The following is a 144,179-nucleotide window of genomic DNA, read 5'->3' on the forward strand; positions in this document are numbered from 1 at the left end:
CTCTGCTATTACATGAAGACAGATTCTGTGCTGACATAAGGCCAGATTCTCTGTTACGGGACCTCTCTCCTCTGCCTGGGTGCCTGGGCCTAAATATGTGACAGTGGCCTGTTCCAGTGGTGGGTGACGTGAAGCCTGATTCTCTGCTATGACATGAAGACTGATTCTGTGCTGACATAAGGCCAGATTCTCTGTTACGGGACCTCTCTCCTCTGCCTGGGTGCCTGGGCCTAAATGTGTGACAGTGGCCTGTTCCAGTGGTGGGTGACGTGATGCCTGATTCTCTGCTATGACATGAAGACAGATTCTGCGCTGACATAAGGCCAGATTCTCTGTTACAGGACCTCTCTCCTCTGTCTGGGTGCCGGGGCCTAAATGTGTGACAGTGGCCTGTTCCAGTGGTGGGTGACGTGAAGCCTGATTCTCTGCTATGACATGAAGACAGATTCTGCGCTGACATAAGGCCAGATTCTCTGTTACGGGACCGCTCTCCTCTGTCTGGGTGCCGGGGCCTAAATGTGTGACAGTGGCCTGTTCCAGTGGTGGGTGACGTGAAGCCTGATTCTCTGCTATGACATGAAGACTGATTCTGTGCTGACATGAAGCCAGATTCTCTGCTATGGCATGAAGAGACTGATTCTGTGCTGACATGAAGCCAGATTCTTTGCTATGGCATGAAGAGACTGATTCTCTGCTGACGTGAAGCCAGATTCTCTGCTATGGGACCTCTGTCCAATTGATATTGGTTAATTTTTATTTTTTTAATATTTTTTTAAATTCATTTCCCTATCCACATTTGTTTGCAGGGGATTTACCTACATGTTGCTGCCTTTTGCAGCCCTCTAGCTCTTTCCTGGGCTGTTTTACAGTGCCCAAAAGTTAGGGTCCCCATTGACTTCAATGGGGTTCGGGTTCGGGACGAAGTTCGGGTCGGGTTCGGATCCTGAACCCGAACATTTCCGGGAAGTTCGGCCGAACTTCTCAAACCCGAACATCCAGGTGTTCGCTCAACTCTAGTGACGGGTCCTCTTTAAATAGCTCCTGCAGATCTTCATTCAACCCATTCGAAGAATACAGTCTTAAGATGCTTTCAATGAAAACAGCCTTTTAGTTGTTGGTCCATCAGAGAACCATATTTGACATCTTGAAAGACAGAATAATTTGAAAACTAGAACAGACTTTTCTTCCAAAAGTGGTCTCTTCATTTCATCTCAGTCAGCAAATAATTCTTCCTTCCTTCTGTGAAGATCCAAGGAACCATTAAGAAGAGATGTTCCATACCCTTGATGGGAGACGTTCAGGATTGAAATATCTGGATATTACAAAACCATTCAGGAAGGACACCACCATAGCCAGATGTATAAAATCAACGGTTCCGGTTTCCTATTAATCACAGATTGTGGACTGTCCATAAAATGTCCACTGCCTATTCTACTCGAGCTATAGCAGCCTCTTGGGCAGAGAAAGCAGACACCTCAATTGAACAGATTTACAGGGATCTTACTTCTAACAAAGACTTGGCTTTTGGATGTAAAGTCTTCCAGGCCATTGACCCTCCCCAAAAAGATTAATCTGGTATTGCTCCATGTGGTGGAAAATAGGAATTAGACCTACCGGTAATTTGTTTTTCCAGGAGTCCGATATCACAGAACCCTCCTCTCCTTCCCCCCCCCCCCCCATCACCTTGTTGAGTATTCTGCATTATATACACATTTCAATAAATTAGCTTGCATCTATCCTGGTGTGAAAATTAGAAAAACATTGGAGAAGAGGGTGGGAGGGGACTTTTAACCCTGTCAATTTAGAGGTCAGTGAGGACATCCTCCATGTTGTGCTGTCATGTCTGATTCCCGGAAAAACAATTACAGGTTAGACTAATTCCTACTTTTTATATAAAAAATAAACCAGAATACTCCTTTAAGAGATGAGCTGTCTGTCAGTTTTTGTGGAGCAAGACTGGCACCTGATTTCATTCAGTTCTGTTTTGTTGACTTCTATAAAACGTATATTGCAGTGAAGGTTATGTTTTGTACAAGAGAGATTATGGCTTTATGATTCCTTCATTATTATGGGTAACTAATGCATGTAGTGCACATTACTGTTCATGTTAACATATGCATTTAATCTAGTCTACAGTCTGCATGACTCATCAGATCTGCAGTGAATAATTCCTCCATAGTCCATCATCTATGTTTATCTTTGTGTAAAGTGTCTGGAATTTTGCTCCGTAAACTTTTTGTGTCCATACACCTGTGTGATATTTCTTCTTCAGACAATTTCACTGATCCTTGACCCTGTGGAAACATAATTTGAGTCCATGTTATATATACAGCATATGGCAGAGTGCCTTGTGTTACCTTTTTGAAATGTTCAAGGATTAGCTGTTTCTTGTTGATATTAGAACTACCTTCATTTCTACAATTACAGTATATCTACCTAGATTAGTTAACTAGTATCTTAATGTCATGACTGAAAGTGTCTTCGGATCCAAAATGTATGATTATCGGTTTGCTCAAAATTGAGACACTGTTGTCCGTGGGTGAAAAATGGGCAACAAATTAGCACAATATTTGAAACATAATGACCCCAAAACTCCAGTACTGTATTACCTACTTACAATCCATAAAAGCTCATGGATCCCTTTGGGCCGACCCATTGTATCCAGGAAGGATTTTCTATGTAGCCCGGTGGGATAATTTCTGGATAAAGTTCTGTGAAATCACAGATTTCCTTAAAGGACTACAAACCATGTGATGTTCAACAGGATTAATTCTTGTGTCATTTGACATAGGTAAGCCTCTACACGTTGGTAGACCTTGACAGAGGCTTACAAGTCTTTTAGTCATGGCTTGTGGGATCCACAATATGTATTGTGAGTAGGCACTTTGGGGGTCATTTATTAAACAGAAATACGCCTAAATTAGGAGTATTTCTGGTGCAGATTGTGGCGCAAAGGTGCTTGGGCGGCCCATCTCATTCATCATTTTCTATGCCTGTTTTAGGCGAATAAAATGGTTTAAATGTAAGACAGCAAGGAATCTGTCTTACATTTAGAAGCGGCGGTGGAGCCTCTGCCAGCGCCTCTACATACCTCTGGAGGATCCACAGTCAGTGCAGGGCTTTATTAAGACTGGCATCTAAAAAGCCAATCTTAATAAATGTGCCCCTTTATTCTTAAAACATAGGAGGTCATTTTCGGATGTAATTTTTTAAATGAGGATGATTTCTACATCCAAAAACAGGTTACAACCATAAGGTGAATTTTGACCCCAACTTATGCAGATATATATTCATGGTTTACTTTGAAGAAAAATGTGTTTCTGTTCATAGTTTCTTTAATATGCACTAACTTTGGTTACAGTAGATCTATAGCTGATACGTTTGTGGTTTGGTCCAAGGCACCAGACTATCCATCATGGAGGCAGCCACTGCACCCCCATTGCCAATACCTAAGATCTAACTACTGCTGGAGCAAGTATATTCTAGAGCTTGACATATATTGTTGCTGACACGCAAGTATGCTTTTTGATTATATGAGCAGCATGCAAGTGTTTTCAGGCAATCGTCTGCCAAATATATATTTGGTGGGGGAAATATCAGTATATCTTCCCTATCTGCATGGTTTATTTATAAGTTCCTCAAGAGTATTTGCTATACGTACAATCTACGTCTCAAGTGGATCTATTGGATCCATGCTCCAGCATTAGATATGAGTTATTTATTATGATAAATTAACTATTGCTACAGTGGTTCTTTCTGGTTAATATATATGTGACCAATGCTTTTATGGGCAATTATTTACTAAATAATATCCGTATATATAAAAGGATTCTTTTTCCTGGAATTGAATCGGAAAGAACAAACATTTATGGTTAATCCCCTGTTGAACTGATACCTGTAAAACGTATCAGGGAAACGCATCAGGACGTAGGCTGTTGCATGATGGATACATTATTATATATATATATATATATACCAACTTACTGGGCAGACTGATATATATGGAGTTTGTGTGAAACTATTATTTATTGATAAAAGATCTTAATTCATCTTTTTAGTTTTTGATGTATATTTAGATCACAGACATTTGACATCTGACAGTTGTATAGTGAAAGGGCTGTGTACTAGCTTGTACACACTGGTACCTTTTGGCGCAAAACCACACAATAGCGAAAGATGTATTTTTAGAAATATTTATTTGTTCAGGTGACAACGCGTTTCGGAGTAACAATACTCCTTTATCAAGTCTTTGAGACCGGCTATACACAATTGGCAGGGCTGGTCCAATTACTGGTGTCGGGTCCTGTCTGTGTGTAGCCGCGCTACACACAGACAGGACCCGACACCAGTAATTGGACCAGCCCTGCCAATTGTGTATAGCCGGTCTCAAAGACTTGATAAAGGAGTATTGTTACTCCGAAACGCGTTGTCACCTGAACAAATAAATATTTCTAAAAAGACATCTTTCGCTATTGTGTGGTTTTGCGCCAAAAGGTATCAGTGTGTACAAGCTAGTACACAGCCCTTTCACAGTATTCTACATCACTCCTCTGGAGTACTGGCAACTCCTAGGATTGAGAAAGATACCGGCAGCATACCTCATCTGGATTGAACCTTTATTCCCCCTCGCCTTTGCAAGTGTTGTGCTGATACAAGCACAACACCAGAAGGTGAGTGTAACTACTGACACAGTACTCTCTCTAAAAAACTATTTACCAAAAATTACTACCCTATGAGCGCCTTGTCTCCCGTTTATTTCGCCAAATTAGTTGTATAGTGAGTCTCTGTAGGTGGTGGTATCTATCCCTTGTCAGGGCCAGACAGGGTGATTAGGAGGTTCCTGACACGGGATCGCCCCTATCGGGGTGGCTTTTCCATTTTTGTAGGCAGGGTTAATAGATTATCGGGCAAGCTGGAGGGTCAGATATTTTTCCTTTCCCCAGCAAAACGTTTTATACTGGTGAAGGTGTTCTGTGACTTCTTTGAATAAAACGACACTAGTGACAAATTTGGACTTCTGATTTCCGTGTTGATCAGAACTGTGATTTTTATGTTAATCACTTAAAGACCAAGCAAATCTTGAGGGTTAAATTTTTCTTTTTTACATTTTCTGTCTACATAGCTATATGAGGGCTTTATATTTGCACCACAAGTGTACTTTTTTAATGGCACCATTTAATCTAGACATTACAAACTTGTTCTTCTGATCAGTATGGTTTCATTGAAACTAAATTTTCATAGATTTTTTTCAAGTTTTACTACTTTTAAAAAGTTAAAACCTTTCATTTAGAACAAAGTGCTTATTGTTGCCATATCTTTTTTTATTTACATTGATAGAGCTGTGCGAAGTTTTTTTTTTTTGTTGGATGGTACTGTTTTGTAGTACATACAACTTTTTGATTATATTTAATTCAATGTTTTGAGGAGGCAAGATGAATTTTATTTTATTTTTTTGTGTTATGATATTTTGCCATACATTATAAAAGGGATATTTTTATATTTTGTACATTTTCAGAAGTGACAATTCCACGGTAAACCTGCAGCAGATTTTGAATGTACACATCTGCCATCTCATGACAACTAAACCTGTAACTTCTACCTCAAGTCATTAAATTCTCAGTAAACGTTCTTATTTGTTGAACTGGACTCTTCACGACAGACAGGGACCCTGCCTTTAAACATCAACACCAAGGGCACCTCAACTATCATCCGGCAGGAGAACCCCTTTAACTCAGAGTGTCCCGAAGGAATCCGGTGCCTTCCTTCCGGCACTGCACGCCGACCCAGGGAGCTTCAAAACCGTGAGTACCAACTACACGTATCAGGCCACCACACTCACGCATGCCTCTGTGGCCTGGTCGCTGCATTATCATGACCAATGACGTACATGTAAGTCATTGGTTGTTACCAGTGCATCCAAGACCCATGGAGAGATCCCCACATGATTTGATGGGTCAATATAATTTCGGACATGGAATAAGTAGATAATTAAAATTTTGGAAACAAGGATACCCAACTAGATTGTTGAGTGAGAACATAAACCCTTTCAGGATGCGGCCTGGTTTTGCGTGTTTTTTTTTTTTCCTTTGCACATTTCAAAAGCCATAACCTTTTTATTTTTTGATCGACATAACCGTATGAAGGCTTGTTTTTTTCAGGACAAGTTGTATTATTATTTTTTTTACAGTACAGCTGCCTGACCCTTAGGCTGTGTTGCCACAAAATGTTTCTTTTAAATCACAGAAAAAAGTACCAACATAATTTTACAGTCTATAAATGGAGCTGTCCTATTGTGTGACAAAGCACCATAACGGCATTGCTGTACACTGACTGCTGCAGCCAGTCGCTGGGCTCGGCAGTCATGTGCCATTCATACAGACTTGACAGTGATTGCATCGGTCACATCATTGTTTGGTATCGGTGTAATAGTATCCCTATAGCAATCTGGCAAGTCATGGAGCCATTCTATCTGAGAAGGATGTGAGATCTCACTTTCACTAGTGTTGCTTTTTTGCATACCATAATCTTGGAAGAATTGTAGGCTAGCACAGCAATACAAACTTGAGTCTCAATACCTGACTCAGAGACAGCAGCTTGTTCATGGGTAAAGCAAATAACCAGATGGCCCCTTTATAATGAAGCTTAATCTTTATGATCAGGTAAATTATTTAATGTCCTGGTAATTTTACGGCAGTAGGTGTGGAACCACTGTGTCAACCAACCAATTTGGCTTTGGGCTAAACCGAAGGGCATTATCCTGTTTCCCCAGTCGTCTCAATGACAGCACACACTGAGATTGACTTCCTCTGATAGGACAGGAAAACAAACAGGGGTTAAAAATCCCACCCCTTCCACTCATCGCCAGTGTTTTTTCCTGTCCTGCCAGGGAAGAAAGACCGGAGAGGTGCTGTGAGCTCTATGGGGTTCCTGGCAGTATCGTTTTCTTGCGCATCTTCTATACAGACCGGAGGTCGGTTCTGGTGGTTCGGCTCTCTCTCCTCCTGCTAAGGTCTGTGCCCGGGCCCCTGCTGGTGTTGGTGGCCCCGGCGAAGTTCCCTCCTGCGGCGGTCCAGGAGGGCTATATGCGGAGTGGTATGGCGGCTGGAGCGACACTAGGACGCGATTCCCTCCAGCCGCCGGGTGATGACATCAGACGCAGAGGGGGTGTGGCTTTGTGTCATGATGTCACGCCGGTGCTCGTTCTGGCACCAGTGGAATTAAGGGGCAGAATGCCGGCTGAAGATGACGCCCAGCATTTGCACCCCTGTTTGTGCCTCTGGCAATTTTGGTTAACGGGACTTGCTGAACATAAGTGCCGCTACCACACCTGGCTCAGGATCGGAGCCCCCCACTACCCAGGGTTCAATGAGTAGCCTGAGTCAGGCACCCTTCATGTACAGTTGTTACACTGTAGTGGTTGACCCTTCTCTCCCTTATATATTTTCAGGGAGAAAAGGAGTCTTCCTCCTCTGTTAAAGTTAAGGCCAGAAAGTGCGGCTTGTGTTTAAAGCGTCTGCCCTCTTCTGGGTCTAAACTGCTGTGCAAGGAGTGTACTGCATCAGTTGTGAATCCTGTAGCCTGTTGGAGGACATCAAGTCTATGGTTAGAGAGGAGGTTCAATCAGCCCTGGCCTCACAAAAAGGGGACGCTTCCCCTGCGCCCAGGCCCTCTCCCCTAGACCGGGAACTTCTAGAGATATTACTGTGGGAAGTGACTCTGATTAAGTAAATCCTGATCTTTCGGATCCTCAGATCTTGGATATGACACAGGAGTCCGATGAAGATAACGAATACAGAAGATTTAGGTTTAACCCTGCAGACATTGAAGAGTTAATTAGAGCTATTAGGGCCACGATCAGGATGGAAATTCCTAGGAAGTCCAGAACAGTTCAAGAGGAGATATTCGGGGGTCTGGGAAAAAAACTGAGGTCTGTCTTTCCAGTGCCGGATAACGTCCAGAAGCTGATTAAAGCTGAATGGGATAAGCTGGAAAAGGGTTCCTTCATTCCCCGGGGCATTAAGAGGCGATATCCCTTTAATGAAGCAGATTGCACAGACTGGGAATCCATCCCTAGAGTCAATGCTCCTGTGGCTAAGGTCGCAAAACACAGAGTCCTTCCTTTCGAGGACACCGCACAGCTGAAGCACCATCTGGACAGGAAGGCGGAGAGCCTTCTTAAGAAGTCGTGGGAAGCTACGGCAGCGCTTTTGACACTGGAGGTAGCAGCGACATGTGTGGCCCGTACCCTAAAAGTATGGCTGGAGCATTTAGAGTTACACTTAGTTAATAGAACTCAGAGGGAACAGATCTTGGACAGCCTTCCCCTACTGAAGATGGCCACTAGCTTCCTAGCAGATGCCTCAGCGGAGTCCGTAAGACTATCCGCCCATACGGCGTGTCTTTTCTGTCCGACAGCATAAGAGAGTTATTATGCCTAGGGGCAATAGAATGTGTTCCCAGATGGGAAATAGGAAGGGGTCACTATTCCCCTTTATTTTTAGTTTAAAAACCAAGTGGCAAGTTCAGGACTATTATAAATTTGAAGACACTGAACAAACATATCATCTACCGCAGATCCAAAATGGAAACAGTGAAGTCTGCAGTGAAACTTATCAAGAAAGGGGCTATGTTGGCCACGACAGACCTCAAGGATGTGTACTTCCACATCCTGATCCATCCTCAATCCAGGAAGTATCTAAGATTCGCGGTACAGCTAGAAGGAAGGGTTCATTATCAGTTCAACTGACTTCCTTTCGTAATATCTTCTGCCCTCGCATTTTCTTAAAAGTCATGGCAGAAGTAGTGGCCTCCTTAACCCCTTAAGGACTTAGGACGTACCGGTACGGCATGGTTCCCGAATCCTTAAGGACCCATGACGTACCGGTACGTCATGGCTTTAATTTGCTATTCCGGCGCCGCGGGGGTTAATCGGAACGGGATTTCGGCTGAAATCATTCAGCCGGCATCCCGTAACAATGCAGGGGGGGGGGTCATTTGACCCCCCCGTATCGACGATCGCAGAAAACCGCAGGTCAATTCAGACCTGCGGTTTTCTGCGTTTCCGGTCCATTCGGGTGTCCTGTGACCCGATGAACAGGAAAAAGACTGAGATCGGTGGCGTAATTATACACCACCTATCGCAGTCCGAGGATTTGGAGAGGCGGTGCTGGCCCTGGTGCTGAACGCCGCTGTCCAGGGTGCTGATTGGTGCAGGGGAGAGAGGCGCGAGATTCAAACTTCCTGCGCTCCTCTCTCCCCTCCTCTTCCTGTCCAGCACCCTGACCGTGCAGCACCGTCCAGCGTCCAGCTCCTGAGTCCCCCTAATCGTAATCCATCACCCTCCTGCACCCATCGCCACCCAGGTAGGTTAGGGTCAGTGAGGGAGAGGCACCGTTAGGAAGGGAAAGAAGGGAAAAGTTAGAAAAAAAAAAAACTTTTACACTAAACTTTTCTTTCTTTCTGATCCATCTATCAGACCCCAGACCCCCCCCTACTGGTTTCCCGGCCCACCAAATAAGTCCACCGGAGCCCCTGCCGATGAACTTAGCTGGTGTCCCCCAGTGGACTTTGAGCCTGAGATTCCGGATTTTGCTGGCAATCCTGGAATCCAGATTCCCACAGTGGGGTTTACTGAAATTGACTATTTTAGTTTTTTTTTCAGTAACCCACTGGTGAATCTGATGGTGGAGCAGACGAATCTGTACGCCCAACAGTTCGTCGCTCAAAACCCAGGCTCATTTTTGGCTAGACCCGGTGGCTGGACGCCGGTCAGTGCAGCCGAGATGAGGACATTTTGGGGCCTCGTGCTGCATATGGGTCTAGTCCAAAAACCCAGTGTCAGACAATACTGGAGTGGGGACGTCCTATACCAGACCCCACTGTACAGTATGGTTATGACACGTCCCCGGTTTGAGGCCATCCGGAAATGTCTGCATTATTCCGATAATGCAGCATGTCCACCCCGAGGTGATCCTGCCTATGACCGGCTGTATAAGATACGGCCGGTCATCGATCACTTTGGGGCCACATTTCAGCAGGCCTACGTACCTGGAAGGGAGGTCGCGGTTGATGAGTCTCTCGTTGCGTTCAAGGGGAGACTCAGTTTCCGCCAATATATTCCCACAAAGCGGGCGAGGTATGGCGTGAAGCTATACAAAATTTGTGAGAGTACCTCAGGGTACACTTACAAATTTCGTGTGTACGAGGGGCGAGATTCCCGGATTCAACCCCCAGAATGTCCCCCCACTCTGGGTGTTACCGGGAAACTCGTGTGGGACCTTATGTACCCACTGCTGGATAACGGTTACCACTTGTACGTGGACAACTTTTATACCAGCATTCCCTTGTTCAGGTCCCTTGCCGCCAGATCCACGTTCGCTTGTGGGACCGTGCGGAAAAATCAACGCGGCCTCCCTGCCCACCCCCTCCAGGTACCTATCCCCAGGGGTGAGACCCGTGCACTTACCAGTGGAAACCTGTTGCTGGTCAGATATAAGGACAAGAGGGATGTCCTTATGCTGTCCACAATCCATGGTAACAGCACCACCCCAGTCCCTGTGCGAGGTACCGCGGCAACGGTCCTCAAGCCCGATTGTATCGTCGACTACAATCGGTATATGGGAGGAGTTGATCTCTCTGATCAAGTCCTCAAGCCATATAATGCCATGCGCAAAACCCGGGCATGGTACAAAAAAGTTGCGGTCTACTTGGTACAGGTTGCCATGTACAACTCTTTTGTACTATCCCGAAGCGCTGGCAGCACAGGGACATTCCTCCAATTCTATGAGGCAGTCCTCAAAGACCTGATCTTTTCGGACCGGGAAAGAGCAGGCCGGAGTACCTCGGGAATTGGAGGCGCCCGGATCGTCCCTGGCCAACACTTTCCAGGTGTGGTCCCCCATACTGGAAAGAAGGGACGAACCCAAAAAAGATGCAGAGTGTGTCACAAGAGGGGGATACGGAAGGACACCACTACTCAATGTGACACGTGCCCCGATCATCCGGGCCTCTGCATTATCAATTGCTTCAGGGAGTATCATACTTCCATGGAGTACTAAATTTTTATAATCCCCAACAGTCCACTAGAGAACATAAAAAACTATGGCTCTCAGACTTTGGAGACACGGAAACAATTTTTTTTCCCCAAAAAAATATTAGTTTTAGAGCAGGCATCCTCAAACTGCGGCCCTCCAGATGTTGCAAAACTATAACTCCCAGCATGCCCAGACAACCTACAGCCATCAGCAGGGCATGGTGGGAATTGTAGTTTTACAACATCTGGAGGGCCGCAGTTTTTAGGATGCCTGCTTAGTGTCTCCAAAGTCTGAGAGCCATACATATTGGGCATCGTCGCGTGCGTAAAAGTCGTCGCTATAAAAATAACTTTTGACCAAACGCCTCGGATGAACGGTGTTAAAAATATAAAATAAAAACGGTGCCAAAACACCCATTTTTGGGCAAAATTTCCATTTGAATCCTTTTTGCCGGTAATAAAGCAAGGGTTAACAGCCAAACAAAACTCAATATTTATGGCCCTGATTCTGTAGTTTGCAGAAACACCCCATATGTGGTCGTAAATGGCTATATAGCCGCACGGCAGGGCATAGAACGAAGGGAACTCCATACGGTTTCTGGAAGGCAGATTTTGATGGACAGTTTTTTTTTTGACACCATGTCCCATTAGAAGCCCCCCCTGATGTAGCCTAGACTAGAAACTCCAAAAAAGTGACCCCATCTAAGAAACTACACCCCTCAAGGTATTCAAAAGTTACTTTACAAACTATGTTAACCCTTTAGGTGTTCCACAAAACTAAATAGCGAATGTAGAAACAATTTAAAAAATTTTTTTTTTGTTACATTGCCTCAAAAAAGAGTAATATAGAGCAACCAAAAATCATATTTATCCCTAAAATAGTCCCAAAACAACAACCACCTTATCCCGTAGTTTCCTAGATGGGGTCACTTTTATGGAGTTTCTACTCTAGGGGTGCATCAGGGGGCTTGAAAGGGTACATGGTGTAAATAAACCAGTCCAGCAAAATCTGCCTTCCAAAAACCATATGACGTTCCCCTTCTTCTATGTCCTGCCGTTTAGCCAAATAGTAGTTTACGACCACATATGGGGTGTTTCTGCAAACTACAGAATCAGGGCAACCCATTTTAAGTTTTGTTTGGCAGTTAACCCTTGGTTTACTCCTGGAATAAATTGATTATATTGGAAAATTTTCCAAAAAATAGAAATTTCTAAATTGTTTCTCCATCTGTCAATAACTCTTGTGGAACACCTAAAGGGTTAACAAAGTTTGTAAACCCAGTTTTGAATACCTTGAGGGGTGTACTTTCTTAGATGGAGTCACTTTTTTGAAATTTCTATTCTAGGGGTGCAACAGGGGGCTTCAAATGGGACATGGTATAAACAAAACCAGCCCTGCAAAATCTGCCTTCCAAAACCCATATGGTGTTCCCCTCCTTCTATGTGCTCCCGTTTGGCCAAACAGTAGTTTACGACCACATTTGGGGTGTTTTTGAAAACTACAGAATCAGGGCAACCCATTTTGAGTTTTGTTTGGCAGTTAACCCCTGTTTTACTCCTGGAAAAAATTGATTATATTGGAAAATTTTCCAAAAAATTGAAATTTCTAAATTGTTTCTCCATCTGCCAATAACTCTTGTGGAGCACCTAAAGGGTTAAAAAAGTTTGTAAACCCAGTTTTGAATACCTTGAGGGGTTTACTTTCTTAGATGGAGTCACTTTTTTGAAATTTCTATTCTAGGGGTGCAACAGGGGGCTTCAAATGGGACATGGTATAAACAAAACCAGCCCTGCAAAATCTGCCTTCCAAAACCCATATGGTGTTCCCCTCCTTCTATGTGCTCCCGTTTGGCCAAACAGTAGTTTACGACCACATATGGGGTGTTTTTGCAAACTACAGAATCAGGGCAACCCATTTTGAGTTTTTTTTGGCAGTTAACCCCTGTTTTACTCCTGGAAAAAATTGATTATATTGGAAAAATTTTCCAAAAAATTGAAATTTCTAAATTGTTTCTCCATCTGCCAATAACTCTTGTGGAGCACCTAAAGGGTTAACAAAGTTTTTAAACCCAGTTTTGAATACCTTGAGGGGTGTACTTTCTTAGATGGAGTCACTTTTTTGAAATTTCTATTCTAGGGGTGCAACAGGGGGCTTCAAATGGGACATGGTATAAACAAAACCAGTCCTGCAAAATCTGCCTTCCAAAACCCATATGGTGTTCCCCTCCTTCTATGTGCTCCCGTTTGGCCAAACAGTAGTTTACGACCACATATGGGGTGTTTCTGCAAACTACAGAATCAGGGCAACCCATTTTGAGTTTTGTTTGGCAGTTAACCCTTGTTTTACTCCTGGAAAAAATTGATTATATTGGAAACTTTTCCAAAAAATTGAAATTTCTAAATTGTTTCTCAATCTGCCATTAACTCATGTGGAAGACCTAAAGGGTTAATACAGTTTGAAAAAACTGTTTTGAATACCTTGAGGGGTGTAGTTTCTAGAATGGGGTCATTTTTGGGAGGTTTCTATTATCTAAGCCTCACAATATGACTTCAAACCTGAACTGGTCCATAAAAAGTGGGATTTTGAAGATTTGTGAAAATTTCAAAATTTGCTTCTAAACTTCTAAGCCTTGTAACATCCCCAAAAAATAAAATATCATTCCCAAAATGCTACAAACATGAAGTAGACATATGGGGAATGTAAAGTCATCACAATTTTTGGGGGTATTACTATGTATTACAGAGGTAGAGAAACTGAAACTTTGAAATTTGCTAGTTTTTCAAGATTTTCGGTAAAAATTTAATTTTTTTATGCAAAAAAATTAACTTTTTTGACCCAATTTTAGCAGTGTCATGAAGTACAATATGTGACGAAAAAACAATCTCAGAACGGCCTGGGTAAGTCAAAGCGTTTTAAAGTTATGAGCACTTAAAGTGACACTGGTCAGATTTGCAAAAAATGGCCAAGTCCTTAAGGTGAAATAGGGCTGAGTCCTTAAGGGGTTAAGCCGGAAGGGAATATTAATAGTTCCATATCTGGACGATCTGTTAGTCGTAGCGGAAAGTACAGATCTGCTTCAATCACATATCCAGGTGGTCCTTGCTCATCTTCAGGATCTTGGCTGGATAGTCAATTGGGAGAAGTCCAGCCTTCTTCCAGCCAATATGAGAGTCTTTCTGGGCATCCTTCTAGATTCCATCCTCCAGAAATCTTTCTGTAGCGGAGCGCTAGTGCGACATAGGCTTTCTCCGCCGGATTCCAAGGGTTAATTCGGGATCAAGTAGTTAGCACAGGAAGAACAGCATCAGTAGTAAATAAAAACCATCCAGGAATATCCCATTACTCTTCCCAAACAGGACGGCACACAGTATCAGGAGCAGAACCCTGCTTAATGCCACATACTCTGCTTTTATCAACTCTCCCATAGAAGGGAGACACCCACAGAAAATTATACATTCTTCAATCACAAACTGGTTACAGCCCACACATCCCCTCCCTTCAGCCTGAGAAGTAATACAATCAACAGTACAGTTGAAACATAAAGTACAGACCAAAAGTTTGGACACACCTTCTCATTCAAAGAGTTTTCTTTATTTTCATGACTATGAAGGCATCAAAACTATGAATTAACACATGTGGAATTATATAAATAACAAACAAGTGTGAAACAACTGAAAATATGTAATATTCTAGGTTCTTCAAAGTAGCCACCTTATGCTTTGATTACTGCTTTGCACACTCTTGGCATTCTCTTGATGAGCTTCAAGAGGTAGTCCCCTGAAATGGTCTTCCAACAGTCTTGAAGGAGTTCCCAGAGATGCTTAGCACTTGTTGGCCCTTTTGCCTTCACTCTGCGGTCCAGCTCACCCCAAACCATCTCGATTGGGTTCAGGTCCGGTGACTGTGGAGGCCAGGTCATTTGGCGCAGCACCCCATCACTCTCCTTCATGGTCAACTAGCCCTTAGTGTTGATCACGAATATTCGAATTTAAAATTTTTATCGCGAATATAGGTACTTCGAAAATTCGGGAATATTTTGAATATAGTGATATATATTCGTAATTTCTAATATTTGTTTTTTTTTTTAAATCAGTACACATGATCCCTCCCTGCTTCTAGCTTGTGGGCCAATGAGAAGGCTGCAGTATATTTGACTTTAGGAGTAGTGTTGTTTGCGAATTTTCTAATTTTTATTGCGATTTTTTTCAACTTACAACTTTTAGACAAAGAAGATTATAGCACTATATTAGCTAAATTGCTCTATACTCGTTTTTTTTTCGAATATTTGCTATATTGCTAAAACTTAGTTTTTTCGAATATTCGTAATATTCTAAAACAAGAATATATAGCAATATGGTGAATATTCGAAAAAAAACTAATTTAGAGCAATTTAGCTAATATAGTGCTATAATCTTCTTTGTCTAATAGTTGTAATTTTTTTCTCATCTGAAGTTCAGATTGGAAAAAAATTACAACTATATAAAAAAAAAGATTATAGCACTATATTAGCTAAATTGCTCTAAATTCGTTTTTTTTCCGAATATTCACTATATTGCTATATATTCTTGTTTTAGAATATCATGAATATTCGAAAAAATGAAGTTATAGCAATATAGCAAATATTCGAAAAAAAACGAATATAGTGCAATTTAGCTAATATAGTGCTATAATCTTCTTTGTCTAATAGTTGTAAGTTGAAAAAAAAATCGCAATAAAAATTCGCATTACTAAAATTTGCATGACGAAAATTCGCATATTACACGATCATTACCTTGCCGATTTTTCGAGTAAAAAAAATCGTTGAATATAACGAATATTCGAATTTGCGAATATTCGACGAATATTCTACAAAATATTCGCGAAATATTGCGAATTCGAATATGACCCCTGCCGCTCATCACTAATAGCCCTTACTTTCAAAGTTTTCCCAATTTTTCGGCTGACTGACTGACCTTCATTTCTTAAAGTAATGATGGCCACTAGTTTTTCTTTACTTAGCTGCTTTTTTCTTGCCATAATACAAATTCTAACAGTCTATTCAGTAGGACTATCAGCTGTGTATCCACCTGACCTCTCCTCAACGCAGCTGATGGTCCCAACCCCATTTATAAGGCAAGAAATCCCACTTATTAAACCTGACAGGGCACACCTGTGAAGTGAAAACCATTTCAGGGGTCTACCTCTTGAAGCTCATCAAGAGAATGCCAAGAGTGTGCAAAGCAGTAATCAAAGCAAAAGGTGGCTACTTTGAAGAACCTAGAATATGACATATTTTCAGCTGTTTCACACTTGTTTGTTATGTACGTATATAATTCCACATGTGTTAATTCATAGTTTTGATGCCTTCAGTGTGAATCTACAATTTTCATAGCCATGAAAATAAAGAAAACTCTTTGAATGAGAAGGTGTGTCCAAACTTTTGGTCTGTACTGTACATTGTAGCCATTGTGTTCCTACCGAACAACCAGACTAATGCTCAGCGGGCCACTGATTACTTTTTGTCTTTTTGTCTTACAAGTAACAAACCATAGGGAATTGAACATAATATTGCAACAATAAACGTTATGGACAGCCAAAATTGAGGACGGTGGATAGTAGCCAAATGTAATCCGCTACACTGCTCCCCCTTGCCCACAAGCCGGCATACAGTCTGATCCATCACAAATCGGCTTGGGGATTTCCGGGGTTGCTCACGGATCATTTTTCAAAGTCAGTTTGTCTAGACAACCAGTCAGCGTTTCCATTTTGTTTTCCCGGGCGGTACTGGATGTTGAAGTCAAATGGCTGTAGCGCCAAACTCCAGCGCAGCAGCCGGGCATTGTCCCCAGCAACCCGGTTAAGCCAGACCAGCGGGTCTGTGAGCAAAGAAAAGGGCTGTCCATACAAGTAGGGTTGTAAATTTTTCAGGGCCCACACCACAGCCAGGCACTCCTTCTCGATGGCGGCATAGCTTACTTCTCTGGGTAACAGCTTCCGACTTATGTAAGCCACGGGATGTTCTCCGCCATCAGCCCTGACTTGGCTCAGTACTGCCCCCCAATCCAAACATAGAACAAGAAAATGTTTGGTTGGATTGGGAGCTGCCAAAACAGGGGCATTTATAAGTGCATTTTTCAATTGTTGGAATGCCTGCTCACACTCCGGGGTCCAGGTTATTTGGCAGGGACGGTTTTTCTGGGTAAGATCAGTAAGGGTTTTGGCCAGGGCGCTATAGTTGGGAACAAACTTCCTACAATACCCGGCCGTCCCTAGAAAAGCTAACACCTGTGTCTTGGTTCTGGGGGTTGGCCACTGTGCTACAGCCTCTACTTTAGCGGGCTCAGGCTTCTGCTTCCCACAGCATACTCGATGCCCGAGGTACTAGACCTCAGCCATTCCTATGTTGCATTTAGACACAAGGCGCAAGATCACAACCAGATGTAGAATGTAATGTTTGTAGGCCTCAGACTCTGTGCAATCCCAGAGAAATGTTAAAGGGCAAAAAGTTAGAAAAAAAGTCTCTTTTATGGCAAGTACAAGACTTGATACAGGGGTCCGTAGAACCCCGAAACGCGTTGTCTCCCAATAAACCTTACTACGACTCTTATGGTCTAGTGGAGCTTCAGTACAATTGTTCACCAGGTTGGCGGTCTAGCCCCCGCCTAAGGAGATTTCGGACAGAACCGGCAGCACCAGTCACCTGTAACATCTCCATTTGGCCTTCATTGTGGTTGCGCCCAATATTGGTGCAACCTCAAAAGGTGAACATAATTAACCCGTCTGTTTGCAGGACACTGTTTATTTGACATACTCACCCTATGAGCACCTTTCTCTCCCCATGGCCATCATTTGCTATGTTGCATTTGGCAGGTTTCAGCATTAAGCCTGCTTCCCTAATGCTGTCTAGAACCGCTCCTATATGGGCCAGGTGCTCCTGCCAGGTATTGCTAAAGATGGCAATGTCACCTAAGTAGGCGCAGGTGTAGCCCTGGAACTTATCTAAGAGCCGGTCCACCATCCTTTGGGGGTGACCAAAGTGGACTTAGGGATGGCATCCGGGGCCAAAGGGATCTGCCAATACCCCTTACAGAGATGAATGGTAGTGAGTTATTGGCCCCTGGCCATCCGGTCTAGCAGTTCATCTATACCCTGCATAGGGTAAGCGTCGGACACTGTCTTTTCATTTAACCTCCGGTAGTCCATGCAGAAGCGGGTCGTACCATCCCGCTTGGGTACGAGGACTACTGGGGAGGCCCAGGGGCTGTCCAATGGCTCAATCACCCCCAGTTGGAGCATCTTGTTAATCTCCTTGCGCATGTTCTCCTGTGCCGCCTCAGGGAAGCGGTATGGGGTCTGGAGCAGCGGGAGTTGACCTGGTGTCTCTACTCGGTGAGTGACTATTGGCTTAATGCCACGGAGGTGCTAGGTCACTTCCGCAGTGAACTGAGTACCCCAATCCAAGATTATCTCCTTGGGTAACCCCATCCTGGAGAAAATCCGCATGAGAGCCTCTGCTACCGTTTCAGCGTGGATATTAATTAGAGCCTCCGCCTCTGGATATCTGATAGCGTAGTCCACCACTGTCAAGATAAATCTCTTGCCAGAGGGGCTAGGCTTGGCTAAGGGACCCACTATATCCACCGCTATTCGGCTGAACGGTTCCTCGACTATGGGTAAGGGGTGTAACTTTCCAGCGGTCCCCCCTCTTCTCCACACTCTGGCACGTGTCACAGGTATTGCAGTACTTCCTGACTTCATGACTGATACCTGGCCGGAAGAAACTCTGGGTCAATCTATACCAGGTGCGACTTACCCCTAAATGTCCGGATAGCGGAATATCATGGGCTATCTGGAACAACTCTGATCGGTACCGCTGCGGTACCACCAGCTGCCTAATGATAATCGGGTCTGACCCACCTACTCTTTTCTCAGACTCCCTGTATAACAGTTTCTTGTCCCATACAATCTTTCCCCCTCCGCCCCGGGTTGGTCAGAGGTGACCTTATCTCTATATACTTGTAATGTGGGATCAGTGATCACCTCTGCCTCAAATTCACTAGGGGGAGCCCAGGGGACACACTCTAAGAAAGGGGAAGGATCTATTACCTGAACCTTCGGGTGTGAGTTGTGGTCCTGGGTGCCGGCCTGTTGACGGGTGACAACTGGGTGTGCTTCTCCAATGGCGGTGGTCTGGGGCTCAAAAGTGGAGGTGAGCTTCCCCAGATTGTTCCCCAACAAAATCTCTGCCGGTAGTTGCAGCATTAACCCCACCTCTACATTTCCAGACCCCGCTCTCCAATGCAAATGTACCCTTGCTGTGGATAGCCGGTATACTGCTCCCCCGGCTACCCTTAGGGCCATGGTTTTGTTGGTTCTGGTGTTATTGGGCACTAGGTGGCTCTTTACCAGTGTTATAGTGGATTCCGAGTCACTGAGCCCTTGTACTGCTTTTCCATCTAGATAGACCGTCTGCTGATGGTGTTGGTGATTATCTACCTCTGCCTGGAGTGGATCGGCTTCATGTAGCACTTACCACTGTTCTACGGTTGGGGCTGGTGTCTCGGTTGGTAATAGTGTGCTGCTGCTCGGGGTGGTGGTGGACCTGGCTGGATCCATGGTGTTCAGTCTCGGAGTTGCGGGCAATCTCTCTTGTAGTGCCCCCATTTCTGGCACTGTCCAGGGTTTGGTTGCCGGAACCGCTGTTGTGGGGTAGCTGGGGGTGGAAGCTGCCGAGGCAGTGCTGCTGAGCCGGTGGGGTAGGTAGTCCCTGGGATGGGTGTTACCAATGTCCTGGCTGGGACAGGTTTCTGTTGCCTGCGGGCATCCATATATTCGTCTGCTTTCCTGGCCACTTCGGGGAGGGACATAGGGTTGCGGTCTCTTACCCACTCTTGGATATCTCTTGCTAGCCCATCATAGAATTGTTCCAGCAACAGCATCTGTAGTAGGTCCTCCATGGATTGCGCTTTGTGGGTTTGTACCCATCCCAGGGCCGCTCGGTGTAGTCGGCAGGCTCATTCAGCTTGAGAGTCCTTATCTGCCTTTTTAAGCTCTCTGAACCGCCTTCGGTATGCCTCTGGTGTTATGGCATATAGGGCAAGTATTACTTCCTTTACCTGACTGTAACTCCGGATTTCCCCATCGGGGACTGTGCGGTACACCTCCGCTGCTCTCCCTGACAGCCGACCTGCTAGGATGGGGACCCAATATTCCGTATTTATTTTATGTAGGGCACACAGTCTCTCAAAATCCTGGAAGAATGCATCTCTATCTTCCTGTACCTCTTCATAGGTTTTAAAAGCCTGGTAAGGTATGTTAGGCTTACCCTCCTGTATCATTGTCACTGTTTGGCCTCTTTCTGATGTTTGCTGGTTCCTCTGTCTCAGTACAAACTCCTGAACTTCTGTCAGGGTTCGGGAGATTATATCCGTTGGTGGGTTTTCGCCATGAAACGACAGCCTGAATTGTAGCTCCCTTTGGAACTCAGACTGTTCCTGTTCATTAGTTGAACCACTCAGTTCGGGAACCGAACCGCCCTCCATTCATATTCCTCCCTCACTTCTGTAACAAGAACAGCCTTTTTCTTGTTGCTGGCTGGAATACCACTTGCTTCCAGGAGATACTTTAACATGGACAGTTTAAGTGTAGAATAATCGATCTCCATCCTCAATCCATTGGTACTGCTGCCTTCCCTGTTACGGTACTTGTTCCCTTGTGAGTTCTGTATCCCGCTGCTGCCAACCTAATGTAGTGGACGCTTTCTCCGCCGGTATTCCAAGGGTTACTTCGGGATGAAGTAGTTAGCACAGGAAGAACAGCATCAGTAGTAAATAAAAACCATCCATGAATATCCCATCACTCTTCCAAATAACTGGACGACACACCGTATCAGGAGCAGAACCCTGTTTAATGCCACTTACTCTGCTTTTATCAACTCTCCCATGGAAGGGAGACACCCACAGAAAATTATACATTCTTCAATCACAAACTGGTTACAGCCCACACATCCCCTCCCCTCAGCCTGAGAAGTAATCCAATCAACAGTACAGTTAAAACATACATTGTAGCCATTGCGTTTCTACCGAACAACCAGACTAATGCTCAGCAGGCGACTGATTACTTTTTGCCTTACAAGTAACAAACCATAGGGAATTGAACATAATTTTGCAACAATAAACGTTATGGACAGCCAAAATTAAGGACGGTGGATAGTAGCCAAACGCAATCCGCTAAACTCTCCTACCCTCCCCAAAGGTCCAGGATCTGAAGGTCAAAATCGGGCAATTCCTGAGAGGTCCAGCTTGCTCCGTAAGAGAAGGCATGAAAAATGCTGGCTCGTCTCTCGTCATGTATCCCTGCAGTTGCCTGGGCTCAACACCACAGGAAATGGAACAGGTCTCAGCTAACTCTGGACCAGAAGATATATCTACCCAGGGACGTAAAAATCTCTTGACAGTGGTGGCTCAGAGACAAAAATCTATAAATGGGGGTCTGCTGGAATCAAAAGGAAGTTTTCTTATTGACAACAGACGCCAGCTCCTGGGGCTGGGGTGCCCCTGCAGCAGTGAATTTCTCAGAGGGGGATGTCATCAAATTACAGGGAGCTTCAGGCAATATGGGAAGGTCTAAAAGCAACACAGACCCAGTCAAGACACCAGCATGTATTGGTCCACTCGGACAACTCCACAGCAGTGGCCTTCATCCGTCATCAAGGGGGTACGAGGCACGGTCGTCTAAAGAGTCTCTCAAGACAGATATTCTCGGGGGCAGAAAAGAATCTAAAATGCCTTACAACGGTACACTTAAAGGGCTCCCTCAATCTAAGGGCAGATTTTCTCAGTCAGCAGAGACTAGATCCAGGCGAATTGTCTCTTTATCAAACAGCCTTTCAGAAGATCCAGGCCCAGTGGGGCAGTCCGAGTCTGGATCTGTTTGCCCCAAAGAAAAACCACAAGGTTCCTCATTACTTCTCCCTCAATCCAAGGGATCCCTGCGTGGCGATAGACGCCTTCAATCAGGATTGGACGTCGGGTCTCGTCTATGCCTTTCCACCAATCCCGAAGGTCCTGCAGAAATTCCTGACAGAGAAGTGTACCCTAATCCTGGTGGTCCCCTTTTGGCCCAGAAGGGGCTGGTTCGGTCTTCTGAGATCCCACAGCTGGGAGGATCCAATTCTGTTTGCCCCGATGGAGGACCTCCTAACGCAGGGCTTAATCAGCCATTCGAACCTCAGGCTTCTTAAACTATCAGAGCATATCTTAAGGTGTGGAAAAAGTTTGCCTCTTGGATGGGGGGCGCAGGTTTAACCAGTCCACTCCCAATATCCCTCTCATTTTGGAGTTCCTCCAGGATGGGTTGGATATGGGTCTCTCCCCAAACACTTTAAAGGTGTAGGTGTTCGCCCTGGGTGCCCTCTACAACACTAGTCTTTATGATGTCCCCTGGGTTGCTAGGTTTTTGAAAGATACAGATAGGCTAAAGCCAAGAATTAAGAATTTGGTAGCCCCATGGAACCTGAACACAGTTCTTTTACGCTTGTCAGATTCCCCGTTTGAGCCTTTAGATTCTCTGTCTATCAAGTGGCTTACTTTTAAGACAGTTTTCCTGGTAGCAATATCTTCTGCTAGGAGAGTTTGCGAGCTTTAGGCCTTATCCATCCAGGAGCCTTTCCTTAGGGTCTTAGAGGATAAGTTAATATTTAAGTTGGACCCCAATTTCCTCTCAAAGGTAGTATCCACCTTTCACAGGTCCCAAGATATTTTCATTCCCTCATTCTGTGCCAATCCCAGGAACGAGCAGGAAGTAAAATTCCATAACTTAGATGTAAGAAGGGCAGTTCATTATAATGATGCTACCAGGGAATGGAGGATAGACAAAAAATTTATTTGTGCAGTTTTTTGGCCCTAATAAAAGGTAGAAAAGCAGCTATCCCGGTGGATAAGGAGTGCAATTATGGAAGCGTATACAGCCTCTGGTGCCCATACTTTTACGAAACACTATAGGCTTGATGTATTTTCCAGCAAGGATATGGCCTTTGGACGCAAGGTCCTAGGTGCTGTAGTCCCCCCTGAGTTGTTTCACTTTGTTAGAGCTCAGTGTGTGCTGTCATGGAGACGACTGGGGAAATTAGTATTACACTCACAGGTAATCCAGTTTCCTGGAAGTCTCCATGATGGTACATATATTCCCGCTCTTTTTTGTTTTTGATAGATTTCCTTGGATTCTACCATTTACCCTGGTCTCTGTTAAAATACACAAGCGATGAGGGGAAGGGGTGTGGTTTTTAACCTCTCTGTGTGTTTTCCTGTCCTATCAGAGGAAGTCAATCTCAGTGTGTGCTGTAATGGAGACTTCCCGTGAAACCGGATTACCGGTGAGTGTAATACTCATTTATTCACCCTTTACCCTTATACAAGGATCTTGACTTTACTACAGGTAACCACCAGACCACTACCTCTTGGAGTAGTACCGGTGTTGTTAACAGCTGACTCACAGGGGTCAGAGACCGATGCAAGGCACCAATCTTCTTCTCATCTCCAGCAAGACTACACTTTTCTTCTCAGTCCACAACAAGATTCCAATTTCCTCAGTACTCAGCAAGGCTTCACACATTTTATTTAATTGCACACAACACAACAGAGATGGGCAAAGTAATTGTATTGTCACCTATGGGCCAAAAATGGCTCCCAGAAAAAAATTACTGTTAAAAAAATGTGTACAAAAACTCCAGTTAGACCGTATTGGATGCAACTTGTTTATTTTGTTCAGAGTCGGTTGCTGCGGCAAGGTAACGTTTTGGCAACTCTGTGCCTTCATCAGACTACAGCAAAAAAATAAAGATAGTATCTATATCATTAAATATGACAGCGGATATTTGATACATATTTGCATATAGGAAAATGCAAGAGCAAAGTAAATGTCCCAACGAATAAATCAAAGTCAAAAGGAAAAATTAAAACATAGGAAATAATAAGTTGGATTTCCGCTGGAGTTCAAAAATTAGAGAACCTATTGTGGCAAGGACACGGAAGTGCGTCACATGAAACGCATAATGTTACAGCGATGCGTTCCACCAACCGGAAGTGTGTTGGTGGAGCGCAGCGCTGCTCCGCAGACTCATAGGGACGAAGAAAGGGACGGTGTCCCTTTCTTCATCCCCATGAGTCTGCGGAGCAGCGCTGCGCTGCACCAACACACTTCTGGTGTGCAGCTGGAGCGCAGCGCTGCTCCGCAGACTCATGGGGACGAAGAAAGGGACGGTGTCCCTTTCTTCACCCCCATGAGTCTGCGGAGCAGCGCTGCGCTGCGCTCCACCAACACACTTCCGGTTGGTGGAACGCATCGCTGTAACATTATGCGTTTCAGGTGACGCACTTCCGTGTCCTTGCCACAATAGGTTCTCTAATTTTTGAACTCCAGCAGAAATCCAACTTATTATTTCCTATGTTTTAATTTTTCCTTTTGACTTTGATTTATTCGTTGGGACATTTACTTTGCTCTTGCATTTTCCTATATGCAAATATGTATCAAATATCCGCTGTCATATTTAATGATATAGATACTATCTTTATTTTTTTGCTGCAGTCTGATGAAGGCACAGAGTTGCCAAAACGTTACCTTGCCACAGCAACCGACTCTGAACAAAATAAACAAGTTGCATCCAATACTGTCTAACTGGAGTTTTTGTACACATTTTTTTAACAGTAATTTTTTTCTGGGAGCCATTTTTGACCCATAGGTGACAATACAATTACTTTGCCCATCTCTGTTGTGTTGTGTGCAATTAAATAAAATGTGTGAAGCCTTGCTGAGTACTGAGGAAATTGGAATCTTGTTGTGGACTGAGAAGAAAAGTGTAGTCTTGCTGGAGATGAGAAGAAGATTGGTGCCTTGCATCGGTCTCTGACCCCTGTGAGTCAGCTGTTAACAACACCGGTACTACTCCAAGAGGTAGTGGTCTGGTAGTTACCTGTAGTAAAGTCAAGATCCCTGTATAAGGGTAAAGGGGGAATAAATGAGTATTACACTCACCGGTAATCCGGTTTCCCGGGAAGTCTCCATTACAGCACACACTGAGATTGACTTCCTCTGATAGGACAGGAAAACACACAGAGAGGTTTCCGGAAGGGCGTCACACGCCGAGAGAGCGCACGGGTATTTGCATATAGGAAAATAAACAAGTTGCATCCAATACGGTCTAACTGGTGTTTTTGTACTTATTGTTAAAAGGGGTGGGAACCCTACTCCAGTAAAATATCCACTGAGTGCTACAAGGGCTCTGCTTGTGTTAAAAAAATTTGTTACTGTTTTTGGAATCCAATGATAACATTGATTGTGATTAATGTGGAGTAATTGGATATTATTTATACCTAAATGTCACATATAAAATATATGGAATGCACTTACAGTTTGCTGTGAAGGAATAAAAGATGACTGATTATGCGGATCATTTACTACTGATGGTTTGACTTTATAAGGCTTGAGAAGTTTGAGGCGACTTTTCTCTAGGAGGTCACACTGAGCATTTAAGACATCTGTGTAGGTGACAGGTAGGTGAAGAATAGATGCAACTCTTATCACTAGCATAGTAAGAATATTTATTCTATGCAGACAGACAAACCTGTGATCATAGGATCTGCACTAGACAGCATAGGTGTTATCTCTTTGTAGCAATGTTCATGCTTGGAGCCTAAAGCAAGCAATACAGTTTTTTTTATGCATATTTCAGAATTCGAAAGATATTCAGATCATTATTGTATGGTTTCCATAGCTCATTGAATGCATTATCACCTTTCCACAGTTCAGGTGATAAATGCTTAATTGTTGAGGGCCCTGCTACTGGTACTGCTCTAACTGGGGCAGAATTTACTCATAGCCTTTTAGTCATATCGTATATATCATGTGGAGAATATATAACTGGGTCATAACAGTTCAGTATATTTGGGGGAAGTCAGTTTGCATGGTAAGCTTCTACTCCTCGCCCTAGCAGGTTCAACAAAAAATTGTTAAATATAGAGCTTGTTTTTTTCTCTAGGTGGTGTCAACAAAAAATTGAGAACACAGTAATTATTCTTAATAAAGCAGTGTCATGAAATTACAGTGCCTTGAAAAGGTATTCATACCCCTTGAGCTTTTCCACATTTCTTCATGTTACACCCATAAACTTAAATGTACAGAGGGGGAAATAAGTATGTGATACACTGGTGATTTTGCAAGTTTTCCCACCTACAAAGAATGGAGAGTTCTGTAATTTTTTCACTGTTAATGAACTGTTTTTCTAAACTGTTAACGTGTGATTAAAAAATGGATGGTTGTGCCCCTTTAACTAAATTTTTAGGGTTCATGCACGGGAACGTATGTATTTTTTGGTCCACAAAACACAGATCCATAAAAATTGGATGACATCCATGTTACTTCATTTTTTTTTTTTTTTTTTTTGCGAATCCCTTGTAACAATGCCTGCCCTTGTCAGCAAAATGGGCAAGAATAGGACATGTTCTATTTTTTTGCGGAACAGACGTGTGGACATACAGATACAGAATGCACACAGTCATTTCCGTTTTTTTTGTGTGGACCCATTGAAGTAAATGGTTCCGCATACAGGCTGCAAAAAAAAAAAAATGATTGAACATGGAAAGAAAATACAGTCCTGTGCATGAGCCCTTACTTTCCCAGTTTCACACGTAATTAGAAATGTGATATAGTATACCTGATCCTCCTTTCACTATCTTGCATACAAAGTAAGTTTCATGTGCTGTCAAAACATTTGCTGCACTTTCACAAAAATCTTTAATTAAGAAGAGGAATTTTAAGGAACCTTTTTCATCGCAGAGGTCTATGATATCTGCAAGGACAGAACAACATGATACTGTATGTGTTACAATTACATTGGGTTACAGCGGACTATTCCATGCACTGTAGGTGAGTTGAGGTTTTGAAATTCATTCACATATGGCAGAATAAAATTCTTGCACGAGTAAATTGCAAGAAACTTTATGATCATTGCAAAAAAATTCCACCAAGTTTCATTTTTAGCAATTGCAACTTTTTATTCTATAGAGAAACACGTCATCTATGAGTTGTAGCAATGCTATGACTCTATAAAACATTGTGGTGCCCTACGCTAACATGTTTTTGCAATGATATTTGCAAAATACATGCAAATCCTTAATTCCTAGGCTTCAAAAAAAGGCTCAACCTTCCCTAGACCATAACACTGCTACGACCAGCTTGTATTCTTCTAGCAATAGTTGCAGTTTGTTCTGTTTGAAAATGTGGCTCTTCGGAGAAGGCAACCCTTTGACAGTCAGCAGAGGTCCAATTCCGATACTGCTGCGACAATTGAAGCCTTTTCTGCTGATGCAACTTTTCTTTTTTTTTTTAGCAGAGGTGCAATGGCCACCAGTCTGCTACAGAGCCTTATACACTGAACTGTTGTTTTAGAAACACGTGTGGTAGCCCCATGGTTCATTTTGGCAGTGAGCGGCTCTACTGTAGCATGTCGGCCTATCGTTCACCTATCACATCAATGGTACGTGGTGTTCCAGTTCCGATGTCACTTATTTGCAATGATGCCACAAACTGTGCAGTTCCAGAAATACTGTCACTCTTTGCCCAAAAGCTAATAATCATCCCTTTTTGCAACTCTGGTAAATGGCCCCTTCTACCCATGACAGCAATGAGGGATGTGTGTGCAGACAGCCCATCGCACACCTTTTATAAGCACCATGCCAGTGTCATGCTGGGGAGTGGAGGAGACTCCCCACCATATAGTGGGAACTGTTACTAGGCCAGACTAGGCACTGGAACCTGGATCCTGCTGACCCTGACGGTCCCTGGCATAGGGGTCAGGAATAGGAGACAACCGGTTCCTCAGAGAATCAGACGAACCGGAGTCTCCAGCTGCCTAGTAACAGGTGGAGGAAAAAGACCATATGCAGCAACTGAACGGCAGGTAAGTACTGTACACAGTGTAACAACAGAACACTAGCAACAACCAGCACTTACCTGCCGCAGCAGAGATGCCTTTATGGAACATACAACAAGTGAGGTTGGGTAAATAGAGGATACAAAGGAAGGTACAAAAGGGAGGACAATTTATGTTCCATAATGTGTCCCTCAAGGACTGGGCTGGAACACCCAGGCAAGGAGCAAAGCTCCAACACCAAGCAAGGCTGTAGTACCACTGCACCCAGCCAGCCACAGGTTTATATCAAGCTTGCGGCCACACCCAGGAAACACCTTAATCCCCACTAGCCAGAAGATTAACCCCTTGCTCACCAAACAGCAGGGAGGCACACCTTAAAGGGGAAGTGCACGTGCAAACCACAAACTACACGTTGCCCCTGGCAACCAGTCTGCCTGGCAACCGCATCACGGTCAAACACCAATATGACCGTGACAGCCAGCTCACGACATGGCTTCCTTTATGAACTACAGTATACACTGACGAAAGTAAGAAGTGGTCATAAATAATAATGACTTGACCATGTATCATGGTAATGTGTTACCTGTAATTGGCAGCTGTAGTCTCTCCTGTAGGTAATGTAGTAAGTGTATAACATTACAGTTGATATTGACCAGAAAATGCTGTTTTTCTGTAGATAAAGAGTAACATCCATTATGTTTTATAACATTTCTAACCTATTATAAACAACACAAAGGAGACTTCATGAATAAAATTACCCCCATGGATAATGTGGATAAACATATCTGTAGACTGGTATGGTATGGTTTATGTCATGTAATGTAATATACCCGCCACCAGTATTGTGACATCATCCTCCTTCATGATGACAGTGAATCACAATGGAATTAGAAGGTTTTGTCTTTTGAAGCTTGTTTTTCGTATGCAGTGAAAGTTTGGAGCAGTTGCCAATAGCAATCAAATCCCAGCTCGCATTTTTCAGAATCCCTTTGGAAAATGACAGTACAAGTTGATTTGTTGCTATGGCACATTTTCCACTTTTCTTTGTGCTCGTTTCCAAACACAAATGTTTTTTCTTACATGATTGCACATTCTTTGGTGTGAATGCGGCTCTTGCACACACATGTAATACAGCCTTCTGCACAGAGCCTAAACTGAACTAGCCCCTGTGCCTCACTTGCATCCTAAGGCCAAGTTCAGTAAGTTTCTTTTTGCATGGTGGAAGGAAGCCAAACACAAGGGGTGGCTGTCACTGATGGTGTTGCAGAAAGCTGGAACTTATAAATAAACATCTGACTGGCTTGATCACAAACTAAGGAGCATATGAGTGAGCCCTATAAAACCCCTAGACCTCTCCCTGACTGCTTTGCCCATGCAAAGGTCTTTATGGTAGACGATTGCTTGCCCACGTACCTTATACTGTGTGACACCTGAAAACCCTATAATAGTGAGAGGACACGACTACCGGCTCCCTGCACTTAATACGGACGGAGTCAGGGTCACCTAGAATCAAGCCAGCAAGAAAACACAAATAAAGGAAAAGGACTTATCTGAGGAATCAGCAGTAGGAGCCTCCAGCAGTGAACAACTCATCCAGGAAGAAGTATAAACCGCAAAGTGAGGCAGTATGGGAGGGAATATAAAGGGAGACAATTAGTGTAAATAGGTGACAGCTGGGAGAAGGAAAGGAGATGACAAAGTGAAACCAAAACAAAGAACCTCATGCAAGAGGTAGAGAAGAACGTCTAACAGACCTTCTCACAGAACTGGCGGTGACAGTACCCCTCCCTCTACGGGTGGACTCCGGACACTCAGAGCCCACCTTCTCAGTATGAGACCTATGGAAAGCCTTGATGAGACGAGTGGCCTTCATGTCCGCCACTGGGACCCACATCCTCTCCTCAGGACCATAACCCTCCCAATGAACGAGGTACTGGAGAGAACCGCGGATAATGCGAGAATCCACAATCCTAGAGACCTGAAATTCAAGATTACCATCAACAACAATCGGAGGAGGAGGCAAAGAGGAGGGTACAGTGGGTTGGACATAAGGACCTGTGAAAAACATTATGGATCTTCCAAGTCTGAGGAAGATCAAGACGGAAGGCAACGGGATTGATGACGGACAAGATCTTGTAAGGCCCAATAAACTTAGGACCCAACTTCCAGGAGGGAACCTTCAGTTTGATATTCTTTGTAGACAAACACACCAGATCACCCACATTCAGGTCCGGACCAGGCACACGTCTCTTATCCGCCACACGCTTATATCTCTCACTCATCCTCTTTAGATTACCCTGAATCTTTTGCCAAATAAATGACAAAGACGAGGAAAATCTCTCCTCATCAGGTAAACCAGAAGACCCCCTCTCCAGAGAATGTCCCAAACTGCGGATGAAACCCATATGCACCAAAAAATGGTGAGTTATCAGAGGACTCCTGGCGACGGTTATTTAAAGCAAACTCAGCAAGGGACAAAAAAGAACACCAATCCTCCTGATTCTACACCACAAAACAGCGCAGATATGTCTCCAGACTCTGATTGACGCGTTCGGTCTGACCATTCGACTGCGGGTGAAAAGCAGAAGAGAACGGCAACCGAACCCCCAAGCGAGAACAGAAGGCCTTCCAGAATCTGGAAACAAATTGCGTGCCCCTATCAGAAACAATGTCTGAAGAAATGCCATGCAATTTAACAATGTGATGAACAAACGCTTGAGCCAGCGTCTTAGCAATGGGTAACTCTGGAAAGGGAATGAAATGCGCCATTTTGCTAAAACGGTCCACTACTACCAGAATCACAGTCTTCCCCGAGGAACAAGGCAGGTCCGTAATGAAGTCCATGGACAGATGCATCCAAGGACGGGAAGGAATGGGTAACGGGAGGAGAGAACCCGATGGCCGTGAATGAGGGACCTTGGCACGAGCGCAGGTCTCGCAGGCTGCCACAAAACCCTCAACCATCTTACGAAGAGCCGGCCACCAGAATCTCCGAGCAATGAGATCCACTGTGGCTCTACCCCCCGGGTGCCCAGCAAGGACAGTATCGTGGTGCTCCTTAAAAACCTTGCGTTGTAAAGCGAGAGGCACAAACAACCTCCCAGGGGGACAAAGATCAGGAGCCTCTGCCTGGGCTGCCTGAACCTCTGCCTCCAAATCAGGATAAAGAGCAGAGACGACCACCCCTTCAGCCAAAATGAGACCCGGGTCTTCAAAGTTCCCCCTCCCGGAAAACAACGTCACAGGGCATCCGCCTTCACATTTTTAACCCCAGGGCGGAACGTAACAACAAAATTAAACCTAGAAAAGAGCAAAGACCATCTGGCCTGTCTCGGGTTCAGACGCTTGGCCGATTCTAAGTAGGCCAGATTCTTATGGTCTGTAAACACGGTAATAGGGTGTCTGGCTCCCTCTAACCAATGGCGCCATTCCTCAAAAGCTAATTTGATGGCCAACAACTCCCTATCTCCCACATCTTAATTTCTCTCTGCAGAGGAGAGTTTCCTTGAGAAAAAGGCACACGGTCGCCATTTGACAGGAGAGGGACCCTGAGATAAGACCGCACCCACACCCACCTCAGATGCGTCCACCTCAGCAATAAATGGTAGAGAGACATCAGGTTGTACCAAAATGGGAGCGGAAGCAAAACTCTCTTTGATAGTAGAAAAGGCTTTAAAGGGGTATTATCATCCTAATGATCACTGTTAAATCTGTTAATGATTTAACAGTGATCATTTTTCAAAATATATTTAATTAACAAATTCCCATCCCTTAGAAGAAAATAAACCTATACTTACCTGACTGTTGTGCTCCGTCTCCCCTGGTTACGGCCACCGCTCTTCTCAGGAATCGCGGTGGCCGCGCGTGTGCAGACGACTTCTTATCCCCTCCCGGCCCGCCGGCCGCGCGCTGTACTGAACACGCACGCCAAGACTGCGCATGCGCTATGGTGATTTTTTCCTGGCCAGTATAGTATACTTGCCAGGAAGAAGTCACCAGGGCGCATGCGTGGTCTCGGCGTGCGCATTCAGTACAGCGCGCGGCGCGGCCGGGAGAAGACATCAATCAAGATGGAGCCCTCCCCCTGCCGAAACCAGGAAGTGGACAGCGCGCCGGAAGCAGGTAAGTATTAAACGGCGTCATGAGAATACCCCTTTAAGGGCATCTACCGACCACAAAGAAAAATCGACCCCCTTTTTAGTCATATCAGTGAGTGGCTTAACAACAGAGGAATAATTCAAAATGAACTTTCTGTAATAAATGGCAAAACCCAAAAACCGCATCAGCGCCTTCTGATTCTCAGGAAGCTCCCAATCAAGCACAGCGCTGACCTTCTCAGGGTCCATGTGAAAACCAGAAGCGGAGAAAAGAAAACCAAGAAATTGAATCTCCGGAGCCGCAAACACACATTTTTCCAGTTTAGCGTACAATTTATTATCCCGCAGAATCAGCAAGATCTGACGTAGGTGGTCTCGATGAGTCTTGAAATCAGGAGAAAAAAATCAAAATGTCATCTAGATACACCAGTACAAATTTCCCCATTAAATGATAAAAAATGCTGTTCACAAAATGTTGGAAGACGGCCGGAGCATTCATCAAACCAAAGGGCATAACCAAATTCTCGAAATGACCCTCAGGGGTATTGAAGGCCGACTTCCATTCGTCCCCTTCCCTGACCCTAATCAGGTTGTATGCCCCTCTTAAATCCAACTTAGAAAAAACCTTAGCCCCAACAATCTGGTTAAACAGGTCCGGGATCAGAGGAAGCGGATATGGGTCACGAATCGTGATACAGTTCAGCTCCCTGAAATCCAGACAAGGTCTTCAAGAACCATCTTTTTTCTTAACAAAAAAAACCCAGCGGCAACAGGTGACTTCAAGGGTCGGATGTGTCCCTTTCTCAGGCTCTCAGAGATATAAGTACGCATAGCGACTCTTTCAGGTTGGGAGAGATTGTATAAACGTGATTTTGGAAGTTTGGCGCCTGGGATGAGATTAATAGGGCAGTCATACTCCCGGTGCGGGGGGCAACTCCTAGACACCACTCTTGGAAAACACATCTGAAAATTCAGAGAGAAAAGATGGCACAGTCTTGGTAGAAACCTCTGAAAGAGACGCCGTGAGGCAATTCTCTCTGCAAAGCTCACTCCAACCATTTATTTGCCTTGCTTGCCAATCAATGGTGAGGTTATGTTTAGTGAGCCAGGGTTGCCCCAACACTAGAGGAGAAGGTAATCCGCTTAAGACGAAACATGACACCCACAGTCAAACGGATATTGTGAACTATGCCCTTTAACGATCTTTGAGAAAGTGGAGCGGAATCGATAGCAAAAACAGGTATATCCTTTTCCAAAGTGCATACCTGGAAACCATGCGTTATTGCAAATTGATTATCAATGAGATTGACAGCTGCTCCACTATCTACAAAAATCTCACAAACAATGTTCTTGCTGTCTGGCGCCACCCTGGCAGGTAGAAGAAAATGGGAACTACAAGTAAACGGCAAACCTTCAATTTCTGCATCAACCTTGCTAATAGTAGCAAATGGAAATTTTTTAGAGGCTTTTTTATTTTTGTTTTTCTTTTATTACCCTCAGAAAACTCCATGAATCTCCTAGAGGGGCAAACATTAGCCAAATGATTTATACCCCCACAACAGAAACAAACCCTCCTCTGAGAGCTGAATCCTCTACTATCAGAGGCAAGCAAACCCAGCTGCATGGCCTCCTCCTCAGAGGGGATTGAGAGAGAGTGAGACCCCTGCACACTGAATGAGACAGCCCCACTGTCCTTGGACTGAATATGACAGGAAGGAGTAGTCTCCTCTCTCTCTCTAAGATGCCTGTCAATACGAACAGCTAGAGACATGGCAGATTCTAACGAGGCTGGTCTCTCATGAAAAGCAAATGCATCTTTCAATCTTTCCGAAAGACCATGGCAAAATTGACTTCGGAGTGCAGCATCATTCCAACCAGTACCAGCTGCCCATCTCCGAAATTCTGAACAATATATCTCTGCGGACTGTTTACCCTGGCATAAAAGACGCAGTTTAGATTCAGCCAGAGCAATACGATCCGGGTCATCATATATCTGCCCCAGGGCTACAAAAAAATTCCTCCACCGATCGGAGGGGCCGTGCCCCCACCGGCAGCGAAGAGGCCCAAGACTGAGCATTATCCCTGAGCAGCGAGATGATGATCCCCACCCTCTGCTCCTCATCACCAGAGGAATGGGGAAGTAGGCGAAAATGGAGTTTGCAAGCCTCTCTAAAGCGAACAAAATTCTCAATACCCCCGGAGAACGTATCCGGAAGCGAGATCTTAGGCTCGGAACTCCATGAACGCCAGTAGATCTGCTACCTCCAGCAAAAGACCTTGCATGCGGTCAATCAAGGCTGAAACCGGATACATGCTTAAGACGGTTATGGCGGTTTATAATGTCACGGATGGTGTTGCAGAAAGCTGGAACTTATAAATAAACATCCGACTGGCTTGATCACAAACTAAGGAGCATATGGGTGAGCCCTATAAAACCCCTAGAGCTCTTCCTGACTGCTATGCCCATGCAAAGGTCTTTATGGTAGACGATTGCATGCCCACGTACCTTATACTGTGTGACACCTGAAAACCCTATAATAGTGAGGGGACACGACCACCGGCTCCCTGCACTTAATACGGACTGAGTCAGGGTCACCTAGAATCAAGCCAGCAAGGAAACACAAATAAAGGAAAAGGACTTATCTGAGGAATCAGCAGTAGCAGCCTCCAGCAGTGAACAACTCATCCAGGAAGAAGCATAAACTGCAAAGTGAGGCAGTATGGGAGGGAATATAAAGGGAGACAATTAGTGTAAATAGGTGACAGTTGGGAGAAGGAAAGGAGATGACAAAGTAAAACCAAAACAAAGAACCTCATGCAAGAGGTAGAGAAAAACGTCTAACAGACCTTCTCACAGAACTGGCGGTGACAGTGGCACATATTCCTTGCAGATGTTACCCTGATCGCATCGGAACCTATCACTCCAGTTCTGCAAGCCAACAGTGCTAAGTACTGGAAAACCATTGCCTTGATGCATTAATATGCAATTTTACATTTGGTTTCACTGGTGGAAGGAATAATCACCATATGCACATATTCAGTTAAATATATTTAAAAAAGTAACGACTTCCGGTTCCGGCACCAGCATGGTGAGACGCGGCTAACCTCGGCTCCGTGCAGTCAAAACCTCAAGAGGCTAAATCTCCCCTACAGACCGGACAAAGTTTGGGTCAATCGACATCGCTAGTGCAGCGAAAGTATATGGATCGCTATATCCTAAATATGGGGGCGAAAAACAAATCTAAAGGTATGAAAAAACCTTTGAAAACCGCAGCGCGGGAATGTGAAGGGGAGGAGGAAGAAGCGCACATGCCTGCACAGCAGGAAATAATGACAGACCGCTCAGAGCCAGATGAGGTGGATCTCAAAGGAGATGAAGCAGGCATTGACTATGTAAAGCTGGCGATTGAAGTGGCTAATAGAATACTACCTGACCTGCAGGAATCACTTGCTAACACAGTAGGGCACACACTTCAGTCTCTACAAGCCACTGTAGTGGAACATGGGTCGAGGCTAGATAATGCAGAGACTCGCATACAAATCCTGGAGGAGTCATGTTCCGACCTACGCACGCTGCTGGAGAAGGCAGAAAGAGAAACGGCGTCTATTAAAATGAAAGTAGACGACCTGGAAAATCGCTCACGGAGGAGCAACCTCCGCATTGTGGGACTAAAAGAAACTATACCAGCACAAGATCTGATTACAATATGTGAGCAAGAGATACCACTGGCACTGGGTCTTGAAAATGCATGCAAGGTAGAAAGAGCACACCGTATAGGCCCTGATCTGAGACCAGGCACTGATCGTAACTTAAAAGCTGCCTCAAATCTACAGCAAAGACCGAGACCAGTCATAGTGAAATATCTTGACTTTACTGACAAGACTGCCATACTGCGACAATACAAAAGGCAGGGATCTACACTGGAAGTTCGCGGCATGAAAGTGCTGATTTTTGGAGACTATTCCATGGAGGTGCAAAAAAAGAGGAGGGAATTCTCGGGTATTTGCTCTGAACTTTATGAGAGACATACTAGATTTGCGCTCTTGTACCCAGCACTCCTCAAAATATTTCACTCAGATGGTTCAACATCTACTTATACTTCAGCAGAGGAGGCAAGAAATCAACTGGGCCTGCAACACATACCGTTAAGGCCTCCAGGTAGATACCGACCATCAGAGAAACCAGCTACATCTGCGGAGAACGGAAAAGAAGCAGCTGCGTCACGCATGGACATAAGTGGGGAGCCGCGAAAATGGCCTGAGCGCTGAAGGTGGTAAATGTGCAAGAAAAGGATATGTTTAGAATGTTATAACAGAACATTTAGTATAAATAAGTTTAATATAAAAATGAGGGATTGACTGACCATGTTGGAAAAAGGTGAAGTCAATAGAGGAAAAGAGGAGGAATATGTTAATGTATATTGGCATAAAAGTTGGTGGGAATATATTTCTAGGCAGGTTGCCATGGAAACTGTTTGGGGCGGGAAGGGAATGTTTACGTGTTTTTCGTTTTGTCTGGATGCATGCCCAAGTACTTAGGCCACATCTTTTCCATGCGGGGATAATATAATGAGAATTATATCGTGGAATGTGAAGGGACTGCGTTCCCCTGCCAAAAGAAACATGATCCTGAAGCACCTACAAAAATGTAGGGCAGACATTGCACTACTTCAGGAAACTCATTTGGGCGCAGAAGATTTTTATCGCATGGAGAAGATGTGGGTAGGGAAAGCAATAGGGTCCAAATCAGTAAACCGCAAAGGTGGGACATTAATACTGTTGCACAAGAAATTGCAGGCTGATATATTGACACATGTGACAGATGAGGAGGGCAGATGGCAATTTATGACTATGAAGCTACCTATAGGAGAGATAGGGTTAATTAATATATATGGCCCAAATGGAGAGAATAAGAAGTTCTTTGAAGAGATAGGCACACGATTAACCGCCTTGCAACAACGTAATCTCATAGTGGGAGGTGACATGAACACAGTGATGGAAGGTAGAGAGGACCGCAGACCGGTTAGGTTAAAGAAAAAGACGACGGTGGGGAGAGAAATAGTGTTGGAATGTTTGATGCGAGACCATGACCTCATGGATCCTTGGAGAGAAGCTAATCCTGAAGGGAGAGAATACACTTTTTATTCGGCTCCTAATGATTCATGGTCTCGTATCGATTATCTACTGGTGTCGACTTCCATGTTTTATAAAATCGAAAACCCGAAGATTCTTGATATGGTTATATCAGACCATGCCCCAATACAGTTAGATCTTAAAGAGCAAACACAAAAAGGATCTGATTACATATGGAGATTCCCGGCCTTCTTGGGAGAAAAGGAAAGCTTCAGAGATTTATTGCGGGGGTGGCACATGGAATTTCAGGAAGATAATGCCCAACATAGAGATGATCCAACTTTATTATGGGATACGGAGAAAACAGTACTTCGGGGTAGAATAATGACATATGTACATGCACTAAAGGCAAAAACAAAAAAAAAGTTAGGGGAAATAACTAATAGCCTTAGAAAGACTTATTCTGAATTTCTTCAGTGCCCATCTGAACAAGCTAAATTAAAATGGTGTGCAGCAAAAAAAAACTTTGAGTTGTGGTATACTAGATGGGAGGTGATGTATAGCTCACAAAAAGAATCTAAATTATTCAAATTTGGCAATAAATCTGGGAAGTTACTAGCGAGATTATCTAAGGGCCCAAGGAGTCAGCTGAATTTTCCGACGTTGTTAGATGGGCAGGGCAAAAGTCAGAATAAACCTGAAAAAGTTTTGGAAATCTTTAGGCAGTACTATATGAAATTATACTCAGCAGGGTCTGATGCCCAACCGTCCCTAATCCAGTATCTAGATAAAGCGACCATACCAAAACTCCAGGACAGTCAGCTTCTTGAACTTAATAAGCCAATAACAGTAGAAGAAGTATCCAGAACAATCAAAAATTTACCGTTTGGGAAAGCACCAGGCCCAGACGGGTATACTGCGGAATTTTATAAATTATTAAAAGACGATATAGCTAAAATGCTTACAGATAGCTTTAATAGAGTGTTGGAAGGAAAAGTCACAAAACTGACTAATAACACAGCATATATACGTCTTTTACCGAAACCTGGAAAAGATTTGCTTCTGCCATCTTCCTACAGACCCATATCCTTAATTAACGTGGACCACAAATTATTCTCCAAAATAATGGCTTATAGATTGGCTGTTAAATTACCAAACCTAATTGGACCATCTCAGGTAGGGTTTGTAAAGGGCAGATCTGCAGTGTTCAATATGAGAAGGGTGCTGACTGTTCTGGATTATGTTAATAGAAGGCCGCAATTGAGCCAGTCGCCTGCACTACTCACAATAGATGCCGAAAAGGCTTTCGATAATGTGAATTGGGGATGGTTGGCGCAGGTATTAGATACAATGAACATCAAAGAAGCTTTCAGAACTTATACACCCTGTACAGAATTATTAGGCAAATGAGTATTTTGACCACATCATCCTCTTTATGCATGTTGTCTTACTCCAAGCTGTATAGGCTCGAAAGCCTACTACCAATTAAGCATATTAGGTGATGTGCATCTCTGTAATGAGAAGGGGTGTGGTCTAATGACATCAACACCCTATATCAGGTGTACATAATTATTAGGCAACTTCCTTTCCTTTGGCAAAATGGGTCAAAAGAAGGACTTGACAGGCTCAGAAAAGTCAAAAATAGTGAGATATCTTGCAGAGGGATGCAACACTCTTAAAATTGCAAAGCTTCTGAAGCGTGATCATCGAACAATCAAGCGTTTCATTCAAAATAGTCAACAGGGTCGCAAGAAGCGTGTGGAAAAACCAAGGCGCAAAATAACTGCCCATGAACTGAGAAAAGTCAAGCGTGCAGCTGCCAAGATGCCACTTGCCACCAGTTTGGCCAAATTTCAGAGCTGCAACATCACTGGAGTGCCCAAAAGCACAAGGTGTGCAATACTCAGAGACATGGCCAAGGTAAGAAAGGCTCAAAGATGACCACCACTGAACAAGACACACAAGCTGAAACGTCAAGACTGGGCCAAGAAATATCTCAAGACTGATTTTTCTAAGGTTTTATGGACTGATGAAATGAGAGTGAGTCTTGATGGGCCCATGGCTGGATTGGTAAAGGGCAGAGAGCTCCAGTCCGACTCAGACGCCAGCAAGGTGGAGGTGGAGTACTGGTTTGGGCTGGTATCATCAAAGATGAGCTTGTGGGGCCTTTTCGGGTTGAGGATGGAGTCAAGCTCAACTCCCAGTCCTACTGCCAGTTTCTGGAAGACACCTTCTTTAAGCAGTGGTACAGGAAGAAGTCTGCATCCTTCAAGAAAAACATGATTTTCATGCAGGACAATGCTCCATCACACGCGTCCAAGTACTCCACAGCGTGGCTGGCAAGAAAGGGTATAAAAGAAGAAAATCTAATGACATGGCGTCCTTGTTCACCTGATCTGAACCCCATTGAGAACCTGTGGTCCATCATCAAATGTGAGATTTACAAGGAGGGAAAACAGTACACCTCTCTGAACAGTGTCTGGGAGGCTGTGGTTGCTGCTGCACGCAATGTTGATGGTGAACAGATCAAAACACTGACAGAATCCATGGATGGCAGGCTTTTGAGTGTCCTTGCAAAGAAAGGTGGCTATATTGGTCACTGATTTGTTTTTGTTTTGTTTTTGAATGTCAGAAATGTATATTTGTGAATGTTGAGATGTTATATTGGTTTCACTGGTAAAAATAAATAATTTAAATGAGTATATATTTGTTTTTTGTTAAGTTGCGTAATAATTATGCACAGTAATAGTCACCTGCACACACAGATATCCCCCTAAAATAGCTAAAACTAAAAACAAACTAAAAACTACTTCCAAAAATATTCAGCTTTGATATTAATGAGTTTTTTGGGTTCATTTAGAGCATGGTTCTTGTTCAATAATAAAATTAATCCTCAAAAATACAACTTGCGTAATAATTCTGCACTCCCTGTATAACAACCCTATACACAGATCCCAAGGCACAAATAGTGCTACCAGGTTTTCTTTCTCAATCTTTCCCATTATTAAAAGGGACAAGGCAGGGATGTCCCCTGTCACCACTGTTGTTCAACATAGCAATAGAGCCACTAGCTAGATACTTGGAAAACTCAGGAGTTTTTGAAGGTATAAAAGTAGGGTCGAGAGAGGTAAAGATGTCACTTTTCGCCGATGATATAATTCTATTCATGGCAAATCCCTCTAGAGATATCCATCAAGTATTTAAAGTAATCGAGGATTTTGGGAAGAATTCTGGTTTTAAAGCTAACATTGATAAATGTGAACTCCTATACATAGGCAACATAACATCAAAGAAATATCTAACAATGCAAAACTGCCCAGTATTATAGCAAAAAAACATATTAAATACCTAGGTATCAAAATTTGGCCCTCACCCCACTCTTTATATAATCTAAACTATATGCCGTTGATAAAACAGATTAAACAAGAACTGGAGAACTGGCAGTCATTGCCATTGACGCTGCTAGGAAGATGTCATCTGATAAAAATGGTTAGTGTCCCCAAATTATTATATCCAATGCAAACATTACCCATCTTAATTAGGCATAGGGATATACAAGAATTAAACAAAACCTTTTCACAATTTATGTGGTCCAAAAAGAAAGCGAGGATAGCCCTACGGAAATTATACCTTCCAGTAGAAAAGGGAGGAGTTCGTTTTCCAGATCTTAGAAAATATAATTTAGCCAGTCTCTTCCGACATTGTAGGGATTGGATGGCAGAGACATCCTATTACTCGAATATATTACTAGAAAAAGAATTAGCCCAGGGATGGGATTTGGGTGCACTCATGCACTCACATCTAGCTTCAAGGACAGTTGATATTAAAACCTCAATAATACTGAGGGATACTATCATTGCTTGAAAAGAAGTGAGAAAACTACACAGCTTATCCTTTAAAACTTCCAAATATATGTATTTATGGTCCCATCCTGAATTTGAAGCAGGAAATAGCAATAAGTTATTTCAACAGTGGAAACAAAAAGGGATAACAACTCTACAGCATCTGTTACATGATCAAGAACAAAGGTATCTCACGTTGCCAGAGCTAAGGGATAAATATGGTCTACTTGGAAGACAAGAGCTACAATTCTACCAAATAATGCACTTCTGTAAATCCAGATTAAAACAAGTGGCTTCGGAATGTAAAATAAACGGCTTTGACTCCCTACTAAAACAAATGGGAAGTAAGTGGTCATTATCTGACATATATAAACAACTTAGGGACAGCGAAAATGATAAAACAGCTACAACAATTGGTGGAGGGTGGGGTAAACTATTAATAAATCAGGGTTGGAGAGAAAGAATAATGACGGGGTGGATTAGGACAAGGAAAGCAGTAATATGTGAGAAATGGAGGGAAACCCAGCTGAAACTAATACATAGGGCAATATATGCTTTTAACATAAATAACACAAGAAATAATGAGAACTGGATAAATAAATGTCCAAAATGTAACCTCCAAAAAGCAGACCTAGATCATGGGATGTGGCTTTGCCCCAAGACAAGACAATATTGGGAATGGCTGCTGTCTTGGATCAAAGAAACCTGGCACATTGAGTTGCCATGTGAGCCAGAAGTTGTTTTGTTTCATGTATTCCCAGACACAGTTCAAGTACCTAAATTGATAGATGGGGTATTGCTAGTAGCATTGAAATGTTTATTGCAAAGATGGCTAGACCCACACATTCCCACAAGTGTGGAGTTCTATAATCAAATGCGACACTTCATGTTAATGGATCAATTGGATGCAGAGTCAAATAAAAACAAAAACTCAACGTCTTCTTTAAACAAATGGGCAAAGTTTATTGCAAAGCATTTGTCAGTGGAGGATACGCAAGATCTCATGAGTGGTATTTACAGAAAGATATTAGAGGTACCCTGGGTAAACTGAAAGTTTCATAATCAAACAGTATGGAATATTTGGCATAATTGATAGATTTAAAGTGAAGGTAGCATTAGTATAAGGAAGGAGGTGCATCCAGACGAGTTGAGGGTAGGGGGGAGGGAGGGAAGGGTTTATGTATGTTTATATATCTCTATGATTATAAAGCGAATATTATTTCTCTGGACATTATTTGTTATTCAACCTAATGCTTCGTATATTGGCACTGTATGTGAACAAGGGGGAAAAAAATATGTACATACTGTATGGAGAAATTTTATTTTGTATACTCGCTACATATGAAAAGAAATAAAAAGTTTTGAAAAAAAAAAAAAAAAAAGTAACATAGTTTGTGAAGTTGAAAAAAGACGTCTGTCCATCCAGTTCAGCCTATTATCCCGCACAATTGATCCAGAGGAAGGCAAAAAGCCTCATGACGCAAGTGCCAATTTTTTTTTTCATTTCACTCCCGACTAGGAGTTAAAGGCAATCAGAATAATTCCCTGGATCAATGACTCTTCTCCAGAAATCTAGTAGCTATAACAAGAGATGAGCGAATTTCATGTTATGAAATTCGTTTACGCTTCGTTTAGTGGTAAAAGCAGAATTGCGTTATGGATTCCATTACCACAGACCATAACGCAATTCTATGACGGAATGCATAACGTAAAGCCTTTAGAGGTATTCCGTTATTCATTCTGTCATAATAGAAGTCTATGGCCTGCTTAACGGATCTGTCCCGTTTCCAGAGAGGACTCCCCTGCATAACGGAAACGGGACGGATCCGTTTTGCAGCCCATAGACTTCTATTATGACGGAATGAATAACGGAATGCCTCTAAAGGCTTTGTGTTATGCATTCCATCATAGAATTGCGCTATGGTCCGTAGTAACGAAATCCATAATGCAATTCTGCTTTTACCACCAAATGAAGCGTGAACGAATTTCAAAATATGAAATTTGCTCATCTCTAGCTATAACCTGTAATAATTTTATACTCAAGAAATTCATCCAGGCTCCTTTTGAACTCTTTTCGTGAGTTTTTTTTATCACCACTTCTTCAGACATAGAGTTCCATAGTCTCACTGCTCTTACAGTAAAGAATCCTTATCTATGTTGGTGTAGAAACCTTTTTTTCTCTAGATGTAGAGGAAGTCCCCTCATCACAGTCAGATGCACCCCTAGAGTAGAAACTCCAAAAAAGTTACCCAATTTTAGAAACTACACCCCTCAAGGTATTCATAACTGATTTTACAAACTTTGTTAACCCTTTAGATGTTCCACAAAAATTAATGGAAAATAGAGATACAATTTCAAAATTTCACTTTTTTGGCAGATTTTCCATTTTAATATATTTTTTCCAGTTACAAAGCAAGGGTTAACAGCCAAAAAAACATCAATATTTATGGCCCTGTTTCTGTAGTTTACAGAAGCACCCCATATGTGGTCGTAAACTGCTGTACGGGCACACGGCAGGGCGCAGAAGGAAAGGAATGCCATACGGTTTTTGGAAGGCAGATTTTGCTGGACTGTTTTTTTGACACCATGTCCCATTTGAAGCCCCCCTGATGCACCCCTAGACTAGAAACTCCAAAAAGTGACCCCATTTTAGAAAACTACGGGATAGGGTGGCAGTTTTGTTGGTACTAGTTTAGGGTACATATCATTTTTGGTTGCTCTATATTACAGTTTTTGTGAGGCAAGGTAACAAGAAATAGCTGTTTTGGCACCATTTTTTTTTGTTATTTACAACAGTCATCTGACAGGTTAGATCATGTGGTATTTTTATAGAGCAGGTTGTCACGGACACGGCGATACCTAATATGTATACTATTTTTTTTATTTATGTAAGTTTTACACAATGATTTCCTTTTTCAAACAAAAAAAATCATGTTTTAGTGTCTCCATAGTCTGAGAGCCATAGTTTTTTCAGTTTTTGGGCAAATATCTTAGGTAGGGTCTCATTTTTTGTGGGATGAGATGACTGTTTGATTGGCACTATTTTGGGGTGCATATGACCTTTTGATCGCTTGCTATTACACTTTTTGTGATGTAAGGTGACAAAAAATGGCTTTTTTACACTGTTTTTATTTTTATTTTTTTACGGTGTTCACCTGAGGGGTTAGGTCATGTGATATATTTTATAGAGCAGGTTATTACGGATGTGGCGATACCTAATATGTATACTTTTTTTTAATTTACTTAAGTTTTACACAATAACAGCTTTTTTTTTTTTAAAAAGATGTTTTAGTGTCTCCATATTTTGAGCCATAGTTTTATTTTTTGGGCGATTGTCTTAGGTAGGGGCTAATTTTTTGCGGGATGATGGGATGGTTAGATTGGTACTATTTTGGTGGGCATACGCCTTTTTTATTGCTTACTGTTGTACTTTTTGTAAGGTGACAAAAAAATTGTTTATTTAGCACAGTTTTTATTTTTTACTGTGTTCATGTGATATGTTTATAGAGCCGGACGATATGGGGGGCTGGATCCCGCCTTCCCACACCTTAGGCAATCATGCCCTCTGATGGAGTATAAGTAACTCCATTTTGTCTTATTCAGCCACGTGTATTAGGATTGCATCAGGCCAGTGCACTATTCTAAGATTTCCTTTTGTGCCTTTCTCCCTCTGTAGTATTGAGACCAGATTAGAAAATGCATACATACATTTGTTTAACCAGCCTTACTTCACAAGGTCATTCTCATGTTTATACCTGAATGATTAACTGTCGCTACTATGAAACATCTATTTCTGTAAATGCAGAGCTCATGTGTATTCAGGCCATACGATAAGGCTAATGCTAACATATGATTGGATGTAATGGGAGGTCAATCCTCCCCTATATTAAGTGTTGGCACGCAGTGAATATACCAGAATGGATCAGAGAAAGACACGTGTTTTTGGTCTCCATCTAATTCATTCTCTCGGTACCGAATAGGGCTTAATTCAAGCTGATCACCGAAATCTTATGGGACACATAAATAGGCAAAGGGCCTATTTAGCCTTACAGCTTTGGGGGCTCAGTTTCCGGGATTGGGAGGGTCAACTCTTCAGGTCTACCGTGAAAGACATCAATTTTTGTCCGCCTTGGACCTGGGAGCAATGACCAAAATCCCATTCAAGTAAGTCGAACCATCTATTTATGATTTCGGTGAATTGCGATGTCTGGGACACGCGCAAAAGCTCAGGGAACTTGTTGATTGTAAGCGGCTCATATCATTGAGTCCATATCGTTATAAAATGTTGATTGTAAGAGGCTCATTTGAGTCCGTATCGTTAGATAGTGCACTAAGGATATCTGTTCCGGGAACAGAAGGATACAAGCTTGAATTAACTCTTATGTATATATAGTATAAGTATTTTAGAAGTAATAAGATTATCTGTTTGTGTGAGATACTGATCGGTTGGTAAGTGTACGGTCGCATCCCACTGTTATTATCAAATTGATGTATTTTGGGTTAACTACTGTTAATGTGTAAAATTGTTTGTGTTGTGGAGGACTGCAAGACGCCCCAGTTTTTCGGCTAAGAGTGATCTGTTGACCTGGAAAATTTGAACGCAAGTGGCGGTCCGAAACAACAATAGTCGATAGGGGTCCAAAGAGTATAGAGAGACATTAAGATACGAATCAGCTGATCAGTTGACAGGTCTTGTCGGCGCTATTTCAGTGCAGTACAGCCAGTCCTGACAGCGATTGTCTCACTTACTCTTTGAACTATAAATACTAACATGGGAGGACAAGGGTCTAAAACTAAATTCCCTAAACCAGAACCAGGAGAAACTTGCAAAGTCTATGTAGCCCGTGTTAGTCCAACAAACTATTACCTGATCAACCCGTGGGTAGATAATCTAGCAGGCTGGACTGAGGTAATGGATGCTGCAGATCCATTCCGCAGGGACGGTGACAATAGTATTTATCATATGGATATGGTCAAAGGACTATGTCTAGGTGATAAAACAGCCTGGCCGCATTTCGATGCGGATCCTTCCTGGGACATGGATTACATGTCCAGGAGTGCAGAACAATGGCTGGAAATAGCCCCCCACTGGTATGATGCAGGTAATAGCAAGAAGAATAAGAATCTAAAAAGTCCCAAAAATGATAGGTCTCTACATGAAATAGAACAGGAGGTAGGTACAAAGAAGAGAAGTCAGAAACCCCCTCCACCCTATAATAAATCCACCCCCACGGCACCTCTGTATCCAGTTCTGACTCAGATTGAGGAAGATGCTGTAGCAGTGGTTATACCATTAAAACTAGAAGAAAAATACCGACCCCCCATGCCAACATTTGGAAACATAATGGAGCGCGGTCTAAATATTGGCACACCGCATACTAGTTATACTACACGCAGTACAAGTAGAATAAAATGTGAAACAGAATGTTATGCCCGCACTTAAGCAAATGCAATGGTGTAAAATGCAGGTTGAATATTTGGGCTTTGTCCTCACAAAAGGTGAACGGAGAATCAGCACAGAAAGAGTCCAGTCTATTGCGGGTTTGGTCGCCCCGCACACCAAGAAAGAAATGTTATCTTTCCTTGGTATGATAAACGGTAGATAATGGATTACTGATTGCTCCCACTATTGACAAAGTTTTGAGGCAAGCCACTCTGGATGGAAATCCAGATTTGATTAAATGGTCTTCTGAAATGTACAATGCATTTGATTATCTGAAATGTTCGCTCATGTCAAGTCCAGGGCTGGGCCTCCCTGACTATAATATGCCCTTCCACATGTTTGCGCGCCAAAATTGTAAAACCATGGCGGGTGTACTGACACAAGAAAACGGAGGCAAGTTGCGTCCTTGTGTATTTTTCTCAAAGGTAATGCCCACCTCTGTCCAGGGGATGCCGGCATGTCTGTGTTCTCTTGCAGCCTGTGCTATGATGGTAGAGTTGACAAATTCTTTCACAATGTGACATTACACCATTTTTGCACACCACTCATGATGTTGTAAGCCTACTCAAGGACATCCGCACTCAACACAGCAGGCAGCTGAGCTCATTGCACTCACTAGGACATGTATTCTACATGCTGATAGGCCTGTCACCATTCATACTGAGAAGTAGGTACACACATGGGGTAGTGTGGGACCATGGTATGATCTGGCAGAGGAGAGGATTCACGGCAGCAGATGGTAAGGATCATGTCTCACAGGGCAATGCGCTGGCAGTTAAGGTGGCGAAATGAGTGGCCAAATGCAACCTCACAGTTTTGTATAACCATTGGGAGATGCCATGTTTGGCACCTCCAACCACCGAGATGTTGCAAATGCTTACTGATTTTCAGTGGTATGCCACTGAGCAGGAACAGCAAGACTGGTGTTATCCAGTATTGCAGAAAAATCCTGAGATAGGATTAGTCTGCGAAGAGGGGAAGTTATGCATTCCCCCAACACAGTGCTTCCATCTTAAGTAGCACATTTCCACAGAGAAGGACATAAACAGCATTGAGATACTCATGGGTAGGCCTTTCCCCACACCATGGGCAAGACGCCCCCTGGTGGTGCAGGAAGGGGACTTGGACCTGATCAGAGAGAAGTAATAATCTGATCAAAGTCCTCAGTAAAACTGAAGAAAAAGTGGCTTGTAAGTCTCCTTCTCTTTCACAGGAATCAACCCGTCCATTCCGGATAGGCAACCAGGTGATGATCAAGATCTTAAAGAAGGGAAAGGAACCAGGAAGTTTCACCTACGGACAACCCACCGAGGTAGTCGTGATCACCAGAACAGCGGTCCTCACTGAACAATCGCCCACGTGGATCCACGCCACAAGGATTAAGGTGGTGAAGAAAAGAGAGGTACTAACGGGGGCAGATAGCCCTGACCTCCAACGAGGCCCAGAGGTACTAACGGAGGCAGACAGCCTTGACCTCGAAGAAGATACAGAAGGGGTACTAACGGAGGCAGACAGCCTTGACCCCCAACGAGATGACGCAGTCGGGAAATTCCTCGAGATGGCTGAGATGTAGTGCCTTAATAATTGCAGTTTTGTGTCTCCTACTTACTGTCCCATGGCTGTGGAACAGACAGATATACCTGAAAACAGAATGCAGAGGGGAAGACAATCTGTGGAAGACAAAGGAGAACTTATGGCTGTACCTGGCCAAAACTCTGAACTTAACTGACTTTTGTCTCCGAACCACTTTATCGGCATCTAACATTTTGGAGACATGTCTGGTAGCAGTCCCCACCCCAGTAGCTGTATGGACGGGGCTCCTACGTTCCCAATGGAATGACACTGATTTGGAGGATCATGATGTTAAATATGGATATGTAAATCCTTATCATGCTTGTTATGACTGTCCTACATATGAGACTCTGCAAAGTAATATGATAGAAATAATTACAGGTCTTGTCACAGCAGCAGAAATATGTTATAACTTCACCTGTGATGAGACACTATTGCCTCCCTGCATACAAGCAAAAATGCAGAATAAGACTAAGCCAAATATTTGTGATAGAGATATAGATAGTTGTAAAAAGATAGTATCAGGAAAAAATATGCAATGTAATATTACAAAAACAGTACCATCCCTAGACAAACATGTACCTCTACCAACAGGATGGGTATTGGCCTGTGGAAATACTAGTTACACATACATACCGGCCAATATTACAGAGGGACCCTGTACAATAGCAATGTTACCACTATTCCCAGCAGTGCAGACACGACTCACGAGAGACACTTCCCTACAGTTACCAGAAAATTGTGATTATAATGTGAATCTCCTCTCTAGATCAGAATATATGAGTTTAGGGATGTCTTTGATAGGAGTACCAGGGTTGGCCATATATAACCACAGGACAATATCAAAACTTGCCTGTTTTATGGTAAAACAGATAAATGTCACTAGTGCAGTTCTGCAAGATATGCTTCTGGATATACAATCATATAAAAAGGCTATCTTGCAGAATAGGGCAACTATTGACTATTTATTGCTCCAGCATGGTGTAGGATGCTCAGCGTTCGCAGGGATGTGTTGTTTCAATTTATCAGATCACTGGAATAAAAGATAAAATAGGCCAATTAGAAGAGATGATAAAACATATAAAACAAGATGTTGACCAAGGTTGGTGGGACCGGCTTTTTGGCTGGATACCTGACTTTGGTCAAATAAGATATGTTTTAGGAGTGGCATTTGCCGTGATCGCTGCAATAGTGGGTCTCTGCTGTTGTCTGCAGTGTGCGCCCTCCCTTCTAGCCATATGTAAAAATGTGGCCGAAAGAGGGGTACACTCAACATTCCTCTATACTCCGGTAAAGGTAGAAGAGGTAAACACAACCCCAACAAAGCCTGAGGATTATACTCCTGAAGGGTATATGGAATATCTAAAGGCTTACAAGCAAACCAAGGAAGAACAGAGAAAGAACCATATAGTATAAGATATATAAGGTTCTAAAGAGAGGATTGATGGAGTATAAGTAACTCCATTTTGTCTTATTCAGCCACGTGTATTAGGATTGCATCAGGCCAGTGCACTATTCTAAGATTTCCTTTTGTGCCTTTCTCCCTCTGTAGTATTGAGACCAGATTAGAAAATGCATACATACATTTGTTTAACCAGCCTTACTTCACAAGGTCATTCTCATGTTTATACCTGAATGATTAACTGTCGCTACTATGAAACATCTATTTCTGTAAATGCAGAGCTCATGTGTATTCAGGCCATACGATAAGGCTAATGCTAACATATGATTGGATGTAATGGGAGGTCAATCCTCCCCTATATTAAGTGTTGGCACGCAGTGAATAAACCAGAATGGATCAGAGAAAGACACGTGTTTTTGGTCTCCATCTAATTCATTCTCTCGGTACCGAATAGGGCTTAATTCAAGCTGATCACCGAAATCTTGTGGGACACATAAATAGGCAAAGGGCCTATTTAGCCTTACACCCTCCACCACAACACACACAAAAAAAATCCACACATCTGGTAGAGTACAGTGAATGACTGTAAATACTCACAGTTCTGAAGACTCCAGCGGGTCAGGATCAGTGCTCTGGGCAGCTGGGCTCAGGCTGGAAGTGGGCACCGCTCTGCAGGAAGGAGACCGGGGCTCGGCTTACTCTAGTGTTACAGTGCACCCCAGCACCCCACAGTATGCAGTATAGCACCCTATAGTATACAGCAACCCACAGTATGCAGTATAGCACCCTATAGTATACAGCAACCCACAGTATGCAGTATAGCACCCTATAGTATACAGCACCACACAGTATGCAGTTTAGCACCCCACACTATACAGTACCCCACAGTATATAGTAGAGCAGTATAGCACCCCACACTATACAGTACCCTACAGTATATAGTAGAGCAGTATAGCACCCCATACTATACAGTACCCCACAGTATATAGTAGAGCAGTATAGCAGCCCACAGTATACAGCACCTCACAGTATACAACACCTCACTGTATACAGCACCCCAAACTATAAACGATACAGCCCCCCACACAATACAGTACAGCAGTATAGCACTCCACACTATACCGCACCCACAGTATACAGTATACAGACCCCCACAGTATACAGTACAGCAGTATAGCCCCCCCCACTATACAGGCCCCCCCACTATACAGGCCCCCCCACTATACAGGCCCCCCCACACTATACAGGCCCCCCACACTATACAGCCCCCCCTACACTATACAGGCGCCCCCACACAATATATAGGCCCCCACACAGTATACAACCCCCCACACTATACAGGCCCCCCACACAGTATACAGCCCCCCACACAGTATACAGCCCCCCACACAGTATACAGCCCACCACACAGTATACAGCCCCCCCCCACAGTATACAGGCCCCCACACAGTATACAGTCCCACACAGTATACAGCCCACCACACAGTATACAGCCCCCCCCCCACAGTATACAGGCCCCCACACAGTATACAGACCACCACACAGTATACAGCCCCCCCCACAGTATACAGGCCCGCACACAGTATACAGCCCACCACACAGTATACAGCCTACCACACAGTATACAGCCCCCCCCCACAGTATACAGGCCCCCACACAGTATACAGCCCAACACACAGTATACAGCCCACCACACAGTATACAGCCCCCCACAGTATACAGCCCCCCACACAGTATACAGCCCCCCACAGTATACAGGCCCCCACACAGTATACAGAGCCCCCACAGTATACAGCCCCCCACAGTATACAGGCCCCCACACAGTATACAGCCCACCACACAGTATAGAGCCCCCCCCACAGTATACAGGCCCGCACACAGTATACAGCCCACCACACAGTATACAGCCCACCACACAGTATACAGCCCCCACACAGTATACAGGCCCCCCACAGTATACAGGCCCCCACACAATATACAGGCCCCCACACAATATACAGGCCCCACACAGTATACAGGCCCCCACACAGTATACAGCCCACCACACAGTATACAGCCCCCACACAGTATACAGCCTCCCACAGTATACAGGCCCCCACACAGTATACAGCCCACCACTATACAGTAGTTTACAGTATATTAACATAACAGCCCCTGTCACCTTTTTCTGATGTAATGTTCACACAAAAAAGCTCCACAGCAACACTCCTGGTAGGACCTGTGATGACCTCATAGCTATGTGACCAGTAATTGCTAGGTTACTGGTCACATGGTGATGATGTCATTAAGGTCCTGAAGTGATCACAACTTTAACACAGTACGATCATGATGCCTGGACTCAGTGCCGGCAGGCATGGCAGCACCCCTGTGTAGCTGACAGCTTGACACCCGGGGCAGTGGCTAGCAGGGCTCAAGAGGTAGCTGCCTTGGGCCCCCCAGGAGCAACTGGGCCCGGGGCAGCTGCCACTTTTGCCCCTTGGTAAAGACGGCCCTGCACGGGGACCCGATGGCACCTCCGACCGCCGCCGCAACCTCCAGTAAAAACCGCAAACCGCAGGTCTGAATTGTAAGGTAATTCACCTTGTTCCGATAACCGACACGCCGCGCGGCGGTGATCGGAACTACACAGGACGTACAGGTATGCCCTGTGTCCTTAAGTACCAGGACATCAGGGCGTACCTGTACGACCTATGTCCCAAACAGGTTAAAGTAGTGTATCCTACATAATATAGGTTGCACCTAGTACACATAATCACAATATGATGAGACTCACAATTGATAAAACTTTCAACTGTGAACGTATCCTTAGGGCTCGTTCACACAAACTTTTTTTGCGTTACGTATATGGGCCGTTTTTTGCGTTACGTATACGGAACCATTCATTTCAATGGTTCCGCAAAAAAAAAACTGAATGTACTCCGTATGCATTCCGTTTCCGTATTTCCGTGTCTTATTATTGCCCGCAAATCACTTTCCGTGGCTCCATTCAAGTCAATGGGTCCGCAAAAAAAATGGAACACATCCATATGTCTTCCGTATCCATTCTGTTTTTGCGGAACCATCTATTGAAAATGTAATGCCCAGCCCAATTTTTTCTATGTAATTACTGTATGTCCCATACGGAAAAATGGAATGGAAAAAATGAACAGAAACGGAAATAAAAACGGAACAACAGATCCGTGAAAAATGGCTCGCAAAACACTGAGCTCTCCCTCCCTCCCCCCTCTTTCTGCTGTAAGATCTCGCGCTTGCGCACAGGGCTCTGCCTGATGCGCCCGTGCGGAATTCTCCATTTGGCTTCTTACAGCGAAGTGCTTATGCGCCGGCACTTCGCTCAACCCCTGTATGCACGAGATCTTACAGCAGGAGGAGGGGGGAGGGAGGGAGAGCGAGAGGCGGCACAGAGGATTAGGAGGCGGCGCAGAAGTCTGGAAAGGCGGCGCTGGGCACGAACAGCGATGGGTGCGGCGGGCATCTTGCACCCATTAACATCCCCTTGGGCACCTTATTTGTTTGACTGACAGGTTAGTAATAGCTGTTTTTTAGCTAAATAAGCCCACAGATGACATTTATAAGCCCACATTAGGAATCGTGAAGACGCCCTGAACATCAGCATATGTTTAGCTGACAGGGGTCAAACCTGGTGACAGAATCCCTTTAAGATGGAATACTGGCTAGGGCAACATTTTCCATCACCAATTTTAGCCAAGTGTCATCCTGGTTCAAAATGGGCAAATATTTTTGAACAATTCTCCTAATATCCTTGAGCTGAGTACTGTAAGGGTGGGTAGGTTCACATCACTTTTTTGCTAAGATGTGGAAAATGTTACTGTAGGGCTACAGCTTTCATTCTGAATAGGTTTAGACCTGGTTAAAGGCCAATCTTGTGTTTTAGATTGAGCTGTATTAACACTTTCTATCCCAGAAGTTTTTTCATTTTTGAGTTTTCGTTTATATGGCCATGATTTTTGCGGGAGAAGTTGTACATTCCAACGCCACCATTTATTATTGCATATGATGTAGTGGGAAGCAGGAAAAAAATTCCAAATGGGGTGGAATAAAAAAAAAAAAACTATTCTGCCACAGTTTTGCATTTTTTTTTGTTTACTACGTTTAATGTGCAATAAAGCTGACCAGTTACTTTCATTCTACAGGTCAGTACGAATCCAGCAATACCTTTATATGTATATTTTTTCTTGCATTTTGATACTGATAAAATAATGAAAACTTTGGGGGAAAAAACTGTTTTATTTTTTTATCGCCATATCCTGACCCTATTAACTTTTTGTAGTTATGTGTACAGAGCTGTGTGAGCATTCATTTTTTGCGGGACGATCTGTAATTCTGGAGTTTGTGCAACATTTTCATAACTTATTTAAATTTCTCTTTGAAATGAAGCGACTAAAAATGCCAAATCATTTTTACTTTTTTTCAGTTTCCCCGTTTGCTATATGGGGAAATTTTTTTTATAGTAAGGGTGTTTTCACATGTGGCGATACCCATGATGTGTATTTAAATTTTTTTTTTGTATTTTTATTTTGGGGAAAGGGAGATGATTTGAATATATTTTTAACTTTTTTATTTTTAAAAGCTTTATTGTTAGTTTTTTTTACACTTTTTTTTATAGTTCTCATAGGGAACTATAACAAGCAATCATTAGATTGCTATTCTAATAAACTACAATGTATAATCAATGGAGTCTATGAGAAATGTACTAGTTTCCTGTGGGGCCCTGTTACAGACAGGGGCTCCAGCCGCTCCACAGAAAACACTCTGTGACAAGGGCTGCTGCATACAAGCTCCAGCTCCTTCAACCGCCGCCGGAGGGGTTTGCACTCGCTCAGATGCCGCGTGCTCATTAGTGATTATCTATTGGTGTAATAGGGCCTTTACGATAGATGGTAGATTAAACACATTTATTCTGGGCGTGCCCCTAAATTCAAATGCAAAACGTAAGACTGACTAGAGGGAACAGATACTGTAAAGTTTGTCATTGCTAGTGATGTAATTCACAAAGTCTGGAATGATCGCCTCACCACTTCTTCAGACAATAAAAATATCATGTATGGAGCAACCATACCAAACCATGTTATAAACAAAAAAAAATTAGAGGGCATGAAGATGGAAAACTTCTACCAAGATGCCAAAAAATGAATGGCTGATGAGGATAAGGTGGTGAGGCGGCCATAATAGACTTGCGATGTGAATTACATCAATAGCAATGACTTGAACTTGAAATTTACAGTATCTGCTCCTTCTGATCTCTCCCATGATTTATTTATACCCAGGATTGTGACTGTGACCGGGGCTGGATTAAGGTTGGTGCTGACCCTTGGTCAAATAATACGGTGGGGGCCTCACTAAACATGTCCAGTGCTAGAGTGGTTTAAGGCAGCAGCATTTCCTGCGCAAGCTATTGTTTAGCACCTGTACAGGAGATGCAGCAAGGATAAACCAGGAAAGTGGTCACTTGCGTAAATCAAGTGACTGCCACCACTGCCCATTGTTTACATGTCACATCCTTTGGCAGCAGAGTCCTTCCAGTGAAAGTGTAGTATGCCCATTACCATTACACTTTATGGAAAGTTTGTAAACTTTACTATAAAGTGACCAACCCCTTTAACAATAAATCAGCTTGCATTTATATGGTGATGATTACTTCCTATACCAGGCAGCTCATACCAGTCCTCTTCTGGTCACTTAAACTCTAGGGCGTTTATCACACTGGTCACTGACTGGTAAAGGACGAGTCAATGAACCAGAGAGAGCAGACTACAGGATCAAAAAATCCTTTCCTTCTCTCGCCTTGCTTGTGTCCCTCAACCTTCACATGATGTGCAGGCTTGAAGGTCAATAGTTTGCACTGTGTATGTTACCGCTATACACTCACCTAAAGAATTATTAGGAACACCATACTAATATGGTGTTGGACCCCCTTTTGCCTTCAGAACTGTCTTAATTCTACGTGGCATTGATTCAACAAGGTGCTGATAGCATTCTTTAGAAATGTTGGCCCATATTGATAGGATAGCATCTTGCAGTTGATGGAGATTTGAGGGATGCACATCCAGGGCACGAAGCTCCCGTTCCACCACATCCCAAAGATGCTCTATTGGGTTGAGATCTGGTGACTGTGGGGGACATTTTAGTACAGTGAACTCATTGTCTGTCACAGAACCATGAACCAGACGTACAACAAGAGATAAGTGAAAATAAGAAGGCTTTATTGAAAATAAAGCTGTAAAGCAAAAGTCCAAACGGATGGTGAAACCGAGCAGAGTCTTTGCGAAGCCAGAGGTCAGGAACCAGCAGGGTAGTCAGACGAAGCCAGGATCAGGAACCAGCAGGGTAGTCAGACGAAGCCAGGATCAGGAACCAGAAGCAGCAGCAGTCTTAGAAGCATGTGAACACAAGAGGACCAAGCAAGGAACTGAAGCCACAGACCTCCTATATATATGAGCTAGGCATACAGCTCCTCCCAGTGGTAAGGAGGAGCCGCAGGGTGGAAGGCTACAAGAAACCCAGAAACCAAGATGGCCGCCAGCACATGTCAAACGAAGGAGAACAGCAAGAAGGTAAGACCATGACAGTACCTCCCCCTCAAGGGCCCCTCCTCCGCGGAGCACAAAACGGTTTCTGAGGGAAGCGTGCGTGGAAGGCTCGGAGCAAGGCAGGAGCATGGACATCTGCGGAGGGAACCCAGGAACGCTCCTCTGGACCATAACCACGCCAATGGACCAAAAACTGCAACCGACCGCGGACCAGGCGTGAGTCCAGGATATTGCTCACCTCATATTCCTCACGATTGCCCACTTGGACCGGACGAGGCCGAGGAACCGAGGAAGTGAAACGATTACACACCAGTGGCTTCATCAGGGAGACATGAAACACGTTGGAGATCCGCATGCCAGGAGGAAGCGCAAGGGCATAGGCTACCGGGTTTACCCTGCGAAGCACTCGGAAGGGACCAACAAAGCGAGGCGCCAGCTTGGGAGTGGGCACTCGAAGGTTGAGGTTGCGGGTGGACAACCATACACGGTCTCCGACCTGGTAGGAAGGAGCAGGCGCTCGTCTGCGATCAGCCTGGAGTCTCTGGCGCTGCGCAGAGACCTCAAGGGACTTCTGGATCTGTACCCAAGAAGCACGTAGGACGGAAAGGTGATCCTCCACAGCCGGAATATCCTGGGGAGAGAATACCTCCGGTAACACGGCAGGTTGGAACCCATAATTGGCCATGAAGGGAGACGTCCCAGAGGAAGAGTTGACCGCCGTGTTCCTGGCAAACTCAGCCCAAGGCAGGAGGTCAACCCAATTGTCTTGGTGATCGGAGACATAGCAACGAAGGAATTGCTCCAAGGCCTGATTGGATCGTTCTGCGGCCCCATTGGACTGAGGGTGGTAGGCCGAGGAGAAGGAGAGATGAATCCCCAACTGGGAGCAAAAGGCGCGCCAGAACCTGGACACAAACTGACTCCCCCGATCCGACACAATCTCCTTGGGCAAACCGTGCAACCGGAAGACCACCCTGGCAAAAATCGTGGCCAACTCTTGTGCAGAGGGTAACTTCTTGAGAGGAACACAGTGGCACATTTTGGAAAACCGATCCACAATCATGAGAATGACCGTATGGCCTCGGGATGCAGGGAGGTCCACAATGAAATCCATCCCCAGGTGTGACCATGGGCGCTCCCCGGTGGCTATGGGTTGCAGAAGGCCCAACGGAAGGTGCCGAGGGGACTTACTCTGGGCACAAACGGAGCATGCCGCTACATATGCGGCGATGTCGGAACGTAGGGAAGGCCACCAGAACAGACGTGAAACAGCCCAGGACAGCTGATTCTTTCCAGGATGCCCCGCGGTCTTGGAGTTATGGTAGGTTCGCAACAACCGAGTGCGCAACTCCTCAGGCACAAAACATCTGCCGTTGGGTCTCCCAGAGGGAGCACCAGATTGAGCCGCCAAAATCTGCTCACCCAGGGGAGAGGTCAGGCTGGTGCGAATGGCGGCCAGGATCTGATTCGGAGGTATGACCGAAGTCGGAATCGACTCCTCCCTGGACAGCTCGGAGTACTGCCGTGATAAGGCATCCGCCCTGATGTTCTTGGAACCGGGTAGGTAGGAGACCACGTAATTAAAACGTGACAAGAACAGAGCCCATCTGGCCTGACGTGGTGTCAATCTCTTGGCCTCAGAAAGGTAGGTCAGATTCTTGTGGTCCGTCAGGATGAGAACCGGAACCACCGAACCCTCGAGCAAGTGCCTCCATTCTTTAAGGGCCTGCACGATGGCCAATAACTCCCTGTCACCAATCTGATAGTTGCACTCCGCGGAAGACAGTTTCCGGGAGTAAAACCCACAAGGAAGCAGAGGACCCTCTGGTGTTCTACGCTGAGACAGAAGGGCGCCTACTCCCGTCTCAGACGCGTCCACCTCGAGGACAAAGGGCAACCCAGGGTTGGGATGCGACAGAATCGGAGCCGACACAAAGGCGGACTTTAGGGCCTCAAAAGCTCGGATGGCCTCGAGCGGCCAGACCTGGGAATTACTGCCCTTCCTGGTCAGATCCGTGAGAGGCTTGGCCAGCATGGAAAAGTCCCTGATAAACTTCCGATAATAATTGGCGAAGCCCAAAAAGCGCTGCAGGGAACGAAGACCACTGGGCTGGGGCCACTGTAAGACAGCCGAAACCTTCTCAGGATCCATGGAGAACCCCTCAGCGGAAATGATGTAACCTAAGAAGGTTACCTGGGATCGGTGAAATTCGCATTTCTCAAGCTTACCGAACAGCTTGTTCTCTCGTAACCGTTGCAACACTCGTCTGACATCCAGAATGTGGGCCTCCATGGATTCAGAATATACCAAGATGTCATCCAAATAGACCACCACACACTGCTGCAACAGGTCACGGAAAACATCGTTGATGAATTCCTGAAAGACTGCGGGCGCATTGCACAACCCAAAGGGCATAACCAAGGATTCGTAATGACCGGTCCTGGTGTTAAACGCGGTCTTCCACTCATCGCCCGCCTTGATCCTTACCAGGTTATATGCCGCCCTCAGGTCGAGTTTGGTAAAGACCGTGGCCCCTTTAAGGCGATCGAACAGCTCGGAAATCAAGGGTATCGGGTAAGCGTTCTTGATCGTGATGCGATTGAGACCCCTGTAATCGATGCAAGGCCTCAACTCACCGCCCTTCTTTTTCACAAAGAAAAATCCAGCCCCTGCCGGGGACGAAGATTTGCGAATGTGTCCGCGTGAAAGCGCCTCCCTCACGTACTCCTCCATGGCCTCATTCTTCGCTACCGACAGTGGATAGACTTTGCCACGAGGAGGAACGGCACCAGATTGTAACTCTATGGCACAATCGTATGGGCGGTGCGGAGGTAGGGCAACCGAGCGCACCTTATCGAATACATCCCGGTACTCCTCGTATTCAGGAGGCAACAGAGAGTCCGAGGAAGTACACAGCAACTTGACAGACCCATGGATGCAACTAGCCCCACACTGCGGTGACCACGAGAGGATCTCGACCGATCTCCAATCGAAAGTCGGATTATGCTTCTGGAGCCAGGGGTACCCCAAGACCACCGAGTAGTGTGGAGACGAAATAACCTGGAGGCAGACCGACTCTCTGTGAACGGCACCAATGGCTATCCCCACTGGAAGGGTCTCATGAGTCACGTGTGGCGGCAGAAGGGGTCTGCCGTCTATCGCCTCAAGAGCCAGTGGGGAACCTCGAGCCTGCAGAGGAATGGAATTGGCGGCAGCGAACACATTATCAATGAACAAACCACCAGCACCAGAGTCCACCAACGCCTGGGTCGTCACCGAGCCCCCGACCCAGGAGAGGACAACAGTGATCAGTGGTTTGTCAACACGGGAAACCGGGGACGAGGAGACTCCACCCAAGATCTGCCCCCGACAGGATCTCAGGTACGAGCGTTTTCCCGGACGGTTCGGACATGCCAACCGAAAATGCCCACCGAGACCACAGTACATGCATCGGCCCTCGCGTCTCCGGAGTGCCCTCTCCCCCTCGGACAGGCGAGCAAACCCCAGCTGCATGGGTTCACCCCCAGACAAGTCATCCCCAGGAGGCGTGGGAGGAGAGGGAGGCACGGGTGGGACAGCAAACGTAGGCACCAATCTGTTAGAAGACCTCCGCAGGTTCTCCTTAAAGGAAGGTCTCTCCCTGAGTCTGGTGTCAATCAAAATCAGGAAAGAAATAAGAGACTCGAGCTCAACTGGTAGGTCCTTAGCTGCAACCTCATCCTTCAAGGCATCCGAGAGACCATGAGAGAAAGCAGCGACCAGAGCCTCATTATTCCAGCCCACCTCTGCTGCCAGGGTACGAAACTCAATGGCCTATTCAGCTACGGATCGTGAACCCTGTCTGATGGACATAAGGAGCTTCGCAGCAGAGGCAGCACGAGCCGGCACATCGAATACCTTCCGAAGAGAAGCAACAAAACCGGAAAACTCGGCAACCACCGGATTGTTGTTCTCCCATAAAGGGCTGGCCCAGGCCAAGGCCTTGTCCGAGAGCAGCGAGATCAAGAAGCCCACCTTTGATCTCTCAGTGGGAAAGGCATGTGGCAGCAACTCGAAATAAATGCCCACCTGGTTAAGGAAACCTCGGCACTGAGTTGGCTCTCCCCCAAAGCGCTGTGGAAGAGGGGCAGAACCGGTCATACCCCGAAACACCGCAGGCGCAACAACAGGTGTCGGGGTAGACTCTGGCGCAACAACCGGAGCGGCAGTAGGAGCGAGCCCAGGAGCGACAACCGACCCATCGGCAACGGGAGCGAAATGAGCCGTGCGTTCAAGCAGGGTTTGCAACGCCACAGCGAACCGACCCAACAGGTGATCCTGCTGATCAAGTCTGGCAACCAGCGTGGGTAGCGAGGATGGCCCTGTACCGTCAGAATTCATGGCTTGGTCCTAATGTCACGGAACCATAAACCAAACGTACAACAAGAGATAAGTGAAAATAAGAAGGCTTTATTGAAAATAAAGCTGTAAAGCAAAAGTCCAAACGGATGGTGAAACCGAGCAGAGTCTTTGCGAAGCCAGAGGTCAGGAACCAGAAGGGTAGTCAGACGAAGCCAGGATCAGGAACCAGCAGGGTAGTCAGACGAAGCCAGGATCAGGAACCAGCAGGGTAGTCAGACGAAGCCAGGATCAGGAACCAGAAGCAGCAGCAGTCTTAGAAGCATGTGAACACAAGAGGACCAAGCAAGGAACTGAAGCCACAGACCTCCTATATATATGAGCTAGGCATCCAGCTCCTCCCAGTGGGAAGGAGGAGCCGCAGGGTGGAAGGCTACAAGAAACCCAGAAACCAAGATGGCCGCCAGCACATGTCAAACGAAGGAGAACAGCAAGAAGGTAAGACCATGACATTGTCATGTTCAAGAAACCAATTTGAAATGATTCGAGCTTTGTGACATGGTGCATTATCCTGCTGGAAGTAGCCATCAGAGGCTGGATACATGTTCTCATTCTGTTTACGCCAAATTCGGACTCTACCATTTGAATGTCTCAACAGAAATCGAGACTCATCAGACCAGGCAACATTTTTCCAGTCTTGAACAGTCCAATTTTGGTGAGCTTGTGCAAATTGTAGCCTCTTTTTCCTATTTGTAGTGGAGATGAGTGGTACCCGGTGGGGTCTTCTGCTGTTGTAAGCCCATCCGCCTCAAGGTTGTGCGTGTTGTGGCTTCACAAATGCTTTGCTGCATACCTCGGTTGTAACGAGTGGTTATTTCAGTCAACGTTGCTCTTCTATCAGCTTGAATCAGTCGGCCCATTCCCCTCTGACCTCTAGCATCCACAAGGCATTTTCGCCATCAGGACTGCCGCATACTGGATGTTTTTCCCTTTTCACACCATTCTTTGTAAACCCTAGAAATGGTTGTGCGTGAAAATCCCAGTAACTGAGCAGATTGTGAAATACTCAGACCGGCCCGTCTGGCACCAACAACCATGCCACGCTCAAAATTGCTTAAAGGGCTTCTGTCACCCCACTAAAGTCTTTTTTTTTTTGGGCTAGTTAAATTACTTATACTGCGATATATGAAAATATAATGGTCTTACTTACTTTGCTTCAGCAGTTTCTTATAAAAACGAACTTTTATAATATGTAAATCAGGTCTCTACCAGCAAGTAGGGCGTCTACTTGCTGGTAGCCGCCGCAAAAAACCGCCCCCTCGTCGTGTTGATTGACAGGGCCAGCCGTGATCTCCTCCTCCGGCCGGCCCTGTCATCATTTCAAAAATCGTGCGCCTGTGTTCATTCGGCACAGGCGCTCTGAGATGAGGAGGCTCGCCTCCTCAGAACTCCCTCAGTGCGCCTGCGCCGATGACATCACCGAAATAGAAGACGTCATCGGCGCAGGCGCACTGAGGGAGTGCAGAGGAGGCGAGCCTCCTCATCTCAGAGCGCCTGTGCAGAATGAACACAGGCGCGCGATTTTTGAAATGATGACAGGGCCAGCCGAAGGAGGAAATCGCGGCTGGCCCTGTCAATCAACACGACGAGGGGGCGGTTTTTTGCGGCGGCTACCAGCAAGTAGACGCTCGACTTGCTGGTAGAGACCTAATTTACATATTATAAAAGTTCGTTTTTATAAGAAACTGCTGAAGCAAAGTAAGACCATTATATTTTCATAAATCGCAGTATAAGTAATTTAACTAGCCCAAAAAAAAAAAATGACTTTAGTGAGGTGACAGAAGCCCTTTAAATCACCTTTCTTTCCCATTCTGACATTCAGTTTGGAGTTCAGGAGATTGTCTTGACCAGGACCACACCCCTAAATGCATTGAAGCAACTGCCATGTGATTGGTTGACTAGATAATTGCATTAATGAGATATAGAACAGGTGTTCCTAAAAATTCTTTAGGTGAGAGTATGTTGGCACATGGAAAGAAAAATCACAGATGTATTTTTTATTTATTATAGACAGTTGGCAACTATCCTTAGCAAAGTCAGGCAGGGTTCTTAAAAGGGTCATGACTTAGTGGAAATGGGCATGGCTTATCATGCCACAACTTGCTCCAAATTATTGGCGCAAAGTTAGCAAACCAATGGGTGGTGCAAAGTTACAGAAAATTGTCAAACAGTGCACCCAATTTGTCATATATCATGTTAGCCACTATAATACATTTTTCCACATCTTTAGAATGCCTTGCTCTAAGATTACACTATCCAAATATTACGACTAGTAATCTGTCCCGGTGTATTCTGTGGCAATGTCCAGGATTTGAAGTTGCATTCTCTGAGTCTACCACTAGAGAGTGTGCTCTTGTTAATAAAACCACACTGTAGTTATTCCAAAACAGAACTAACAATTTACATGTAGATGGTGAAGGATACTGCACTGTGTTTGTAATGTTAGGGTATTTGAATTGCATAAATAAGAATATACTTTTTTAATGTTTTTACTTTTAACTAGAGGGGAGCCACGTTTTCAAAAATTTGATTTGTTCGATTCGCCGAATTTATTCTTAAAAATTGCTTCGATCCAAATTAATTTGTCAAGAAGCGCATTAAATCAGGTCTATCCCGGCCTGTAGTTAAACTTTAGGGAGAATGTGTCTTGGTGTATATCACTGTGCAGCGCAGCAACATGCAAAGCTAGACCGCCATATAAAACCCCAGATGAGACCCCCCATCTCAAACCAGACCTCGTTTGGACCTCTATGTCAGACCCCATATCAGACCCCAGTTTTAGACCTCATATCAGACCCCCTTTAGATCCCCATGTCAGAACCCACCTCATTATCAGACCTCAGATAAGACTCCCATTAGACCTCTCAGACCCGACCCTATTAGACCTCCAGACCCCTATATCAGACCTCAGACCAGACCCCCATATCAGTCCTCAGTTCAGACCTCCAGACCCCCATTATACCTCAGACCAGAACTCCAGAACCCCATTAGACCTTTTAATCAGACCCCCATTAGACTTCTAGACCCCCACTACACCTCCAAATCCCCATATCTGCCCATTAATCTCCAGACCCCCAATAAGACCCCGATTAGAACTCCAGACCCTCACTAGACCTCCAAACCCATATATCCGACCCCCATTAGCCTTCCCCATTAGACCTCATTAGACCTCCAGACCCCCAATCAGACCCCATTACACCTCTCAGATCCCCCAAAATCAGACCCTTAAAGCAGACTTCAAAATTAATAAAAGAACTTACCTCTCCTGTTCCGCCACCAATCTCCCGGTCCGGCAGTCTCCCGACTCTCTTCTCAGGGCCCGCTATGCACAGTCACCTGACTGCCTGCAGCATCAGGTCACAGTGCGCTCTGTACGTCTTGACGCTGTAGGCAGCCAGGACACAGCAGCGCAAGCCCCAGGAAGAGCAAGCAGGAGGAGGGGTAAGTACAGTTCCTGCATATTAGTGAGCGCTTCCATAATGGAAGCACTAACTAGTATTCCCATTATAAGATGCAGTGCATCTTATAAAGGGAAATATACTGCACCCCTCTGGGCCCCCCTGGCGACTGCGACTGCTGCGACCCCTATAGCTACGCCAGTGTGTGGAATGACTGTGGGTCACTATTAGGCTTAGTTCACACTTCACTTATTTGGTCAGTTATTGTCCGCCAAAAGCAGGTGTGGGTCAAACAGCTGTGGCAGTAACAGCACAAGATGGTCGAAGATCACAGTAGGAGTAGATGGCAGTAGAAGCAGCAGGCATGAGGCATCAGGTGAGTGACTGCATCAGAATAGTGGCAGCAGCATGTGGGCAGAAGTAACAGGCCATTTGTCACAATGTTCTAGTATGGCAGCACACTACAGTCAGATCATTACTGACAGAATTAGCTACTCTATTGTTTTAGGCACCGGTGTCTGGAAATACTGCTTGATCCAGGCCTGATTCATCTTTATAAAGGTTAGTCTGTCAATATTTTGGCGAGTTATGCCACTAAACACCAGATCTGATGCTACACTACTGGCCGGGCATGAAAGCTTGCCCAGGGCAAACTCGGCCAGTTGTGGCCACAATATGTCACGGACGTACTGAGACATACGGATGTCCCGGCGACAGTGAGTGGCAGGAGATCTGTGAGACTGGCAAAACGTGGTTTGATCTGACAGGTTTTCCTTGTGGATCAATAGGCGTCTGTGTTGTTTCTGGTAATGGCCACACCCCTTGCCTCCAGGTGTTGCTAATGTGCTCATTTAACCTTCCTTATTTATAGTTGCTTTTCCCACAATGCTGTGCGGTTTATAGCTTCTGTTGGACCTGTGGATAGTTGGTGGTTGGATCTCGGCTGAGATCCTGGTGCATCCATAGCCCCGTTAAAGTTAAGTCTTTCCTTTCCCTTTTGAATTTTGTTTGGGTTCTGTGTGTTGCATTTCCCTATTGTTTGTATTAGGCCTGAAGGAGACTCCTGTTCGTCCTTCCGTTTGGAGGAACAGATAGTCTAGTACCAGGGTCTTATAGGGCTAGATTCCCTATTACCCCCTTCCCTCCTATGCTCGGTGTGGTGTTTCCCTCCAGGGCCGGTGCAAGGATTTTTGCCGCCCTAGGCAAGATAAAAATTGCCGCGCCCCCCCCCCTATCAGATGATCTGCCCATATCATGACATCACATATGTTCCACCCCTTTCTCAGCTTTTAAATTAAAAGAACTGCTATGTTTCCCTTAGGGTTAATCAAGCTTCTTGTAGCTGTCTCTTTTTGCGGAACGGAATTGCGGACCCATACATTTCTATGGGGCCGCACGACGTGCGGCCCGGGTCCGCAATTCCGATCCTGAAAAAAATCGAACATGTCCTATTCTTGTCCGCAACAGCGGACAAGAATAGGCATATTCTCTTAGTGCCAGCAATGTGCGGTCCGCAAAATGCGGAACGCACATTGCCGCTGTGTTTTGTGGATCCGCAAAACACACACGGATGTGTGAATGGTACCTAAATGTGAGGTGAATTAGTTTCCAATGTAGTATTAATAACTAAACAATTAAATAATAAACATATTGCATTGTCTACTTACCACCAGGACAATAGGATGATCTGGTCTCTGGCTGCAGTCTGGCTCTTGGTCTGGCTCTGGGGACACCCTTGTCACTCTCTTCTCCCCCCTCCCTCCCTTGTCACTCTCTTCTCCCCCCTCCCTCCCCCCTTGTCACTCTCTTCCCCCCTCCCTCCCTTGTCACTCTCTTCCCCCCCTCCCCCCCTTGTCACTCTCATTCTCCCCCTCCCTTGTCACTCTCATTCCCCCCCTCCCTTGTCACTCTCATTCCCCCCCTCCCTTGTCACTCTCATTCCCCCCCTCTCTTGTCACTCTCATTCCCCCCCTCCCTTGTCACTCTCATGTCCCCCCCTCGTCACTCTCATTTCCTCCCCCCCTCCCTTGTCACTCTCATTTCCTCCCCCCCCTCCCTTGTCACTCTCATTTCTCCCCCCCCTCCCTTGTCACTCTCATTTCCTTCCCCCCTTGTCACTCTCATTTCCTCCCCCCCCTTGTCACTCTCATTTACTCCCCCCCTTGTCACTCTCATTTACTTCCCCCCCTTGTCACTCTCATTTACTTCCCCCCCTTGTCACTCTCATTTACTCCCCCCCTTGTCACTCTTATTTACTTCCCCCCCCTCCCTTGTCAGTCTCATTTACTCCCCCCCACCTCTAGTGTAGCGTGGCCGAGCTCTGTTCGGTCCGCGGTACAGGAGCTTTTGTTTCAGTGCCCGGCCGGACTGACAGGAAGTGCACACTAAGTGAGCACTTACTGTCAGTCCGGCTGGGTACAGGAAACAAAAGCTCCTGTACCGCGGACCGAACAGAGCTCTTCCACGCTACATTAACAACAGCACAGAGCAGACACAGGGACAGCAGGTGCAGGCAGGCTGCGCAGCACTGAGCCGGCGTCCGGAGATTCTTTAGAGGGGCAAGCGCTCAGCCTCAGCCGCTCAGGCGGCGCAGCATGAGGGGCGCCGCCGGCCGGCCGCCCGACTTATATAACCAACGTTTTTTGTTTGTTTTTAAACCGCAACGGGCGCCCCCTGCTAAATGGCACCCTAGGCGACTGCCTAGATCGGCTTACTGGTGGCGCCGGCCCTGTTTTCCTCCCACACCAAAGCGTGACATTATAAACCGTAATTTTTTGTTTATTTGTGTGCAGCCATGGATCCTGATGCTGCACTGGCAGGTCAGCTGCAAGGGCTGTCTTTGGAGATAGCTGACCTCCTTACGACCGTCTCGCAGATCCACAGATCACAGGCTGTTGGCCCTGGTGGTAGTGGTGGAGACCAGGCCTATCTGGAGCCTAATGTTGCCCTCCCAGACAGATTCTCTGGGGGACGTGATAATTTCATTTTGTGTAGGGAGGCGTGCAAACTGTATTTTAGGCTACGTCCACACTCATCTGGGGATGAGAAACAGCGAGTCAGTGTGGTTATTTCCTTACTTAAGGGGGATGCATAATCATGGGCTTTTTCTCTGCCGACCGGATAGCAGTCTCTCCGGTCAGTAGATGAATGTTTCGAAGCTTTGCATCTTATCTATGATGATCCGAATCGGACATCTCTAGCTGAAATCAAGCTGTGCGGCCTTCGTCAGGGTGATCGTTCCACTGAGATTTATTGCTCTGAGTTTAGGAGGTGGGCTACGGATACAGAGTGGAATGATCCTGCCCTCCGTAGCCAGTTTTGTCAAGGGTTATCAGAGAGGCTGAAGGACGCTTTGACCTTTCATGAAATCCCAGTGTCTCTGGAGGCTGCTATGTCTCTGGCTTTACGCTTTGATAGATGCCTTAGAGAGAGATCTAGGGGCCCCCACTCTCAGGACGTACTATCACATGATGTATCGTCCTCCTGTGACACTTTGGGTGAAGCTACTCCTGGGTTTATGTCTGGGGACTAATCCATGCAATTAGCGGGAGCTACTCCTGGATCCGCTTTTAAACATACTGGTAATAGGAAGCAAGTGTGTTTTTTCTGCGGACAGAAGGGACATTTTATTAGAGTATGTCCATACATTCAACGGTAAAAAGAAAAAAGAGTGCATTATAAAAAAACATTTCCATTTTTGCTATTGATTCTGCACCTCTTACTCAGAAGTGTTTATCTCAAGTGGTGCATGATATCAGATTAAGAGTGGGTGACTTTCATCAAGAATTTATCTCGTGTTTTGTGTTGGAGGGTCTCCCTGCTCTGGTGGTGTCACGGCTGAGGATGGGGGAAATCCTCAGCCGTGCGATGCCAGTTGATGTTTTGGCTGCTCGGCCAGGACAACAGGATTAGGGAGCAGGTCACCTCCTAAAGCGTCCCTAACCTGACCCTAACTCCTAGCTGCATGGGCCGACCTTGAAGGTAGGAGGACCCATGCTCCGGAACCTCGGATCCCTAACTCACCCTCCGACCGGTCCCTGGACTAGGAGTCAAGGTAAGACGGCCTGTTCCTACTGGACACGGAGGAACAGGGGTCTCACTGGCCAAGCTGCAGGAAAAAGGGGAACACAAACAAACTTACGGATATGGCAGGTGAACTATCCGAGTTCCTCCTACCTGCCACAGCCCTGCTGACTGGATCCCTGTGCAAACAGGAATCCAGATCCATAAGCTGCACTAACACAAGATAGAACAGGAAAACATCAAATAGACATCACACATAAACTTAACAAAACTAAAATGTGACATATGGTTTATGAACCACAAGGGTGGCTCTCACAGGCAGTTGGTGAACACAGGAGGTTGCTATCAGCAAGCATGCTGGAGCAACCTACTGAGCCCTGCCAAACACCAAGGCTATATAGGCCTAAGAGGCCACACCCAACAGTCAGACACACCCAGTGACATCACACACACTGGGAAGGGAGTTAACCCTTCCAGCACCAGGGAAGGGAAGACATCAACTTAAAGGAGACGTGCACACAATAACATAAAAAGCAAGTGCACACATACACACATCACACAAAACACAAAACCGCATGCACAACGTAGCAAGCTGCAATGGCACAGCTCCGACTGCTACGCTGCCCATACACACTGTTGCCAGCGGCAACCACAGGTGAGGCAAATACCACAGCCCCAACCTGTGATTGAACACCAAAGAGAACCGCTGACAACCGCATGCGGTTCAGGAGTCACGGTCATAGCCATGGCCGTGACAGGTGGTTCTGGGTTTACCGTGGTAAAGCAAGCACAATCCAACCATCGATTGGCAAGCTAGACAGATTCTGGATTGGGGTGATTATTGCATTGACAATTGTCTGAATACATCTTTTTCTGTTTTAACTACTAAGACATCTTTTATATCTGATTTATATCTTGCCTTCTTTTATATCTGATTTTGCCAACGTGTTTTCTGAGAGTGGATGCCAGGATTTACCACCGCATCTGGAATATGATTGTCCTATCAACCTTATTCCCGGAACTAAATTGCCATAATCTAGGTTGTATAACCTTTCTGAATCTGAAAGACTGGCCATCAGAGAGTATATTGCTGAGAGTTTGGTTAAAGGACACATAAGACGTTCCAAGTCTCCAGTGGCAGCAGGGTTCTTTTTTGTTAAATAAAAAGGATGGAGGTCTTCAGCCATGTCTAGATTTCCGTGAACTCAATCGGATTACTGTCCGTGATCCTTACCCTCTTCCTTTGAATACCGATTTGTTTAACCAGATTGTTGGTGCCAAGGTGTTCTCCAAGTTGGACTTAAGGGGGGCATATAATCTGGTTAGGATCAAGGAAGGGGATGAATGGAAGATGGCTTTTAATACCCCTGAGGTGCACTTTGAGAACCTGGTCATGCCTTTTGGGTTGACCAATGCTCCTGCGGTTTTCCAGCATTTTGTGAATTACATTTTTTATCACCTTGTGGGAGGTTTGTAGTCGTGTATTTGGATGACATTCTAATTTATTCTCCAGACGTTGAGACACAACAGTATCACATTAGACAGGTGTTACAGATCCTAAAGGACAATAAACTGTATGCAAAATTAGAGAAGTGTGTTTTTGCTGTACACGAGGTGCAGTTTTTTGGCTACCTGCTATCATCTTCAGGTTTTCGAATGGATCCAGAGAAAGTCCGTTCTGTATTGGACTGGGACCGACCTGAAAATCTGAAGGCTCTTTTCGAAAATCTGAATGCGGTTTTTGAGGTTCACCAACTATTACCAAAAATGTATTCAGAACTATTTGACAATAGTAAAACCCTTAACTGACATGACTAAGAAAGGAACAGATGTGTCAGTGTGGTCTGATTCGACATTGCGAGCCTTTTCCTGCGATTAAGGAATCCTTCTCTTCTGCCCCTATATTGGTGCAGCCGGATGTATCACAACCTTTCATTGTGGAAGTGGACGCGTCCGTGGTGGGGGTAGGAGCAGTTTTATCGCAGGGCCTGTAACCTGGTAAATGGCGTTCATGTGCCTTTTTCTCTAATAAACTCTCTTCCGCAGAGAGAAATTATGATGTGGGTAAGGCCTCCTGCACACGACCGTATGGCTTTTTCAGTGTTTTGTGGTCCGTTTTTCACGGATCCGTTGTTCCGTTGTTCCGTTGTTCCGGTCGTGTGCAGGAGGCCTAACAGAGAGTTATTGGCCATTAAGTTGGCTTTTGAGGAATGGCGTCATTGGTTGGGAGGGGCGATTCATCTGATCACGGTGTTCATAGATCACAAAAACCTGGCTTACCTGGAATCGGCTAAATGAATGATCCCGAGGCAGGCCAGATGGTCTTGTCACGTGGTGATTTTGAAAATCCGAGTCCAATACTGTCGGAAAGGGTGGTGATATCCGCTCTTTACCCTGACCTAGAGATGAAGGTGTTAGAGGCCAGGGAGACGCACCGAATTCTTGTCCCTCTGGGAAACTGTTTGTGCCATCAGAATTGCGTCACAAGATGTTTGAGGAACATCACTGTATGGTTCTTATGAGACACCCTGGGCAGATCCACCTGTGGTACCTGTGCATGCACTAAAGTGACACATACTCGGCCTTCCGGATCTCAAATTCCATCCAGCCCATCCCGTCCAGACCATGGACTTACTTATCCATGGATTTTATCACTGATCTACCTAATTCTTCAGGAAAGACAGTTAAGCCTCATGCACACATCCGTAGAACACGGACCGTGAGATACCGGCCTGGATTCCTGCTGAGTGCAGGAGTGCACTGCGTCATTGGTTGCTATGATGCCATGCGCTTCATGCCGCCGCTGCTGTACTGTACGATATACCCCAGGCCTTTGAATGAAAGTGAAAATACCCAGCCACCCACCCACAGACTATAGCACTAAATGCGCACCTTTCCATATCGCTGGCCCTGGAAATGTGGCCATTTAGGCTTGTGGACAGTAAGGCTTTCCGCAGCCTGATGCCCAATGTTTTTCACGGTGTGCAGTCCAAGCCTTAAACCAGCATGTGTCCCGTAACATCAACCGTGCCCTGACCAACGCAGTTATTGGGAAGGTCCACTTGATGACTGACACATGCACAAGTGCTTTTGGCCAGGGACGCTACATTTCCCTGACGGCACACTGGGTGAACGTTGTGGAGGCCGGAGCGAGTCCTACCCTGGGATGGCACAGGTGCTACCGAAGCCAAGGATTGCGGGCCTTACTTCCATCAGGGTTTCCGCTGCCACCTACATTAGTGGCTACAACCCCCACTTCTCCTCCTCCACCTCCACCTCTGAATTATCATCTTGCAGCACCAGTCAGACATCAGTCAGTAGCTGGAAGCAGTGTAGCACTGCAGTGGGGAAGCGGCAACAGGCTATGATTAAACTGATCTGCTTAGGTGACAAACACCACACCGCCGCAGAGCTGTGGCAGGGGATAAGGGACCAGACCGAGCTGTGGCTCTCGCCACTCAACCTACATCTAGTCATGGTTGTGTCTGATAATGGCCGTAACTTGGTGGCGGCTTTGGAGCTCGGCAAGCTCACACACATACCATGCCTAGCCCACGTGTTCAACTTAGTGGTTCAGCGGTTTCTCAAAACCTACCCCAATTTGCCTGAGCTACTGGTGAAAGTGCGCCACGTGTGTGCCCATTTCTGCAAGTCATCGACAGCTTCCGTCGGTCTGGCAACGCTGCAGCAGCTCTTGCAATTGCCAGCTCACCGACTATTGTGCGAATTGAGCACGCGCTGGAACTCCACGTTCCACATGTTGGCCAGGCTTTCTGAGCAGCAGAGGGCAGTAGTGGAATACCAGCTGCAACATGATCGTCACCTTTCCAGCCAGCTTCCGCTCTTCACAAGCGATGAGTGGGCATTGATGTCTGACCTCTGTGAGGTTTTACGCAACTTTGAGGAATCAACACAGATGGTGAGCGGCGATAACGCTATTATCAGCGTAACCATCCCACTTCTGTGTCTACTCAAACGCTCGCTGATCACAATTAAGGCGGATGCTTTGCATGTGGAAGAGATGGAGATAGGGGAAGACAGTACACAGGGTGATAGCCAGACCACACTCAGTTCGTCTTCTCAGCGCAAATTGGATGATGAGGAGGAGTAGCAGGAGACGGTTGCCTCTGCTACAGAGTGGTGGTAGATTAAGAGTCATCCTCCTGATGAGGACAGCAAAGTCTTGTCTGTTGGGACTCTGGCACACATGGCTGACTTTATGTTAGGCTGCCTTTCCCGTGACCCTCGCGTTGTACGCATTTTGGCCAAAACCGATTACTGGTTGTTCACCCTTCTCGACCCCCGCTACAAAGAGAACTTCTCATCTCTCATTCCTTTGGTGGAGAGGACAAGCAAAATGGTGCAATACCAGAAGGTCCTTTAGGAAAAATTGCTCCAAAAATTTTCAGCTGACAACGCTGGCTGCAGAGTACGTAGTTCCTTGGCCAACCAAGGAGGGGAGACAAGGGGAACACACAGCAGTTCCAACAGAGGCAGGGCAACACTCTCCAAGGCCTGGGACAGTTTTATGACACCCTGCCAGCACCCTCATCCTGATGCGCGGGCTAGTGTCACAAGGAGGGAAAAATAGCAGACCGTGAGTACGTAGCAGACTGTCTCAGCGTCCTCAGTGATCTCTGTGTGCCTTAAAACTATTGGGTGTCCAAGCCGGACATGTGACACGAACTGGCGCTCTACGCCTTGGAGGTGCTCGCCTGCCCTGCCGCCAGCGTTTTGTCAGAGCGTGTATTTAATGCTGCTGGGGGCATAATATCTGATAAGTGCATCCGTCTGTCAACTGAAAATGCTGACCGGTTAGCTCGGCAGCAGGCCCTCGCCCACAATTTTTTTTAGATGGTCAGCTTTGCAGCAGGCCCTCGCCCACAAAATTTTTTAGATGTCAGCTCGGCAGCAGGCACTCGCCCACAAAATGTTTTAGATGGTCAGCTCAGCAGCAGGCCCTCGCCCACCAAATTTTTTAGATGGTCAGCTTGGCACCAGGCCCTCACCCACAAAATTTTTTAGATGGTCAGCTCGGCAGCAGGCACTCGCCCACAAAATTTATTAGATGGTAAGATCGGCAGCAGGCCCTCGCCCACAATTTTTTTTAGATGGTCAACTCAGCAGCAGGTCCTTGCTTCTAATGTTTTTGAGGGTCACCAGCAGGCCATCAATCATAATTTTTCAAGGGTGTGTATGATGCCCTCCTTTATGTGTAAGTCAGGATGTATTGGAATGCCGGTTCCTTGTAATTTTTGGCAGCCCTTTCCCTTAGTGCATAGGCTTTATGAGTGTAGGAGTCCCACTACCTGATCAATTGTATCACAATGTGAATGAGGGCCTTCTTTATGTGATATAAAGGTTGTATCGGAGTGCCTCTTCCTTGTAATTTTTGGCAGCACTTGCACTTTATATACAAGTACATATACAGGAAAGAATGTTTCCTAACAATTTTTCCTCTAAAATCGATTTTATATTCGGTTTGCGGCGTATTATTGTCAGTCTGTAAAAGAGGCGTACTACTCGGACAACATTGTTCCCAGCAGCGACCTGGGAGTCCAAGATGCATCCACACATCCTCCCCATGCTGTTCCCGAACCATTTCAGTGGTGTTTCCATTGAAGTAGAAATATTATCTGTTGTAAAAATATTAATATTCAAAATCCGCTCTCCAATGTCTTTGTGTAAGGAGAGGTAAAAATCTCAACCCCAGTCAGCCAAAGGTGTTCTCATGTTAAGTTCTGCTGAGCATCTGCCCCACCCTGCTCAGTCTGCTCACTTTTATTTACTAACAAAAGGTGTAAAAAGGGGCTGGCCCAAGACAAGGATACAGGAAGTGATGACATACAGGAATTGATGACATAGGAAGACAAGACACCATCATTTAGAATAACCTAGCCAGCTAACAAACACAGGTATACAATAATCTACCATTACCACTGGAGCTAATTTTATACAGCCTTGCTCAGTGATCCATGCCAGATAAAATTACTATGATCCTCATGCATGTTTATTTACAGGACAACATCATTATCTCCAGTGGCTGATCAGGCGCACTAGAGACAACAAGCGCACGTTCCTTTCGTTATATTGTTCTTTTAACAAATGCATCCATGCCAAGCCAATAAATCTGCGTCTTGTGTGGGGGCCCTAGCCAGCATCCACACATCAGCCAACAAAACACTGCTCTGCTGAACACATCAGTCTCCCCCGGCCCACAGCCCAGTGCTTAGCACATGGACCATTCGCCGACGGAGACCTCTGCGCCCAGCAGCTGTGACAGGACATACACGGGAAGATATCCACTCCAATGGTTTACCCTGACACTGAGAGACATGATGACAATACACAATATATTAAATACACATCCTAATAAAATTTCCACAACAGTCCCTCCTCTTTGTCATATGCTCCCCAGTGTCCCTCGACGAATCTCGATCTTCTTTTTTGAAAAAAAACAGTCTTGTCTACGAAAATTCCTAAATCCATAAAACAAAACAGATGATGGAAGACAGAAAGTCAATCTTGACATGTAGCTTCTTTTCTTCGGGAGGTGACTTAGGAGGTGGCTTTTCGCGTTGGTCGCCGGCTGGTTTGGAATCCTCTGCATCTGGTCACTGGTTTGGTCTTCAGGGCGTCTTGTCTGTTCGGGCTTCGGTAACTCAGTCGATTAGACATCAGGAACATCTCACTCCGGCGTATAGAAGGAATGGAAACAAAAAACATAAGTACATGTCCTATTTCCTTTCGCCCGGATCCAATGGAAAACCAGTGAGCCCCAAGACCTCCCAAAGCTTTAAAAAGGATTCCAAACCTCACTAGTCATAGCTCGGCCTCTGCCCTGCTCCTGTCAGTATGGGCCTGACCCTTGTCAATGGTGTCTGCTAGCCAGGCATAACCGTCATCTAATTCACAGAAACCCTCCTCTGGACGCTCTACTGATGTTTCTCTGTGATCTCTCTCACTGCCTCTTTGAACATCTCATCCACTATGGACGAGAAATTGTTCAATCGCTTCATAAGTCCAACTCCCCATCCCGTCCAGCCAGAAAACAAATCCCTTCCAGCTCTCCCTGCCCTTCTTACCTCCTTCCACACAATCAGTTTCTCCCAATCGGCTGTAACGTAAGATACAGGGACAAGCTTCACCAGGACACATGAACCTCTGGCATTAGGGGGAATTATTTTATAAGCGGCTAAACCGCATAAGAAATAGTACGGACCCGTCAACTCCACACAAGAACTTCTGACGGTCACGGGCTTCCAGTAATAACTGAATAGACTGAGGGATAGCTCCCTGAGTCTGAACGTCACACCCTTCTTCCAGCAGATATAATCTGGTCTATGGGTGTTATGGTAGAGATCGGGGGTTTCATTAGTAAGGTTGACCTTTCTCACAACTGGAGGATCCCACAAACTTATGCCCTTTACCACATCTACGGGCCGCCTAGCTGCCCGGACACCCATACAGGATTAACAAGCGAGGAGCCGGAGCCAGAGCTATTATTAAACCTATAGATGATATTACCATATAGCAATGTAAAACCAGTGCTATCAACAAATGTCTCCTTGTGGCCCTTGCTAGTTTGAGGTGTGTTTCCCTCCCTAAACATTAAACTAAACAAATAAACAAAAGTGATACCCTTATTCTTTGACGTAGTTGAGCAGCTTCTTGCAGTGACCCGTGTGGATCCAGTTGTCTCATCCCTCTAACTTCAGAGAGGTTGACGTCATCAGCAGCACCTGGAATGGTCCAAGATATCTCGGCTCTAGTCCCGTCCTCGGATGTTTCTTTAGCACGACCCAATCACCTGGTTGACTAGAATGAACACTGGTTATTGAGTCTGGGTCCGGGAGGGACTCCCGAACCCGGTGGTGGACATCGGGTGATAACCCGTGGGGCTACCTGTGGGCATACCTGATGGAATAAAGGGTTACAGGGTAACATTCAGGCCATGGATCGGCCGTGATTTTTACCTTCTTTGCAAAAATCAGACCCAAGTACCGTCAAAGAAAAGGCAGTTTCTGAAGAAACTGCAGCACTCACCCGTCTTCAACTCTGTGGAATCCACCCCACCAGCAAAAAAAGCATTTTCCGCTGGTGAAATAAACTCCACAGAACCGAAGACAAGCGAGCGCCGCGGCCTCCCCATATATGACGCATCCAAGGGGGAACTCCAGACTGGCTCCCAACACGGCTGGCACCACCACAAGATAAGGCTTTAATTTTTACGCTGTGCTGCTATAAGCATTTTTTTCAAAGAAAAGGCAGTTGTGATGATTCTCGACGTAATTCTCTACTAGGTTAGAAAAATGATTGACATTTGAGAGGTTAGAATGGTTAGTAAAAAGTTTGAAGATCGTTGTTTTCTGCACCACTTTTCCCCCCTTCTCATCGTCCTTAAAACCAGGATGAAGAGAAGCTGGATTAAACATGGTGCATCGTCTCAAGGTTAGATAGAGGGATGAGGGAGGGATGAGAGAGAGAGAGAGATAGAGAAAAAGAAAGAGAAAGAGAAAAAGAAAGAGAAAGAGAAAAGCGACCCTGTCAGTAGTGGAGGTGGAAGTGACAGTTAGGGACTCACTTACCTCGAGTACTGGTTGTTTCAGTAGGCCCGGGTTTAGTGGATCCGGCCTGTTTCAGCAAAGTCAGCCCAGATAGAGCCTCCTCTGCTACCTGCATCGGATCCCTAAACTCAGTTTACCCCTCAGGCCAGGCGTACATCACTCGGTTCTTCCGGATTAAAACTGGGTTCTGTGCGCCCTGCTTTATTACCATGATTGACTTTTGCAGCCACAATTGTGCTACCTAACTTCCAGAGGGATACTCCAATTAGTTCCCTTGGACCACCTACTCCATTCTTTAAGGGGCTTTGTGGCCTTCATCCCATTACTAGATCTCATGTACTGAGCAGCCGTCTGACCCCACGAGGGGAACTATGTTTTCCCCCAAAAAAATGGATCTGCCACAACCCATCCTTGGTTAACCAAGCCTTACCAGTGTTGCCTGCGTTCAGGGACATGCTTTTGACCGTACATGGAGGGTACTGCCAGACTCATTCTTACGGTACGTCTGCCCGACCCCGACTTTTACACAGCCTATGTCGGACAGCTAGAAATCTCTTGCACTGAGAGCGGCCTATTGCTACTCTCAATGCTATTTCCACTCCCACAGGGCATTTTTTAATTAAGTAATTTTTTATTAGCATTTTTTAATAATAATACAAACGTAAGGCCCCAACCCCCACATACCCTCCCCCCACAAACCATCATTGCGATGCCCTCAATCTTCCATAGCTTCAACATTCGGTTACACCAGTACAACCGCATAAAAATTACACAGGCACAAGCCCCATCCCTACAACAATCCCACAAAATCTTGAGAGAAAATTTTATGATTTTCCTAGTTTATGACGTAAAGTCATGATTTTATTAAAGACACGGAGGCGAGTATTGCATTCTCTTCCTTTACTAAATTCCATAGCAGCAAGAAGAGTAACCATGGTAATAAAAGAAACACCCCTAAGGGTAACCCCTCTCTCCAATCAGTCCATAAGTAGCCCTTCCTCAGGGAACACTTCCTCTTTCTTTGTCCAACTGCAACATCAACGAACGACCATAAGTGACTGGAATCTACCACACCGGTGCACTCCAACGGGAGACGACCATAACTCCGAACCAAACTTGTAAAGAGCCGCAAAGATATGCGCCCAGATCAGGAGAGTCAACCTAGGAGAAAACGGAAAACAAACAGCATGGTAATCTCAGAGCAAAGAATACTGTAAAAATAACAATAGCACAACAGCCGAATTAAACTGGCAAATATATATTAAATAAATAACATAACCAAAAGTGGAAAAAAATCACAGATACATAAAGTAGAATATACTGTTTAGCAAAGAAAATATATATCTAAAAAGGAAACCACCCAAGGGAGGGAAGGGAGGGCAATACTCGCCTCCGTGTCTTTAATAAAATCATGACTTTACGTCATAAACTAGGAAAATCATTAAATTTTATCACAAGACACGGAGGCTCCTATTGCAAGTTCAAAGCGAAGAAATAACAGACAAAAATGCATGAGGACCAGGACTAAAATAAAAATCCCTAAAAGTAGAGGCCCTGGACCAATCCGCTAGTCTTAAAATATCTTCCAAACGGGCACCCGAGACCGCCATAGAAGTAGCGGAAGCCCTTCGAACTGAATGCGCTGTAAAGACGGAAGTATCGATGCCTGCAAGAGACAGAATCAACTTGACCCAGCGAGACAGGGTCACGGTAAAAGGCCTGCGAAAGGACACAAAAATTTGAGGCGAGTCCCTCGGCTGCAGAGACGCAGTCCGAGAGAGGTACTCCCTAAAACATGAAACCGGACAAACAGCGGGGCAACCAGAAAAAGCAGGGTAGGAGACTGCAGTAATACCAGTTTTGGGACGACGAGAGATATTGAAAGAAACCCCCTCGGGAGTGAACTAAACCGCATCGAAGTCCAAGGCACGGACATCCGAAACGCATTTACAAGACACCAGGCAGAATAAAGTGACCAGCTTTGCAGAAAGCTGACGTAACGAAAGATCCGAATTTGAAGGCCAATGAGACAAGAATTCAATGACCAAAGACACATCCCACAAAGAGGAGAATCGAGGCCTGGAAGGCCTAGAGAGACGAGAACCCTTGAGTAACCGGCGTACCAGAGGGTGCTGGCCTGCCGGAAGACCCGAGAAACCCTGATGACGGGAAGAAATGGCTGATCTGTACAAATTAATCGTACGATACGCCTTGCCATCCTCGAAGAGGGAGGACAGAAACTGCAGAACATCCTCTACAGGAGCCGTAACGGAATCCAGGTTCCGTTCCAAGCACCAACGAGACCAAGATACCCAAGCTGCCGGTAGGCCTGAATGGTACCGGGAGCCCACGCACTTTTCAGGAGGAATCTAGACGTCTCCGATATTCCAGCGATGTCCAGAAGACGGAGCACGCCGTCCAACAGAAGAGGGTGGTGCTGACCCAGTGGACCCCGAAGAAGATCCAGCCGTGAGGGAAGAAGATATGGGTCCGCAATCAACAACTCCAACAGCTGTGGAAACCAAGTCTGCGAACTCCAAAATGGGACCACCAGAACCAACTCCGCCCCCTGGCGACGCACCTGAGAAAGTACCCGGGGTATCAAGGCGAAGGGAGGAAAAGCATATGAGAGAGCGCCTGACCAATCCTGGAGTAACGCGTCCACAGCCTCCGACCGAGGATCCGGCCTCCAACTGTAATACCTGGTCAGCTGGGCGTTCCAACGAGAGGTGAACAGGTCCAAGGAGAACGGGCCCCAAAGGTATTCGATGGAGGAGAACACCGTTGAATCCAACATCCAGTCGCTGAAGTCCGAAATGTAACGTGAACTCCAATCTGTGTGGATATTGAGAAGACCTGGAATATACTCCGCCACCACTGTGACTCCTTTGTCCAGACAATAGGACCAGAACTCCTTCGCCAGATGTGTCAACATCGCCGACCGAGTTCCGCCCATGGAGTTCACATAGCGTACGGCCGACACGTTGTCCATCCTGAGTCGTATACAAGCACTGACCTTGCCGTTGACGAAGCTCTGAATCGCAAAGGATCCCGCTAGCAGCTCCAACGCGTTTATGTGCAGAGAGGATTCCGACGTTGACCAAGGTCCTCCGGTGGACATGCCATTGCAGCGGGCACCCCATCCCTGCAGGCTGGCGTCCGATTCTATCACCACATCCGGTTGAGGACCCACGATAGCCTTGCCATTCCATGCATCGAGATTGTGAATCCACCACGTCAGCTCGTCCCTGGTATCTTGATCCAGGACCACCGACTCCCTGTAGGAGGCACCCGCCTGCAGATGGGCAATCTTGAGCCGTTGAAGCGCTCGGTAATGGAGCGGGGCCGGAAAAACCGCCTGAATTGAGGAAGAAAGAAGACCCAAAACACGGGCCAAGTGACGTAGGGAAACCTGAGGCAACCGTAGAGTGTGGCGCAACTCCTTGCGGATGGCTCGAACTTTGGCCATCGGAAGACAAAGAGTGCGGGTGGAAGAGTCCACCCGGAACCCCAAGAACTCCATGGATCTGGACAGTTGAAGACAAGACTTCTCTTGATTGATAACAAACCCCAGACCGGTGAGAAGGGAGACGGACAAACGCAGATGTGCCAGTAGAGTGGGCGGATCCTGAGCAATCAGGAGCATGTCATCCAGATAGATTATCAGACGGACACCCTGACCCCGAAGCCATGCAACCACCGGCTTCATGAGTTTGGTGAAACACCATGGGGCCGACGACAGGCCAAACGGGAGGCACGTAAACCGCCATATCTGCTCCCCCCACAGAAAACGCAGTAGGTCCCTGGACTGCCTGGCAATCGGTACCGTGAGATAGGCATCCTTCAAATCGAGTTTGACCATCCACTCCCCCGGAAGGAGAAGGTCTCTGAGAAGATGTATGCCTTCCATTTTGAAATGGCGGTATCGTACATAAACGTTCAGATTCTTCAGATTTATCACCGGGCGAAACTGTCCACCTTTCTTTTCCACTAGGAAAATGTCGCTGATCACTCCCCCATGGGGTTCTGGAGCTCTTTCTATGGCACCCTTTTCCAGAAAGGACAAGAGTTCTGCGTCTATGAGTTTGCGATACACCCGTGGCCTGAGGGGAGGCAGACAAAGTGGAGCGTCTCTCAGCTCGATCTGAAAACCCCTGATTGTGGACAACACCCATGGGTAGGAGGTGATGTGATCCCAGGCATGTAAAAAATGTTGGAGCCTGACCCCTATGCATAGGGTAGAAGACAGAGGATAAACTTGAGGACTTACCAAAAGGACGTCGGGAACCTGGAGCTCCCCTGAACCCTCTGGACCTTCCGAAGGCGCCTCTAGATGGAAAGAAGGACGACTGCTGTCTCTGATCCTGAAACGTTTGGCGCTGATTAAAGGGACCTCGACCGGTGTTACGGGTCTGAAAGTGTGCTCGGCCGGACAGACGGCCCCTAGAACTGCCGGCCCTGGTAGAGACCCTACCATGAAAGACTTTGCGCATATTCGATTGCGCCTTATCCAAAGCTGTGAAGGCCCCAACAAATTTGCCTAACTCCTTGATAAAGGAGTAGCCAAAAAGGAGCCCCTGCGCATCCTTGCCAGATTCAGACAAAGCCATATTGGCCAGTTTAGGCTCGATCTTCATGAGGATTGCCTTCCTCCTCTCAATTGCTAGGGAAGTATTCACGTTTCCCGTAACACATATGGCACGTTGCACCCAACCCCTGAGTTCATCTGGGTCAATCTGCGTGCCATCCGCCTTAGCAGACTCCGCTAAATCAAATATTTTTGTAAGAGGCCCTAAGATGTCCAAGAGTTTATCTTGGCAAGCGCGCAGAGCCGAGTCAAGGCCTCTGCGAGGGTTAAAGCCAGTCTTGGCCAGAAATTGGACCATTTTAGGATCCACATTAGGGGTCTCGCATACTTTGTTAGGGATAACAGGGCGCGGGCACTCTGCCCTTAGCTTGTTGCGGGTCTCCTTGCATAAAGGCGTCCTAATTCTGGCCTCCAGGTAATGAGCCACATGTGGGGCGGGAACCCATTCAGCCGACCTAGGATGGTGTAAACTATCGGGGTTAAACAGGGGTTCCCCTGACGGGTCAGTAAGGGGAGCGTCACCTAAGGCAATAGCCCCCGCGGCCCCTCTAGTAGACGGCCGGGACACCGGGACGTAATCGTCCACATCAGGGTCAACCATAACACCCTCAACATCGTCATCCGAACCACCCGGATGGTAACTCAAAGCCTCCTCATCAGACTCAATTTCAGAGTTATCACTAGGCTCGTACTGAGTGCGAGCAGACTTCCACCGACGCAACTTTTCTGCCTGGCGTGGACAGGCTCGTTTGCGTGTAATAGGCAGGCTCTCATGTGATAGAACAAAGCTATCATTAACCGGGTTTCTGGAGGCAGTAGCCGCAGGCGGCAGAGCGCTGGGGGAGCTCAGAGGGATAAGGGCTTGCGAGATGGATTGGGAGACAATTGCGGACATGGATCCCATTGCAGACGCAATAGCTTGGGATATAGCCTGCTGTAAGGCCTGGGCCTGAGGGTCAACAGGGGGCACAGTAAAAGCACAAGGTGCAGGGGAAGATCCCTGGGGCATGGGGACCAGAGAGCTGGCTGCAGAAGGGGTCGGATCCTGTGCAGGGCGAGACATATTGATGTAAAGGAGTTAGTCACTCCAGAAGAAGCTAATACAATAAGGGCCAACAGAATTATCCTACCTAGCCTGTAGCGTTGGGCACACTAAAATGGCGGACCCGAGCGCGGCAAAGAGCGGAATCGCCACGCCCCCACCCCCCCCTGCTCGGCAGCGCCAATAGGAGCGGAAGGAAAAAAGAAGGTGCCGCCCCAGATGGGACCGCCCAGGGAACGCCTCCCAAGTGCGGCCGAGGACACCAAGATGGCGCCGAGCCAGAGAGTGAGATCTTCCAAGATGGCGCCCGAAATCCCACGACTCACGAGACTTCGGGCGCAGCAAGAGGAACGCGCGAAACAACCTAAGAGGGAAGATGGCGCAGACCGCCCCAAAGAAAAGGGAACACCGGAGCAGGAAAGAACCCTGGTAAGAGGGAAGGATAGGCGAAGGGATACCGTGGGGTGAGCAGGGGAAGGCAAGCAAAATAAAGGGCACTAATGAAGAAACCGCCAAAGGGCACTAATAAAGAAAACGCAAAATATATATATAAATAAATAAGAATGAGGGCCGACAGACCCCAAATCAGCTGAGTAGGACTGCTCAGAACAGGGAAAAAACAATATAAGCAGGAAAAAACAAAAAACTAATGAAAACCGTTATACACACAAATTGACAACACTCAGACTACTTATCTGCTATGGAGCAGCAAAGAAAGAGGAAGTGTTCCCTGAGGAAGGGCTACTTATGGACTGATTGGAGAGAGGGGTTACCCTTAGGGGTTTTTTTTTTGTTACCATGGTTACTCTTCTTGCTGCTATGGAATTTAGTAAAGGAAGAGAATGCAATAGGAGCCTCCGTGTCTTGTGATAAAATTTGTGATCTTATAATCGGAGTTGGAATATACATTTGTTATCGGCCATATCCTCCCCACATTACATTACATATCGTAGAAGCATTCCATGTCTTCTATGAGAAATCGCCAATCACCAAGCCATATATGTACAATGAGCGATAGTATCCTCACACTAATCCCAGACGGTATCTCTGAAGTTCCCTGGACGCCAGCCCAGGGGCATCAATCCAAGGAGTCCAGAGCTTTTCAAATTTGGCCATGGCACCCCTCTTCCTATAGACCCCTCGTTCCAGATTAAGTAACCAATTAATCTTGGCTATAAATTCGGTTTTACTAGGACTACCCTCATCCAGCCAATGTTGAGCAATCAGCTTACGAGCCATATACAACATTCTGGCCACTGCTATCTTCCTGGGCTCTGTGATAGGCAAGTCCTCCACATACCCCAATATACAGACAAATGGCGTCACATCCAGCGTAACTTCATACAGAGAGTTAATAAGTTGCAGCACTGCGCGCCAAAAACCTTCCAGTGCCGAGCACGACCACAGCATGTGCAGCATACCCGCATCCTCCCCGCATCGCGGGCATTTGGAGTCCAACCGAAGTCCAATATTAAACAGAAACTGAGGAGTTCTATAATCCCTATGAATTAGATATAGGTGCGACAGCCTATGGGCCTCGCTGAGAGAGAGCTGCGGAATCCTCTCCAATATCTCCTGCCACTGGTTTTCCTCTAACGGCCCCATCTCCGCTTCCCATTTTGTCCTACTATTTATCGGGTGGTCTTGCAGAAATAGATCCAGCAAGGTCTGATAGAGCAAAGAAATAACTCCAGAGGAGGAATCCCTCTTCTCTATAAATGCAATAATCTTGTTTTGAAGTACCGTGCTCAACATACCGCCATCCTGGTCAGCCCGGAAGGCATAGCGCAGCTGCAAATACCTAAAGAAATCGGAGGACGGCAATCCAGTTTCCATCTGAAGTTGCTTATAAGATTTAAGACCATTATTATCAATAAGTTGGTGAATTCTAATAATGCCTCTGTTACGCCAACCCCCCATTCCCTGCAAAGAACCTAAATGAGGCAACCACGGGGTGTCCCATATAGAGGTATACTGCGTTACGCCCTTAATGCCCTGCATGTCCCTCACTTTCCACCACATTTTATGCAAGAGGCGCAGTGTAGGGAACGCCACACCCGACATCTTTAGCTTAGCTGCCTCTAACGCCTCATAGAGATTTGATACCACCAAAAAGTCTCTCAGTAGCCTATGTTGAGTATCTCCCTCTCCCCTTTCCCAGCCCCTCATATGCTGAAGTTGGGAAGCTAGGAAATACACCCACGGGTTTGGAAGAGCCAATCCCCCATCAGTTTTACCTCTCTGCAGTATTTCCAGCCGCAGTCTTGCTGAGCCCCCCCTCCATATAAGCTCCCTAAACAGTCTATTAATTGAGTGAAAAAATCTGAGCGGTAACCATATGGGGGAGTTATGTAGTAGGTAAAGCAGCTGCGGCATCCAGATCATCTTGATAAGATTAATCCGTCCTACTACTGACAGCGGCAGCTTAGACCAGACATGAAGTTTTTGTTTGAATCTGCCCATGAGGGGAGACAAATTTAGTTTCTCATAATCAGTAAGCTTCCTAGACACCACCACCCCCAGATACTTGAAATCACTCAACACCTGTAATCCTGACTGATCATAATCCGCAGAGTGATCTACACGATCTATAGGAAGGAGGGACGATTTACTCCAATTGATAACCAGGCCAGAGTACTGCCCAAAATTGCCAATCACATCCATAACTACTGGAAGGGATTCTCTAGCCTCGGCCAAGAACAGTAAGGCATCGTCCGCATACAATGCTATTTTCTCCTGAAACCCGCCCCGCTTAAACCCAATGACGTCAGCATGACTCCGAATCATAGCCGCCAATGGCTCTATAGCCAGGGCAAATAGTAATGGAGATAGGGGGCAGCCCTGCCTAGTTCCCCTATAAAGCCGAAACCCTTCTGATAAACATCCATTCACCCGTACTCGAGCTGTAGGCCCACCATATAACAACCGCACCCACGCTATAAAGTTATCTCCCAAACCAAACCTCTCCAGTACCTCCCACAAATACTCCCACTCTATACTATCGAATGCCTTAGCAGCATCTAAGGAACAAATGACTCTATCCCCTGGGTTATCTACCGGGATCTGCATATTAAGATAAAAGCGTCGGATATTAATCGCTGTAGATCTGTTCGGTAAAAATCCTGACTGATCCATATGCACAATGGAAGAGATAACCTTAGAAAGGCGCAGAGCTAGCACCTTAGCAAGTATCTTTATATCTGTGGGTAACAATGAGATTGGCCGGTAGGAATCCGGAAGAAGTGGATTCTTCCCAGGTTTAGGAAGAACCACAATAATAGCCTCTTGCATTGACGCAGGAAGCGACCCAGTCTCTGAGGCCTCCTGGTAAACCTTCAGCAGCTGGGGCAATAAGATGTCTCCAAACTTCTTATAGATTTCCACCGGCAGCCCATCAGTACCTGGGGATTTATTATTTGACATAGAGGCCACCGCCTCCTCGATTTCCAGCAATTGTAGCGGGCCATTTAGATATGCACTATCTGAGTCTGACAACTTAGGCAGGGATACCGCCTGCAAATACAATGATATATCTTCCCTATTATAATCTAGACGAGATTGGTACAAATCAGCATAAAACACTATGGCCTGGCTATCCACTATGTCCCCTCCATCCTCCCCCTGTATAGCTGTAACATATGCTGACGCGGTCTGCGCCCTAGCCACAGTAGCCAGTAGGTGGCCCGCTTTCTCTCCCTCATCATAATACTTCTGTCGCTGAAAAGATTGTTTTGTACGTGCAAGCTCCACAACGTGCGAGTTATATGCGTCCTGTGCCTCCTTCCAGACGGATAGAGATAACTGATCCCCCTTCTCCACATACTGCGCCTCCGTCACCCCCACCCGATCCCTCAAAAACTCTCCAAATTGTCTGCTTTTAAGTTTGGCCCTACTAATCCCTTGAATAAGAGTACCCCTTAAACAAGCCTTCATGGCATCCCACACCCTGCAGCTGAGCCTACATTTAAGGTAAAATATTCCTGTATAGTGGAGCTGACATGGGAACAGTCAATCACCTGCAGCCAAAAAGAGTTAAATGACCACAATCGTTGAGATATCGGAACTGTGGGCGCGGTGGACAATCGCAAAAGCAGAGGGGAATGGTCAGACAAAGCCCTAGCCAGGTATTTCACCTCCTCCACCTGCCTACACACCAACTCAGATCCCAGCGCCAGATCAATGCGTGACAAGGCCTCATGCGATCTAGTATAGCAGGAAAACTTTGGGATGACGGACACGCCACAAATCTATCAGGGACACTTCCTCCAGCAATCTACCAAAGGATGAAACAGGACCCTCAGCATCCACCTGCGTCCCCCCATGTCTATCCCAGTAGGGGTGTATAGTATTATTGAAGTCCCCCACCATAATAACTGGAATGTCAGGATTACTATTAATAAATGTCAGGGCGCCTCTCAACGCCACACTGCTATAAGGTGGCGGTATATATAGTGATACCAGCAGGTACTCCTGCGTGTAGATAGTGCAATGAATACATACAAAGCGGCCGTCAGGGTCGACACTGGACAACTGGACCTGGAAAGGGATTGACGAACCAGGATACTAACCCCGGGGGAATATGTAGAGAACACTGAATGAAATGTATGGCTCATCCATGAGAAAATGGGTCTCCTGCAAACATATAATAGCGGGAAAGTACGGGCGTAGATAATCCAGCACGGCAAATCGCTTTGACGGATCACCCAGACCGCGCACATTCCAGCTAACAATAGTAAATACATTAGCCATATTTAAATACTAGGAACATGACCCAGCCAATAACATAATGTAACGTGAGTTTTGTAGGTACAAACAGTACTACGGCCGTAGTGCACCGACAGGCAAGCATGATATCACAGATAAAGAGCATCACAGATATACTGTAAATAATCCCCAAAACAAAAAAAAAATAGTAAAAACAAAAACTGGAACCAAAAAATCGCACCTGCATTGCGTCTTCCAGCAGGCTGAGGCACAAGTCCTCCATGAAACCGGGTACAACAGTAACGTTACAACCTCTCTACTTCTGCTGAGCGAGATTGTCCCCCGCCATAAAAGGATACACGCGCTCCGTGGGCAGTTCAGTAGTAGAACAGTAGAGGGATAACCTTCCAACAGGTCACCTAGTGAAAACTAAGGATGGAAACTTGTAGTAAACGGACGACCATCATCTCTCCTCCTGTCGCAGCTGACGTTCATGCTGGTTGATCCACGTGGCCGCATCTTTCGGTGCATTGAAGAAATGAACAGATCCCAGAGCAGCCACCCGCAGACGTGCTGGGTACATCATAGAGTAGGACACTTGTAAGGAGAGGAGTCGCCGCTTGACATCTAGGAACTGGCTCCGCTTCTTCTGGACCTCTGAGGAAAAGTCCTGAAAAAACGCAATCTTTTGCCCATTAATAGCAATGTCGGGGCGGTTTCTGGCTGCCCGCAATATGGCATCTCGGTCCCGGTAGTGAAGTAATTTAATCAAAACAGGACGCGGTGGCGCTCCCGGTGGCAGCGGTCTGGTGGGAACTCGATGCGCCCGCTCTACCGCATACAACGGTGAAAGCACCTCAGTGCCAAATACTTCTTTAAGCCAATTTTCAAAGTATGAGGTAGGGTCTTGCCCCTCAACTTTTTCAGGGATCCCCAGAAGCCGCACATTATTGCGTCTAAGACGGTTCTCTAAGTCATCAGACTTGGCGATTAGTGCTGAAATTTGCTGATCATGGATGCGGGACGCCCTGGACAGAGGGGGTAACTTTTCCTCCACTTCGCTGACACGACCCTCCACCTCCCCCATTCTTTCATTAACTTTTTGTAGGTCATGGCGTATAAAGGACAGTTCTTGCTTTAGGGACCCCACTTGCTGTTGTAGTGTATTCAGGGTCACTCCACATCTAGTAACAGCCTGAAGAACATCTTTCAATGTGGGCTCTGCACTGTGGGTAGACATGTCCCCCTCCTCCTCGGCCATCACAACCCCCGCTGCACCAACCTCCATATCAGAGTTGTCTCCTCCTGTGGAAGTTGTCTCCGGGTCAGGGATCCTCTCCTCCTCCTCCATATACGGCCCCTTCATCTCCGGCATTAGGTGTGAAGCCCTGGAGGTCATTGCACTCCGTGCTGCTGCCGGGGTACCTCCTGCTCTGCCCTGCCTCTTCACTGGGAGCGTGCCGGCGCCATCTTGTGACTCCCGCTCGACGCCACCAGCCGCCTCCTTGTGCTTCTTGCCGGCTCCACCAGCCATGGGACTTTGTCACGAGGGTGTCAAGAGCCACGTCTGACTCCGTTATACCCGGGGTCAGGAAGTCGCAGCGGGTGGCTGCGCGTTCGATGTACAAAGACAGTGCTGTTTCGTAATGGTAGCTTTCTGGGTTTGCCTTGCAATCCTTTTTGGCTCACTCAAGGATCCGTAGCTTCTCCTCCTCAGCTGTTTCTTGTCCAGCAATCCCAACCTCCTTATATTCCCATCTCCCACTTCTCTGGTTGCCAGATATAGAGCTTCCTGCCTGGACTTCTATACTGACCCACTGGAGCTGAGTAGCTGAGATCCCTGGTTGTTGTTCCAGAGTGTTACCCTCCGGATCCCTGTTGGGCCTTGGTGGTCTGCTGTTGTCGCCCATCTGGGATTATATGTTTGTCTGTATTGTCTGTCCTCTCCTTGGTGTTTTCCTCTTAGTGTCAGTGGTGCGGACTAGTGATCCCACCGCCCTGTTCACTACACAGGGCTCATCTTAGGGAAAGCCAGGGTTTAGGCACGTGATCGGCGTACGGGTGAGGAACCCGTCTAGGGACGTCAGGGCAGTCAGGTGCCAGCCGCAAGGTGAGTCAGGGGGTCACCACCTTTCCCTCTCCCTTGGACAGGGCCTTCCCATTTCCCTCCCTTTGCGTGACGCCGGTCATTACATTATATCTGGTCCTTATTTTGTGTAGGTAAAAAAAATAAAAAAATATTTTTTCTTTCTACCTACTTAGAATCCAGTATAGATCCAATTGCTGCTTTGTCAAAGCAACTTCAAGGCCTGTCTTTGGAGGTGGCAGGATTGAAGGCTTCGGTCCTCCAGCAACAGCAGCAATTGCAACAGACCGCAAGCCCAGCGGTTGCTACAGGTAACCAGGTTGTTGCGGAACCCAAGGTTGTTCTTCCTGACAGATTTTCTGGGGGAAGGGACAAATTTGTGACGTTCTGTGAGGCCTGTAAATTATATTTTAAACTGCGCCCTTACTCCTCTGGTAATGAAGAACAGCGGGTGGGGGTTGTTATTTCCCTGCTGCAGGGGGACCCACAATCCTGGGCGTTCTCTTTACCCACTGATTCCTAGGCTCTCCGGTCAGTGGATGAATTTTTTGGGGCCTTGGGTCTCATATATGACGACCCTGACCGAGTTGCACTGGCTGAATCAAAATTACGGAGACTCCTACAGGGAGAGCGGCCAGTAGAGGAGTATTGTGCAGAGTTCCGTAGGTGGGCTACGGATACCCAGTGGAACGATCCGGCTCTCAGGAGTCAGTTCTGCTCTGGGTTATCCGAAAGGATTAAGGATGCGCTTGTGCTGTATGAGACTCCCTTTTCCCTTGATGCGGTGATGTCCCTTTCTATCAGAATAGATAGACGTCTTAGGGACAGATTGAAAAATCCGGAGCAATTGGTAACCCCTCTCAAGCAGCAGTTAGTCTGTACGGACTTAGACGAGCCTATGCAGCTAGGAGGAACTACTCGTCAGGTCCATCCTCCTGAGGCTCGCCGTAGGCGTGGGGTTTGTTTTTTCCGTGGGGAGAGGGGTAATTTTATTAATGTCTGTCCTTCCTTCCTCAAAAACAAAAGACCGTCGGAAAACTACTAACCCCAGGCTGTGTGGAGGATGTCAGCCGGGGGGTATACGTTTCCTCCATACGAACATCGCAATTTGTGTTGCCAGCGGTTGTTGTTTTTGGCGTTAAGACGGAGACTATTTCTTTTTTTCTAGATAGTGGAGCAGGAGTAAATTTGATAGATGCCCATTTTGCCCACACTATGGGTTTGTCTCTCTGTACGCTACAGAGACCTATTCCCATATTCGCTATTGATTCTGCTCCTCTGTCTCAGAGAAACCTCACTCACATTGTCCATAACTTACACCTTCGGGTAGGGGACCACCATAACGAGTTGCTTTCATGTTATGTTCTGGAGGGGCTTCCCACTCCGGTGGTGTTGGGTCTTCCCTGGTTGGTAGCGCACAATCCAGTGGTGGATTGGCAGGCCAGGGAGATATTGGAGTGGAGTGAGCAGTGCAGAGAAAATTGCTTAAATAGCAATTGCTTAGTCGCCTCCATAGCTACCCTACCCACATTTGTTTCGGACTTTGAGGACGTTTTTTCTGAAAAGGGTTGTCAGAAGTTACCACCTCACCGTCCTTATGATTGCCCGGTTAACCTGATTCCCGGTGCAAAATTACCCAAGACTAGGTTATATAATCTATCGGGTCCAGAGAGACAAGCCATGAAAGATTATATCTCCGAGAGCTTGGCTAAGGGACACATCAGACCCTCTTCTTCACCCGTGACTGCAGGGTTTTTCTTCGTTAAAAAGAAAGATGGGGGCCTGCGTCCTTGCCTAGATTTTCGCGAATTAAACCGGATAACCATCCGAGACCCATACCCTCTTCCTCTCATTCCTGACCTGTTTAATCAGATTGCGGGTGCTAGGTGGTTCTCAAAACTTGATCTTAGGGGGGCCTACAATCTGATTCGTATCAAGGAAGGGGATGAGTGGAAGACAGCTTTTAACACCCCTGAGGGGCATTATGAAAATCTAGTCATGCCTTTCGGTCTGACCAATGCTCCTGCTGTCTTCCAACATTTAGTTAATGACATTTTTAGTCATCTTATCGGCAGGTTTGTGGTGATATACCTAGATGATATTTTAATTTATTCGTCGGATCTGAAAACACATGAGGTGCATGTCAGACAGGTACTGCAGGTCCTACGGACGAATAAATTATATGCTAAAATTGAAAAGTGTGTTTTTGCCGTTCAGGAAATACAGTTCCTAGGGTATTTATTATCTGCTTCAGGTTTCCGTATGGATCCTAGGAAGGTCCAGGCAATTTTAGATTGGGATCTTCCTGAGAACCTCAAAGCACTGCAACGGTTCTTGGGCTTCGCAAATTTCTATAGAAAATTCATAAAAAATTATTCGGTGATTGTAAAACCCCTTACTGACATGACTAGGAAGGGGACTGATTTTTCTAAATGGTCTGACGCCACTAAAATTGCTTTTTCCTCTCTAAAAGAGAGGTTTACCTCGGCACCTGTACTAATCCAACCTGATGTCTCCCAGCCTTTTATTGTTGAAGTAGATGCGTCAGAAGTGGGAGTGGGGGCTGTGCTGTCTCAGGGTCCGTCTCCTGGCAAATGGCGTCCTTGTGCTTTCTTTTCTAAAAAACTATCTGCAGCAGAGAAGAACTATGATATTGGCAATAGGGAACTATTCGCTATTAGACTAGCGTTTGAAGAATGGCGTCACTTTTTAGAGGGCGCAGTCCACCCCGTCACTGTGATTACGGACCACAAAAACCTTCTGTACCTCAAATCAGCTAAGCGTCTCACCCCTAGACAAGCTAGGTGGTCGCTATTTTTTACCAGGTTTAACTTTGTTATTACCTATCGTCCTGGGGCAAAAAATACCAAGGCAGATGCATTATCGCGTTGTTTCCCTGGAGGGGGTAATGTGAGTGATCCGGTACCCATTCTACAAAGAGGAGTGGTTGTCTCTGCGGTACACTCTGTTCTGGAGGGGAAGGTGTTAGAGGCCCAGGGGGACGCCCCGGTCTCTTGCCCCTCAGAGAAATTGTTTGTACCGTTGAACCTGCGTCTCGAATTATTAAAGGAACATCATAATTCGGCACTTGCTGGGCACTCGGATAGTAAAGCAACCTTGGAGCTATTGTCTTGTCGTTTTTGGTGGCCAAGGTTGCGTCAGGATGTAATGGATTTTGTGTCTTCTTGTTCTACTTGTGCGTGCGCGAAAGTCTCTCATACACGTCCTGCAGGGTCTTTATTGCCACTTGTCATTCCCAATAGGCCATGGACACATCTGTCAATGGATTTTATCACTGACTTACCTTTGTCTGCGGGTTAAACAGTTATCTTGGTAGTAGTGGACAGGTTTAGCAAAATGGTACACTTGATTGCGTTACCCACACTACCTAATGCTAAGACTCTTGCTCAAGTATTCATCAGTGAAATCGTGAAGCTTCACGGGGTCCCTTCCGATGTTGTTTCGTATCGGGGAACCCAGTTTATTTCTAAGTTTTGGAAAGCTTTTTGTTCCCGTTTGGGGGTACACTTGTCCTTTTCCTCAGCTTTCCATCCTCAGTCGAATGGACAGACTGAGCGTACCAACCAAAACCTTGAGACATATCTAAGATGTTTTGTGTCTGAAAACCAAGAGGTGTGGTCATCATATTTACCGTTAGCCGAGTTTGCCATAAATAATCGCCGTCAGGAATCTACTGGCAAGTCACCATTTCTTGGTGCATATGGTTTTCATCCCCAATTCTGTACTTTCAAAGAGGGGGGGTCTTCTGGGGTTACCGAAGAGGAATGGTTTTCAACGTCTCTTTCATCTGTATGGCAGAAAGTGCAAGCTAATTTGAAAAATATGGGAGGTAAATATAAATGCATGGCTGATAAGAAACGGTCGCCAGGTCCGGACCTAGGAGTGAATGACTATGTGTGGTTATCTACTAGGAATATTAAATTAAAGGTTCCCTCTTGGAAACTGGGTCCTAGGTTTATTGGTCCTTACAAAATAGTAGCCATCATTAACCCCGTGGCTTTTCGCCTGGAGCTACCTCAGACTTTTAAAATTCATAACGTCTTCCATAAATCGTTACTCAAAAAGTATGTTCCACCTCTAGAACCATCACCGCTGCCACCCCCTCCTGTTATTGTGGATGGTAATCTAGAGTTTCAAATATCCAAAATTGTTGATTCTCGTCGGGTCCGCCGTTCTCTTCAATATCTGGTGCATTGGAGGGGTTACAGTCCCGAGGAAAAAAATATGGGTTCCAGCGTCTGAGGTAAACGCCGACAGGTTTGTTCGGGTTTTTCATGCCTCTCATCCTGAGAGACCTAGTCCTGAGTGTGCGGAGGCCCCTCGTGGAAGGGGGGGTACTGTCACTAGGGTGTCAAGAGCCACGTCTGACTCCGTTATACCCGGGGTCAGGAAGTCGTAGCGGGTGGCTGCGCGTTCGATGTACAAAGACAGTGCTGTTTCGTAATGGTAGCTTTCTGGGTTTGCCTTGCAATCCTTTTTGGCTCACTCAGGGATCCGTAGCTTCTCCTCCTCAGCTGTTTCTTGTCCAGCAATCCCAACCTCCTTATATTCCCATCTCCCACTTCTCTGGTTGCCAGATATAGAGCTTCCTGCCTGGACTTCTATACTGACCCACTGGAGCTGAGTAGCTGAGATCCCTGGTTGTTGTTCCAGAGTGTTACCCTCCGGATCCCTGTTGGGCCTTGGTGGTCTGCTGTTGTCGCCCACCTGGGATTATATGTTTGTCTGTATTGTCTGTCCTTTCCTTGGTGTTTTCCTCTTAGTGTCAGTGGTGCGGACTAGTGATCCCACCGCCCTGTTCACTACACAGGGCTCATCTTAGGGAAAGCCAGGGTTTAGGCACGTGATCGGCGTATGGGTGAGGAACCCGTCTAGGGACGTCAGGGCAGTCAGGTGCCAGCCTCAAGGTGAGTCAGGGGTCACCACCTTTCCCTCTCCCTTGGACAGGGCCTTCCCATTTCCCTCCCTTTGCGTGACGCCGGTCATTACAGACTTCTTTCAAATGCGGCCCGGAGTAAATATACTGGCAGGGATTAACTTTAAATGGTTTGTGTCGCCGATAAAGCCCACGGAGCAAGCTATTTAAACAGCATGAGCGGGATTCGGCACACTCTGCAGCTGCTCACATCCCTAGTCAGGCCACGCCCCTCCCACAGGGCATTTAAGCCAGAGCTCCTTTTGCTGGATTCCCAGTATGCCTCCTAAAGGGCTATACACACAGCTGAGCTACGCCTGTGTTTTTTGTCAGCAACGACTAGCCAATAATTGAGACCAGCTTTTCCCCAGCTCAATGTGGCTCCTCCAGTCAATCTCCTGCTGATAAAGTAAAAATAAACACGGGGTTAAGCTCTGGTTGTTAAAGAGTCCTGGAGTGTAGAACCGTCACTTGGAAAAGAGTAATAGAAGGAAAAAAGTATGTTAAGATTGAATATAGAATTGCAGAAAAATGTAAATATAAATTAATCAAAGAAATACAAACAAAAATAGACAAAAATAACTAAAAATAAAACCGAAAAAGATGCCAAAATATGAAAAAGGAAAAAAAATTAATAATAGACTAAAAATAAAAATGGGTTGGTAAATAAGGAAAAACTGAAAGAAACTTTAATAAAAACCTAAAAAATAAAAATAGATTAGTAAAAGAAGACCTGTAAACAGGAGAGAAAAACAAACAACATATAAAACTTCAGTTACAAACAGTCTTGTTACATACATTGAGATTCAGTAAAAAGTTAATTTTAACTTAAAACCAAAAACTCTAATACAAACAACAGTATTGGACTGAATTAACAAATCAATGTCCTGGAGGGTTCACCTGAAACCGTAAGCATTGACAGGAGAATTTCTACCCACCCAGTCATTGAAATGTTAATTTGCCCAGCCCCAAACAGCTTCAGATTCATTTTACCGGAGAAGCAGGATTTAACATTACAAGGTCCCAAAACCGTTTTTTAAGGGATTCCATTCAAATTAGGTCTTAAGAGTTAAAATGGTTTACAAAGACCTTAATGTACCCTTCTGTGGCACACAAATATTAGAAACTCTACCCACTTCATTGATCAAAGACCTTGGCTGTCCCTGGGTTCTCTGGCTCTGCAAAGAAGCATGTCTGGGACCATTACCCCACCTTGCTGAATAAACCACTTCACTTCTAGGTGTGGTTCTGGGGTACTTAACATACCTGTGTCTGTTGCCATTAGCAACGTCACAATATCGTGCAATACGACCATATTCCCTGCATGCAAAACAAAGGATAGCTCGCCTCCCTGCATAATACCTTGTCTGGGCACATGGCGATTTGACTTGGCGCACAACATTAACCATCCTAGCATGACTAGATCCCACACTACTATCTGTATTGAGTCCACTTACCACGGACTCATCTGAGGAATCTTCTGGCCTTGTGTTAATGCTTTCAACTCCAGGGTCAGACACATTGTCCATCTCCATCCCTGATTCAGATCCACCATGCGACCCACAATCCTCAGACTTCTCCATGCTTACAGCCCATACATTGCCTCTAATCCCAGACACATTACTCTCTAACGGTTGTTTCAATAACTCTGGCAATTCCCTTACAGCACCCAGGCTTTAAGATAAACATTCTTTTTCCTTGCACAGCTCAGTATTACACCTCATAGTACATTCATAATTAGCGCTAGCTTCAGCTGCCTGCTGGACAAGAGTTCTCAATTTAACAATTTCCACTTTTAAATCTTCCACTTCTCCTTCCAAACTCAGCTTCAGCCTACAAGACTCCTGATATTTATCCGCTATCGGAGCCAGCATGGAGTGAGGAAGCAGGATTGCAGTGCTCCTACAAAATCCTGTGAAATATCCTTTATACACCTGGCATAATCGGGGTTTTTTGAGCGCATTCACTATATGTTGGACCCCTTCATAGTTGGACACTCTGCCCGGAGCTGGATTGCTGAGTTTTGGCTGTGGTGCTGTGGATGCCGACGGATTGAGGGAGAGGAGCAGAAGGACGCAAACTGAGGAGAGTGTGGAGTGAGGCCGGGACACGATCCGCCACAAGGTACACAGTGCAGGTACGGCTTGCTGAAAGTTGCTAACAACTTACCTTGGACTGCTGCCGGTACCTGCTGGAATCTTGAGCCGAAGACCGAGGCGGGAAGAAGCCGCGCGGTGGGCGCCATCTTGCCGTTAAGTGTATGTGCAGCGGCGCTCCTCTCTGCCCCAGCAAACGGAGTGGATCGGCGAAACGCTCTGTATCTCCCTACTTCCACTATTATCCTGAAGTCCTGCAGTGGTAATCCTGTTAGGAGTCCTTATATATGAAAGCTGCAGAGTTTACCACAGTTTATATGAAAGTTTAATGGTGGTGCTGGTGTACTTATCCCCCTCCCCCCTGAGGAATGTAAAGATAACTGGCAGTCTACTTGGCTGTGTGGCAGGACTTGCTGAATTTAATAAAGCCTCATCTTGATTTGCTGCATGAGTGACAAACCCCAGCAGATCTTTAAAGTCTGTGGACTATTTCTATGGGCCGCAAAACTTCTTCTGTGGCTCCATCATCTGTTAAACGATTCATGGACGCCATGAGTCAAACTGAACAGGAAAGTGAGGGGTCTCCTGTCCCTGGTTCCTCTGCTGAAGCCTCTCAAATTATGAAAGCTATAGCTGCCTGTCAAGCTGCTCTTACATCAAAGATAGACCATCTACAGTCTGACCTTAGCTGTTTGCGACACGATTTTGACAAAATACGTGAAAGAACATCTGCAGTGGAGCAAAGAGTGAGTGAGGTGGAAGATGCGTCCAGAGCAGCTGGAAATGACACCAGGCAGCTGCTGCAACAGGTACAGATGCTGCAAGCCAGGGCGGAGGACGCTGAGAACCGCAATAGACGTAACAACGTCCGTATCCTGGGCTTACCGGAGCGAGCAGAAGGGTCTACCCCAGAAATTTTTGCGGAACAGCTCATAAAAGAAGTGTTACATCCCATCTCACTTTCCAGTTGCTTTGTTATAGAAAGGGCACATCGGATTCCAACCAGGCCCTTACCGCCGGGATCCCCTGCTAGACCTTTCATCATGAAGATCCTGAACTACAGGGACAGAGACGCTATTTTGCTAGCTGCTCGGCAGAAGGGGAATGTCAGCTATGAGAATGTCCGTTTGTCCTTTTACCCGGACTTTACTGCAGAGGTCCAGAAGAAAAGGAAGCAGTTTACTGAGGTCCGAGCGTGGCTGAGGGACAAAAATGTGAAATATGCCATGATCTACCCTTCTCGCTTGAGGGTGCAGGATGGTGAAACAGTCCGTTTTTTTAGTACTCCTGAAGAGGCTACTGAATGGATTGAGAGAAATCTAAATGCAAGGCCTCACCGCTGATGGTTTATACTATAGTGTTGGCAGCTGAAGCATATAATACTTGATTAAATGTTAAATTGTTTTGCTGACAAGATGGTTGGGGGAGGGGGGGAGTATCTGGTTTAAATGCACCATTATTACTCCTGTTAGATTCCCTGTTCTTTGACTTTGTCTATTGATCAGATGTTTAACCCCATATTGGTATGCTGGGTGGCAACACCCTGTATGACTATGCACTGTTGTGGGTAGACGTATATACTTGCTTCCTATCACCAACGTACCTATATGGTATATATGTTCTAATGAGTTAGGGTAGGTTATCGTACCCAGGAGTTGCTAGTTTGGGGTGTCAGGCTCAACCATGTTAGGAAGGTTTGGGCAGGGTGGGTTAGGGAGGTTGGGAATGGGTGGGTTGAAGAGAGTTTCTCTGTTGAGGGGTTCTTTGATGTGGATTGTGTGTGTGCGTGAATGTGCCTTCATTGGTCGGAAACTATGGAGATGTTATCTTTGGAAGAATAAATGGCGGTAATTAAGCTACTTTCGTGGAATGTTCGGGGTCTGAATGATAAGATTAAACGGTCTTTAGTGTTCAATTATCTGAAGAGGTATAACCCTGACATAATGTTTTTGCAAGAAACGCACCCGCAGGGCCAGAAAGTACTAGCTTTGCGGCGCCCATGGATAGGCCCCACATATCATGCGGTTTACTCAAACCACGCTAGAGGCGTGTCTATTTTAATTGCTAAAAGTCTTCCATTTCAAATACTATCTGTGCAGCTAGACCCTTATGGTAGGTATGTGATTTTACATGCTTGTGTCAGAGGCCTGCAGTACCTATTTGTGGGACTATATATTCCTCCGCCATTCCGCAGAGAAGTCCTAGACTTAATTACAGCTAAAATAGCAGGATTTCCAGCAATACCTTATATTATTATGGGTGACTATAATGCCACTTTAGATCCTATACGGGACAGAAGGGTTCCCCAGGCCTCACACAACAATGTCCTATCACATTGGGCTAATACTTATGATTTAGTAGAGACGTGGCGCTATTTCCACCCCACAGATGCGCAATTCTCTTGCTATTCAGCTTCTACTGGCTCACTCTCTCGTATAGATCTGGCCTTTGTCAGCAGAGACTTATCCCCCTATATCAAGTCTAGTGATTATCTACCGAGAGGAGTTTCAGACCATGCCCCCCTCCTTCTGATACTGTCACAGCCGCTGGCTTCGACTGATAAGCAGTGGCGGTTAAACCCTATGTGGCTCGAGGTATTACCTGTGGTGAGCGAGAGTCTAGATGCAATGGGGAACTACTGGGCAGAAAATGAAGGGTCTACGAATCCTCTGGTAGAATGGGATGCTTTCAAATCAGTAATGAGAGGGGCATTGATTGCTGCTATTGCAACTCATAGAAAGGAACTGAATATCAAACGGATAAAACTAGAGACGGAACTAGCTGATAAGGAGAGGTTATATATACTAGATCCGTGCCCTGAGAAGCAGACTTTGTGGCTTGAGGCGCAGCGTAGGTTTACTTTGCATTTAACTGAATATACTGAGAAGAAACTTTTAAATCAGAGGCAAACTATTTTTTCAGATGGTGATAAGTGTGGCAGGGCCTTGGCGTACTTGATTAGATCTGAGACACAGCAAACGGTGGTGGCGGGAGTTCTGAATGACCAAGGGATCTTATTGAGGGAGCCTAGAAATGTCTGCCGACAGTTTGCCTCCTATTATGAGACATTGCATGCCCCCAAGATCACGTGTACTTCGGAGGAAATTATCAATTTCTTAGCAGGTATTAATATTCCTTCTTTGGACAGAGATGACAGGGGAGCCCTGGCGGCAGACATATCTGACCTGGAGATTGAAACGGCCATTAGTTCCTTAGCAACCAAGAAAACCCCGGGACCCAATGGATTTCCTGCTGAATGGTATAAGCGGTTTTCTAAAGACCTGGTTAGTAGATTTGGGAAGCTGTTGAGGTATGCACTGGAAAGTGGTTCGTTGCCACCGTCCTTTCTGGAGGCAACGATAGTAGTGATTCACAAGTCGGGGAAACCATCTGACCAGTGTAGCTCTTATCGACCTATCTCACTTCGGAATCTTGACGTCAAAATCTTTGCGAAGGTACTGGCGTTAAGATTGCGGGGGGTAATTCTCTCCTTGGTTGGGGTAGATCAATCGGGTTTTATGCCAGGGAAAACCACAGATATTAATTTAAGGCGATTGTTCACTAATCTTCAGGTCAAACATGATAACAGAGGTATGAGGGCTCTTGCGTCCTTAGACAATGAAAAAGCATTTGATTCAGTAGAATGGGAATTTATGTGGGCAGTGCTGACTCAAATGGGCTTTCCGGACAAATTTTTGTGCTGGTTACAAATGCTTTATAAATCCCCTTCGGCGAGAGTCAGGGTGAATGGGTACACATCGGACTCCTTCCCCTTGGGTAGAGGCACTAGACAGGGCTGCCCTCTCTCCCCCCTGTTATTTGCATTAATTATGGAACCTTTGTCGATACTCATATCCTCTAATTCAGGTATAGAAGGCTGGGAAATAGCTGGAATATCAGAAAAGCTTTCATTATATGCTGATGACATGCTGGTTTACCTAGCAGATTCAGGGAAATCCTTGGATACCCTTTTAGGTGTTGTTAATCAATTTGGGGGTTTCTCGGGTCTCCGTGTGAACTGGGCTAAGTCTAGTCTATGTCTGGTTGATGATGTTGACCCAGCTCGCATTTCGGTGAACAATAAGCTTCAGATTGTGGAGCAATTTACATATTTGGGGATTATTGTTCATAAAGAAGTGGCAAAATTTCATGATTTGAATGTTGCTCCTACAATGCAATCCATTACTCGAAAGCTAGAGGCTTGGGAAAACCTTCCTTTAACTCTGATTGGGCGTATCAATGTGGTAAAAATGATTCTTCTCCCAAAATTGCTATACTTATATAGGGCTGCCCCAGTGTTACTCCCCAAGAGACATTTTTCTACTTTGGATAGAATAATCGCTCCCTTTCTATGGAATAAGTCTTCTCCCAGAATAGCGAGATCCACCCTCCAGGCGTCTTACCTGCGGGGGGGTCTTGCCTTGCCAAACCTGTACATGTACTATGTAGCGGTGCAGCTGAGCTATGTGGCGTGGTGGGTACGGGCTGACTCAGGTAACCCGGCGGTAGTGTTGGAGGCAGCTTTATTGGGGTCCTATGAGGCACTTACGAACTTGGCGTATAGGAAGGGGGCTAGGTCTACAATACACTACACCCAATCGATGGCTGCTGCAGTACAGATGTGGGTCAAATGGGGTCAGAAATGTAACCCTGATGAGAATGATATTACTTGGTCGCCATATTTGCCTTTGTGGAGAAACAGAGTGCTTCCGGAGCTGTTCTCATTACTGGAGTTTGAATTTTGGCCTCAGAGGGGGGTGCGCTACCTTACCCAACTATATGATAAGGGCCTATTTAGAACCTTTAATAGTTTGAAACAGGAGTTTAATTTGCCCCAGCGTTGTTTGTATAGATATCTTCAACTCAGGCATGCCTGTCAGGCTCAGTTTGGTAGAGAACCTTTAAAGCTGGAGTGTGGTACAGTTGAGGCAGCGATTAGGAGGGTTCCGTTGGTCAAACCAGTGTCGACCCTGTATGCGTCGTTGATGGCGTTGCAGGACTCCCCCCTAGACAGTGCATTTGTTAGGTGGAAAAGGGACATTGAAGGTTTGGAAGATGTTCATGTTAAAGAATCTAGCTGTACATGGAGATCTACAGTGGTAAGTGCTAGGGATCAGTTGATTCAAGTTAAATGGCTTCATAGGATTTATTATACTCCTGTGAGACTATTTAAAATGGGTAAATTGCCGAACCCTCATTGTACAAGATGTGGACATGAAAACGGTTGTCTTATACACATGGTTTGGCAGTGTCCGATTATTCATGGCTTCTGGGAAGAGATCCATAAATATTTTAATGACAAACTAGGCTTTCCTAACGTCTGTACTGAACTCACTAGTCTGTTGGGAGTAGCCAACGAGATTGTTCCAACCAAATTTGGCAGGAAGCTGTATAGAATACTCTTATATTATGCTAGGAAAACTATCCTTCTCAACTGGAAACCTCCTAAGAATCCTACTGTGCAACAATGGGTACATCTAGTTAATGCTGATCTTGAATTATACAAGTTTGTGTATGAGAGAAGAGGGACCCCTGATCGCTTCATGAAGATATGGGACCCCTGGATTGGAGCCCAGACTCTAGTACCATAGATGACTGAAAGACTGTTCTGACCAATGAAGGCGTGTGTGAATGTGTGTGTGTGTGCAGTACTTTTAATCTTCCTTAGGATTGATATGTTGGGTACTGTTCATCCTGAAAGTGATATCTTTTTCTTCTGTCCCAAACTTGGGTCATGAGGAACTGTTATGATTGATCCCATGTATTTGATTTGTACTGGACTCAATTGATGATTGTCTGTATTTGATGTGTTTGTTATGCTTTTTGCTAAATTAATAAATAAAAAGATACTATTAAAAAAATGTATCCGCTATCCACCCAGCAGCAAAAATCTGAGCATACTTGCCTTTCCTTTTGCGCCATTTTTTGGTACCAATCAGGTTTGCTACACAATTCTGAGCCTGCAGCCATGGATCAGTAGATCCCTGCATAGCCTGAAGAATGGCCGCCGTGTCCTTCAACTTTTCTACTTCTTTAAAAATACTTTCCATTGCACAAAAAACAAAACACCACAATGGTTGCTACAAAAAAACACACTAGTACCAATTTCTAGGAGTTGTCCCAATACTTTTGGCACAGAACCTTTCTACACTGTAGTACCCGTATTAATTATGCCAAACAAGTCTGCAATTCAGTGTAACAGCCACAGTAATACAAACATTAAGCAGAATCATCAACTATAGAACGATTTCACCACTAAACTGCCACTAATGTTCACACAATGATTCCTGTATCAGACTGGTCACTGCGCTATACCATAACCGTGAGTGTTCGGTTATGGTATAGCGCAGTGACCAGTCTGATACAGGAATCATTGTGTGAACATTAGTGGCAGTTTAGTGGTGAAATCGTCCTATAGTAATACTGATATCCAGAACAAAACTTATCAAAACAAAATCAAACTGTACATAGAAAGGTTGCAAAAACAATCAATAGCTTTCCATAGCAAACTAACTAAGATGGCCGACAGAGCACATGGTAAAGATGGCCGACAAGCACATGGTCATAAAGATGGCCGACAAGCACATGGTCATCACACAAAGGAAATCAAGATAGTGTCTACAAAATCCAGCAATAAAAACAGTTTCTATATTTCCTGTTCCCTACCCCCGAAACCAGAGCAAAACCTCCACTCTGTGGGTGATTTACAGGTTAACAATATAAAAATACTCTCTAAATACTGTCTCTAATATACAAACACTAAAACCAATTGCTGCCTCTATAAACCTCTATAAAATTGCCTCTTACAAAATCACAGTAACATAAAAGTTAAGAAGTTACAAAAAAAGCACAATACCCTGTACTGCTCATCATACAATCTCATCATACAATCTCTGTACAATCAACTCAGACCCACCAAAAACTACACAACGGAAAAACTCTTACCTTATCCTTACACAAATAGAGCGAAAAATGTTCTTTTAACAAGCAGAAATTTTCTCTGACACAGCTGACAAAACTACAGTTTACTATTATCTCCCTTTTACCTGCTGTGCAGAGAAAAAAATCTGTTGAATCCTTCCAAGCTCGCCATCTGAAGTAGAAATATTATCTGTTGTAGAAATATTAATATTCAAAATCTGCTCTCCAATGTCTTTGTGTAAGGAGAGGTAAAAATCTCAACCCCAGTCAGCCAAAGGTGTTCTCATGTTAAGTTCTGCTGAGCATCTGCCCCACCCTGCTCAGTCTGCTCACTTTTATTTACTAACAAAAGGTGTAAAAAGGGGCTGGCCCAAGACAAGGATACAGGAAGTGATGACATACAGGAAGTGATGACATAGGAAGACAAGACACCATCATTTAGAATAACCTAGCCAGCTAACAAACACATATATACAATAATCTACCATTACCACTGGAGCTAATTTTATCCAGCCTTGCTCAGTGATCAATGCCAGATAAAGTTACTATGATCCTCATGCATGTTTATTTACAGGACAACGTCATTATCTCCAGTGGCTGATCAGGCGCACTAGAGACAACAAACGCACGTTCCTTTAGTTATATTGTTCTTTTAACAAATGCATCCACGCCAAGCCAATAAATCCGCGTCTTGCGCGGGGGCCCTAGCTGGCGTCCACACATCAGCCAACAAAACACTGCTCTGCTGAACACATCAGTCTCCCCCGGCCCACAGCCCAGTGCTTAGCACATGGACCATTCGCCAACGGAGACCTCTGCGCCCAGCAGCTGTGACAGGACATACACGGGAAGATATCCACTCCAATGGTTTACCCTGACACTGAGAGACATGGTGACAAAACACAATATATTAAATACACATCCTAATAAAATTTCCACAACACCATCAATTTCAGATCTTTTCCTATGAACCAGACACCCTCCCCTCTTCAGAGCAGGGGGTGCCTGGTTTAATGCACCCGAGCATCCCGAGGTGTTCTACTCGAGTACCCGAGCACTTTGCTGCTCGACCAACACTACCGAAGACCTCTGTCCTTTTTTTAACAAAAAAGAACCCTGCTGCCACTGGAGACTTGGAAGGTCTTATGTGTCCGTTAGCCAAACTCTCGGCAATATACTCTCATAGCCAGTCTTTCAGGTCCAGAAAGGTTCTAGATAAGGTTGATAGGACAAATCATATTCCCGAGGCGGAGGTAAATTCTGCCATCCACTCTCAGAAAATACATTGGTAAAATCAGATATAAAAGAGGGTAATGTCTCAGTATTTAAAACAGAAAAGATGTATTCAGACAATTGTCAATGCAATAATCACCCCCATCCAGAATCTGTCTAACTTGCCAATCGATGGTTGGATTGTGCTTGCTTAACCACGGTAAACCCAGAACCATCGGAGCAGGGAGACCCTCCAACACAAAACACGAGATAAATTCTTGATGAAAGTCACCCACTCTTAATCTGATATCATGCACTACTTGAGACAAACACTTCTGAGTAAGAGGTGCAGAATCAATAGCAAAAATGGAAATGTTTTTTCTAATGCACTTGGTGACAACCCGTGCATATGGACGAACTGAGCATCAATCAAGTTCATCCCGGCCCTGCTGTTGATAAACACCTGATTCCCACAGTTTTTGACTCTAGCGCCACCTCAGCAGTCAGGAGAAAACGGGTACTACCAGTAAAAAGACATGCACATTTGCTGATTTTCCTCTCACCCCTCCAAGAGTCAGAAGGGAATTAAATGTCCCTCTTTTTTCTTTTTGCCGTTGAATGTATGGACATACTCTAATAAAATGTCCCTTCTGTCCACAGAAAAACCACACTCGCTTCCTATTACCAGTATGTTTAAAAGCGGATCCAGGAGTAGCTCCCGCTAATTGCATGGATTAGTCCCCAGACATAAACCCAGGAGTATCTTCACCCAAAGTGTCACAGGAGGACGATACATTATGTGATAGTACGTCCTGAGAGTGGGGGCCCCTAGATCTCTCTCTCAGGCGTCTATCAATGCGTAAAGCCAGAGACATAGCAGCCTCCAGAGACACTGGGATTTCATGAAAGGTCAAAGCGTCCTTCAGCCTCTCTGATAACCCTTGACAAAACTGGCTACGGAGGGCAGGATCATTCCACTCCGCATCTGTAGCCCACCTCCTAAACTCAGAGCAATAAATCTCAGTGGAAAGAAGGCCGCGCAGCTTGGTTTCAGCTAGAGAGGTCCGATCCGGATCATCATAGATAAGACCCAAAGCTTTGAAAAATTCATCTACCGACCGGAGAGTGTCACCGCCAGCTCTCTGAGAAGGTCTGGCAGACGTTCTTCTGTACCTCTTGCATGATGTTCTTTGTTTTGGTTTCACTTTTTCATCTCCTTTCCTTCTCCCAGCTGTCACCTATTTACACTAATTGCCTCCCTTTATATTCCCTCCCATACTGCCTCACTTTGCGGTTTATACTACTTCCTGGATTTGAAGTGTTCACTGCTGGAGACTTCTGTTACTGCTTGTTCAGATAAGTTCTTTCATATATTGTGTTTCCTTGCTGGCTTGATTCTAGGTGACCCTGACTCCCTCCGTATTAAGTGCAGGGAGCCGGTGGTCGTGTCCCCCCACTATTATAGGGTTTTCAGGTGTCACACAGTCTAGGTACGAGGGCATGCAATCGTCTACCTCTGAGACCCTTGTATGTGCTTAGCAGTCAGGGTGAGCTCTTAGGGTTTTATAGGGGTCACCTTTATGCTCCCTAGTTTGGGATCAAGCCAGTCGGATGTTTATCCATAACTTACAGCTATCTGCAACATCATCCGTTACATTATAAACCGCCATTACAGTCTTAAGCATGGATCCGGTTTCAGCCTTGATTGACCGCATGCAAGGTCTTTCATTGGAGGTAGCAGATCTCCGCAAAATTGTGTCTCAGTTTCAGGTGACCGGTTCTGCTTGCGTTCATGGAGTTTGTTCCGAGCCTAAGATCTCGCTTCCGGATACGTTCTCCGGGGGTAGTGAGAATTTTGTTTGCTTTAGAGAGGCTTGCAAACTCCATTTTCACCTACTTCCCCATTCCTCTGGTGATGAGGAGCAGAGGGTGGGGATCATCATCTCACTGCTCAGGGATAACGCTCAGTCTTGGGCCTTTTTCGCTGCCGGTGGGGGCACGGCCCCTCCTATCGGTGGATGAATTTTTTGTAGCCTTGGGGCAGATATATGATGACCCAGATCGTATTGCTCTGGCTGAATCTAAACTGCGTCTTTTTTGCCAGGGTAAACAGTCCGCAGAGATATATTGTTCTGAATTTCGGAGATGGGCAGCTGATACTGGTTGGAACGATGCTGCACTCCGAAGTCAATTTTGCCATGGTCTTTCGGAGGGAGTGAAAGATGCATTTGCTTTTCATGAGAGACCTGCCTCGTTGGAGTCTGCCATGTCTCTAGCTGTTCGTATTGACAGGCGTCTTAGAGAGAGAGGAGAAACCACTCCTTCCTGTCATATTCAGTCCAAGGACAGTGGGGCTGTCTCATTCAGTGTGCAGGGGCCTCAGTCTCTCTCAATCCCCTCTGAGCAGGAGGCAATGCAGCTGGGTTTGCTTGCCTCTGATAGTAGAGGATTCAGCTCTAAGAGGAGGGTTTGTTTCTGTTGTGGGGGTATAAATCATTTGGCTAATGTTTGCCCCTCTAGGAGATTCAGGGAATTTTCTGAGGGTAATAAAAAAACAAAAAGAAAAAAACCCTCTAAAAACTTTCCATTTGCTACTATTGGCAAGGTTGATGCGGAAATTGAAGGTTTGCCGTTTGCTTGTAGTTCCCGTTTTTTCCTACCTGCCAGGGTGGCGCTAGATAGCAAGAATATTGTTTGTGAGATTTTTGTAGATAGTGGAGCAGCTGTCAATCTCATTGATAATCAATTTGCTATAACACATGGTTTCCAGGTATGCACTTTGGAAAAGGATATACCTGTTTTTGCTATCGATTCCGCTCCACTTTCTCAAAAATCGTTAAAGGGCATAGTTCACAATATCCGTTTGACTGTGGGTGATGCTCATGTTGAGGATATGGAAGATAAAGGATAGTATTTTCTGAACCTTTTTGTCGGCGCTGAAAACAGGAGGCAATGTTCCACGTAATTTTGTATAAGACAAGTAGATTTTTATTCTTTTGTCAACGCGTTTCAAGGGTGCACAGCCCTCTTCATCAGGACAATAAAAAGCATGTAATGAATGATGTCAGAACATTCGTCTTTTGAACAGTATTTTGGCGCGCAGGCCAGTGGTTTTGTGGGCGGGGAGTTCATGTTTATGACGCTACTGGTGATGTCAGATAGGAACGCCCCCATTTTCCCAACTGTCTCCAGAGGTAAAGATGTGATTATTGTATGTTATCTGTCTATATGGTAGTGCATGTTTTTTTTTAAATGTTTATACATGTTTGAACCTCTTTGTATATAAAGATATTGTTCGAGCCGTCCCATCTTTTCATATTCCCTCTCATGCTGCATGGTTCTTTTGCTACTAGCAGCACGGTAAAGCATGGAGGTCTGACTTGGGTAGCGCTGTGAACTACTGCAGGAGACAGTTAGAAATATGCGGATGGTTCTGAAGTTAATCGTATTCTCATAGGTGCATAGATCTGGCGCTGACCGGCAGCAGGAGAGATGTACTACAGGTCGCAGCATCGGGTATGAATATGATAGTATTATAGTACTCATGTTCTGGGGGGAGAGAGGTCTATTCTGTTGTTTCAGAATGGTGTTTTTTTTGGGCAGAGGTAGTGATTGCTTGAATTAGGCAAGGGTTATACAGTTTGTCCTGTGGCAGGGTGCCGGCCTGCATCTTTTTATAAGTGCTGAAATAGATGGTGTCAGAGGGATCCGTGGAGATGGTGTCATAACTAGCGTTCCAGTTTGGTGACGAATGGCAGTGGAGCTGTATATTGCATGCGGTGTCAATGTACTAGCGATATTATGTTGCTACTTGGCCAGAAGGGAGAAAGGTATATCCGTTCCGATGTAGCAAACTTTAGAGTTACAGTATGTTTACCTGTTTCGATGTTGGATTGTAATCACTATTAGTTGCATTTTAATTGAAAGTAGAGGCTGATTTTTGTATGCTCGATTCGTATTGTTTCTGAGCTTGTTTTTTGAATGTATGTTGTACTTTGCGTTAGTACAGTGGGATTTCATTTATAGATAAAAGTCTATAGGAATTTTAAAGCGGTGGGGTAATTAGAATGTATAGTTTTGGTTGGTGTATCATGATTATGACAGAGGAGCATAAAATTATATAATCATAATAAAATCAAAGAAGGGGGCGGGGTGGGGTGGATTAGTCGCGTAGATATAATAATAATAATTTAAAAAAAATTATAGTAAAAAAAGAATAATAATATAAAAATAAATAGTTCTATAAAAAAAATTTTTTTTTGTGTAGAAAGTATTTTTTGTAAATTTTACATATACACTCACCTAAAGAATTATTAGGAACACCTGTTCTATTTCTCATTAATGCAATTATCTAGTCAACCAATCACATGGCAGTTGCTTCAATGCATTTAGGGGGGTGGTCCTGGTCAAGAAAATCTCCTGAACTCCAAACTGAATGTCAGAATGGTAAAGAAATGTGATTTAAGCAATTTTGAGCGTGGCATGGTTGTTGGTGCCAGACGGGCCGGTCTGAGTATTTCACAATCTGCTCAGTTACTGGGATTTTCACGCACAACCATTTCTAGGGTTTACAAAAAATGGTGTGAAAAGGGAAAAACATCCAGTATGCGGCAGTCCTGTGGGCGAAAATGCCTTGTGGATGCTAGAGGTCAGAGGAGAATGGGCCGACTGATTCAAGCTGATAGAAGAGCAACGTTGACTGAAATAACCACTCGTTACAACCGAGGTATGCAGCAAAGCATTTGTGAAGCCACAACACGCACAACCTTGAGGCGGATGGGCTACAACAGCAGAAGACCCCACCGGGTACCACTCATCTCCACTACAAATACGAAAAAGAGGCTACAATTTGCACTCACCAAAATTGGACTGTTGAAGACTGGAAAAATGTTGCCTGGTCTGATGAGTCTTGATTTCTGTTGAGACATTCAAATGGAAGAGTCCGAATTTGGCGTAAACAGAATGAGAACATGTATCCATCCTCTGATGGCTACTTCCAGCAGGATAATGCACCATGTCACAAAGCTCCAATCATTTCAAATTGGTTTCTTGAACATGACAATGAGTTCACTGTACTAAAATGGCCCCCACAGTCACCAGATCTCAACCCAATAGAGCATCTTTGGGATGTGGTGGAACGGGAGCTTCGTGCCCTGGATGTGCATCCCTCAAATCTCCATCAACTGCAAGATGCTATCCTATCAATACGGGCCAACATTTCTAAAGAATGCTATCAGCACCTTGTTGAATCAATGCCACGTAGAATTAAGGCAGTTCTGAAGGCAAAAGGGGGTCCAACACCGTATTAGTATGGTGTTCCTAATAATTCTTTAGGTGAGTATATATAAAAATACACAAAAATACACATTTATGTATATATAGAGATATGTTTATATATGTGAAATGTATTTGTATTTATATGAAGTGTGGATAATGGTGTGTAGGCGTGTGTATATATTTGTATATATATACATTATTAGATTGTTACGAAGGAAATAGTTGTGTGTATAATTATGTCTATAGTATCGATGATAGTTAATAATAATTCATATAAATAATGGAGATGATTTGTTTTGTTTTGTTCATAGTATGGTTTCTGAGATTTCGTTAAGTCCATATGGTGCAAGGGTGTCCAGCTGATATATCCAGTACACCTCTCTCTTCTGTAGAGTATTAAATCTATTAAAAGGATTTTCTGGTATAAAATCAATCGGGGTTATGGTTAGGGGATGTTTTTCTTTTTCTATTGTGGACGCACAATGTCTTGAAAGGCTATGTTTGAGATATTGCCTGCGTATATTGTATCTATGTTGATTTAGACGGTTGTGTCCCACGTACTGGAGGCCACATTTACATTCGACGAGGTATATTACATAACACGTTTGGCAGGTCATATGATGTCTAATCATGAAGGTGGCTCCATTTCTGTTTGAGGTAAATTGTGTGCGAATATGTATAATAGTCTTGCAGCATAGACAGGTTTATATTCCACATTTATAGCTGCCTTTCAAACCCGGCTTGTCACTTTCTGTGATTTTTTCGTGCTGTTTTGGTTTGCTGGGGGCTAACATGTTTTTCATAGTGGGGGCTCTTCTGTAGATTATTCTTGGTTGTGTAGGCAGGAATTTGTCAAGATATGGGTCTTGTAAAATGTGCCAATGTTTGGCTAATATTGCACTGATGGTTTTATTGGATGTGTTATATTGAGTGATTAGGCTTAGATGCATTTCTGATTTTTGTTCCTTTTTGTTCCCTCTTTCTGTGTAGTTTTTTCGTATGCATCCTTTATCAGTTTTTTGGGGTATCCTTTATCACTGAATCTTTTTTGTATGTTTTTTGCCTGTAGTACAAAATCTTCCTTTTCTGTGCAGTTTCGTCTAATTCATTTGTATTGGCTGTAAGGGATATTCTGGAGCCATTTTTTGTGGTGGAAGCTTGTGAAATGTATATAGCTATTTGTGTCTACTGTTTTGAAATATGTTTTGGTTATGAGATGGTTGTCTATACTGGTGATGGTAATATCCAGAAAGTCTATCTGTTTCCTGTTAAAATTTGGGGTGAAAGAGATTCCCCAGTCCGTGGTATTTAGCTGGGTGCAGAAATCTTGGACCTGCTCTTCATTCCCATCCCAAATGAAGAACAGGTCATCTACAGGGAGTGCAGAATTATTAGGCAAGTTGTATTTTTGAGGATTAATTTTATTATTGAACAACAACCATGTTCTCAATGAACCCAAAAAACTCATTAATATCAAAGCTGAATATTTTTGGAAGTAGTTTTTAGTTTGTTTTTAGTTTTAGCTATTTTAGGGGGATATCTGTGTGTGCAGGTGACTATTACTGTGCATAATTATTAGGCAACTTAACAAAAAACAAATATATACCCATTTAAATTATTTATTTTTACCAGTGAAACCAATATAACATCTCAACATTCACAAATATACATTTCTGACATTCAAAAACAAAACAAAAACAAATCAGTGACCAATATAGCCACCTTTCTTTGCAAGGACACTCAAAAGCCTGCCATCCATGGATTCTGTCAGTGTTTTGATCTGTTCACCATCAACATTGCGTGCAGCAGCAACCACAGCCTCCCAGACACTGTTCAGAGAGGTGTACTGTTTTCCCTCCTTGTAAATCTCACATTTGATGATGGACCACAGGTTCTCAATGGGGTTCAGATCAGGTGAACAAGGAGGCCATGTCATTAGATTTTCTTCTTTTATACCCTTTCTTGCCAGCCACGCTGTGGAGTACTTGGACGCGTGTGATGGAGCATTGTCCTGCATGAAAATCATGTTTTTCTTGAAGGATGCAGACTTCTTCCTGTACCACTGCTTGAAGAAGGTGTCTTCCAGAAACTAGCAGTAGGACTGGGAGTTGAGCTTGACTCCATCCTCAACCCGAAAAGGCCCCACAAGCTCATTTTTGATGATACCAGCCCAAACCAGTACTCCACCTCCACCTTGCTGGCGTCTGAGTCGGACTGGAGCTCTCTTCCCTTTACCAATCCAGCCACGGGCCCATCCATCTGGCCCATCAAGACTCACTCTCATTTCATCAGTCCATAAAACCTTAAAAAAATCAGTCTTGAGATATTTCTTGGCCCAGTCTTGACGTTTCAGCTTGTGTCTCTTGTTCAGTGGTGGTCGTCTTTCAGCCTTTCTTACCTTGGACATGTCTCTGAGTATTGCACACCTTGTGCTTTTGGGCACTCCAGTGATGTTGCAGCTCTGAAATATGGCCAAACTGGTGGCAAGTGGCATCTTGGCAGCTGCACGCTTGACTTTTCTCAGTTCATGGGCAGTTATTTTGCGCCATGGTTTTTCCACACGCTTCTTGCGACCCTGTTGACTATTTTGAATGAAACGCTTGATTGTTCGATGATCACGCTTCAGAAGCTTTGCAATTTTAAGAGTGCTGCATCCCTCTGCAAGATATCTCACTATTTTTGACTTTTCTGAGCCTGTCAAGTCCTTCATTTGACCCATTTTGCCAAAGGAAAGGAAGTTGCCTAATAATTATGCACACCTAATATAGGGTGTTGATGTCATTAGACCACACCCCTTCTCATTACAGAGATGCACATCACCTAATATGCTTAATTGGTAGTAGGCTTTCGAGCCTATACAGCTTGGAGTAAGACAACATGCATAAAGAGGATGATGTGGTCAAAATACTCATTTGCCTAATAATTCCGCACGCAGTGTATGTATCTTTTGTAATAGACAATGTGTTTGTTTGGTTTTGATGTGTTAGTAATGTATTTCTCTACGCGACTAATCCACCCCACCCCGCCCCCTTCTTTGATTTTATTATGATTATATAATTTTATGCTCCTCTGTCATAATCATGATACACCAACCAAAACTATACATTCTGATTACCCCACCGCTTTAAAATTCCTATAGACTTTTATCTATAAATGAAATCCCACTGTACTAACGCAAAGTACAACATACATTCAAAAAACAAGCTTAGAAACAATACGAATCGAGCATACAAAAATCAGCCCCTACTTTCAATTAAAATGCAACTAATAGTGATTACAATCCAACATCGAAACAGTTAAACATACTGTAACTCTAAAGTTTGCTACATCAGAACGGATATACCTTTCTCCCTTCTGGCCAAGTAGCAACATAATATCGCTAGTACATTGACACCGCATGCAATATACAGCTCCACTGCCATTCGTCACCAAACTGGAACGCTAGTTATGACACCATCTCTTATAAAAAGATGCAGGCCGGCACCCTGCCACGGGACAAACTGTATAGCCCTTGCCTAATATAAACCATCACTACCTCTGCCCAAAAAAAACACCATTCTGAAACAACAGAATAGACCTCTCTCCCCCCAGAACATGAGTACTATAATACTATCATATTCATACCCGATGCTGCGACCTGTAGTACATCTCTCCTGCTGCCGGTCAGCGCCAGATCTATGCACCTATGAGAATACGATTAACTTCAGAACCATGCGCATATTTTTAACTGTCTCCTGCAGTAGTTCACAGCGCTACCCAAGTCAGACCTCCATGCTTTACCGTGCTGCTAGTAGCAAAAGAACCATGCAGCATAAGAGCGCATATGAAAAGATGGGACGGCCCGAACAATATCTTTATATACAAAGAGGTCCAAACATGTATAAACATATAAAAAAAAAACATGCACTATCATATAGACAGATAACATACAATAATCACATCTTTACCTCCGGAGACAGTTGGGAAAATGGGGGCGTTCCTATCTGACATCACCAGTAGCGTCATAAACATGAGCTCCCCGCCCACAAAACCACTGGCCTGCGCGCCAAAATACTGTTCAAAAGATGAATGTTCTGACATCATTCATTACATGCTTTTTATTGTCCTGATGAAGAGGGCTGTGCACCCTTGAAACACGTTGACAAAAGAATAAAAATCTACTTTTTTTTATACAAAATTACGCTGAACATTGCCTCCTGTTTTCAGCGCCGACAAAAAGGTTCAGAAAAAACTATCCTTTATCTTCAATAGTTATCTCTCTTGCCGCACCTGGGGCAGAGAAAAGGAACCTTGGCAGCAGTACAGGACCCTGCACGCTGGACGGGAGAATACCAGCAAAAGCATCATACAGTTGTTGTGGCTCCACACAACAACAAATGGTAAGCGCTTCTTGTATAAAGTGCCATAAAACTGTTATACAGCCACACACACGAGGCGCGGCCTCCTGTCTCCTTTCTCTTCTCTCTTTCATGTTGAGGATATTTCATGTTTCGTCCTAAGCGGATTACCTACTCCCAGTGGCGACTCTAGGAACAATATATAGGGGGCGCACAAAGATACCACAGTCAAAAATGGGGGGGCAAAAACAAAATAAGTATATATAAATAAGATTACAAAATACGAGAGAATTGCGGTATGCAGGGATACATTTATAATAAAACAATTTACTTACAAAAGAAGCTATTCAGTCGTCTGCTGTGCTGTCCTCTGCTTGCTTCCGCGGATTCTTTCCCCTTCTTTCTGTCTCTCGTCAATGCGCAGGCGCACTGTTATGGTGGATCTGTGGAAGACACACTGTTATGGGGGCATCTGTGGATGACACTGTTATTATGCCTCTCATTAGCCCCCATATGCTGCCTCTCATCATTAGCCCCCATATGCTGCCTCTCATCATTAGCCCCCATATGCTGCCTCTCATCATTAGCCCCCATATGCCTCTCATGATTAGCCCCCCTATGCCTCTCATTATTAGCCCCATATGCCTCTCATCATTAGCCCCCTTATGCCTCTCATCATTAGCCCCCATATGCTGCCTCTCATCATTAGCCCCCATATGCTGCCTCTCATCATTAGCCCCCATATGCTGCCTCTCATCATTAGCCCCCATATGCTGCCTCTCATCATTAGCCCCCATATGCCTCTTATCATTAGCCCCCCTATGCCTCTCATCATTAGCCCCATATGCCTCTCATCATTAGCCCCCATATTCCTCTCATCATTAGCCCCCATATGCTGCCTCTCATCATTAGCCCCCATATGCTGCCTCTCATCATTAGCCCCCATATGCTGCCTCTCATCATTAGCCCCCATATGCCTCTCATCATTAGCCCCCATATGCCTCTCATCATTAGCCCCCATATGCCTCTCATCATTAGCCCCCATATGCCTCTCATCATTAGCCCCCATATGCCTCTCATCATTAGCCCCCATATGCTGCCTCTCATCATTAGCCCCCATATGCTGCCTCTCATCATTAGCCCCCATATGCTGCCTCTCATCATTAGCCCCCATATGCTGCCTCTCATCATTAGCCCCCATATAGTGCCTCTCATCATTAGCCCCCATATGCTGCCTCTCATCATTAGCCCCATATGCCTCTCATCATTAGCCCCATATGCCTCTCATCATTAGCCCCATATGCCTCTCATCATTAGCCCCATATGCCTCTCATCATTAGCCCCATATGCCTCTCATCATTAGCCCCATATGCCTCTCATCATTAGCCCCCATATGCCTCTCATCATTAGCCCCCATATGCCTCTCATCATTAGCCCCCATATGCCTCTCATCATTAGCCCCCATATGCCTCTCATCATTAGCCCCCATATGCCTCTCATCATTAGCCCCATATACCTCTAATCATTAGCCCCCATATGCCTCTCATCATTAGCCCCCATATGCCTCTCATCATTAGCCCCCATATGCCTCTCATCATTAGCCCCCATATGCCTCTCATCATTAGCCCCCTTATGCCCCCAGCAGCCGCATTTTTTATAAAATAAAAAAACACTTACCTCTCCTGCTCCTGGACGTCACCTGCCTCTCCTCAGTCGACTGTGGTCTGAACTGGCACGCACAGCGTGAGGTCACAGAGCGCCCTCACGCTGTGCGCAGCCCTGCACAGCCGACAGCCGAGGACCAGGAAGTGGTAATTACAGAGCGTTCACCACTTCCTGGTCCCTCGGTTCTAATGAGCGCTTCCATAATGGAAGTGCTCATTAGTATTGACCTGGGGGAATCAGCGGGGGGGAAACCGGGGGGGCAAAGAACAACATGGGGGGGCGATTGCCCCCCCTCGCCCCCCCTAGCGACGCCACTACCTACTCCTCTAGTGTTGGGGCTACCCTGGCTCACTAAACATAACCCCACCATTGATTGGCAAGCAATGCAAATAAATGGTTGGAGTGAGTTTTGCAGAGAGAATTGCCTCACGGCATCTTTTTCTGAGGTTTCTACCAAGACTGTACCATCTTTTCTCTCTGAATTTTCGGATGTGTTTTCCGAGAGTGGTGTCCAGGAACTGCCCCCTCACCGGGAGTACGATTGCCCTATTAATCTCATCCCAGGCGCCAAGCTGCCAAAATCACGTTTATACAATCTCTTCCAACCTGAAAGAGTCGCTATGTGTACTTATATCTCTGAGAGCCTGAGAAAGGGACACATCTGACCCTCGAAGTCACCTGTTGCCGCTGTTTTTTTTTGTTAAGAAAAAAGATGGTTCTTTAAGACCTTGTCTGGATTTTAGGGAGCTGAACTGTATCACAATTCGTGACCCATATCCGCTTCCTCTGATCCCGGACCTGTTTAACCAGATTGTTGGGGCTAAAGTTTTTTCTAAGTTGGATTTAAGAGGGGCATACAACCTAGTCAGGGTCAGGGAAGGGGACGAATGGAAGAAGGCCTTCAATACCCCTGAGGGTCATTTTCGAGAATTTGGTTATGCCCTTTGGTTTGATGAATGCTCCGGCCGTCTTCCAACATTTTGTGAACAGCATTTTTTATCATTTAATGGGGAAATTTGTACTGGTGTATCTAGATGACATTTTGATTTTTTCTCCTGATTTCAAAACTCATAGGGACCACCTACGTCAGGTCTTGCTCATTCTACGGGAGAATAAATTGTACGCTAAACTGGAAAAATGTGTGTTTGCGGTTTCGGAGATTCAATTTCTTGCTTTTCTTTTCTCCGCTTCAGGTTTTCGCATGGACCCTGAGAAGGTCCGCGCTGTGCTTGATTGGGAGCTTCCTGAGATTTAGAAGGCGCTGATGCGGTTTTTGGGTTTTGCCAATTATTACAGAAAGTTCATTTTGAATTATTCCTCTGTTGTTAAGCCACTCACTGATATGACTAAAAAGGGGGTAGATTTTTCCTCCTGGTCGGTAGATGCGCTTAAGGCCTTTTCTAGTATCAAAGAGAGTTTTGCTTCCGCTCCCATTTTGGTACAACCTGATGTCTCTCTACCTTTTATTGTTGAGGTGGACGCTTCTGAGGTGGGTGTGGGTGCGGTCTTATCTCAGGGTCTCTCTCCTGCCAAATGGCGACCGTGTGCCTTTTTCTCAAGGAAACTCTCCTCCGCAGAGAGAAATTACGATGTGGGAGATAGGGAGTTGTTGGCCATCAAATTAGCTTTTGAGGAATGGCGCCATTGGCTAGAGGGAGCCAGACACCCTATTACCATGTTTACCGACCATAAGAATCTGGCCTACTTGGAATCAGCCAAGCGTCTGAACCCGAGACAGGCCAGATGGTCTTTATTCTTTTCTAGGTTTAATTTTATTGTCACGTTCCGCCCTGGTGTTAAAAATGTGAAGGCTGATGCCCTGTCACGTTGTTTTCCGGGAGGGGGGAACTTTGAAGACCCGGGTCCCATTTTGGCTGAAGGGGTGGTCATCTCTGCTCTTTATCCTGATTTGGAGGCAGAGGTTCAGGCAGCCCAGGCAGAGGCTCCTGATCTTTGTCCTCCTGGGAGGTTGTTTGTGCCTCTCGCTTTACGACACAAGGTTTTTAAGGAGCTCCACGATACTGTCCTTGCTGGGCACCCGGGGAGTAGAGCCACAGTGGATCTCATTGCTCGGAGATTCTGGTGGCCGGCTCTTCGTAAGACGGTTGAGGGTTTTGTGGCAGCCTGCGAGACCTGCCAAGGTCCCTCATTCACGGCCATCGGGTTCTCTCCTCCCGTTACCCATTCATTCCCGTCCTTGGACGCATCTGTCCATGGACTTCATTACGGACCTGCCTCGTTCCTCGGGGAAGACTGTGATTCTGGTAGTAGTGGTTTAGCAAAATGGCGCATTTCATTCCCTTTCCTGAGTTTCCTAATGCTAAGACGCTGGCGCAAGCATTTGTTGATCACATTGTCAAATTGCATGGCATTCCTTTAGACATCGTTTCTGATTGGGGCACGCAATTTTTTTCCAGATTCTGGAAGGCCTTCTGTTCTCGCTTGGGGGTTCGGTTGTCGTTCTCTTCTGCTTTTCACCAGCAGTCGAATGGTCAGAGCGAACGCGTCAATCAGAATCTGGAGACATATCTGCACTGTTTTGTGGCAGAGAATCAGGAGGATTGGTGTTCTTTTTTGTCCCTTGCTGAGTTTGCTTTAAATAACCGTCGCCAGGAGTCCTCTGATAAGTCACCATTTTTTGGTGCATATGGGTTTCATCCGCAGTTTGGGACATTCTCTGCAGAGGGGTCTTCTGGTTTACCTGATGAGCAGAGATTTTCCTCGTCTTTGTCATTTATTTGGCAAAAGATTCAGGGTAATCTAAAGAGGATGAGTGAGAGATATAAGCGTGTGGCGGATAAGAGACGTGTGCCTGGTCCGGACCTGAATGTGGGTGATCTGGTGTGGTTGTCTACAAAGAATATCAAACTGAAGGTTCCCTCCTGGAAGTTGGGTCCTAAGTTTATTGGGCCTTACAAGATCTTGTCCGTCATCAATCCCGTTGCCTTCCATCTTGATCTTCCTCAGACTTGGAAGATCCATAATGTTTTTCACAGGTCCCTATTAAAACCTTATGTCCAACCCACTGTACCCTCCTCTTTGCCTCCTCCTCCGATTGTTGTTGATGGTAATCTTGAATTTCAGGTATCTAGGATTGTGGATTCTCGCATTATCCGTGGTTCTCTCCAGTACCTCGTTCATTTGGAGGGTTTTGGTCCTGAGGAGAGGATGTGGGTCCCAGTCGCGGACATTAAGGCCACTCGTCTCATCAGGGCTTTCCATAGGTCCCATCCTGAGAAGGTGGGCTCTGAGTAGGGGTACTGTCAACTTAAAAGGAATCCAGCACCTTGTTTTTCTTGCTTGACGGTATTTATTCCACAAACCAAGTGTACAGCGGTAATGGAACCCTCAAAATATAAGCCCTAATGCGGTCTACATGTTTCGAACCAGATGGTTCTTAATTATGACCTCCACAATAAATTTCCAACACAGTGTATATATAGAAGTGAACACAAAAATCCCTCCCCCATTAAACTGGCAGGGCGGTGCTGGTCATCCCAGGTGTTGTAATTAAAAGTGCTAACAGAAATTTAAGCGCACAGAAACACATTTAAAGTTAAAATCCAAAATGAGCCATTATGAACAGACATTCCATAGTATTAAGTCCAGCAGGTAGGGAGGAGAAAAAAAGGACAGCCGCGGGACATGAATAAATAAATAAATAAATATAAATATATTGAAATATCCCAAAGAAAAAAACCTGCTGCGTCTGAATACTCCTCTATATCTGCTGGCTGCAATCCATTCCAGTTCAGTTAGGCTATATAATGTTTTTCTTCAAAGTTGCAACATGGTGTGATTTAATGCTATTAGTAGATGTACATAAGTTCTTTTCTCTGATTTAGTCCTGCAGGGCTTCTGGAATTCAATTTGAGAATCCAGAAAGCTTCTCTTTGATATACAAGCTTTTTGAAGTCTCCACCTCTTGTGGGCAAAAACACTCGTTCTATGGCATAAGCTGTAAATGAAGATAGACTTCTATTATGAGCCATGATAAAATGTTTTGCCGCACTTGAGATGTTAACATATGCAGGGTTTAATATATAAATAATATGCTCCAACAACCTCACTTAAAATTTTCTGGTTGAAGAACCCACATATATTAGCCGGCATTCCTCGCATTCAATGATGTATATAATTCCTGATGTGTTACAATTAATGTAAGTTTTGATGTAATATTTATTAATGCCTTCAGAATCTTGGAATTGTTTTTTTGGGGTAACATAACTGCAAGCTCTACATGGGGAGCTGCCACATCGTGTGAAGCTGAAGCCTGTATATCGCAACCAGCATGTCCGTGATTTTCCCACTGATTTTGAACTGAAAAAAGAAGGAGACAGAGAGGCAGCCAAAGACGCAGGGGTACTGTCACCGCCAGCAATCTGAGAAGGTCTGGCATACGTTCTTCTGTACCTCTTGCATGATGTTCTTTGTTTTGGTTTCACTTTTTCATCTCCTTTCCTTCTCCCAGCTGTCACCTATTTACACTAATTGCCTCCCTTTATATTCCCTCCCATACTGCCTCACTTTGCGGTTTATACTACTTCCTGGATTTGAAGTGTTCACTGCTGGAGACTTCTGTTACTGCTTGTTCAGATAAGTTCTTTCATGTATTGTGTTTCCTTGCTGACTTGATTCTAGGTGACCCTGACTCCCTCCGTATTAAGTGCAGGGAGCCGGTGGTTGTGTCCCCTCACTATTATAGGGTTTTCAGGTGTCACACAGTCTAGGTACGAGGGCATGCAATCGTCTACCTCTGAGACCCTTGTATGTGCTTAGCAGTCAGGGTGAGCTCTTAGGGTTTTATAGGGGTCACCTTTATGCTCCTTAGTTTGGGATCAAGCCAGTCGGATGTTTATCCATAACTTCCAGCTATGTGCAACATCATCCGTGACAGACAGACTGCTATCCGGTCGGCAGAGAAAAAGCCCATGATTGTGCATCCCCCTTAAGCAAGGAAATAACCACACTGACTCACTGTTTCTCATCCCCAGATGAGTGTGGACGTAGCCTAAAATACAGTTTGCACGCCTCCCTAAACAAAATGAAGTTATCACTTCCCCCAGAGAATATGTCTGGGAGGGCAACTTTAGGCTCCAGATAGGCCTGGTCTCCACCACTACCACCAGGGCCAACAGCCTGTGATCTCTGCATCTGCAAGACGGTCGTGCGGAGGTCAGCTATCTCCAAAGAGAGCCCTTGCAGCTGACCTACCAGTGCAGCATCAGGATCCATGGCTGCACACAAATAAACAAAAAATGACGGTTTATAATGTCACGCTTCTGTGTGAGAGGGAAACACCACACCGAGCATAGGAGGGAAGGGGGAAACAGGGAATCAGGCCTGAGAACTAGGGAAGGAAGGTGGACACCTCCTAGTGAAAACCCTAATGAAAATCCTGACTGACTACCAGTATGAACAGACCCCAAAGGTAGGTGAGTTCCTACGCAGGAATACCTAAAGTCCTAGCTAGCCCTATAGGTCCCTGGTACTAATGGCAGGGATGAGACTACCTGTTTCTCCAAAAGCAAGGATGAACAGGAGTCTACTTTAGGCCTAATACAAGCAATAGGGAAATGCAACACAGAACCCAAACAAAATACAAAATGGAAAGGAAAGACTTAACTTCAAAGAGGCTATGGAAGCACCAGGAACTCAGCCGAGATCCAACCACAAACACAGGCACAGGCACAGAAGCTATAAACCACACAGCATAGTGGGAGAAGCAATTATGAATAAGGAATGTTAAATGACAATGTTAAAACACCTGGAGGCAAGGGATGTGGGCAGGGGCGTTGCTAGGCTAGGATCTCAAAAGATATGGAGCCCAAGCCCCAATGCATATGGCCCAATTCTCTAAGTCGACCAACCAACAACAACCCCCCCCCCCCCCGCAAACACTAGCACTGAAGACATTTTGCTGTACTTGCTATAAAGCAGTACATACCTCTCACATGCAGTGCCTCCCAGGTGACGTCTCCTATGTTCGGTTCGGACTACTTCTCTCAGCCATGCCTCGTCTCTGCAGAGTGTGACACACAGACATCCTAGCTCCCTCACTTTTCTGTACCCCCAAATACTATCCTGAAGAAAAATGAGTGCCCATAGTAATTGTGCTCCTCATAGTCCCACCAATAGTAATTCCCTTCTAGAATGCTCTCATTAGTAATACTGCCCCCTACAGTGCCCCCAAAATTGACAGTGCTCCCCAAGAGTGCCCCCATTAGTAATACTGCCCCCTACAGTGCCCCAAAAGTGATAATGCTCCCCAAGAATGCCTCCATTAGTAAAAGAGCCCTCCAGTATTAATAATGCCCTTACAGAGCCTCCAGTAGAAATAAGGCCCCCCTATTGTTCCCCCAGTGGTAATAAAACTCTGCAGACCCCTCAGTAGTAATAAGGCCCCCCATAGTGCTCTTAGTAGAAATAATGCGGCTCTATAAGTCCCTCCTATAGAGCCCCCAGTAGTAATAAGAATGCCTAATGTCCCCTGAATTTAATACCCCCCCAGTGCCCCCAGTATTTATAATGCCCCCTACTGTTATAATGTTCTAATGCTCACTCTGAAATGCCCCAGTATTTATATCACCCCATACTGTTATAATGCCCATACAGTGCCCCCAGTATTTATATTGTCCCCTACTGTTATAATGCTCACCCTGAAGTGCCCCCAGTATTTATAATGCCCCCAGCAGTGCCCCCTGCATTTATATTCCTAATTTTAATGTCCTCAGGAATTATAATTCCGCAGCTCCTTCATCATACAGTCTCATGTAAATAACATTATTTCCCTCCCTCCGCCATAGAGTCCCATTTAATTACCATCACACCATCTCTCCAGTCCCCTCCAGTATGCAGTCCCACGTAAATAACATTACCCCTCCCCAGCCACCTTCAACATACAGTCCCATGTAAATAACATCACCCCTTAATATTCTGTCCCATGTAAATAACATCACTCCCTCCCCAGACACCTTCAACATACAGTCCCATGTAAATAAAATCACCCCCTTTCCAGCCACCTCCATTATGCAGTCCCATGTAAATAACATTCCTCTCAACATTCAGTCCCATGTAAATAATATCACTCCCTCCCACAACCTCCTTCAACATATAGTCCCATGTAAATAACATCTCTATGCCCCAGCCACCTCCAACATGCATTCCCATGTAAATAACATCACTCCACTCCACTGTGCCATGTAAATAGCTTCCCTCCCTTCAGCCCTAACATACAGTCCGAGTTAAATAACTACAACTCCCAACATTGCTCTGCCTCTCACACTAATTTACCCCTTCACTTACCTCTCCTCATGTAGCAGACCTCACCACAGCTTCTTCCCAGGACTTCTCTTTACTGCTGAGCTGTCCTCTCCTGCACTGGTCACATGATGGTGACATCATTGCAGGTACTTTTCAGCTACTGCATTAAGAACTGATCACATGGACTGTGATGTCATCACAGGTCCTTCAGCTCTTGCAGGGCATTAGATTAAATTGTATTGCCGTCCTGAGGATGGCAATACAGTTATATCTAGTTGGCAGGCAGGACATTTGGGGCCTGGGACAAAATATCAGGGGCCCAGGCCCCTAATGTTTTAACCTAGCAACACCCCTGGATGTGACCATTACCAGACACAACACAGACACTGTGTGTATCTGTTGTCACCTTAGATTACCGTATGTTGAAGAGTGAGTCAACTATTCCAGTACAGCTGGATTGTTGGTCAAAACACGACCACTGGATGATAGTGTCAGCTTGGGCCTGTTGTTGTGGCTGCTACTACCACCAACCCTTATTCTGCTGCTACTTGTGTCAGCTGCAGCAACATTTTTCCACTTCCCATTCCTTTTGAGGGCCCAAGCAACTGTCTGTTGCTCATAGTGTACAGTAACTGAACCTTGAGTAGTGGGGTGTGTGGCACTTTAACTGGTATTCTCGTGGCTTTCTCTTCATAAGGAGTTATATTAGAGGAATACTCCCAAAGTATACCTCCAGTGGATGAAAAGAACATTATGTAAAGAGAGCCTTATCATCACAGTCCTGAATTTAGCATAAAGGAGTTGTCTGAGACCTGAAAAAAATCCAGCTAGGCAGAGACTGGAAGCAGTGAGGACAGGCCAGCCCCAATGACCTAGGAACCCTCTGCATCTTATTTTTTTTTTTTGTTCTGGGAACCCTCTGCATTTTAGTGCTTTTTTTTTAAGGTTCAGTTGGCTGCATTGTATATGGACAGGCAGGTGTCTAGGACATAAGGGGGCTGTAGCTAGGGCCGCTCTACCCATAGGCTGAACGGTGCAACTGCAAAAGGTCATGACTGTTTCCTCCCAACCCTCCGGGATCTGGTGGGACAGTTGAGAGGATGCAGCATGTCCCGCTTTCAACTGTATCTTTGTCCTGAAGATACAATTAAATAAAAGGTTGAAGAATGAAACTGTCATGAAGTGATGTCATAATGCCTGCTGCGCTGTTAACCTGGCGCCCCATGCCTGCGATTTTGTCCCCACACGCAGGCACGGGCACCAGGCTTCCTCACTTTTCCCCGCTGCTGTGTGCCGGACTGACAGGTGTGGGCAGCTGGGTTTTTAGGTGTGGTCTGCGCTTCTGCCGCGGGCATTCCCCTCCTGGCTCTGAGCGGATGTTCCTTGTGTGCATATAGGGTGTGTGCAGCGTGTCTCTCCTCCTTATGTGAGGCAGCACACACATGCCTCCTATCTTCCCCAGCCAGTGGCTGGTATGCAGGATGTATTTAAAGGCATCTCCTTTTACAGGAAGGCGTCTGAGCAACTTGATCACTAGCTTGTCTAGCCCTATAGTGTGAAGGTGTTTAGTGTGATTCTACTTTACTGTGTATCGGTCCCCACGTTCACAGACTTTGCCACATTGCTGCCTGCCTTCACCCTGGCCTTTGTACCATGACTATGCTTCCACCTGATCAGACACTGGCCTCCCAGCACCGTACCCCATTGAGGTCAGTCTAGTGGCTCCTCACCCAGGTCCCAGTTCCCTCAGAGGTAGCACCTGGTAGACCCACAGGGAAAATCTATCCTCACCATCAGAGGTATTGTGAAGAACAAGGGGTGTACTTAGACATCGCCCTCTGAGGGAGTTGGTCTCGTGGGACAGCGGGTTTGCACCCGCTGAACATAACGGTTTGCTCAGGCCAGGACCCCGGTCATCAGAATCCCCCCCCCCCCCCAGTCACACTAAGTTGTACCAGGAGATGACTCAACAGCGGGAATGCCAGGATCAGATCCTTTCCTATCTGTGCAATGAGAATGCGTACTTGAACGACCTGACATCAGTTAACCCTGCACCACCTGTAGCGGCTAATCCAGCCCCAGTCCCTCCATCTCCATATGTGCCAGGTTCTGGACCTCGTCTATCGGCTCCGCCATGCTTTGATCTTGACCCTAAACAGTGTCAGGGGTTCAGTAATCAGTGCACCCTGCACTTTTAACTTTTGTCACATCAATTTGCCTCATACCAAGCCAAGGTGGCTTTTCTAATGTCACACCTTACAGGAGCGGCTCTGGCCTGATTCAACCCACTCTGGGAGGGGGTAACCCAGTCATTATGAATCCAAAGGTCTTCCTAGAGGCCTTCCGTAGGGTGTTCAATGAGCCAGGACACACCACCTCAGCCACTTCCTCTATACTGCGGCTGGACCAAGGGAGTCAATCAGTGGGCCAGTATGCAGCCCAGGTCTGGACCCTGGCCTCTGAACTGGGCTGAAATAACTAGGCACTACAGGCCACCTTCTGGGAGAGTCTCTCCGGGAAAATTAAGGATGAGCTGGCCGTTTGGGATATCTCCGCCACCCTGGATGACCTAATTTGTTTGGCCACAAAGATTGATCTGCACTTACAGGAACGTGATAAGGAGGTAGCTTGTGAAAGAAGACCATATCATCCAATATCCTCTTTTCAGCGGTCTTTTGTCTGTCAGCCTTTCCTTGTCTGCTGCTGCTCCTGAATCCATGCAGATTTACTGAGTAGGGCTGGCTGAACGGGAATGTGTCCACCGTCGTACAATGAGACTTTTCCTCTATTGTGGTGGTGCTGGACATCTTCTCCATTCCTGTCCCCTGAATCCGGGAAACTCCCAAGCCTAGGGTCTCTTGGAGAGGCAACCCTAGGTGAAGACAATTCCTCTCTCCTCCAGACTCTGCCAGTAATCTTGTCGTTGGGAGATGTTCGATTCACAGAGACATCGCTTCTGGATTCCGGATTGACAGGCAACTGTCCCCGTGGTTATATTTATCCTTTGTCGCCAGCAGAGACACAAGCCATGTCCGAGTACATTAAAGAAAATCTTGATAGAGGATTTATCCAAAAAATCCTCTCCGGCTGGCATTGGCTTCTTCTTTGTGAAGAAAAAATGATTTTTTTTCTGGCCATGCATCAATTGTAGGGGTCTCAATAAGATCACGGTCAAGAGCAAATACCCTCTTCTCCTTATTCCTGAGGTGTTTGACTTCCTCAGAGGAGCTAAAATCTTCTCCAAATTAGACTAACATGGGACCTACAACCTGATCAGGAAGAGTGGAAGACCACCTTTAATACCCGTGACGGGTACTATGAGTACCTGGTAATGCCTTTTGGGCTTAGCACCTACAGTATTCCAGGAATTTGTTAATGATATCTTTAGAGACTTGCTCTACTCCAGCGTTGTGGTGTACCTTGATGACATTCTTGTTTTCTCCCCAGATTTGGTCTCCTGGAGACAGTGCTGTCTGTTCTTGCAAAAATAAGAAAGAATTGTCTGTACGCCAAATTTGAAAAATGTATTTTTGAACAATCCTCGCTTACATTCCTGGGGTACATATCAGATACTGGCCTGCAGATGGATCCTGAGAAGGTGTCCGGGATTTTAAAGTGGCCTCGTCCTTCTGGTCTAAAGGCAATTCAATGTTTCCTGGGGATCGCCAACTACTACCGTTTGTGCCGCATTTCTCTTACTTGACAGCTCGCATCTTAGCCTCGACCCGCAAGGGAGTGAATCCCAAGAGTCAGGGCCGTTTTTTGGAGCGCTGTCAGAAGGGGGGCGCCAGCAGGGAACAGCAGGAGATGAGCGCTGCGCTTCCATTGTGGAAGCGCTCACTCATCTCCATAGTCCTTTGTATCACTGTCCTCAGGACGGCGATACAAATGTCTGTGCTGCGGCAGGGGAGGGAGATGTGTGTCCCCTCCCTGTTCTTCTGATAGGCTGCCAGCACTAGGCCGGCCGCCTATCAGAGGCCGGTGCAGGCGGCGCGATGACGTCCTCGCGCCGCCTTAGCCAGCGAGGGACACAGGCTGGAAGAGGCCTGCATCGCATCGCTGGAGGAGGTAAGTATAATTTCATTTTTATTTTTATATATATATATGTACAAATTACAATACTGGCACATAAGGGGGGCTGCTGCCACATAAGGGGGGCTACTGGCACAGACATAAGGGGGACTACTGGCACATAAGGGGGACTACTGGCACATAAGGGGGACTACTGGCACATGATAGGGGGGCTACTGGCACATAAGGGGGACTACTGGCACATGATGGGGGGGCTACTGGCACATGATGGGGGGGGGCTACTGGCACATAAGGGGGACTACTGGCACAGAAGGGGGACTACTGGCACATAAGGGGGCTACTGGCACATAAGGAGGGCTCATAAGGGGGACTTATGCTGGCACATAAGGGGGGCTACTGGCACATGATAGGGGGACTACTGGTACATAAGGGGGACTATTGGCACATAAGGGGGACTACTGGCACATGATAGGGGGACTACTGGCACATAAGGGGGGCTTCTGGCACATAAGGGGGGCTACTGGCACATAAGGGGGACTACTGGCACATAAGGGGGACTACTGGCACATAGGGGGGACTACTGGCACATAGGGGGGACTACTGGCACATAGCGGGGACTACTGGCACATAAGGGGGGCTACTGGCACAAGATAGGAGGCTACTGGCACATAAGGGGGGCTACTGGCACATGATAGGAGGGAGGCTACTGGCACATAAGGGGGGCTACTGGTACATAAGGGGGGCTACTGGCACTTGATAGGGGGGCTACTGGCACATAAGGGGGCTACTGGCACATGATAGGGGGCACTCTGGCTACTGGCACATGATGGGGGGGGCTCTTATTACTGGCACATGATTGGGGGCATCTATGGGGGCACATCTTACTGGCACATGATTGGGGGGCACTTATTACTGGCACATTATTGGGTGGCACTATAGGGGCATCAACTGAGGCTAAAAAGAAGGGGTATTTTATATGGGGGGCTCTGTATAGGGGCATTTTATACTAGGACACATTATGGTGGGTACTATGGGGAAGGGGGGAGAGGAGCACTATGGGGTCATCTACGGGGGCACTGAGAAGGGGTATTTTATATTGGCACATTATGGGAACATTAGCTCAACTGGGGGCATTACAAGGGGGGATGTTTTGCACATTATAAGGAGAATTGACACTCACCCTGAGAGAAATTTTACCTAGAAACTGCACTGCCAAGAGTTGAACAGCTTTTCTACGGCTACAGTACTCCATAGTCCTAATGCCAGTAAGCTATTTTTTCTGGAGGTGTATGCATCGTCTATCAGAGCTGGGGCTGTGCTTAACAAAAATCTTTCTCTGGTAAGATGACAACCTGTGGCTTCTTCTTCAGGGCCTTCTCTGCTCCTGAGTGCAACTACTTGATTGGGGTCAGAGAGTTGTTGGCCATCAAGATGGCATTGGAGGAATGGTGGTACCTTCTGGAGGGAGTGGCTCATCCTGTGGTGAGCTATACAAACCACAAGAATCTTACCGATCTGCTGTCTGCACAAAGATTTTAATCCTCATCAAGCCAGATAGTCCTTGTCTGCTTTGATTCTATTCTTCACTTCCGTGCTGCAGATAAGAATATCTAAGCAGATGCTCTTTCCAGGTCCTTTGACTCTACCGATCAGGAGGAGGACCCTCAACACATCATTGATCCTGCCAAAATTTCTATCTGCCCTGTTGTCACGCTGCGGTTCACCGTGACGTATGGTCGTATTTGTCACATTTCATCACATAAAGTGTAATACCAAGCGATCAAAAAGTCATATGTACCCAAAAATAATATGAATCAAACCGTCATCTCATCCCGGCCAAAAAATAAAATTGATATGGCTTTCAGAAAATGGAGACATAAAAACATACGGTAATTTTTATTGTTTCAAAAATGCTTTTATTGTTTATAACCGAAATATATTTAAAAAAAAAAACATATTAGGTGGTTCAATAGGTTTTTATTGAGATTTTTCAAAGGAAAATAGACAAAGCAAACAAAGTGAAACAGAAAATACAATGTCCTTGATTGACAAAGTAGACTGTAGAGTGATACAATGTGTAATAGAATATGTTAGAATGAAAATATAATAAGGTGCTAATACCTGTATATCAGATTAGAGCATACGTTACGGGTTACATAATATAATCAGGAAGAGCAGTGGCAAGGTGACTGGATAGCCAGGGTAGCCAGTGATTGTGAGCACCTATCCTGGATCGTAAGGCGGGGGCAAAAACCAACTCACAGTGCATATGAGAATTAACCAATTGCACAAATTCAGCAGCTGAGGGAACCAGCTGCTTCCATTGACGGGCTATGATGTTTCGAGCTACAATTAGGATATGAGCAACAACCTAACGTGACTAAGTAGGGATGTCTGCTAATCCTATACTTAGAAGATACAGTTCCGGGGTAAGAGTGAAGCCTTCTGCTGTAATCTCCCTAATAATATTAGTGATTTTGATCCAGAAATTACCCACGGATGGGCAGGACCACCACATATGCATTGAAGTCCCTACCTCTCCACATCCCCTCCAACATAAGGGGGAGTAGTTGGGAACCAAGTGAGCCAATCTGTTAGGGGTCAGGTACCAACGAAGTTGGATTTTCCTTGCCTGTTCTACATGGTTAACACATTTGGAGCACTTGAAGGACCAATAAATGGCGTTTCGCCACTGAGCTATTGGGAAGGATTTCCCCAGCTCCTGCTCCCATTTCAACATGAATGGCTGCTTGCTCTCCACTTCAGGTAGTAATAGGCAAGAGTAAAAAGTACATAACTTGGGTCGCAGTACTGTACGATTTTCAAAGAAAGTATTCAATGGTTTGATCTCCTGTTGGAAAAGCAGGGGCGGTAAAGAGTTCAGCAGATGACGGACCTGTAGATATTGGTAAAATAGTTTGTGGGGAGTAGATAAATATTATGCAGCATTGCAAAGTCTACAAGGGAGGACTTGTTATATAGACACCCAATCATGTGAATGCCTTTTGACACCCAAGTCGAGAGACATATAGTAGGAATGTGATATTCCAGAGCATTTATGGGGAAGTTGAGAATCGGTATATGTACATGCGCCCTAGAATCTACAAAGTGAGACCAAATAAACATTGTGGCCTGCATGGTTAGTAATGGCAGTCTATGTTGGAAACACTTTATGGCGTATGCGGCTAGCACTGCTTTTAAAGATTGTTCTCTGGCATATGACTCCTCAATCTGGAGCCAGCGTTGAGGGGAGGATGGGGACCACCACTCCATTGCCTGCTCTGCCAGGTTAGCTAAGTAATATTTATAAATATCAGGGACTCCCAGTCCTCCAGATCTAATTGGGAGATGTAAAGCTGGTTTCGAAATTCTGGGTCAGGTGTTACCCCAAATAAAGCTCATCAAGTCAGATTGAAGCTGTGGAATTAGTCGCTTAGATATCTGAAGTGGGAGGCATAGAAAGTAATATAGTATTTTAGGGAGGATTAGCATCTTTGCTGCATTGATGCGGGCGATCCAGGATAGGTGGACTAGGGACATTTTTGCATAATCATTTTTTATCTCAGCTCGTAAATTACAAAAATTCATAAGCAGTGTCTCAGATACAGAATGGGCAAGCTCCACCACCAGGTAGGTAATGGAAGACTTGGCCCACTGGAAATGGTGTCTGTCTTGTATCCGACCTCTGGTATTCTCCGACACATGGAAAGCTAGAACTTTGTTTTTTTTAACATTCAGTTTATAGTAGGAGCAGTGTGAGTATGCGGTTCTAATGATTCCTCAGGATTGGTTAAGACAAGGATGACATCATGGGCATATAAGCCTATGACATCTGGGTGATCCCCTACAGAGATGCCTGTAACCAATGGGCTCTTTCTGATGAGCTCTGCTTAGGGGCTCCATAACCAGGGATAAGATCAGAGGTGACAGTGGAAACCCTTGCTGAGTGCCCTTGGTTATTTGAAAGGCGTCGGAGAGATAACAAGAGGATAGTACCTTGGCTGATGGCCTAGTGTATAGACCCATTATGACCAATAGAATGGGTCCTTGAAATCCGAACTTCTGTAGGACCTGATCCAGGAAGCCCCAGTGTACCCTATCAAAGGCTTTTTCGTCATTAAGAGAGACAAATATCGTGGGGGCCCTGGACCGGTCCGCCAACTGAATAAGGTCGACTATGCGTCTAGTACCATCTCTACACTGCCTCCCAGGAACAAACCCTACTTGGTCGATATCCACTAAGGAGGGCAGGAAAGTATTAATACGTGTAGACAAGGTTTTAGCATAGAGCTTGAGGTCTACATTCAATAATGAAATAGGCTGAAATTTGTAGGGTCATTGGGGGATTTACCTAGCTTGGGTAGTGTGACAATGGTAGCCATCAATATATCTGGGGGAATGTTTCCCTTGAGAAGAAAACCATTGTACAGTTTACTTAGATAAGGAACCAGATGCTCCTGGTAAGTTTTATAATAATTGGAAACAAAACCATCTGGGACTGGCGCCCTACCTAATGGGGTGGCTTTGAGTGCAAAAAGAATCTCAGCCTCAGAGATAGATCTATTCAGAGACGCTAGCTGATCACCAGTGAGGGAGGGCAAGGAAATCGATGCCAAGAAGTATTGAATATCTTCCTGAGTAGGCTGATAGGTGGAGTCATCACTATGTAAATTGTACAGACGGGCATAGTATGAGGCAAAGGCGTTTGCAATCTCTTGCGGGTGGGTGACCACCGAATTATTATAGTGGAGTTTCTCTATTCTAACCTACGCTGCTCTGCGTCTAAGTCGGCGCGCAAGTAGTGCTCCTGCCCTGTAGCCCATGTGATAGAGGTTCGTTTTCATCCGCCTCAATGCCCATTCATCTTGGTACAGGAGGAGAGATCTCAGGTACAACCTGAGGAACTAAACCTCCGCCAACAAGGAGGGAGAAAGCTGAGTCTTATAGAGTCGATTTGCCTCTTCAAGCTTTAACCACCTCAGCCCCCAGTGCTTAAACACCCTGAAAGACCAGGCCACTTTTTACACTTCTGACCTACACTACTTTCACCGTTTATTGCTCGGTCATGCAACTTACCACCCAAATGAATTTTACCTCCTTTTCTTCTCACTAATAGAGCTTTCATTTGGTGGTATTTCATTGCTGCTGACATTTTTACTTTTTTTGTTATTAATCGAAATTTAACGATTTTTTTTGCAAAAAAATGACATTTTTCACTTTCAGTTGTAAAATTTTGCAAAAAAAACGACATCCATATAGAAATTTTGCTCTAAATTTATAGTTCTACATGTCTTTGATAAAAAAAAAATGTTTGGGTAAAAAAAAAATGGTTTGGGTAAAAGTTATAGCGTTTACAAACTATGGTACAAAAATGTGAATTTCCGCTTTTTGAAGCAGCTCTGACTTTCTGAGCACCTGTCATGTTTCCTGAGGTTCTACAATGCCCAGACAGTACAAACACCCCACAAATGACCCCATTTCTGAAAGTACACACCCTAAGGTATTCGCTGATGGGCATAGTGAGTTCATAGAACTTTTTATTTTTTGTCACAAGTTAGCGGAAAATGATGATTTTTTTTTTTTTTTTTTTTCTTACAAAGTCTCATATTCCACTAACTTGTGACAAAAAATAAAAAGTTCTATGAACTCACTATGCCCATCAGCGAATACCTTGGGGTCTCTTCTTTCCAAAATGGGGTCACTTGTGGGGTAGTTATACTGCCCTGGCATTCTAGGGGCCCAAATGTGTGGTAAGGAGTTTGAAATCAAATTCTGTAAAAAATGACCTGTGAAATCCGAAAGGTGCTCTTTGGAATATGGGCCCCTTTGCCCACCTAGGCTGCAAAAAAGTGTCACACATCTGGTATCTCCGTACTCAGGAGAAGGTGGAGAATGTGTTTTGGGGTGTCATTTTATATATACCCATGCTGGGTGAGAGAAATATCTTGGCAAAAGACAACTTTTCCCATTTTTTTATACAAAGTTGTCATTTGACCAAGATATTTATCTCACCCAGCATGGGTATATGTAAAAAGACACCCCAAAACACATTCCTCAACTTCTCCTGAGTACGGGGATACCAGATGTGTGACACTTTTTTGCAGCCTAGGTGGGCAAAGGGGCCCATATTCCAAAGAGCACCTTTCGGATTTCACTCCTCATTTTTTCCTGAATTTGATTTCAAACTCCTTACCACACATTTGGGCCCCTAGAATACCAGGGCAGTATAACTACCCCACAAGTGACCCCATTTTGGAAAGAAGACACCCCAAGGTATTCCGTGAGGGGCATGGCGAGTTCCTAGAATTTTTTATTTTTTGTCACAAGTTAGTGGAAAATGATGATTTTTTTTTTTTTTTTTTTCATACAAAGTCTCATATTCCACAAACTTGTGACAAAAAATAAAAACTTCCATGAACTCACTATGCCCATCAGCGAATACCTTGGGGTCTCTTCTTTCCAAAATGGGGTCACTTGTGGGGTAGTTATACTGCCCTGGCATTCTAGGGGCCCAAATGTGTGGTAAGTAGGTAAATGACCTGTGAAATCCGAAAGGTGCTCTTTGGAATGTGGGCCCCTTTGCCCACCTAGGCTGCAAAAAAGTGTCACACATCTGGTATCTCTGTATTCAGGAGAAGTTGAGGAATGTGTTTTGTGGTGTCTTTTTACATATACCCATGCTGGGTGAGATAAATATCTTGGTCAAATGCCAACTTTGTATAAAAAAATGGGAAAAGTTGTCTTTTGCCAAGATATTTCTCTCACCCAGCATGGGTATATGTAAAATGACACCCCAAAACACATTCCCCAACTTCTCCCGATTACGGAGATACCAGATGTGTGACACTTTTTTGCAGCCTAGGTGGGCAAAGGGGCCCATATTCAAAAGAGCACCTTTCGGATTTCACAGGTCATTTTTTACAGAATTTGATTTCAAACTCCTTACCACACATTTGGGCCCCTAGAATGCCAGGGCAGTATAACTACCCCACAAGTGACCCCATTTTGGAAAGAAGAGACCCCAAGGTATTCGCTGATGGGCATAGTGAGTTCATGGAACTTTTTATTTTTTGTCACAAGTTAGTGGAATATGAGACTTTGTATGAAAAAAAAAAAAAAAAAAAAAAATAAGCATTTTCCACTAACTTGTGACAAAAAATAAAAAATTCTAGGAACTCGCCATGCCCCTCACGGAATACCTTGGGGTGTCTTCTTTCCAAAATGGGGTCACTTGTGGGGTAGTTATACTGCCCTGGCATTTTCCAGGGGCCCTAATGTGTGGTAAGTAGGTAAATGACCTGTGAAATCCTAAAGGTGCTCTTTGGAATATGGGCCCCTTTGCCCACCTAGGCTGCAAAAAAGTGTCACACATGTGGTATCGCCGTATTCAGGAGAAGTTGGGGAATGTGTTTTGGGGTGTCATTTTACATATACCCATGCTGGGTGAGAGAAATATCTTGGCAAAAGACAACTTTTCCCATTTTTTTATACAAAGTTGGCATTTGACCAAGATATTTCTCTCACCCAGCATGGGTATATGTAAAATGACACCCCAAAACACATTCCCCAACTTCTCCTGAGTACGGCGATACCAGATGTGTGACACTTTTTTGCAGCCTAGATGCGCAAAGGTGCCCAAATTCCTTTTAGGAGGGCATTTTTAGACATTTGGATACCAGACTTCTTCTCACGCTTTGGGGCCCCTAGAATGCCAGGGCAGTATAAATACCCCACATGTGACCCCATTTTGGAAAGAAGACACCCCAAGGTATTCAATGAGGGGCATGGCGAGTTCATAGAAATTTTTTTTTTTTGGCACAAGTTAGCGGAAATTGATATTTTTAATTTTTTTCTCACAAAGTCTCCCGTTCCGCTAACTTGGGACAAAAATTTCAATCTTTCATGGACTCAATATGCCCCTCACGGAATACCTGGGGGTGTCTTCTTTCCGAAATGGGGTCACATGTGGGGTATTTATACTGCCCTGGCATTCTAGGGGCCCTAAAGCGTGAGAAGAAGTCTGGAATATAAATGTCTAAAAAATTTTACGCATTTGGATTCCGTGAGGGGTGTGGTGAGTTCATGTGAGATTTTATTTTTTGACACAAGTTAGTGGAATATGAGACTTTGTAAGAAAAAAAAAAATAAATTCCGCTAACTTGGGCCAAAAAAATATCTGAATGGAGCCTTACAGAGGGGTGATCAATGACAGGGGGGTTGATCAATGACAGGGGGGTGATCAATGACAGGGGGGTGATCAATGACAGGGGGGTGATCAGGGAGTCTATATGGGGTGATAACCACAGTCATTGATCACGCCCGTGTAAGGCTTCATTCAGACGTCCGGATGCGTTTTGCGGATCCGATCCATCTATCAGTGCATCCGTAAAAATCATGCGGACATCTGAATGGAGCTTTACAGGGGGGTAATCAATGACAGGGGGGTAATCAATGACAGGGGGGTAATCAATGACAGGGGGGTGATCAGGGAGTCTATATGGGGTGATCACCACAGTCATTGATCATGCCCCTGTAAGGCTTCATTCAGACGTCCGGATGCGTTTTGCGGATCCGATCCATCTATCAGTGCATCCGTAAAAATCATGCGGACGTCTGAATGGAGCTTTACAGGGGGGTAATCAATGACAGGGGGGTGATCAGGGAGTCTATATGGGGTGATCACCACAGTCATTGATCACGCCCCGGTAAGGCTTCATTCAGACGTCCGGATGCGTTTTGCGGATCCGATCCATCTATCAGTGCATCCGTAAAAATCATGCGGACGTCTGAATGGAGCTTTACAGGGGGGTAATCAATGACAGGGGGGTAATCAATGACAGGGGGGTGATCAGGGAGTCTATATGGGGTGATCACCACAGTCATTGATCATGCCCCTGTAAGGCTTCATTCAGACGTCCGGATGCGTTTTGCGGATCCGATCCATCTATCAGTGCATCCGTAAAAATCATGCGGACATCTGAATGGAGCTTTACAGGGGGGTAATCAATGACAGGGGGGTGATCACCACAGTCATTGATCATGCCCCTGTAAGGCTTCATTCAGACGTCCGGATGCGTTTTGCGGATCCGATCCATCTATCAGTGCATCCGTAAAAATCATGCGGACGTCTGAATGGAGCTTTACAGGGGGGTAATCAATGACAGGGGGGTAATCAATGACAGGGGGGTGATCAGGGAGTCTATATGGGGTGATCACCACAGTCATTGATCATGCCCCTGTAAGGCTTCATTCAGACGTCCGGATGCGTTTTGCGGATCCGATCCATGTATCAGTGCATCCGTAAAAATCATGCGGACATCTGAATGGAGCTTTACAGGGGGGTGATCAGGGAGTCTATATGGGGTGATCACCACAGTCATTGATCATGCCCCTGTAAGGCTTCATTCAGACGTCCGGATGCGTTTTGCGGATCCGATCCATCTATCAGTGGATCCGTAAAAATCATGCGGCCGTCTGAATGGAGCTTTACAGGGGGGTAATCAATGACAGGGGGGTAATCAATGACAGGGGGGTGATCAGGGAGTCTATATGGGGTGATCACCACAGTCATTGATCACGCCCCTGTAAGGCTTCATTCAGACGTCCGGATGCGTTTTGCGGATCCGATCCATCTATCAGTGGATCCGTAAAAATCATGCGGACGTCTGAATGGAGCTTTACAGGGGGTTGATCAATGACAGGGGGGTAATCAATGACAGGGGGGTGATCAGGGAGTCTATATGGGGTGATCAGGGGTGATTAGGGGTGATCAGGGGCTAATAAGGGGTTAATAAGTGACGGGGGGGGGGGGGGGTGTAGTGTAGTGTAGTGGTGCTTGGTGCTACTTTACTGAGCTACCTGTGTCCTCTGGTGGTCGATCCAAACAAAGGGGACCACCAGAGGACCAGGTAGCAGGTATATTAGACGCTGTTATCAAAACAGCGTCTAATATACCTGTTAGGGGTTAAAAAAAACACATCTCCAGCCTGCCAGCGAACGATCGCCGCTGGCAGGCTGGAGATCAACTCTCTTACCTTCCGTTCCTGTGAGCGCGCGCGCCTGTGTGCGCGCGTTCACAGGAAGTCTCGCGTCTCGCGAGATGACGCGTATATGCGTGACTGTGCGCAGGGCTGCCACCTCCGGAACGCGATCCTGCGTTAGGCGGTCCGGAGGTGGTTAATAATGCCTCAGAAAGCTAACGTTCTCTATTTTTTTTTTTTGGACGAGTAGCTGATTGCAACAGCAGCCCCCTCATATATGCCTTATGTGCAAGCCACAAGGTTGTTACAGATACCTCCGGAGTATCATTAAAGCTAAAAAACTCTTGAAAGTGAGCACGGTATTCCTCTACCCGCTCCTCACCAGGGGCCGACTGACCATTCGGGCACTCGGGCATGCCTTCAACGGATGCCAAAGTAGATGGTGACGTTCTCTTCCCATCCCCAAAAAGGATCGCACTTCTTCCCCTGTGAAGGATCTGCAGCTCCAAACACCCCGCAAGCTTCTTGTGCCCAAACTCCAGGCAGTCAGTGTGCATCGTGCTGTAGGGTGCGGGGCGTCATTTGATCATGGTCAATTAAGGGTACTTTCACACTAGCATTAAAGTTTTCCGGTATTGAGTTCCGTCCTAGGGGCTCAATATCAGGGAAAAAAAATGATCAGTTTTGTCCCAATGCATTCTGAATGGAAAGCAATCCATTCAGGATGCATCAGGATGTCTTTAGTTCAGTCACTTTTACGGCATTTGGATAGAGAAAATACCGCAGCATGCTGTGGTATTTTCTCTGGCCAAAATTCCGGAACACTTGCCTGAATGCCGGATCCATTAAAAAATGTATTAATGCCGGATCCGGTATCAAGTGTTCTGGAAAACTGGATGTGCAGACCTTTAAAAATCTGAAAAATGATAAATACCAGATCTGTTTTTCCAGATGACACCGGAAAAACGGATCCGGTATTGCATTGCATTTGTCAGACTGATCAGGATCCTGATCAATCTGCAAATGACATGCATTTACATACAATTTTCCTGATCAGGCAGGCAGTTCAGGCAACTGAACTGCCTGCCGGAATCAAACAGTGCAAGTGTGAAAGTACCCTAAGAGAGGAAGAATCGGAGGAGAGGGAGAAGAGGAGACTGAGCGGAGCCTCCTGCAAGACAAATTATGTGTGTGACAAATTATGCTACCAAGAAACAAGGGCGGACTGACCATTTGGGCACTCGGGCATGGACCGAGGACCTACGGCCACTAGGGGGCCCGCCAGGCAAGGACAGTTAATGATTAGTGCAGGCGCTTTACTTTAGCAAGTGGCGAGATGACTTGATCACCTCGTCACTTCACTTGCTATGGCTGCCGCAGTGCTGCCCAGTGCCTCCGTTCCCCCACTTCTTGTGCTGCCTGGGTCCACCTTCCACCATGGTGGGCCTGCCTCCTCATACGTGCCATACCGTGCCTGCGCTCCAGTCTCGCTGCATCCCTATGCACGCACAGGCACAGGCTATTGTTGTTTGTAGGGAATCCAGCCACTTGTGCTCCACTTTCCCCGCCAGCCCGGCCAGAAACAAATGAGGAGCTGTTGATCTGCAGAGCAACTGACAGCTCAACATGGCGGCTGCCCCAGCACCTGCCTCACCACAGTCTTCACCATCATCATCACTATAGGGATGTTTCATCTGCTCAGCCCCCACTACTACCACTCCCAGCTGACAGCAATGTGGAAGAGTAGTGACAGCCTGTGTATAGCTGCATTTCTAGAAAAATATTAGCTTTTTATAATGTATTATAATGTCACCCCACTAATGACCCTATGCCCCCCTCCTCCTCTCACCCCACTAGTATCCCTGCTCCCCCCACTAGTAACCCTGCTCCCCCCACTAGTGTCCCAGCTCCCCCTCCTCCTGTCACCCCACTAGTGAGTGACCCTGCTTCCCACTCTTCCTGTCACCCCACTGGTGATTCTGCTCCTCACGCCTTCTGTCACCCCACTAGTGACCCTGTTCCCCCTCCTCCTGTCACCCCACTAGTAACCCTGCTCTCCCCTCCTTTTGTCCCCCCACTAGTAACCCTGCTCCCCCTCCTCCTGTCCCCCCACTAGTGACCCTGCTCCCCCCTCCTCCTGCCCCCCAGTGACCCTGCTCCCCCTCCTCCTGTCGCCCCACTAGTAACCCTGCTCTCCCCTCCTCTTGTCATCCCACTAGTGACCCTGCTCCCCCTCCTCCTGTCCCCACACTAGTGACCCTGCTCTCCCCTCCTTCTGTCACCCCACTAGTGACCCTGCTCCCCCCTCATCCTGTCACCCCACTAGTCACCCTGCTCCCCCCTCCTCCTGTTACCCCACTAGTGACTGCTTCCCCCCTCCTCCCCCCTAGTTATCATGCGCCCCTTCTCCTGTCACCCCACTAGTAACCCTGCTCCCCCCCACTAGTGACCCTGCTCCCCCTCCTCCTGTCACCCCACTAGTGACCCTGCTCCCCCCTCCTCATGTCACCCCACTAGTGACCCTGCTTCCCACTCTTCCTGTCACCCCATTGGTGATTCTGCTTTTCCCGCCTTCTGTCACCCCACTAGTGACCCTGCTCCCCCTCCTCCTGTCACCCTACTATTTACCCTGCTCCCCCTCCTCCTGTCACCCCTCTAGTGACCCTGCTCCCCCCTCCTCCTGCCCCCCCCAGTGACCCTGCTCCTCCACCTGTCACCCCACTAGTAATCCTGCTCCCCCTCCTTTCCCCCCCTAATAGTTATCCTGCTCCCCCTCCTCCTGGCCCCCCACTAGTGACCCTTCTCCCCCCTCCTCCTGCCCCCCTAGTGACCCTGCTCCCCCTCCTCCTGTCCCCCCACTAGTAACCCTGCTCCCTTCTCCTCTTGTCCCCCCATTAATGACCCTGCTCCCCCTCCTCCTGTCCCCTCACTAGTGACCCTGCTTCCCCTTCCTCCTGTCACCCCACTAGTGACCCTGCTCCCCCCTCCTCCTGTCACCCCATTAGTGACCCTGCTCCCCCCTCCTCCTGTCACCCCACTAGCGAGTGCTTCCCCCTCCTCCTCCCCCCTAGTTATCCTGCGCCCCTTCTCCTGTTACCCCACTAGTAACCCTGCTCCCCACCCCACTAGTGACCCTGCTCCCCCTCCTCCTGTCACCCTACTATTTACCCTGCTCCCCCTCCTCCTGTCACCCCTCTAGTGATCCTGCTCCCCCCTCCTCCTGCCCCCCCAGTGACCCTGCTCCTCCACCTGTCACCCCACTAGTAATCCTGCTCCCCCTCCTTTCCCCCCCTAATAGTTACCCTGCTCCCCCTCCTCCTGGCCCCCCACTAGTGACCCTGATCCCCCCTCCTCCTGCCCCCCTAGTGACCCTGCTCCCCCTCCTCCTGTCGCCCCACTAGTAACCCTGCTCCCCCCTCCTCTTGTCCCCCCACTAGTGACCCTGTTCCCCCTCCTCCTGTCCCCTCACTAGTGACCCTGCTTCCTCTTCCTCCTGTCACCCCATTAGTGACCCTGCTCCCCCCTCCTCCTGTCACCCCACTAGTGACCCTGCTCCCCCCTCCTCCTGTCCCCTCACTAGTGACCCTGCTTCCTCTTCCTCCTGTCACCCCATTAGTGACCCTGCTCCCCCCTCCTCCTGTCACCCCACTAGTGACCCTGCTCCCCCCTCCTCCTGTTACCCTACTAGTGACTGCTTCCCCCTCCTCCCCCCTAGTTATCATGCGCCCCGTCTCCTGTCAACCCAATAGTAACCCTGCTCCCCCCACTAGTGACCCTGCTCCCCCTCCTCCTGTCACCCCCCTAGTGACCCTGCTCCCCCCTCCTTATGTCACCCCACTAGTGACCCTGCTTCCCACTCTTCCTGTCACCCCACTGGTGATTCTGCTCCTCCCGCCTTCTGTCACCCCACTAGTGACCCTGCTCCCCCTCCTCCTGTCACCCTACTATTTACCCTGCTCCCCCTCCTCCTGTCACCCCACTAGTGACCCTGCTCCCCCCTCCTCCTGCCCCCCCAGTAATCCTGCTCCCCCTCCTTTCCCCCCCTAATAGTTACCCTGCTCCCCCTCCTCCTGGCCCCCCACTAGTGACCCTTCTCCCCCCTCCTCCTGCCCCCCTAGTGACCCTGCTCCCCCTCCTCCTGTCCCCCCACTAGTAACCCTGCTCCCTTCTCCTCTTGTCCCCCCATTAGTGACCCTGCTCCCCCTCCTCCTGTCCCCTCACTAGTAACCCTGCTTCCCCTTCCTCCTGTCACCCCAATAGTGACCCTGCTCCCCCCTCCTCCTGTCACCCCATTAGTGACCCTGCTCCCCCCTCCTCCTGTCACCCCACTAGCGAGTGCTTCCCCCTCCTCCTCCCCCCTAGTTATCCTGCGCCCCTTCTCCTGTCACCCCACTAGTAACCCTGCTCCCCCCCGACTAGTGACCCTACTCCCCCTCCTCCTATCATCCCACTAGTGACCCTGCTTCCCACTCTTCCTGTCACCCCACTAGTGATTATGCTCCTCCTGCCTTCTGTCACCCCACTAGTGACCCTGCTCCCCCTCCTCCTGTCCCCTCACTAGTGACCCTGCTTCCTCTTCCTCCTGTCACCCCACTAGTGACCCTGCTCCCCCCTCCTCCTGTCACCCCATTAGTGACCCTGCTCCCCCCTCCTCCTGTCACCCCACTAGCGAGTGCTTCCCCCTCCTCCTCCCCCCTAGTTATCCTGCGCCCCTTCTCCTGTCACCCCACTAGTAACCCTGCTCCCCCCCGACTAGTGACCCTACTCCCCCTCCTCCTATCATCCCACTAGTGACCCTGCTTCCCACTCTTCCTGTCACCCCACTAGTGATTATGCTCCTCCTGCCTTCTGTCACCCCACTAGTGACCCTGCTCCCCCTCCTCCTGTCACCCTACTAGTAACCCTGCTCTCCCCTCCTCCTGTCATCCCACTAGTAACCCTGCCCCCCCCCCCCCCCCCACTAGTGACCCTGTGTGTTCCTGTACGGAGAGGAGGCTGGCTGGAGTGTGGTGAGGCCTAGCTGTGTGTCTGTCCCTGTGTGTGTGTGTGTGCGTGTGTGTGTGTCTGTCCCTGTGTGTGTGTGTCTGTCCCTGTGTGTGTGTGTCTGTTCCTGTGTGTGTGTGTGTCCCTGTGTGTCTCTCCCTGTGTCTGTCACCATGCCTACAGTGTTCGTATGTCTTAACGCAGCTGCATCAGGATGTTCTGTGCGGGCCAAGAAGAAGAAGATGGAAGAGGATGCAGCACTGCCAGCATGGAGTCCGTGGGAGAGGCACAGGGAGGCACACTAAGGATGTAGGTAACACTACCACATGATCTACACTAGTGTTATCTGTGGTTTTACATAGGACTGCAGGCAACACTACCACATTATCAGGACTGGTGTTATCTGTGGGTTTACATAGGACTGCAGGTAACACTACTACATTATCAGGACTAGTGTTATCTGTGTTTTTACATAGGACTGCAGGTAACACTACCACATTATCAGAACTAGTGTTATCTGTGGTTTTAGATAGGACTGCAGGTAACACTACTACATTTCCTGTACTCAGATAGCCAGCACTGTGTTATCTGTGTTGTTACATAGGACTGCAGGGGATATCTACTATATTATCTGTACTCAGAGAGTTATCACTGTATAGGGGGGGGGGGCCCACTGAGACTTTATCGCCCAAGGGCCCACATGAGCCTGGAGTCGGCGCGATATGTGGGTAAACAACAAAATGAGCCCTAGGTTGGAGCCCTCGGGATGAAAATTCACTTATTATACAAAAGGTCATCCAGACCAAAAAATCCCTTTAGTGGTCCCAACAAAAAAGTTTAATGTATATAAAACTAATTCTTTAATTTGTACCTTTAAAATTAAATCTACAGACGACAGATCATGAACAATTAAAACTATCAGGGACTGGCAATATCTCACTTGTAGTCTTGGAATTGCTGGAAGGACTGAGTGGGTGCTTTATTTATCTGTGTGGATACACATGTGGCTATTTGTAACACCACGTGCAGATTCACTGCCAGCATTCACACAATGTGGTTAAATCTATCACCGCATGCAGATTGATCACTGCCAGTGTACATACATTGTGGCTGTTTGTATAACCATGTGCAGATTCACTGCCAGCGTTCACACAATGTGGCTTTTTATATATCCATATGCAGATTCACTGCCAACATTCACACAATGTGGTTAAATCTATCACCGCATGCAGATTGATCACTGCCAGTGTACATACATTGTGGCTGTTTGTATCTCCATGTGCAGATTCACTGCCAGTGTTCACACAATATGGCTTTTTTGTATCGCCACATGCCGATTAATCACTGCCAGCGTTTGTGAAATGTGGCTGTTTGTATCACCACACTCAGATTACTATCTGCCAGCATTCCAGCCCATCCACACATGCATCCACTCAGTCACTCTATCTATCCTCAGCTGATGTATTGTTTCTATCAGTCCTGTCTAAAATCACACATACATAATTACTGCCCCTCCCGACATGTTTCGCCGCTGTTGCGACTTCGTCAGGGGAATAGTGGTAATAGTGATCGCGTGCTGTTAGACGCCCTCTTACATAGTCATTCAGACTCCCTTGGAACTCTCCACCATTAACCTCCAGATCCAGTGGGAGGAACGGCATGCTCGTCACCAAGCGTTAGCCACTCCCCCTTTTTTTTTTTTGTGCCTGCATCACTACAGCCTTTCAATGTGCATTAATTTTACAGCAGAGCAGCGGCACTTCTATACATCTCAATGATGGTAAGACTGCACAGTAGAAAATACATAATCACTTGTACTCACATCTTAACAGTTGGATCAAAGGCACAGTACAATCGCAATCATTCTAACAGTGTTAGGATCGCGATAGATAGTACTTCTAGTTATCGGGATTAAACAGTAATGGTGTCACGAGGGTGTCAAGACCCACACCTGACTCCGTTATACCCGGGGTCAGGAAGTCACAGCGGTTGGCTGCGCGCTCTATGTAAGATAGGGCTGTTTCTTTATGGTAGCTTTCTGGGTTTGCTTTGCAACCCTTTTTGGCTCACTCAGGGATCCGTAGCTCCTTCTCCTCAGCTGTTCCTTGTCCAGCACTCACAACCTCCTTATATTCCCCTCTCACACTTCTCTGGTTGCCAGATATAGAGCTTCCTGCCTAGACTTCTATACTGACCCTCTGGAGCTGTGTTGCTGCGTTCTCTGGTAGTTGTTCCAGAACGTTACCCTCCGGATCCCTGTTGGACCTTTGTGGTCTGCTGTGGTCGCCCACCTGGGTTTATGTGTTTGTCTGTATTGTCTGTCCTCTCCCTGGTGTTTCCCTCTTAGTGTCAGTGGTGCGGACTAGCGATCCCACCGGCCCGTTCACTATCTAGGGCTCATTCTAGGGAAAGCCAGGGTTTAGGCACGTGATCGCCGCACGGGTGAGGAACCCGTCTAGGGACGTCAGGGCAGTCAGGTGCCAGCCGCAAGGTGAGTCAGGGGTCACCACCTTTCCCTCTCCCTTGGGCAGGGCTTTCCCTTTTCCCTCCCTGTGCGTGACGCCGGTCATTACAAATGGTTCCATATATTTCTCTCATATTAGTGGCTGCCAGCACATCATCCACAAACACCGGCATCGCATCAGTCCGCATCACCAAGCGAACACCAGAACACAATCCACCCAACACGAGCCACCAACAGGGCGTCCAAGGTATGTACTAATAATATGATATATCACTGTGCATAATGTA

Source organism: Bufo bufo, chromosome 8 (genome assembly GCF_905171765.1).
Source record: "Bufo bufo chromosome 8, aBufBuf1.1, whole genome shotgun sequence".
Taxonomy (NCBI): domain Eukaryota; kingdom Metazoa; phylum Chordata; class Amphibia; order Anura; family Bufonidae; genus Bufo; species Bufo bufo.